The sequence below is a fragment of the Astyanax mexicanus genome, chromosome 1 (assembly GCF_023375975.1).
Source record: "Astyanax mexicanus isolate ESR-SI-001 chromosome 1, AstMex3_surface, whole genome shotgun sequence".
Lineage (NCBI taxonomy): Eukaryota > Metazoa > Chordata > Actinopteri > Characiformes > Acestrorhamphidae > Astyanax > Astyanax mexicanus.
The window spans coordinates 98,242,362-98,386,540 of record NC_064408.1 but is presented as its reverse complement, the minus strand read 5'-3'; positions in this window follow the sequence as shown (position 1 = coordinate 98,386,540).

Below are 144,179 nucleotides of genomic sequence, written 5' to 3'. Positions count from 1 at the left end.
TGAAAGGGAAATATACTCTTAAGGCGTTTTGACACCAGAAAGTTTGGTTCAGAGTCCGCACCAATGTCTGTTTGTTTGTTACATTGTATTTATTTAGTCTGATAATTTTTTCTTTTACACTGCAGTTTAGTAAGCAGACTAAATAACTTTATGACAGTTTATAACAGTTTAAAGCAGTTGTCATCAGCTACGTGGGTGGAGTCTCTCTATACTTCATATTAATAGGTAGAATGTTACTTATGAGTTAGGTGAGTTGCTTTGCCAGGTGTTGTAATAGATTCTAGCTAATTTACACAGAGACCACCTCTTTGGATTGGACCAAACTTCTTTGGTCTAGACTGTGGTTCACAGCCCCTTTCACACCTGCTGCTTTGGTTTGGACCAAACTAAAAAGTCAGAAAGTCCAGAACCAAACAAGGTAGGTGTATTTCTGTTTGTGAACTCACTTTAACACTGAGACATTTCTTAATTTGGTGAATAAGGCAAACACAGTACTTAATTAAACCAAATTTTTAATTTTATCACAGTAGTTTGAGTTCATACAGTGCAGGGTGCACTTTGTGCACCGGCTGCAAAGCAGAATCTCTTAACAACATGCTGTTTGTTCTGTGACCTCGCCCTTCAAACAATATTGTTTATTCTGGGACAGAGGCCTTATCTGTGATTGGTTGTATTCATCCTGTGATTTGTTCCAAGACAGTGACTGGTCCTAATTACAATTTAACTTCTTCAGAGATCTCCCCCAGACTCTGACTGGTCCTAAAAAAATCTTCTGAAAGAGTAATACTGTTTATGATTGGTGGTAATAATCATTTGATTTGTTTTGAGACACCCTCCTAACTGTGATTGGTCCTTATCATTTTGAATTTTTGTGAATTTCATCTGACTGGTATTGGCTCTCATTACTGAAACATTTGTTCTGAGACCAACCCCCCGTCCACCCAACTGTGATTTGTGTTTATTACCATATACGTTTTCCAGGGACCTCCCCCTTACTGTTATTGGTCCTAATTACCTTGTATTTAGAAACCTCACCTTGACTGTGATTGGCAATAATCCCTGTGGTATTTGTTTTGAGACCTCACCTGTGATTGGTCCAAATTACTTTGTCATTTATTTTGAGACTTACATGCAAACTAGTTTCTGGGAGTTAACCTAAAAAAGACAAACATTATGGTCTTTGAGGAAAAAGCTTCGGCCTCCTGCATTGGGCATTTTGAGCACAACAGAAAAAGAAAATAAAAAGCCACACAACTGTGTAGTTCTCTAAAGCTTTTTGTGGTACAGAAAACAAAAACAAAAAACAACAAGACCTTAAAAGACCCTCAGCACACAAAGAAGTGAAATGCAGGCATGGGGAACTGAATGAACTACTGTGGCAAAAGCACACAATGCATCACACCCTGCTGTAGAGACAGACCAGAGTGCCCATGCTGATCTCCAACTATGTCAAAAATCATGGCTTATTAACTTAATATGTATTTACATTAGAACTTTTTTTGTCATTTTAAAATGCCAGATTTTTATCTAGAGGTCATTTTAATCATCAGTAGAGCATAATCTACAAACTCTATTAATCAAATATAGACAAGGACAAATTTCTCATCACTAAACAAAAGGTATATTGCAGTTTTCGGTCTAGTAGCTTCAAACAAGGAGGACACTTTTCTCACCATGGAACAGAGTGTGTACTGTATGGCTTCATACGTCACTGTCCGGGTGCCACCTTGGATAATTACACGTCTCCACAACAGCAACATACAGTTTCAAATGTCAGCGTTTGACATTATTAATGAGTAGGGGTTATACAAAACCTGCAGGGTGTGGTGCCCACTTTAATACAAAAAAACAGGCCACAGAAAACAGGCCCAAACAAACCTGCCAATCATCACGGCTGTCCAAAAGCCTGAGGAACACCATAATTTCAGGCGTGCTAAATCCATTCATTGCAACATTGGTTAGAAGCAGCACTGTAAGCTATAATTAATCACAACAGCTCTCTGGCGTCATCATGGAAATCTCAACCCATATTAAAACAGTGTTAAAGCATTAAAGCAAATATTTTCTCTGAAACGTGAGAGGTTGTGGCAAGCTGTAATAAAATACGCTCGCAAAAAAATAAAACACACAGAGTTCTCAGGCTTGTAGCTCCACCAGCATAACAGCGATTAAATCTACAGGTAATAAAAAGCCCCTTCCTTAATGTTCTTATGTCAACGTGAGCGTAATCCACGACTCTGAACAAAAATAAGAAACTAATCTATTTATCGCACGCAAGCAAACAATAGTGGGCCGCTCGGAAAATACAGTTAAAGCTCCAAACGCAGACATACAAGTTTATCTTTCCACCAAAAAGCTTTAAATGAACATTTACAGATTCGCAGCCCATTTTGCCGATTGACTTATTAATTCAAATCTGACTCTGAATGCCTGCATGTAGCCGGGATAATTATTAGCGGGGGGAGATCAAAGGCTCCACATTATGGTCCCATTCCATTTTCTGCTGATGTGTGTGATCTGCCTCCTCTTTGATGTTGTAAGCTTTTTCAGTTAATGTACAGAGGATAAAAATACTACACCATGTAATCTGGCATTTATCCCACGGGAGCAGAATTCCAAAAATGTGACACATGTCAAGAAGTAAAAAAAAAAAAGGGAGAGAGAGAAATAGAGAGAGAGATGGAGAGGAAGGAAAAAAAAAACTTGAAAGAAAGGCAGTGTTTCTTCCCCAAGCTCACGCTCCCCCATCTCATTGCACATCATCAAAAAAGCCAGAGGTTTTAAATGTGGGGGAAAATTCAGGCTTTTCATTAAAAATGATAAATACGTGATGCTCCTCGAGTGGAGACGGTAATTAGAGCAGCGTGATGAGCTGACACACACAGTAGCGCTACCTGAGGCCTCTGTCGCTCTCCCACTTTTACTCCCCTAAATGATCTCCTGCCTTTCAGAGCACTGACAAATCCCTCTCCAATATTGAACTCTTAACTTTATCTTCTCTTTTTCTCGCTCCTTCTCTCTTTCTCTCACACTCACTCACATACACTCTCTCTCTCTAAATATATACATATACATTTCTATGTCACATTGCATTTTTACTTTTTTTAAGAAAAATAGATTTTGACATGAATAATTTGACGATAGGTGGGACAATAGAAGTGCTCCAACATGACTTTTTACATCGACTTTTTACATTTACATTGACTTCTGTGTATATGTGTAAATATATATATATATATACACACACACACACACACACACACACACACAAACACACAACTGATAAAAACGTTTGGGCACACCTTCTCACTTAGTGTTTTTCTTTTTTTCCTGCATTGTGAATAATTATTGACATCATCCAGACTATGAAGGAACACATAAGGAATCATGTAGTAACTTAAAAGTGTTAAAGAACCCAAAATACTCTGTGGAGCATTTAGAAGGCTCTTATCTGGGGACCTGTTAACTTATCCTGTACAACAGAGGTAACTCTTGGTCTTCCTTTCCTGGGGCAGTCCTGATGAGAGCCAGTTTCATCACAACATTTGTAATGTCTTTGCGACTGCATTATTTAAGTTTTTTTTTTTTTACTTAGTTGAGTAGTTCTTGCCATAATATGGATTTGAATATTCACTGTATACGAACTCTACCTCTTCACAACTTTACAACTGATGCTCTCAAACATATTAAGAGGGAAAGAATAATAAACTCTTAACATGTTCAGCACAGCTGTTAACTGAAAGGCATTCTAGGTGATCCTACCTCATAAAACTGACTGAGAAAACCAAGCCAGCCAAGATGTGCAAAGCAGTCATCTAAGCAAGAGATGCTACTATTAATCTACAATGCAGAAACACAATGAATTTAAGGTGTGTCCAAACTTTCAACTAGTACTGTATATAAATACAGCCTCAAAAACTGCTTATTTGCTGTTTCACTGTTCGCTTTCTAGGAATTAAACAATCCTTTATCCTGCTTTGCTTGGAATCTCTGTCTCAACAGTCCCAACAATATTTTTACTATCTGTTGGAGCATTGCTTTGAAGATTTGATTGCATTCAGCAACAAGAGTGATGATGAGCTTTAACAGCTTTAGTGAGATCAGGATATTGATCTTATCCCAGAAGAACTGGATGGAGCACCATCATTCCAGAGAACACAGTTCCACTGCTCCACAGCTCAAAGTGGGGGGTCATTTATACCCCTCTTGTTTACACCTGGCATTAGGCATGGAACATTATTCATGTTTATCTGCACCAGAGACTCCTATTCTACAAAATCTGGCAATCTGGGTGCATTGTGACGAATGATGAATGGACCAACAAGAAATGGACTAGAATAATTATAGGAATTTAAAGCCCAAGTTTGAATTTTGGGGGTTTCCTAGTTCAGCCAGAAGGACACACTGAAATATATTCAGCTCTCTCTCACCATTGCTGCATCAGGCACACTGATGGAAGGAAAAAGCTTGCAGAGCTCTGTATGCAATTCAGTAGGAGATTTCACACCTCAGTCTGGAGTAAATTATTTGACAGTGTGATCCAGACCATTGCACTGGACAAGAGTGAGCTATGGGGTCCTCTCAGTGAACACAACTACACTAAACAGGACAAGCCTTCATCAGAAGCCATGCAGAATGAATCTTAAAACCACAGCATGGCCATATAAAAAGGCAGGCAGAAATATTAAGATCTGTCTGTATGTATCAGTGTGTCACCATAGATATATGTGTAACAACTACACACCTCTCACCACAACAGTGTTTACTGCAACATGTATTTAATATTTTGTCTTTTTAGAGAAGAAAAATAAAGTGAGACAGAGTGAAACAAGAAGAAGAGATGGAGTGATAGATGGAGTAAGAATGGGAGAGTGAAAAAATGAGGACCAGTTATCTATGTTTGCAGAGAAAGAGTACGAGAGAGAAAGAGAAACAGAGAGAGACAGAGTAGAGGGGAGAGAGGGAGTGAGAGAAATATAATAAACTGAAAGAAGAAAGAAGCAAGAAATATAGATGGAGTTAGAGAAAGTGTGGGAGTAAGAGAGATAATGATAGAGGCACAAGAGTAGGAAACGAAAAAAGAAATTCGAGAAAAAGAGAGAAAGTGGAGAAAATGAGGGCTAGAAATAAATATATGAAGAGAAAGAGTAAGAGAGAGGTTGTAAGGCAAGAAAGAAAATTAATTGAGACAGAATGAAACAAGAAAAAGAATTGGAGTGGGAGGGACAGTGTGAGACAAAAAGAGAGAGAGAGAGAAAGGAGGGCAAGGGAGAGAATGGTAGAAAAAGAAAGCAGGCAAAGAAAAAGAAGAGGAAAGAGAGAAATAGTAAAGTGAGAGTGAAAAAAAGGGAGCAAGAGATAAATATTTGGAAAAAAGAGTAAGAGAGAGGATGAAAAATAGAGAGAAAAAAAGTAAAGGAGAAAAAGAAAATAAATTGAAACAGAATAAAACAAGAAAAAAGAGATGGAGAGACAGATAAGAGAAAAACTGAGAGAGCCAGAGAGAGATAAATAATCGAGAGAAAGGAAGACAAAGGATGAAGAAAAAGAAGAGGAGAGAGAGAAACAGAGGGAGTAAGAGAGAGAGAGGGAGAAGGAGAATAAAGTGAGAAAGAGTGATAGATTGGAAGAAAGAGAGAGTACGAGATGGAGAGAGAAAGGGAGTGAAAAAAATTAAATAAATTGAGACAGAATGAAGCAAGAAATATAGATGAGTGATAGATGGAGAGAGCACAAGAGAGAGAAAATGAGAGAGAGCGGACAAGGGAGAGAACTTAAGAAAAAGAAAGAGGACAAAAAAGAAAGAAGAAAAAGAGACAGGAAAGGGAGAAGGAGAATAAAGATATACATACTTGGAGAGAAAGAGTAAGAGGGTGAGAGATAAAAGGAAAGAGAGTAAGGGAGCAAAAGTAAACAAATTGAGACAGAATGAAAAAAGAGTTGGAGAGATAGATGGAGAGACAGTGTGAGAAATAAAGAGAGAGAGGGAGGGAGGGAGAAAAATAAACAGGCAGAAGGAAGATGAGAAAGGGAGAGGGTAGAAGGAGAATAAAGTGAGACAGAGTAAAACAAGAAGGAGGGATAGTAGGATAGATGGAGAGAGAGAGAGAAATGGAGAGTGTGTAAATGTGTGTGTGAGAGACATATATAATACAGTAGAGCAGAGTGAAAGAGGGAGAGAGAGAGAGAGAGAGTAATGTATGAGGATGAGACTAAAAGACTGATCCTCAGTTTGACTGTGTGTAAATGACACATTTATTCAAATGTAGAAGAAGCGTGTGTGTGCAGGCCTGCTTGCAATATGGGAATAGGACATGGAGAGACAGTGTGCGCTGTATATGTGTGTGTGTGTGTGTGTGTTTGTGTGTGTGAGAGAGGGAGAGAGAGAGAGAGAGAGAGAGAGAGAAAGAGAGAGAGAGAGTGTGTTAATGATATATCTTCCTACATTGGGCCTGTGATTCCAATTTGGAAGCTGTCAGTGGAGGGTGATGGAGTGTCGGAGCTGGAGGCTTGATGTGTGTGTGTGTTTGTGTGTGTGTGTGTGTGTGTGTGTGTATGAGGGCAGCTTCTATAGGAGCCTAGCATTGCCTCTGTCATCACACACACACACACACACATACAAAATGTCACAAACATGCACTGAAGCCCCCCCTCACACACACTCATGGCATCCACAGGCCCACACACACACACGCAGACCCCAGCATCACCCCCTTTCACTCATTTCATACATGTCCGACTGGAGAAATGAAGGAAAGCAAAAAAGGGAAGTGAAAAATGCGCCGTGCCGAACATTTCACTCTCCAAAAAAAAAAAAGGAAAAAAAAAAGAAAAAAGGTGACGGTGTTACAGCTGTGGGGGGAAACGCTGAATTCAGCAGCTAAAAAAAAATCCATTCAGCCATCTTGAGTATTCATAGCGAACGCTGTGCATTCTGAATTAATTCTCAGTGAAGAGATGAGCCCAGCTGTCAGCGTGGATGGGGGCTTTAATTGCACTCGTCTGGGGGGTTTTCGGTGGGGTGGGGGTGGTGGTGGTGGGGGGGGGGGGGGAGTTATGGGGAGGTTACTGAAATGCAGGGATGTGGCATTCACTAATTGAAAGATTTCTCCTCACATCGCAGGTTAGAGCGCAGCACATGCCCGAGGAGCCATTGAGGAGGTGTCGCCTCATTGTGAAGGCAGATGAAAGCCAAAGACCTTGGCCTTCTGCAATACCTCATTCTGCCACAGCTCTGCGTGAAGGTAATGTAGCAGCTTACATCTGGACATGCATGCGTGTGCGCACGCAACAACCCGTCATGCAACAGTCTATCAGTTGTCTGGGTCAAACCACAAACACATCAACTAGCACAGAATAGGGTTCTGTGCACACACGACTGGATACGATCCAAAAGCTTTAAAGTGTGCTGTAGACCTGTATCATATTACATCTGCACCATAATGGGCCAGAGATAGGGACTTGAAATTTCCCTCCATCCTTTTTGAAAATATTTCCAACCACACAGTGACTTCAGATTCTAAATTCAAACAGAGCAACACAACAGCATTTATATGCATTCATATTTATTATTTCAAGACTCAACTTGTACTCATAAGACACAATGACTTCACTTGAATCAGACTTCACCCCAAAGGCTCCAGGATCATATAGGAATTGCACCCCTTAAAGACTTTACTCAGGTTCTGGAATTGACTCTCACTTAAGATATTCAAGATTTAACTAAGACTAAAGAGTCACAAGACTTGTCTCAAACTTCACCCAAAGACTTAAGACTCATATAGGGCACACATGCCATAGACTCATACTCCAGAGACCCTGGACTTCACTTAGACTCTCACCTTAGGCACTCAAGACTCAACTTGCTCTCAGACACAATACTCAAAATAATTGGATCAAACATTATTCCAAAGATTTAAGACTTGAATAAAACTCACACTCCAGAGACTCAAAATTCAAATAGGAAACACACTTTACAGACTCAACTAACAAATAAGACTCACACTTAAGAGACTCAAGACTCCAATCAGTCATATACCAAATACTCAAGACTTAAATACGACTCACACTTGCTTAACAAACTCAAGACTCAAATATGACTTGCATTTCAGAGGCACAAGAATCAAGAAGGACTCAAACAGCACAGACATAAAACCTAAATAAGCTTTGCACTGCAGAGACTCCAGGCTTAAATGATACTTGCACAGCAAAGACTCAAGATTCAAATAGGACTCAAATACCAGATACTTGAGACTCATTTTGGATTTAAACACCAGAGACTCAGGATACAAATATGACTTGTACCAGACTCAAGACCTAAACAGGACTTGCACTTTAGAAACTCAAGACCTAAATAGGACTTGCACTCCAGAGACTCAAGACTTGAAAAAGACTTGCAATCCAGAGACTCAAGACTTAAATAGGACTTGCACTCCAGAGACTCAAGACTTGAATAGGATTTGCACTTTAGAAACTCAAGACCTAAATAGGACTTGCACTCCAGAGACTCAAGACTTGAAAAAGACTTGCAATCCAGAGACTCAAGACTTAAATAGGACTTGCACTCCAGAGACTCAAGACTTGAATAGGATTTGCACACAAGAGATTTAAGACTTGAATAGGATTTGCACTCCAGAGAATCAAGACTTAAATAGGGCTTACACTTTAAAAGCTCAAGACTTAAATGGGACTCACTTCTCAGAGACTTGAGACTGAGTTTGGACTCAAACACCAAAGATTTAAGACTTAAATATAACTTGCACGGCAGAGACTCCAAGCCTATATAAGACTTGCACACCAGAGACTCAAGACTCAATTTGGACTCACATCTCAGAGACTTGAAACTCAATTTGGACTCAAACATGAAGATTTAAGACTTAAATATGACCTGCACTGCAGTGATTCCTGGCCTATTGAAGATTTGCACACCAGAGACTCAAGACTTAAATAGGACTTGCACCCTAGAGATACGATTTACACTCTAGACTCAAACTTAAGACTCAAGTCAGACCTGCACACCAGAGACTCAAGACTCAGCTCAATACAAATTTAGTTATATAGCCCTTCTCACAGTTAATACTGTCACACAGCAGCTTAGAATCATATTTAAGAGATTTCAGACTTGATTAGGACTCAGAGTACCCAGAGACTCAAGACTTAAATTATACCTGCATCACAGAGACTCAGCTCAAGACTTTACTTTTCTAATTTTTTTAGGCTTTTTTTAGCAGGCCTTGAGGGATCTCCACTGTAATTATTCATTCATTTTGATTGGTTTATTTGTCTGTTTTTAGTAGATACCACCAGCCTCTTCAATGTTCTTCAACCAGCATTTAGTCAAACACATGTCTCTATATCTGTATAGGTATTACTTGCTTAATTGTTACTGACATTAGAATAAAACATTGGGGTGGAGCGTGAAGTGTGGACTGGTGGCTGGAAGCAAGATGTCAGGGGAGGCCCAGGAGGCAGTGCAGGCACTGGCTTCCTGATACTCCCCTCGGCTGTCTTCAGGGCTTGGGACTCATGGGTCTCATCAAAGTGTCGTAACAGAGCAAATGTAAGCATGTTTATGACACTAATTATATGCATAGGAGACAATATATGCATAGCACAATATAGAAACATGTATATAATTAATTCATAGTCACATGTCTGTCACATCTGTACACATGGTTTTTACATGAATGAGTGTACTCATATTCCAAACGTGAACCATTTTTACAATGGTAACACTTTCTTTGAATGTCATCTTTATAAGACTCTATAAACATACTCATAACACATTATAATGCATTCAAAAGGCATTATAAACATGGCTATACATATTTATAAAAATGTATAATTAATTATAGCAATGTTTATGATGCATCATGAACTGTGATTATAATGCATTAATAGCTGCATATAACATAACATGTTATATGCATGTTAATAACATGTTATACATCAATACCAAGAAACTCAGTCCCTGCTTGCAGACTTTATCATGACTAAAAAAGCTTCCAAACTTATAAACACACCCTCAATAATCCTATAAATATATTTTTAACCACTCATAAATTATTCTTGTCTTGAATATAATATTAATTATAGTCAATTATAATGTATTATAACAGGTCTTTGTGCACTCTAAGTAAAGTGCCAGACTTTCATTGTAGGAGTAGATTATTAATGACAGAGATATACTATTTTAACATATATATTATAAGCACAGCTTATAATGTATTATTATCACAAGTCATAATGCATAAAACAAACATGGCTATAATGGGTTATACATTTTATAAACATGTATAGCCATGTTTATAATGCCTTATGAATGCATTATTATATGTTATGAATGTGGCTATAGCGTCTAATAAAGATGACATTCATAGAAAGTGTTACCTTAAAAATTATAACCTAAAGCTGTTGTAATATAGTGTAAGAATGTGTAAATACTTTACACAAATACACTATATTGGCAAAAGTATTTGCTCACTCATCCAAATCTGTGAACTCTGGTTCCAATCACTTCCATGACCAAAGAAATATAAAACCATGTATAGACATGCAGACTGCTTCTACAAACATTAGTGAAAGAATAGGCCACTCCCAGTAAGAAACTCTCAGTGAATTCCAGCATGGTGCTGTGAAGTCCAGTTGTGAAATTTCCTCACTACTAAATATTCCACAGTCAACTGTCAGTGCTATTATAACAAAGTGGAAGCGACTGGGAACAAAAGTGACTTTCTGTGTCAGTGGATGCTGAGGAGCATAGTGCACAGAGGAACCAACTTTCTGCATATATAAATCACTAAAGACCTCCATGGAATGGACTTATGGAATGGGTATGTTGCCAAGCAGTGGCCATATATATATAGTGTATAATAACAGACAGTGTAACTTGACCCATACATTATGCAATTATTTTATAAGAAGATGGATGATCACAAGCCCTCAAACCAAGCTGAGAAGCTGAACTGCTTGAATTTTTGCACCAGGAGTAAAGGCATAAAGTAATCCAAAAACAGTGTGTAAAGCCAGGCGGACACTGTGCGATTTTTTTAATCGGATGCGTTCTGGAGAGCTCAAACAGCACGTTTGAATCGTTTGTCGTGTATGAACAACGCCTGCGATTCATCTGCACACACTGTACGGTCCGACTGACCTGCTGCGACGGGGGAGCTTACACTGCACGTCTAAACGCAGCCCGTAGGCGGAGCTTTCTTTGCGTACAAACTCTCGCTTCAACACAACGCCTTGCAAAAGAAAGCGCTTAGCTTTACTTATTTGTGCCCTGTTGTGCGCTGAAAGTCCACGGAAGAGACGTACATGGACTCGCAGGTGGCTGAGGCGACGTGGACTCTACGGGTTGTCCGTTTTACAGAAGGAGAGCGCATAGAAAAATGACTGCGCGTCAGGCTGCGAAAGAAACACCAGCAGCTTAAATAAAATAAAATAATTTGATTTTTTATTCTGTTTATTGTTTATGTAAAAACTGGTTTTGAAACACTGAATATTAAACAAGCAATCGGTTATTCACACTGGATAGGGACCCTCATTTACAGTCCCGCTGAGCATTAACAGTTTAAAAGGGATTTAAAAAATATATAAAAAATAGAAATAAAAACTGACATTTATTATAGACGAATAAAATATATACGTAAAAAAGGAAAAATAGGACCTTAAAAAAAGATAATAAAAATTGATATAAAAGGTAAAAAATGTATATCTTATGAAGATATATATTTAATGATTTGATTAATAAAAGAATAAAAATAATTAAAATGAATAAATAAAAAATATAAAATATAAACTCATTAAAAATTCGTTTAAAATAACCCAGGCTTTCTGCAGATTAATCAAAGTTTCAGTTAGTTTCAGTTTCAAATCATGAAAACAGCTCACCAAAACCTCAAACTATTCTTTATATTTGACAATATTTACTTACAGGTCCTTACTTATTTTTATTCAACTGAACTGAGTTTCTGTAGCCTCGCGCTGAATTCAGCTCCGCGCTGCGAAAGAGAGCGAGAGAGAGGCGCAGCGCATTTTGTCTGATTTATCTTGATTAATTATCAGTACATTTATTAGCTTTAGTAAGTTTAATAGCACTAATTTTACTACACTTCTCCGACCTTATTTATTAAAACGTTTATTTTAGAAGACAGAGGTTATTATGCGGGCAATTCCGCGCGCAATGCCACACGCTGCGCTAAGCTGGCTTTGCGTGGCTAATATTCTGGAGCACTGGACGAGATTTTAATTAATAAATTAACATATTTATAATTTTAATAAATTTGCCCTGGCGAAAAGAAACGAATAATAAAATATAGCTTTATATTTCTGTGCATGTTTTAAGTTTTATATAATTGACGGGCAGCATCAGAGGCTGACAATGTGCTTTATTTTTCAGATATAATAGCAAAGTGAAATAAAATAAATTTTCTTAAACAGCAGAATGCCTGTGTCTGCTATATTAAGCTATAAGTCTGTGTACCGAACATAAATATAAATCCTTATAACTGACAGAAATAAATATGACTAATAATTATATATAGTTACTGTGCAGATTTTTGGGAAAACAGGTCGTGACGTTAAGAAATCGGCCCGCAAAACAGCTCACACTGAGACAAGCGACCAAAATTTCTGGCATGCAAAGAAACAAGGAACGAGTAACACTAAACAAAGAAACACAAATAACCAATAACCAAAACAAACGAGCGATAATAATAAACAAACCAAACAGGGCAGAGAAATATAAACAAGGGAATAAACTAATAAACACAAAGCAGGGGTATATACAAGGAACTAGGGAACACGGAAATAAACAAGAAACTAGAAACATTAAACAAGAGATAAACAAAGGACAAGGGCTAAAGCTAAGAAAACGAGGGCTAGGCTAGAAAACACGAGAATGACAAAACAACAGAGGAAGGTGCAAAGACCGACGGAGGACAAGGTGGCAGAGGAGGGCTATTTATAGTAACATAAAACACACTAGAATTGGAAACACCTGGGGAAGGGGCGGAGCTACAAATGAGAAACACATGGTGGAAATCTACTGACAGGAGACACAGAGAGGCACAGGTCACGTGGGGAAGACACACAGAGACATGAGACAGGGACGTGACAGAAGCCTCCCCCTAAACGCACAGCTCCCGAGGCGCGTACAAACGAACCCCGGGGGCTGGCGGCAGGGAGAGGCCGGGGAAAACAGCCTCGCCCACTGCTGAATCTGCGGTTCCAGGCCGGATCTTGGCGGCAGCCGCACTCTCAGCTCCCGCTGAATCGCCGTCTTCGCCAGCTGTATCAGTGCTGCCCGCGGCTCCGGCCGCCTTGTATCAGCGCTGCCCGCGGCTCCGGCCGCCTTCGACCCTGTTCCCGCGGCTCCGGCCGCCTCTGACTCTGTGCCCGCGGCTCCGGCCGCCTCTGACTCTGTGCCCGCGGCTCCGGCCGCCTCTGACTCTGTGCCCGCGGCTCCGGCCGCCTCTGACTCTGTGCCCGCTGCCACCCCAGTTCACGTGCCTGGGCTGCCCGCCTCTGCTCCTGTGCCTACTCCCAGGTCACGAGCTCCTAGGATCGCCGCGCCTGCTCAAGCTGCACCCGCCGCGCCTGCTCAAGCTGCACCCGCCGCGCCTGCTCAAGCACCAGCAGCACCCGCCGCGCCTGCTCAAGCACCAGCAGCACCCGCTGCCCCAGCTCCAGCACCCGCTGCCCCAGCTCCAGCACCAGCAGCTCCTGCTGCTACAGCCTCAGCTCCAGCACCAGCAGCTCCCGCTGCTACAGCCTCAGCTCCAGCACCAGCAGCACCCGCCGCACCTGCTCAAGCACCAGCAGCACCCGCTGCCCCAGCTCCAGCACCAGCAGCTCCCGCTGCTACAGCCTCAGCTCCAGCACCAGCAGCTCCCGCTGCTACAGCCTCAGCTCCAGCACCAGCAGTGCCTGCCACCCACGTGATACCCGCTGCCTTTGACCCTGTGCCCACGGCTCCAGCCGTCTCTGATCCTGTGCCCACTCCTAGAACTTTGTGCACCCCCAAGCCAACTCCCAGAACAATGGTTGGTCCCAAGCCCCGTGTTTCCAGGCCTGTCCCGGGGCCTCCTGACTTTGCCCCCAGTACTGTGCCCAGGCTGTCCCCACAGACTTTTGCTGGTCCTGGGCACCCTCCTGTGTTTTTTGTGCCCCTTTCTCTCCCTGTCATGGTCCCCGTGTCTGTGTTTGTTCCTGTTCCTGTCCCCTGTGTTTTTTCTATTCCTGTCCCAGTCACTGTGTTTGTTTCTGTCCCTGTTAATGTCCTCGTCCCTGTTCCCATGTCTAGTCCCGTCCAGTCTCCGTCTCCTGTCCAGTTCCCCGTCCAGTCTCCGTCTCCTGTCCAGTTCCCCGTCCAGTCTCCGTCCCCGGTCCAGTTCCCCGTCCAGTCTCCGTCTCCTGTCCAGTTCCCCATCCAGTCTCCATCTCCTGTCCAGTTCCCCATCCAGTTTCCGTCTCCTGTCCAGTTCCCCGTCCAGTCTCCGTCTCCTGTCCAGTTCCCCGTCCAGTCTCCCGTTCTGTCTCCTGTCCAGTCTCCGTTCCCTGTCCAGTCTCTGTCCCCTGTCCAGTTCCCTGTTCAGTCTCCGTCCCCTGTTCAGTTTTCAAGCCCTGTCCAATCTCTGTTCTCTGTCCTGTCTCAGTTTCAGTCCCCGGTCTCGGCTCCTGTTTTCCCCGGCCTGTCCCCGCCGCCGGTCCCCGGGGTTTGTTTTTACGCGCCTCGGGAGCTGCGCGTTTAGGGGGAGGTTTCTGTCATGTCCTGTCTGTTCTCTTGTCTGTATGTTCTCATGTGACCCGGCTCCTCTGTGTTTCATTCCCAGTGTTTTTCCACTCACCTGTGTTCATTTGTAGCTCCGCCCCTTCGTCCCAGGTGTTTCCTGTTTCCTGTGTGTGTGCACCTCTATTTAAGGTCCGTGTTCCATTTCCCCGGTGTCGATCCATGTATGTTTATCATCTGTCAGTGCTCTATGTGTTCCCCAGTTTCCTCAGTCCTGTTTTAAGTTTATTCCCGGTGTATTTTGTATTTGTTTTCGTTAATAAATCCCGTTTTGTTTGCATTTGCGTCCGCCTCCGCGTCCTCCCTGCACCCTCACCTGACATATATAAAGTATGTGATAAAGTTTTTTTTTTTGGATAGTAGTGTTATGCAGTCAGGCACCATATAACCAAGTGTATCTGAGTTTACTTTACAACTCTAATTGGTTGAAAGCAAATGTTTAAGGATCATACGCTGCATGTAATAGTGGACAGTATGTTATTTTTCACTTACATTGCGAAGTTTTAAATCCAAAAAATAGCTAAAAAAATTCAAAGCTAGTATCTTGTAGCCATTTGACAGCTTTATACCCCCTACCTGTCTATATACTGGGAGCAGCATATAGACGGGTGACGTTGAATTTGACTTTCAGAAAAAAGAATGTGTGATTACAAAACAATGAGTAATAATGAGACATAACTGATTGCACTCTTATGAGTATATGTTCTCCAATATGCAGTTTTTGTCTTCTAAATGCATGTGTTCATGGTATCAAATGATCAGTATTAGCTGTCTACCATCTGGCAATCATTTTATCCCCACATAAGTTCAATAAAATGTGTTAATATTGAAGAAAAAATTGACGAGAGGGGGTTAAATTAAAGTTTTATATGAAAGTTTCCCTTCTACTCCATTTACTTACATGGGAAGAGGTGGGGATAAATATTGTACTGCTGACCTGAGAGAAACAAGAAGGGTGTAAGAGATGTTTTGGCTTTGGCATAGAGTTATCCAAAAGCAGTGTGTAAGACTGTGATTAAAAACCAGGGTTATTCCACCAAATATTGATTTCTGAACTCTGAAAACTTTATGAATATAAACTTATTTTCTTTGCATTATTTGAGATCTGAAAGCTCTGCATCTTTTTTATTTATTTTAGATATTTCTTATTTTCTGCAAATAAATGCTCTAAATGACAATACATTTATTTGGAATTTTGGAGAAAGGTCTGTAGTTTCTCTCTTAATTTTATTTCCACAGCTCTAAGTAAATGATTTAAGCATTAGGTTTACAAAAGGCTATAAGCTTCCTTTATATTACATAGCTACACTAGTTAACTTAAATATATAGAAGCTTTCTTTTTAGATACCAAACACGTCTCAGCCAACAGACATATTTCTTTCAGTTGATAATAGGTATGTTTTACAACCGTTTTGGTGCACAAAAGTATAAGGAGAAACCAGAAATCAGACATGACAACATTCTTACTATACTTCTGCTAGCCGGCCTCTTCAGAGGAAAAGGGCTGGAAAAAGAGTCAGCTTAGGATAAGATCCATATTTTTGTTGCTGATGTCACACAAAATGAGAATAAAGCAGTTAGTTTTCTCTGTAGCCCAAGGCCAAAACCTGAGGAAAGAAAATCTGCTCCACCCATCCCTTTGAACATGGCTAATGCTAGCGTGCAAGGGACAGGCACAATGCTAACTTGTGTTTTGTAAATGTCAAGGATTTCAAAGCTGGCCATAATGAAAGCAAATGAGCGTCACAATCTCAGATGAATATTAAAATCAATTATCCTTTTCTTCATAACACACACGCCTCTTGTTCGGCAATTAGCCCTAGCTGGCTAATTAGCAGGAAAACTTTTGTGGGAGATGTAAAGGGAGGAAAATGATCTGGGCGGGGGAGGACGAGCGAGGGTGAGGAAAGGGAAGGAAAGAGAAGGAGGAGAGATGAAGAAGAGGAAGGGAGACTAGAGCTGGTCTTGCTGGCTGTTGGGCTTCAGCGGTGCCCCGAGGCGGTGGAGACAATAACTGACACATTTTCTAACCTGGCGTAGTGATGCCCCGTCCTGCTCTGCAGCCCAGGCCAGGCTTCCTCCCCCAGCGCCCAACACACTCCTTTTATCCCCTATCCATCAGAGAAAGCTGACAGCCTGGCCCAGAGGGGCCCACGCCACACACACCCACCCACCCCCCCCCCCACACACACACACACAGACACACACATCCCTGGGAACACAAGCCAAACACCTCTGTGACTCACACTGGGTGCCCCTGACATCTTTATGATAAACACAATATGCAGAAAAAAAACTGCATATTAAAGCATACAAATGATTATTATGTCCACGGGGCACTGGTACAACACTAACCAATATGATAGATGATTTGCGCTGCAAGGTTTTATGGGTGCCTGCCTGGGAAAAGGGAAGAAACAAAGGGAGATGAAATTGCGAAGCCGAGGAAAGAAGGGGGGAAATCACTTTTGGGTTATGAAAATCATTTGGCGCTCGGTGCGGAGAAGGGAGAGGAGAAGGAAATAAGAATGGTAATAGCATTGCCTGCAATTATTTAATTGAAAAACGTGGGACGCGCACGCATCATTCATATATCAAATAACAGTAATGTGCTGAAAAGCTGCAGACGTTTCTGACAAAAAATCCAACCCATTGTGACTTTTAGGGGTGTAGAGAGGCACATACATGCCTGGTTTTATCATGTTGCATGGCATGCTAGCAAGACTAGGCTGTCGGAATGCATACAAGTCAGGTCTAGTGAGATCTGTGTGCACGACATAGTGTTCGAGCCGGTATACCTGTAGTGGTGTCGCACAGCAGTACTGATTTTAGGTGTAGCAATACTGATGGATATTTTCTCTTTCTCTTTCAGGTTTTTGCATTTCTGTTGGTAAATGTTAAGTTTTAGTTTAAATCATCATCAAGTTTTTGATGATGTTTTGTGCATTATACACATAAACCTCATTTACACCTGGTTATTAATGTGACTAGTAACTGGATTGTATACTCTATTTATACTATTTTAACCAGCTTCATTTACACTTGTTGTCAAATGCATTTCCATTCACATATAATGTGTCTCAAATGCATCTAAGATCACCTTCTGTCGTAATTTGATTGATTGGATTTTTATCTTTTTGAAAATACATTCTGGAAGCATTTACACTTTCATTTTTATGTGACTTGGTATTATCCAGATTATCAAGACACATAAAGTGATTAAGTGTTAACCGGGTCCATGTGGCTCAAATGCGTCTCAGACCATCTGCTTAAGAGGTTTGAATGATCAGATTTGTATATTTCTGTCTCTGAGTGCTTCATATAGTTATAAAAAAAAAGAGTTCAAATTTACCCAAAACAACATTATAACTGAAATTTAAACTGAAAAAAGATGTTTGTTAAACATGCCTGCAGACATAACATATTTAAGAAACTGGTTTTGAGTGTCTGGTGGATTTTAAATTAAATAAAAATGGAAAAGTGGAAGTGCCAAAAAAAATCACCATTATTTTACCATCATCAGAAGTACCTGTATAGTAGAACATTTAGAAGACAAGTCCAGAGGTAAAAATGGTTATATTTTGCATGGTAGTCATTTTAATGAGTACGTTTATCTGCAATATACTATCTCTTATTAAATCCACTCTTAATGTGACTTTTGTGACTCTTAATGTGGAATTCACTTTTAGCAGCAGAAAAAGAGCAGAAAAAAAACATTCCAATCAAAACATGCAATTACCACACAATTTAATAATACTGTGTTAAGTGTGGGAAATATCATAATATTGACTATTGATGACTCTCACATCATCCCTAGGTGTTGAATGTGGACAGAAACCCAGTATACCAGTATATCTCAATATTTTCCACTAATAACTGTTCTGGATTTGATATATTTGTAAAACTTATGGGGTCGAGTAGTTGAGGATGATGATGTTGTTGCTTATTAGACAGTGTTCTTTCTTTTTGTTATTCTTGCATATGCCAGCAGACTCTACCCCTTCTACACATGGCAGGATCTGAAAGGGTCCAGCTGTGATGAGATCTGGGCTGATGACAGGGCCTACACCAAAGAGTTTTACTTCAAATCAATTACTTTATGACTTTAATAAACTCTTAATAAATTAATAATCCATATAATAACAATGTAACTACTGGTGAATTATGCATTGTTTATTACAGTTGTGCAGGTTCTCTGACTGCATGTGGTATATAATTAGGCTCATGATTTTTTTTGAATACTAATAATTTATTATGGGAAGATGAACTAAATATTCCGCTATGTCCAACTGACTTTTATACAAATGTGTAATTACATAACCTATACAACTGTAATTATTCTGTTAACTGTGAATTAATCTACACGGTTATTAGATACACTTATTATAAAGTGTGACCAAAATATCTTCTTTTTTTTATATGCTTGCCTGTGGAGTCTTCTGGCAGAACTGATTCTTTTTGTTGGAGTAGGAGTCCAATGGAGTTCTAAGATAATCTCTTGAAATTCCACATCAACGTCTGAATGCATGAACTACACTAACAGTTAACTACAAATCAAACTGTAACAAACTTCCATTCATGGTTAGCAGTGTTAGCCTGTTTCTGTGGGGCCTGCTCCTTTACTATGGAACAGAAGATGAGCTATACGTTAGGAGCTGCAGAGGATAGAGGATAGTAACAAGAGGCAATAGTGAAAAACCACAAAGCTATGTATAGCCTATAGCCTATACAAACAAAGTATAAAACAATAGGCTATAGATTAACCATAGATGGAACGATAGACCACAAAACTGAGGCCGAGGCTGTCGTTGGATCAGATGTCAGTCTCTGCAGGCCAGTGGTGTCACCTTTAACTGCATTAATATCTCTCCCCTGACAGGTGCCTTTTCTTTAAAACCTCTTTATGGCCATCAGCGCTGTAGCCGGCAGGACAGCGAGAAAAAGAGCCGGGGAGCATTAAGGGGGACAATTTACTAACAAAGCCATAAATTCTGTACATTCAGCTCTTGCTTATTGCCAGGCTTAACAATGTCAGCGGGGTCAGAGCCGGTGCACACGAAGCATCCGAAGCCCTTATTTACCGCCCAGTGTTCCACTGTAGCATCGTTAGCTTGAATATTTAGACAGCCGCGTGGCCCCGCTCTCTCCGACAGACCTCCCCCCCATTAATGATCTTAATGATCAGGAAGGTGAACATCCTCACAAAGTCGGGCCTTCGAGGCCCGGGCCGCCACACTTTATGATGATGTTCCGTGCAATTAATCAAAGTGGCATTTATTGCTTATGCCAGACATATTAAATTGTTCCCTTGTCCTTTGGACTCGGGGGCTGCCGGGTGTCATTACAGCCCCACAATCGCTAAAACTCATTTCCTGTTTGCACTACAGGTCACAAATAATCTAAAAAGGTGCTTGGGCCCCTCTCTCTGATTATAACATAAACATATATTGGGAAGCAGGAGGGAGTTATTGAAATCCGAGGCCCAGCATGTGCTGTTTTTTTCCTTTCTTCACTCATAGCGTATAAGATCCCCCTTCAAAACACATATACACACACTCAGATCGTAGATAGACACAGCTAGGATAATATAGACATGTGGGGAATATGAAAACGACCGTTGCAGTGTATTATATTTGTTTCACGCCTGCTGGAGAAGTTGGCTTTCCTGCTTCCACACAAAAACAAGTTGTTGTTTTTTTCAGGCGCTCGTAAGCTGGCGACATCCCTGCCATGCCCGCAACGCGCAGCTCATTACAGAGAGGAAGTCTGCTCCAATGTGGCGTGTGGTAAAACAAGCTGTTAGCGTATAAACACTAATGTGATATAGTGCACTTGCAAACATGTGAACAAATGCTGGGAGCAGTGTTAAAGCAGTGGTTTTCGTGGAAAATGTAAATGAACACGTCCAGTCCAAGTGTAATAAATCAGACAAGACATGTTTGGTGTCCAATATATGGTTCTGGATTTTGTACTGAAACTATGAGGCTAGACAACAAAAGCCTTATTAGCATTAGCACGTTGCCTAAATCTTCAAATAGTTGCCTCAAACTCTGCTAAGTTAGAAATGATTCTCAAATGGACTTGCTTAAGCCCTCTCCAGATGAGACTAGTTTCTCATGGGGGCGTCTGTGAAAAATATTTCACACTCAGTGATAAAACTCAGAGATGTGAGTCCAGACGGGACTAAAATTACCAGAGGACCACAGAGTTCAGTGAAAAACAGTAGGTAGTTTAGCCTGTAAATCAGAGGATGTCTGAGAAAAACACATACATGGTCGTTTCGGATGGGAATAAAATCACAGAGGACCCCCATAAAAGAGAAAAATACCCAAAATAACCCCCTGAAAAACTAATCCTGTCAGATAGTGCTTTAGTATTCCTTTTTTTTGTGTTGTGTTCACTCTGTGTCTGACCTGATACATTGATTAATGCTACATAAGCATGTTTGTGCAATTTTACTCATATTCATCTACATTCTTCTTGACATATCTTCTTGATCATATGAATTATGTGAGTTTCTTTCTTCCATTGCTTTTTCATCCTGATTAGTGTTGCCTGATTATTTGCTGGGATAGACTTCATATAACAAATTGAAAAGTGGCTAAATCAGTCTGTGGTTTTTCTGTTGGAGATGCTAGCCTTGCATTCAAAACTATTTTTTATGAGCTACCAACAATCCAATCAGTAGAAGACCTGACATTGGTGGCAAAGTCATAAGCAAGTAGGCATGAGCTTTGAGTGGATTTGAATAGTAGGTATAGAGACCCAGTTGCATGTGTCAAGTTGGGCCCCATCATAATAGTTCACTGTAGGCCCATCCCATGTAGGTCCCATGTGCAGAGTACAACCCATTTGTTCCCCATGTTTAACCAGTTTAATCCTATAACTGACCCTGTTGGGGCCCATCACTGATATCCATATGTGAGACCCACATGAAACCCATGGAGCAACCCATATAAGACATACGGGCATTTTATCTGGGCAATATCAGGCAATTTTGTTATGATTTTGTTTTTGTCTTACTGTGCACAACCTGCATACATGGAAGCTGGTCTCTCCTTGCCTACTGTTTATGATACTGTACTCATGTATATCAGCTTCAATTGCAGCTGACCTGCTAACCAGCAATCAATATCAATACAATATGACATCCTTGTATGAACAAAACCTTGTATTGTGTTAAATGTTTTTAACTATGAAACATTTTATTATGTTACATTCTCCAGCTTTCCTCATACTGTGTCAAAAAATCATAATAAATGGATCAGTTCAAAATGGCTTGATACAAGGTTTTGTATCGACAGCTGTGGTGGCCAATGCTATTATTTTCTGTGCAACTACTTGCTTACTTCTCTTTGTTTGTATGAGTTTCTAAATACTGGATCCAGCTAAGACTTATACTGTAGCTATAAGTCTGTAGCAATATATGCACAGCCTCCGTCGTGTAGCTTTTAAAATTTTATCTTCAATTTTGTCTATTTTAGATAACAGTGTGTCATCATCCAGTGAGAGAAACCATTTTCACAAGTCTATTGAAGACTACTCAACCATTTAAGGCAAATGTGGTGATAAATTTAGGCCTGCTGTTAAGGCTAACTGGTACTGATTGGTGCTAATTGGTGCTAATTGGTGCTAACGGGTTCTTCCATCCCTTGTGAACTACATTAGCTACGCAGCTGCAATGCAAAACTGAAGAAGCAGATGTTACACATCAAGCATGTCTTGTCTGATTGGCTACATTTGGGATATGAATAAAATTGTATTTTTGTTTTTGTTTTGTTGTTTTGTTTTTTTTTCTGTTACTCTCCGTGAGTGTGAGGTGCACTGGCTGTAGAAACACATGACATCCATCCCTCCACCCCCTCCCCCCCTTTATTTCAGGCATCCCTTGTGCACAGACTTAAACACACACTGCGTTCGGGTGTGTAAGTGTTACAGCGGGAGCACACAGTCTAGAATCTTTCTCTCTCCTGTGTGGCAGAGATTGGGGTGACTCTGGGGGTGCAGCGGCGTAACACCCAGCTCCACACTGAGCGGTCACTATGAGATAACTTGCAGCTGCAGGCTTTTAGGGGGTGGTGGTGTGGGTGTGGGGCAAGACAATTATTTCAGTGGGACAGGCAGTTAGTTAGCCCAGCCATCAGGGTGGCATCTGCCGTCCTGCCGTGCTGCCGATTGTGTCTTATGATGGATGTCACAATCTGGACCATCAAAATGGGGACCCCCGCTGCTTTTAATTGCCAAAGCCGAGCACTGGCCCATTTGTTATTACGCCGGGGTTATTACCTCACACCAAGTGTATTAACAGGTGAAGATAATTGATGAGACGCAGGGCCCCCGGCCCCGCAGAGCCTTCAAAGGGGCCGGCATAATTATGACATAATAAATGTTCTGTAAGGCAGCAGTGGGGGGCAGCATTAGACAAGCAAAAAAGCCCCAGCGTCAGTCCTCCATGATGAATGCACCACTGCCAGGAATAATACGCACTCATCAAGCGTCTGATAGGGGCCTGCATAATTAGAACTACAATGCGTGTAATTAACAAAGTGCATTTCTTCTTTTTTTTTCTTTTTTTTTCTTTTCAAATAATAATATTTATTAATTGATTGGGTGTTTTTTCTTTCTCTCTCTTTCCCTCACTCTCTCTTTCTTTCTCTTTCTTTTTCTCTGTTGCTTTAATTAAGATAGCTGTAACCTGTGTAGGCTGAGGGAGCAGAAAGCTGCAGGAGGTATTGAACATCGGTTATGGACCTTGTATCATGTATCACATAGTATGAGGAGATTTATCAAGATCTGATATGCTTAGGCTTCTTCTACTTCTTAAGTAATGAACAAAACCGGGTGGTCTGCTAGTGTGTTAGCATGTTAGAGCAAAGCTCAAGCAAATGAGGCTTAAAGCGATGCCAAGCAATGCTACCTCAACATTTCTGTGCAGCCCAACAACAACGCCCAGGCCTCAAAAGAGACAGAAATACATTAACCCGCAGAATTCCTCGAGTCAAGGCCTTCCAGCGCTAACGACAAACGGCGGGCAGATATAAAACAGCTAAATATGTCTAAAGCAAACAGAGCCCATTCCAAATTATTTAGCAAGCCTAGATAATAATTACTAGTGGTGAGACGTGAGGGCCACGCGTGGGGGGCTGGAAGGGGCCCAAGCCCTACACAACTCCAGGAGGATGTGGCTGCGAGCCTGCCACCGCCTCCACACAAAAGCCTGTAATTACTAGCGCACATCTCTCCCTCTCCTTTGCTTTTCACCTTTTATTCTGCAGTCATTTGGGAGAGCCAAGGTAAACCAGAGAGCTAATTGGCTGTAGTAGCGCGCCGCCGTTCTCCGCCGTACCGAAGCGTAATAATGCATTAAAGATGTGTGGCCGCAGCTTGGAGCCGAGCGTGGCTTGAGCAGTCACTCAGCGCAGTCAAATAAATACAGTCATTAGCCCTTAGCCGTGCGGCTAACCCAGAGTAGCCTCTCTGCGCGTCCTCCTTTCTTGCTCTCTTATCTGACAAGGCAGAAGTGAGTGACTTGCTGTGTGCAGCAGCATCTCCAGGATGAAGTCTGAAGCCTTGTGTACCACAACCAGACGTCTAGCTGTCAAAACACCGAGGGGTATGTGTGTGTATCTGTGTGCTACACGCTAATGAAAGGACACCTTTTGCGAGAAAGCAGCAGAAGGCGGGAAGGCCATGCTAGCCTGCACAGTCGTGCGCAATGGACTGGAAATCATGGTGGTGATTTCTATCCCACAGTCTCTTATGCCATATTTATTCCATGCTTGACAAAATCGGGTTCTTTTGTGTAAATGTGCTTCCTTTAGTAAAGGTATTACACATACAGTATATAATGTACAGAACTACAAATAAACCAACAAATAAACAACCATATGAATTCTTTATGGTTCTTTGCAGTTCAGAAACTTATTTTTACTTTTTTATGTATCATTCTAATTATAACACAGTTGCTGCCACAAGGTTATGATCTGATCTCGGTAGAACCATTTTATTATTAGTGGTAAAGTTAGAAGAGTGTGATTATTACTATAATTTGAATAAATGATAACTTATTGGGTAGAGACTTTGAATAAATGAATTGAGTTTTGTAGTTTATTATTATGTAGTTTAAATAGTTTATTTTTTTAAATGCTACAAAGGCTTTTTTGTGGGATACTATAAAAATCATATTTGGATCCCTAAATAACCCTATCTGAACCCTTATTTATATCTGAAATGTTGAAAAAAAAAAGAATGTACACTTTGTGTAAAGGTTTTTTGTGGGATGCCATGTAAAATCCTTAGTTAGCTCTCATAAATAGTTTGAAAAAGATCTGAAGAACCTTTATAATTAAAATGTTCTTATAATTAAAATCTTTAATAGCTTTTAAGTGATCAGTTAGATATTTTTGTGCAAAAAAATTTTTTTGCAAAATGTACCAAATAAAAAGGAATAAAGCACCAATAGTTTCTATTATTGTTCTTCAGGTAACAGTGAATTGTACACGCTCTAAAAAGATGCTAGGAAGTTGTTTTACAAGCCTGGACCACTGTAACGGCCTCCTGGCTGCATGCTTATGTAAATCATTAAAAAAGCTCCAACTGTTTCTGAATACAGAAGCTAAAAGTTCACCATAACTAGACCATCTGACCACAGTGCGCCTATTCTCTGATCCCTTTACTGGTTCCCTGTTAAATTCCACACTGGTTATAAAATACTTCTCCTGGCTTATAAATCTCTCAGTGGTTAGGCCATGCAGTATCTTGGCCATCTCACTACAGAGTCCTACAACCCATCGTGTGCACTTTGCTCACGAGACGCTGGCCTACTGTCAGCTCCTCGAATCTGAAAACACAACATGGGGGGAAGAACATTCTCTCATAAAGCCCCCTAACTTAGTAACATAGCCTCTTGTCAAAAGTATTTGGTTAACCTTACAGTAGAGGTTTTTGTTCTGCATTGTTGTAAATTGTTTATATTATTTTCCACCTCACTTTCCACCAAATTCCATATGTACTCTTAAATGCCATCACTTCTGATTATTTTATTTTCTTGTCTATTGACTGCTCACTGTTGGTGTTGTGATTGAGTGCTGCAGCCTGCCTGTCCTGTACACTGCTGTATTCTCCTGCTCCATGAATTAGCCTGTATTTATCATAATCCTATAACTACTCTATTTTTTTCTTATTTCATGTTTGTCTTTCGGTTTCTATCCTTGTCTCTATCCTACCCAGTTACCCAGGATTGCAGCAGGGAGGATGTGAGGTGGACATAAATGCAGGGTAATTTAATTACAAGAAAACAAACACTAAACAACACAAGACTACTTTTAATCTAATTTCCTTATTTCCCTCTTTCACTCCTCTATCCCATTATTTCCCTTTGACCTTCTTTAGGCACTATCTAAAGATGTTTTTACCTTTAACTTCTATTACTTTTATACTTCAATATTGTAAGTCACTTTGGACAAAAGTAATGTAATTACAAATGTAATGTAATATACTCGAATTAACACTGAATAAACTAACAAAATATAAAACAAAGAAACAGCATCCTGACTGACGTCAAACATGCACAAGACCAGACAAACTAACACTGAAAACACAGGGGCTTAAATACACAGGGAGGGAACAGGAAAAACAAAAACACCTGGGGACAGATAATGAGGAGGTGGAGCTACAAATGAACACAGGTGGGAGCACTGAAGACATGGGCGGAGACAAGGAGAGACATGAAGAGCCATGTGCTATGAGCACAAGTCTAGGGCAACAAACAAAGGAGAGGAAAAACATGGAGGCTGATAAGGGACAGGACGAGGACGTGACACGACCAGCTTCAATACTTCCTTGGATATTTGTTGTCAATTTGATCACTGCAGGAGGAGGCTGTATACTTGTGCATGGGACTCTCTCTCATAGCTTGCTTCCATTATATCAATTTATTTTATCATTATATTACTCATTATCCAATTTTTGTATTTATTGTGCTTCTAGTTGTGTTGTTATCTGGAGTCAACCAAAGAGGCTCGGACCCAACTTGCTGCGAAGCTGCTTTGATCCCCATTGATCCCAACACCCAGTGTGAAAAGCAAATTGACTGTCTCTAACTGATGTAACTGATGTAGGTTGTAAGTTATAGAATACATAGATTCTACTATTATTATTATTGTTATTCTTGTCGTTGTTGTGTATAATCTCCATAACGGAGGTCTGGTTGTATAAAGATATTTGAAGAGACAAAAAAAATGTACCATATAGCATCAATAAGGGATTATGCTACACTGCATTTTCAAAAAAAGTCTCCACCTGGATTTAAGTAAGTAAATGATGTGGGGTTAAAGCTGCAGTCGGTCAGGTCTAGGTTCAGCAACAGTATGTGCTGACTATCTGAATATACTGAATATAGACCAGGTTATTCCATCAATGGATCTTTTCTTCCCTGATGACACATTGTCATATTCCAAGATGATAATGTCAGGATTCAGGAAGCATGAGATCACCATTTTCACACGTGGATTGTTCACCACAGAGTCCAGACCTTAACCCCATTGAGAATCTTTGGGATGTGCTGGATGGAGAAGACTTTGAGCAGTGGTCAGACTCTACCATCTATCATCAATGCTGCTGCAAGATCTTGGTGAAACATTAATGCAACACTGGATTGAAATATATCTTGTGACATTGCAGAGGCTTATCGAAACACTGCCACTGTGAATGCGTGACGCAATCGAAGCTAAAGGTGCTCCAACAAAATATTAGAGTTTGGGATCTAGAACTGTTATAGGACCTTATTCAGAAACCTGATGCTTTAAGGAACATTCTGTTAAGATGATAATTTGGTCTAATTCTAAGAGTATAGTTTTCCAGTCTTCTGCAGGGATCATTTCTGTCCCAATACATTCCAGTAAGGCAGCCGTACGATTGTACATTCACAGGTAGAGTTATCCAGCCATTTATGAAAAATGGGTTAGTGTGATGAGCCTATTCCAATGCTATTCTCCATCGCTTCACGATAGAGGGACTTTGCATTTAAATTCCACTTCCTGGGCACCTACAATGAACTTCATTGCCCTCAAGTGAGATTGTGACACAGACAATGTCACAAGCCCCGTGGCACAGATAATCGTGATCTATCTGCCATGTGGATATTTAAATATTTTGAATATTCCTCCACAGGACGAAGCCTCCAGGAAGAGCGTCTTTAATAAGAATCCCCGCATCCACAACTCAAGAAGAGTTCCACCGTTTACAAATTCATGATCCGGCTTTGTTTTTTGACAAGGCACATGTAATTATGAGCCATATGCGCATTTGCATATTCGCACAAATGACAGGTTACATCTTATTTCGAGTGAGCAGATGTGCCTCAGAGTGCTATCCCGAGTAGAATCCATGAATATGTCCTGCTAATTATACCAATCTTGCAAATGATCTGCTTAAATATTAATCCACATCACTTTACATAGATTGCTGCGAGTCATTCTGTCATGGAGAACAATACATCTGCATTTGGACACGTTACATAAGTGAAGGGTGAATTCTCTAAGGCCAGAAGCTCCGCAGGAACATGGACAGTACAGACAACATGTGTGACATGTGAGGTTTACACTAACAAGTGGACATAGAAGAGAGCTCTTCAGCACAGGCAGTAGATCTATGTAAACCTGGATCATTTTGAAAACATAAATAGATCTTAACATAAATTAATGGGTCTTTATAAACTTTATGTTTTTTTTTATTCATAGAACAGTGGATTTAGCACTGAAATATCTTGTTAGAAGTGTATTTTTCAGTACTTTATATAACTCCTTTTATTTAGAATGTAAGGCCGGACATTGATTTTTTAAAGCTTTTTATGGACAGTTGAGACAGATACTTAATTCAAATTCAGAATAAACTCTTTTTAAATAACATTGATTTCGGCAAAAAAACAGCCAATAAAAGAGTGTCCCAGTTTCATATTTGTTCATGACTTAGATTGTTATGATACTGTGATTGATTGAAGTGCATCATGATTTATACACATATTCAAGCAACAACGTTTTTAATAGTTCTCTAAATCAATTAAAATGGTACAGCTATTGTACAAGTGCAGAACTGTGTTACTACATTTAATTACAAGTATTACAAGTCTGGTGTAGCTCAAAGTCATATAATGGTATAATTGAGGTTAATAAAAAAAGTTAACGTTTTTTATCATGGTTTCATGAAACCTCTTTGGAATCAAATCATTTTATTGAGGTTTGTTTAACTTTAAAACAGTTTGTGACACCTACAGACACCACCAAAAAAAAATCCAATCTTTGCAGACCAATACATTGGCCGTCCAGTGTATACTGTTATGTGGTTTCTAAAATAAATCTTTAAAATTATTTAAGGGAAAGGGACTATATAGAACCACCACAACAAAAAAAAATTAAAAAGGGGGGGGGGGGGGTGGGTTGTCAGGGGTTAATTAAGGGTTCTTTAATGAAAAGGCTCTGTATAAAACCACCACATTTTATAAAAAGTGAAAATGTGCGCTGTTCAGGGGTTCTGTAAAGGAAAGAGTCTATACAGAACCACCACAACTCAAACACGTACAAAGGGGTGATCTTCAATAGTTAATAATGGAATGTTATTAAACCACCCCAACTCAATGAAAGGAAAATGTAAAATGGAGAGTTCATTAGGGGCTCTTTAAGGAAATAGGCCTACATAGAACCACCACAACTTCAGAAAGGAAAATGTAAAATGGGGGTCCCTTTAGGGGTTATTTTAGGGAATGGGTCAATATAACATCACCACAACCGAAAACAACATAAAAATGGTGGATGTTCACTGTTTTTCTATGGGAAAGTGTCTACAACCAAAAATAATTAAAAAGGGGAATCTTCAGGAGTTCTTTAAGGAAATGAGTCTTTATTAAACCACCCCAACCTAAAAAAATGTAAAGTGGGGGCTGTTTAAAGGTTATTTAAGGGAAAGGGTTTCTGTACAAATCCATGACAACTCAAAGAACCATCTAATTGCAGAAGTGAAAAATAAAAAAAATATTTTTGGATGGCTCCTCATACAACCTTTAAAATATGGTTGCATATTCCAGCAGAAAGGGTTACACTGTTGTTTTGAGTCAAAGAAACCTTTTTGCTTATAATTCACCTTCATTTCAGAGTCCAGTGTATTTCAGCACAAACACTGCTTATTTTGGTTCCAGTACGTTTCACTAAGGCAACCTGGTGGACAGCCTGGTCTCAGTGGATGGCTGCTTAAAGAACCATGCTGTAAATAAGGTGCATCAGTATATGTCGTATTTTTTATTGTTTAAATAACTCCTATGTGACCCAAAGGTATTCAGTAATTAAATGGGTTTTCAAAAACTATACATGCAAGTCAGTAACCATTTAGAAACCTGTATTTTAGGAGTGCAAGGGTCCTGTTCTAAGATCAGATTCAGGCTGATTGCAGTGAATGAGCTGGCGTTATGGATACTGGGTTTTAAAAAGGGTATTTTTTATGTATTCAAACATAGCAAGAGGCTGAATGGAAATGGTTCTGCTTGTCATCCTGCTCCAGACAGCAAACTCTGCAGTGCAATGAAAAGAGACAAAACCAAAGCTTTGTTTATGCTTCTGTGGATACAGAGTGGACATATAATCGGTGTGGCCTTTAGTACACTCTACAAAACAAGCCTGTATACGAAGGGTTCAAGGGTGAAGCGCATTACAAGCCATTTTCACTAGTTCCAATTTCAGCAGTGTTTTTCAGGCTAATCAGGTGATAGAGCGGATAGTTTACTTAACACATACTTCAGTGCTATACAATGTGTCATAGTTTCATTGTTCAAAAAAGAGCATGTTATGATAATATCTATAATAACTAATTACTTTTAAATATTCAGATACAAGATTCTGGACTGACAATCTCTATAAATTGTATGTCCACACATATGTGAAGTTCATATGTTCCTCATACTATCACATGTACTATCAAGGTAAACATATAAGGGGGGACCCATCCTCCTCTGGTCAGACAACTTATAAATGTTAAAAAGTCATAATACACCAACATATGTCTAATATATTTAGGTGAATAGCCACACCAGCAGTAGAAACAGTTTCTAATTAGAGTTCATATAAACTTCTATGTAATCGATAGTCTTTAAATACTGTATGTCCAAACATATGTGAAGTTCATTTGTTCTCAAGTCAAGGGTATTAAAAGAGGGTGGCTTCACACTGACATTGTTTGGTCTAAAATTTTGTTTGTCTATTTGATTTTTCAGTTTAGTCTAATTTAAAATAACAAGTGGGAAAGGTGCCACAAACCACGGTCCCTACTGAAAGATCATAATTTGGTCCAACCAAAAGTGGCGATTTTAGTCTGGATCAAGTAAACTGTGGTCTGGATCCTTTGCAGTGTGAAAACAGTTTTTCGGATGGTTCAGACTTGCAGACCAAGTACAGCAAGTTGAGGCAGGTTACAAAACAAATACACACATTGTTAATTTATCACTAACGCACTTAAAAAAGTTTGAAAAATAACTTGAAACTGTGAGTTATAAATCAGAACTTTTCTATTTTCTCCTGCGAGCATTTTTTAGGATAGTGGATTTGTCTCCCTCTTCCTTTCATTCTCCATTGGTGTGTGTAGTTGTGCATTCTATTAGGTATTACATAAGAGTTGAATGGCCAGTCTCTGTGTTATTGGCTATATGAACAAGCTGCCATGCTTATGTGTAAAAATGCATTGTCTTATTCAACATTACATTACATTAAATTTGGCAGACGCTATTGTCCAAAGCGACTTACAATAGTGAAGTACAAAAGTAATAGAAGTTAAAGGTAAAAACATCTTTAGATAGGGCCTAAAGGAAGTCAAATGGAAATAATGGGATAGAGGAGTGAAGGAGGGGAAGAAGGAAATGAGGTTAGAAGTAGTTAGTGTGTTAGAGGTGTTAAGAGAGTAAGTGCTCTTTGAAGAGCTCTGTCTTCAGGAGTTTATTAAAGATAGTGAGAGATTCTCCTGATCTTGTAGTGGAAGGTAGTTTGTTCCACCATTGGGGAACTCTGTTACTGACTCTGTATCTGTATTTCACTCATAACACTGTGCAGAAAGCTATTCCCCCAGGCAACTTAGTTAAACTAAGTTAAATGAAATTACTGTAATTAATAAGACATTTTAAAAGTTGAAACAAGAGTCCAATTAAATTTAATATAACTTAATTGTTTAAGGCAAATTCTTAAGTTTTTGAGTTGAAGCTGTTTATATTCTTTACAGTGCTGTGTTGATTTACCAGTAGCAAAATTCTGAGGTATCATCAACCATTTGACAAGAGAAGAAGAAAAAGAACCATTGTTTTTTTTCAGTGTATGAACATTATAAAAGTTGTTAGTCTAGTGTAACATATTTACTGTATCCATCAGGATGTCTGGATACTTTTGGACAATGTCCTCCATCATAGAGAAGAACCACTGAACCATGCAAAGAGCCACACTCTTGAAGCTGTTATGGTTCTGTGTCTTTACTATTCTGCTTTTACTCAAGAAACTTTGAAGAACCACTTTTTAGTGATGTAAAACTGCATGTACTAAACAAAGCTTATTAAATTCTGGCATAATGCTCAACAACATTTTCTCTTGCATCTCACTACCAAAACATAGGCTGTATAATAGCTTCATTATAATTAGCCCAAGTTCTGCATGTAAACAAGTCATTTCCACCACAGTGATGTGCGCAAGTTGTAAGGAATCAGACCGTGAGTGTGTGTGGTATGTGTGTGTGAGTGTGTGTGCAGTGTGTGGGTGGACAGTATTGAGTGTTCCTGCCAGATCGTATTTACGGTTAGTCCCTTTCACGCTTACAGGACAATGCAGCAGAAAAATTAAAATATTCCACATAAAAAAAAAAAATGCAACAAGTTCACGGCAGATGACTTTTCTCCATCTTAAGTGTCCAATATTTTTGATGTCAGGCAATTATAGCACCTTCAAAGTGATCTGGATTGATTTGTTTCATCAGCGGTGAAGTGTGCGCGCGTGACGAGCGAGTGAAGAAGGCGCACTGGTGTGCTTATTGAAACGAGGCCGTCTTAGTTGCCTTAGCTGCTTTTCAAAACTGAAGAGAAATGCAAATGCGGTCATACATGAGTGGCTGAGACATCAGCGGGTTAATGGAGGTCTGAATATGGCTGTCCAGAGCGATGTTATCCCTGAAAGACGAAATCAATCATAAACAACGAGCGACGGCAAAGCGCTGCCTTTAGAGCCAATTAAAAAGCAGGGTGACATAACACACAAAAAGTACTTCTTTCCATAAATTAAGTGGCCCGCCATTATTGTTTTCTTGTTTACTACGTCGGCGAAGGCGGTGTTTGATGTATGCGCGGGGCACTGTGGGCGATGCTTTACGATCATTATTATTCAAATGAGCTATGGTGTTTTTGAAGGTCTCAAATCACTGCACATGAACGGCCAAGTCCAGAATTACAAATGGCTTTCCATGCAAATGAAGCGCGCGGCTCACTTGACTGACTTCATTTGGCAATAGCAGCGTGAACGCGGATTCAGCGTTCGAACTGTTTGGAATAACATTAACGAGACAAAGTTTGATGTTTACGCCTAAACTGCTCGGGAAAAGTAGAGTTTGCTCTGGTCCTGCGCTCTGCAGTGGGAGAAAAAGCCATGATGACTTGCTGCTAAACGCGCCGGCATAATGAGGCCTAGATCAGAACCCCTGTGATGCAACAGCAGAACACACCACAAACAAACAGGCGGTGGCTTGAGCAGCCTAAACATGTATAAGTAAAATTTACCTTAATATAATAGCCAAAAGGTTCATGTTTATGTGTTTGCACATCTGTTTTTTTAGCAATGGATGCAACCTAAAGAAGCTAAATGCATTCATTAGAAAGTGTTATACATAGTATTAAAAAATAGTACTGAAAAGTGTTCTTTGACTAGCAACAATTGAAGAATATTTTTTGATGGTATATAAAACTGTATAGTTAAATTGTTTTTGTCATACTTTATTATCCTCCTTTTAATCTATTTTGATATATGAGCAGATTAAATCAAATTTACTTTATATAACTGATGTTGCAAAGCACCTTTAAAGAATTGTGGTAGCAGGACTAAGAATCAGACAAAACATAATCTAATATAATCAGGTAAATAGCTACACCAGCAGTGGAAGCAGTTTCTAGTTAGAGTTCATATAAACCTCGATATGATCTGTAGTGGACAGTTAGTTATAGTTACTGGTTACAAAAAAGTAACTGAGTTACTAACTGAGTTACTCCATTATAAAAGTAACTAGTTACCAGTAAAAGTAACTATTGCATTACTTTTGTTACTCGCCCCAACCTTCTCAGAGCGTGTTTCATAAGCCAGATGAATAGAGTGTGCGCAGTTATCTCATCCTCCCCTCCCTTGTGACTCACCCACACAATGTACACACAAACATGCTTGCGCCGTTGTCTGTATGCACAAATTCAAAAAAAAATTTATTGAGCGGCGAAAGTAAAGGGCAGTAACGGGGGGCCAGAAATGGTATTTTAACACCGTTATTCCCATCACTGGTAGTGAAGAGTGAGCAACTAGTCTGAGGCGATGACGATGGACGATGAGCAACTGATCTGTGGTGGGTGACAATAGACCAGACTTCTAGAGACTTCCATCAGTCTGGCCGGACAGGTGGGCAGTCAATAACTCAGAGGTGGGCAGAAAAAAGGAATTAGTTTTGACTGTATTTATGGAGAACAGAGAAAATGCAACATTATCTAATGGTCATCTAATGACTCTGGCAGATCTGAATATATAACAGCCTAACTAAAGGCAGAAAGCCAGAAGGTAACATAGACACGGAGACACCCTGAAACACCGTCATCCACCCACTACATCATCCACAAACCTGAGTGATAACGTGCAGTGAGCAGGATAACAGTGCCAGCATTTCAGTTTGCCACAATTATCTAACAATGACCTTTATCTAAGGGAAACAAGAATTAACAAAAGCTAATTCAGCCCACAGGACCACCACAGGGCACCAGTCAGCTAGTATGTGCTGCTATGAGTATAAGATACTAACAGACTAACAGAAATGTGCTTATTTCTTGTTACACTGACAAACAATACTGTCAGTATATTTTGCGTTCTCTCTAATTTGCTCTATAACAGAAATGATATCTAATAATTTTATCATTCTAAAGTTAAAACCCACTAAACTTAAGCATATTACATAACAAAATGAAGTACATGTAACATGTAGCTCCCATCTGTATAAGAGTTAACGGCGCTACAAGGTACCATGACACTACCTGTGCTACTTAGAGCCACTCTGCACATCACACTGGTTCAAAGGCACCGCACACACTTCAGTATAAATAGCCCACTGCAGTGGTGTTTCCCTGAGTGAGAGCTGGTCCCATCAACTCCTAAAGGGCTAAGCCCTCTGGAATCACTGCTGAGTGACAAAGACACTTCAGAGTACAGTACATGGTGTGATAAAAGAGCTCCACTTTAATTGAACAATAATCACTTAAAAATCAAGTAGTGAAAAATAGTGGGGGGAAAAACCTCTTGACATTAGCAGCAGTGAGAATGAGTGGATTAAACAGCTCAATTCATCTGGTGCTTCAGCCCAGGGAGAAGCTCCACGCACTCCTCCAGCAGTTAGACTCATATACGGTTCACTCTGAGTATGATCCTGGTAGAGCAGCGACAACTGACTGTATCTACAGTTCATATTACGATTACTAATCAAACATTTACTCATTTTGCTGTTTTATCTCACTTTTCAGGATTCATCTTGTGTATTGTACACTGACACCAAAAATCATGAGATCCAGGATCCAATTTGTCCTGTGATTCTTCAATCATGAAAAGTGAAATGGGAATTTTGCTGTGTTTCATGGTTAAAGTTAAAGAACAATTCACTAACCTGCGAGAGTCACTTGTCTGTAAATGGGAATGGTTAATGGTAATGCCTTCCACCACATATCCCCAGTAAATGCTAAATTCCCAAACAACTTCAGTAATGGAGTGTCCCATCCAAGTGGTAACCACTATCAGGCCTCGCTTAAACTCTAATAGTACATGTCCCTCTGTCAAGGGCAAACAAGGGCCAGTGTTCAACCTCATTCACAAGATAACACCTCACAGCTTAAACAGGTGTGAGCATTCCCAAGCCGTCCCCTCAGTTAAAACTTCATCCTGTGACTTTTATCATGTCAGTGTATGTATATTATGCAAGTGTATAAAAATTTAAATAATGCATGCTCAAACAACTCAAAATCTGACTTTAAATGGATTTTTTTCATAGAAGAGAATTCTAAAAAGAAATGTATAAATGCACAGCTGGAGCCGTATACTGAATACAAACAAAACAAAAATGTTTGTTCATGGAAGAAGAGATATTTTGCTATGAATCTTTTTTTTTTCTCACTAAAAAGCCAGTATAGCTTACTTTTTCATACGAGTGCCATCAGGTATCAGCACAGGGAAGGTGAAGGATAACATGCTCTCTCTGTATGACAAAAAAAAACTTTTATCTCAGTTTTTGCCATTTGTTTTTTCACTTTTGTGGACAATCTGTATTATCTCATTTACTTTCATTAGTGGCTTTCAACCTTTCTTTTAAATGTGCTGTATGTTTCATTTTCTTGCTTTTTTATGATTAGGTCAGTATATTTAATTGTAATCTATTTTGTGTTTATGTATTTCTATTGTTTATGTAAAGCACTTTGAATTTGCCACTGTGTGTGAATGAAAGCTGCTATACAAATAAAATTGCTTCGCCTTGTCTTTACATTGTGTCAAAATTCTATGATAATTAGAGCAACAGAAATAATTTCCATCACAGCCACAAATTGTATCTTAGATTTACAGTATCTAACACAAAATACATTGAAAAGCTAAACATGCTTGGAGGAGGATGCTAACTAACTGTCAATTCTATTATGTCACCTTCTGATGGCTAGGATCACACTGAGGGATGGAGATATGCTGTTTTGGACTTCCAGCTACAGGTGACTTAAGCATCACTGGAGTTCAGACTTCTGATCTCCTAATGATTAGGCTGTTTATGTTGAATCTACTGATTATAAAGAATGGTAATGAAACTAAAAAGACTCTAAAAGACTCTAAAAACAATGGTTTTACAAGTCATAAGCTCTTTACTAAAGGCGATTATATTATATATGATCATGCCAACTAAAAAAATCTTTCAATTCTTATTTGGTTGGTTAAATAACCAAACATTTAACATGGGTTCAGCATCAAAAATGGGCCCACTGTTGCTAGTCATAGAATGTTATTTCAGTGCCTCATTTACTCTCTCAGTCTCACTTATTTGTACTTTTGGCCTTGGTGTGGTCTTGGCACCCTTTAGGTTCTTGAACTGGACAAAAGTGGTCTAAACTACAGCCCTAATAAAAACCTTCTGCATCCCTCAGTAATTATCCTCAGCCTCACAGCTCTACTGACTCCGCCAGGCTACTTTGCAGAAGCTGATTAAGCTGTGTAAAGCTCTGCGGTTTTCGCACACCTTTCCAAATTTTACTCCTCGCTTAAGCATCCTTTCTATTCATAGCTCATTTTCTCCATAAAGCTACTGCGAACAGAAGAGGCGGGTGGGGTTTATTGGAGGGGGGGATGAGCAATAGGCTGGGACAGGCATGTGTTTGCATATGTAAAAACGAGGGAGAGTAGTAATTACTGGACCACAAGGATTTCCACCATCCAGGTAAACGAGGGATCGCTCACACACTGGGAGATTTACCCAGTGGACATCTCATTCCATCAGGCGGGCGCTCTCGTGCGCAAAGGCGTACGCAGCCCAAACTAATTCAGGACATATCTTGATTGCTTTCTGGTTGTGCGTCCTGGAAATCCTTTTTGTACAGCAGCGCTTTAATTGAGTCGGACGGCCCAGGCTTCTGAATCCTATGGCTATGTTAAACGGCCAATTTACATCTTAATTTAAAATTCTACATGGATAAAAAGAAATTAATTACATTATGCAGGGAAATGAAACCCAAGTTGTTGTTTTTTTTTTTTCTGGCCTCCCTCATCCTTATTTTAATTTTATCTGGAGGGCATACAACAAAGGACGGTGTTTATCAGCGTACCGAAGAAGCGTCCAGCACATTAACCGCGCATTCTCTGCAGACCACACACACACACACACACACATATACAAGCCTGTCTGCTCCTCTATTCATTAAAACTCTGAACTCGCGGATCATGCTGCATTTGCACTGCTTAATGCTGAAAATCTGAAGGGAATGAGCAGAGTCGTCCTCGTACGTCGAAAAATCGGGTGAAATTATCCAGCTAGGAGCAGGCCGAGAAGAAGAAAGGAATCAAAGAAGGAGTTAAAAATACATGCTAAAAAAAAAAAAAGCACACACATTTCCATGCACGCCTTGTTTTTGTTTGCTCTACTACCTCTTGGACTAAGCACTCTGTGAGAGGTGCATCATCGCAGCTTCAAAGCGCGCTTTAGCTAGCTAGGAGCCCGCTCTCTGATGGCGCACACAACAAAAGCGTATCAGTCAACATGCATCCCGGTTTTGACACGTGAACAAACAAGGTGCTGTTTGTCATTGAGATTAAGGCGATCAAAGACAACAGTGACCATAAAAATGCATCATCGTATGAACTTTACAAAGTAAAAGCAGAAGGAAAAAAAAAAGCCCTCTTCAAAATACAAAAAAAAAAGCAAATGCTATCTTCGGAGATGGTGGAAAAAAAATACAATATGATGTGATAAAAAGTAAGAGGGAACTACTGCGTCGTAGACTGCTCTTTCAATGAGAAATCTAAAAGGTAATTTCACGGATAAAAGGGACTCTAATGCATGGTAGTAATGTAGCGGGGGGATGGAACAAAGGCAAACTTTCATCTCTTTAAGCTTGGATGGAGAAAACCTTTGATGCTTTGAAAATGATAATAAAAATCTCAGCCTCCGCCGCCGAATACAATGCGGCCCCCCAGCACTTAATACAGCCGCACGGGCCATCTGAAGGGGAGAAAAAAGCAGACAAATTGTGACACTTAGGGTGCCCAAATTATACCCCGAACAAACACCAAAGTACGGGGCATAAAGAATCTCATTATATCTGAGATTAGCTGAAATCTGAGGACGCTAAGAGACGGAATTTTATGTCCAAATGACATTTGGTGTTTCATATAGCGATATTAAAATATAACCGTAATGCACTGTATAGAAAAATGAGGAGAAAGTAAAGATTTAAAGATTGCTCTAAGTGCAATAAGAGAAAATGGATTGAGGTATGACTGATTTGATTGCAGAAAGAAGTGTGCCATTTCCTGCTCCACGCAGTTCTTGCAGATCCTGGTGAATGACACTACGCCGTCGGGCAGCCTTTTTTATAGGGGTAAATTAGCCTTTTTGTAGCAGCAATATGTGGTTTATATTAAAGAGCCCGTGGCCCACAATTTCTTGCATTTTATTTCTTTGCCTGAGGTCATCTTGTTGTATGTGCGTGGGTTTATGTTCCCAAAACATCATAATGCATTTTACTTGACCAGTTCCCAACCTTACTTCATCCCTTAGAATTAGTCAACATGTTGTTCTTACTGTGCCTTGATATGACTGATATATGAAAATTACCTGTGCTTTGATTGTGTTGTGCCTCATTAAAAAAGTGTAACTAATGGGGGAAGCTAAACTGTTATAAACAGGTATGTGAAATCACAAATTTGCATCACAAATGTGTGACATTCCCTAAAAAAAAAACACTATTCACAATTAAAGCGGTGTTTAAAGCTAAATTTTAGATATGGACTTATGATCTCGAGTTTGTCAGTTTACATACTATATACTATATTATCTACTGTCTACTAGATCATAAAATTGAAGAAAATACAATTTGTTCTGATAAGGGCCCTGGTAATAGCATATTAGGGGTGGGAAGCTTTTACTATCTCACGATTCGATTCCGATTTCGGGGGCCACGATTCGGTTCAAAATCTATTTTCGATTCTAAACTAATTTTGATTCAAAACGATTTGATTTATAAAAAATTCTGGTTCAGTCTATAGGACTCTGCATGATCTACTACAATCTGCTTTGCAAGACAGAATGACAAATACAGACAATAAAGTGTTTTCACATTTAATAGGTTTTGAAAATTAATCAATGCAATTTTTCCAACCATTGCATAAAGGCAATATTACATTATTGCTTAAGTAACAAAAAATAAAAATGAATCTTTCTAAAAATAAATAATGCATTTAAACATACAAAGTGCCTTTGTATGTTACAAAAGACTGGGTTGCTCTTGATGTCCACGCATCACATGTTAGTGCCACTCTGGTCGTTTTGGTTAAGGTACTTGCGACCTTCCTTTTAGTTTCTTGGTAAAGCTGTGGCACAGCTGTCTCAGTGAAACACTTACGGGATGGTATGGCATACCGCGGCTCCGCTGTCTGCAACATGTGTGTGAACCCTTCGTTCTCCACCACACTGTAAGGTCGTAAGTCTTTGGCAATGAAGCAGGCGAGAGACCTGGTTATTTTTTTGCCCGCTCTGAATTAGCGGACAGTTTGGTGAAGGACTGCAGTGTGCTTTGGTCTGCTGCTGGTGGCTGACTCTGCTCCGCATATTTTAACTCCGGGTGATGCCTGGTTATGTGATCCCGTGCGTTTGTCATGTTCCCGAAGTTTTTGATCTTAATTTTGCAAACCTTGCACACTATGAAGCTCATGTCAAGCACGGTCTTCCCTGGCACTCGGTAAAAACCAAAATGATTTCATATCTTTGCCTTTAACGAAGACGGGACCGGATGAATCTCTCTTTCCTCCATTTGTTTTGAAACTTTTCCGCGCATGTGTGTGTCCCAGAGCCTGCTGCGTGGCGATTTGGGACATTTTAAATCGATTCTGAATCGTAGAATTATGTACCTTATGTACATACAGAAAGGTTATGATAACTGTATATTTCTTTAGAATTGTGGTAATCAGAAAAAGAAAACACTTTAGAATGCACAACCAAAAAGCTACAAAAGGAAACAAGACCATTTTAGGTTCTAATTCTGTCAGTCAAGAACAGAAAGCTGAGGCTGCAGTGGACACAGAATAACAGGACAGTTAAACAATGGAGAAATGTTTATATTCTTGTAATAAATCTCGTTTTTGCTAAGGCTTAGAGATGGTGAGCCAGAATCTGGATCCTGTAGTTTGACTCTATAGGCCCAACCTGCCTCGTTGTCAATAGTCATGCCCTGCTGAAGGTGGTGTAATGGTGTACAACGGTGTTGTGTGAATTCAGGATTAGTTAGTACATACTGTACTACACACACCTAACTTAATGCAATAAAAAAGCAAGAAAATACAATATTTCATACATTTTTAAATGATTTGAGATCTAGTTATAGGATATAGTCTATATACCACATACTTCTGATGCAGTAATACTGTTTATCTGGAAAGTACTCCGATATTAATGATTTTTTTCAGTATGTCCAGTACTACTACTCAATTGTATACTACTCAATTGGATACCCCCCACCATAAAGGACAGTTGACGGTTTAGGGCCCCCTTGCATGGATGTGTCCGATTCTGACAGGACAGATGGTCTGGAAATTCTAAGTGCATTCCCCATGAACCCTTGACCCTGGCATGCATCGAAATAACCCATTAGCTGTGTAATGTGTTTAGCCAGTGTGGTGGCCCAGTCCTTTTTTTTTCCCTCTTCATACTCCACTTCCTCCTCCTTCTCAGAAACACAATCTAACTTCCCATTTCCAATTATTCAAACCATTTCCTACAACCGGCCACGTCTCTCTGGTGCTGGATCTTCATCACCGCTAAGCAAAGAGCTGGAGGGCTGGAGTTGTTAGCACTTTTAGCTAACAAGAAAGACGCTAAGAAGACGACAACGTCCTAGCTAGGCCAGGACCAATCAGCGCAAGTCTGATTTATTGTTTCTGGAGTATTGTTAAGGGTTCGAGGAAAAGGAATGAACTCGCACAGTGGTATCAAACGGAACAAAATTGCTGCAAGCGCTAATAAAACGTAGCAGACACTGGTGGCGTTACACTAGCTAGCGCCGGTATTCAGGCTGAGACTAATTTTTAATGGTTGACTTTGGAATTTGAGTGAGACAGCATGTCCTTATCAAGAAGATAAATGAATTAATATTCCACATTTCAGCTGAAACTGCTGGAGGAGATTTCCAGTTAAAAATGTCAAGTTAAAAAGCTCTGAGCTTTTTAATGTTATTCAAATGTAGTGACCCGTGTTGGAAAAAAAAAGAAAAAAAAAAAGAAAGCAAGAATGAATCTCCTCTTATTCCATTCAAGGACATTATCATGTCCTGCATTTATATATTCAATGCAATTTTGAGGTTGAGTGATACTTTGCATGGGTATTGTGGGCACACTTAGGAAAGACATTACAGTAAGTGCTGCTGGAGTCAGGCACAGAGAGAACGGTCCAAGTGAGACACAGTGCAAAGGGCTTTCGCTGGCATGGATACTTCACAATGCCCTTTGCTCTGATCCTGATGCCCTGCAGCAGAGATATGATTTGGTTTGTAATCGAGACCTAAAGAATATGAATATGAGGATGGTATAGCGTGTGAGAAACAACAGCATCATGTAGTCTCATGGTGCAATTTATTAGACACACCTGTACACCTTCTCATTTACGCAATTATTTAATCAGCCAATCATGTGGCAGCAATATTCAGGTAATAATCACATCAACCATCATTGATTTTAGTAATTTGGGGTTGGAGTGGTTGTTATTTAGTCCCCTCCTGAAGTCAGTTCCCTACAAATGTGCAGTATATATTGATCCAGATTAGGGAACAAATGGTGATTAAGGTACAGTTTCAGACAAATCTCTGAAGTGACATAAAGTGACATCATAAATTAGGCAGCACACAGACGCTGACGCTCCCTTAAGAACACTTCTCTCATTTGCGCTCAAACGGTGAGCACCACATGTAACTGCATTGGTGTTGACAGCAGCAATGCAGCCGTGAGCTGCGAGCACACCGCATACCGAGTGTACTGTACTGGTCCAGGCACACTGGAAGGACTACCTTCTTTAAAGGATGGCCTACAGACCACTAAACAGTGTTTAACAGCCCACTGGTGGTCCACGGCCCACTGGTTGGGAAGACACTGCACTATTTGACATTACACATATAATTCACATAATGCACACTATAACAGCAGTTCAAATATGGATTGAAACATATAGAAAACATATGGGCTCAGACATTTGATTGAAAAACACAAATCTACTGGATAGAAGACAGATCTTTAAATAAAAAATATTATCACAGGTCCATGTCAGTCAGTTGTAGATGATTATCCTGTGCTAAGAAAAGTCCTAATGGGCTAAAGAATCATCAATACTGCAACATGACTGAGAATCAAAATACGACATTTCTTCTCGATGAATACTGCAGTCTTTTAAAAAGAGGAAAAAGTAAGTTACTCAGCAGACTTCACTTCACTGCTCAGAAAGGAAGTGTTATTACTTGTCTTTTGGTTTGAGTTGAGAATATGAAACTCTCCAGACATGTGAGAGCCCCCCTTGATAACCAGGTATGAGGCCTGCACTTCACAGAGTAATTGCGGCTTTGAGGAGGGAAGTGTGTGAAAATGTGCCGCTAACACCACGCCAACTTCTTGTTTCTTTCCTCAGCCTTTTCCCCGGCGCTACAAGCTCTGTTGCTCTCTCTTATGGGGGAAGAGCGCTAAGCTTTAATTATTGAGAAGCTAAGCTTCAGGTTCTGACTCGTCTTTAGTCAACAGTGTTTTTACTGATACATGACTATGCGAGGACCAGACACATTTTATTCAGTTACAAAGAAGCTGATTTTCCTTTTTTCTGTTTGAAACCAGGATCTGAGGAGCAGAGTGGTTTGAAGCAGACAAAATACAAAGTTAAAGTACATCATTAACTAAAATCGAATGGTGTTAAAATATGAGACACTGATCTCTCTTCATTAGAATCTGTCATATTATTCAAAAGAAAACTTGTCCAACTATGGGGCTCACCAAGAGAGGAGCAAACACTCCTCATCAAAACATTCAGTAAAGGTAGTGTGTAATTGGGTGTATGCAGTGGTGAAGATCTGGTTTGGGAAAGTGAGCACACTTATCTTCCATTACATTTCTTCCCAGCCCAATCGCCATAAGAAAATGTCAACATTGTCCACATTGGTCATTTGTTATCACAACTCATTACTACATTTAAAGAGAATGCAATCTCTAGTGACACAGGCATGAGCATGAGTCCACTCGTCATAGCCAATAATATGTTACCTAAAAAAAAACACAAAAACATGAATTAAATTAAAATTAGACCTAGAATTATATTATCTTCATAAACACAAAACATGATTGTAATCTAATCTTAACCTAAACCAAAACCTAACCATCAACTACACCACAACTCACACCAAAACCAAAAGTAACCCTAGCCTACACATTAATCTACCTAAACATGATTTTAGCATATACTTTAATCTTCATTTATATATAATCTGAGCCTACACCCTAACATACACCTAAATCTAACCTTAGCCTACACCCTAACATACACCTAAATCTAATCTTAGCCTACACCCTAGCATACACCTAAATCTAATCTTAGCCTACACCCTAACATACACCTAAATCTAATCTTAGCCTACACCCTAACATACACCTAAATCTAATCTGAGCCTACACCCTAACATACACCTAAATCTAATCTTAGCCTACACCCTAACATACACCTAAATCTAATCTGAGCCTACACCCTAACATACACCTAAATCTAATCTTAGCCTACACCCTAACATACACCTAAATCTAATCTTAGCCTACACCCTAACATACACCTAAATCTAATCTGAGCCTACACCCTAACGTACACCTAAATCTAATCTTAGCCTACACCCTAACATACACCTAAATCTAATCTTAGCCTACACCCTAACGTACACCTAAATCTAACCTTAGCCTACACCCTAACGTACACCTAAATCTAATCTGAGCCTACACCCTAACGTACACCTAAATCTATTCTTAGCCTACACCCTAACGCACACCTAAATCTAACCTTAGCCTACACCCTAACGTACACCTAAATCTAACCTTAGCCTACACCCTAACGTACACCTAAATCTAATCTTAGCCTACACCCTAACGTACACCTAAATCTATTCTTAGCCTACACCCTAACGCACACCTAAATCTAACCTTAGCCTACACCCTAACGTACACCTAAATCTAACCTTAGCCTACACCCTAACGTACACCTAAATCTAATCTTAGCCTACACCCTAATGTACACCTAAATCTAATCTTAGCCTACACCCTAACGTACACCTAAATCTAACCTTAGCCTACACCCTAACATACACCTAAATCTAACCTTAGCCTACACCCTAACGTACACCTAAATCTAACCTTAGCCTACACCCTAACATACACCTAAATCTAACCTTAGCCTACACCCTAACATACACCTAAATCTAATCTTAGCCTACACCCTAACATACACCTAAATCTAATCTTAGCCTACACCCTAACGTACACCTAAATCTAATCTTAGCCTACACCCTAACGTACACCTAAATCTAACATTAGCCTACACCCTAACGTACACCTAAATCTAATCTTAGCCTACACCCTAACATACACCTAAATCTAATCTTAGCCTACACCCTAACGTACACCTAAATCTAATCTTAGCCTACACCCTAACGTACACCTAAATCTAATCTTAGCCTACACCCTAACATACACCTAAATCTAATCTTAGCCTACACCCTAATGTACACCTAAATCTAACCTTAGCCTACACCCTAACATACACCTAAACCTTATCAATGCTAACCTTATGCCATAATCTATACCTAATCTAGTCTTGAGCTAATCTTAATCTACTACATTTAAAGCTTTCAATTTACCTTTAATGCAATGTACATCGAATTTTGTGGGCAAATGTTTGTAGACATCCATTCTGATGAACCCATTGCCGACACATATATGCAAATGCACACATACAGCTTGCTTGGATAATAGAAAATTATTGCCAATCGAATAGGACTCCGATTGGCACCATGTCTAATGGCAGACATGTGCTGGAGGGGTATACATGTCTAGAGCTGTGAAGCAGTGGAACAGTGTAGCTGTGTTTTCTGAATGATGCTGCTACATCCACTACTTTTGGGGTAATTTAGGGATGAGGTGGGGTTGTGTGTTTGTCACTATTCTGACCTAACTAACGCTCTTGTTGCTGCATGTAATCAAATCCTCACAGCAGTGCTCCAAAATTTAATTACAAGTCTAAAAAATGAATGAACTCTTTTTCAAGACCCTTCATTTTTGAAAGAAAAAACAATAATTGAGCAGGTGTCAAAATTTCACATACATTGTCTAAATATATATTATTAAGTCCTGTGATCATTTGGTTGTTACTGTGTACATACACTTAACATTTGGATGTATGCCAGCTACAAACATATCTAACAATAAGGAGCCAAGAGCTATTAAACAAATGACAAAATAAAATGTACCTTAATCTATGGAGATTAGCTGGCAATTCCCTCAAGTGTGGTTTTTAAATTCTCCCATTCACTGTTTCTCTTACAGTAAGAAACAGAGCCTGATGGACAAACCTATTTATATGCATATTCGATTTACCACATGGTGTTTTTATATGCATTTTTAATGAGGTCTCCTCTGAACATCTACGCTTGGTTTGTTACTGTTCAGGCAATTTTCGGGATCTGGCCTTATGGAAAAATGTTACTTACTTAATAAATGGTCAAAATAACAAGTAGATTTCTCAATTACTAATATAATCAATAGTGACAGCCTTGAAGCGTCCACAAGTGCTCTTTCCACCTCTCTCTCCTGCTTGTGCTTCACGCGGGGCACAAAGGCAGACGCTCCGCATTACCATGCAGCTCCTCTCCGTGGCACCGGGGGCCTTCCGAGTGAGCTCCCACCAGGATAAACAAGTCTTTAGGCCAAGTCCGAGGCAGCCGGCGTACGCCTCTGCTCCTGTTATTAATAAGGTCTTAGTGGAGTTAAGCATACCCACTATCACTCGCACGCATCCTCCTCGTGCAGCAGCCGCCCACCTGACACGTCCTAACCCCTTTTAATTGCCCCAGAGGTGCTCCAGCTACAGAGGGCCCAGCCTGGTGAAAATAATGCATTATTTATTCCAATCTGCCGGACCCACTCCAAGTCTGCTGCCCGGCCTAATAGATTAATGAGGTCATATTAACATTCTCCTCACAGCCCGGAACAGGCCGACTGTTGATCAAAATTAGATTAGGCCTTCCTAGATTAAGCACATTTACTCCGATCCTTGCTCAGGTACTTTTCTCCTAGCGCCGGCGTAAATGGCATGGCCCGATGCATAATGCATCTCCCATTACAAGCTGCATTTAAAAAATCAAATAAAACCATGTAATTTTTGTACCAAAAAGTAAGAAACACTCACCAAATGCATCATTATGGCCCCAAACGTCCGCCGTTTAAGGCATTAAGGTAATTTAACAATGTCAAGTGGAAAGTGTAATGGCTTTGATGGATTTTTGTTGCGCTCGCGCGCCAGGGCCGATAATATTTTTATAGTCTTTTCTTGTGTACTTAAGCCATTAAAGAGTTGAAATGTAAGAAAATTGTCTGTCAATTTGTCAGTTATTTGCTCACTAAATGTTGTAGCACTTACTGTCATTTGCCCTGATCAATACTTAATAAATTAGGATTTTCACCTCAGTTTAAAGCATGGATGTTCAGCACCTTCCCCCGTTCCCCGAGGAGCGAGGCCTGATGGAGGCACAGCTCTAATTCGGCTAAAGTGAGGCGCGAAAGCCGCTCTGCAAGCCCACCAGAGCCGGCTTTCCACAAATTGCTTTTTGTAAATTCACTTGGACTGAAAGAGAACTCAGCGCCAACTTTCATTAAAAACCCAAAGCTTCGAGTCTAAGAGGTCAGGGGAGGCAGAAGGAACGGGGCGGGCCCGGGCCGGGCCGGGCCAGGCTGGACTCGGGGCATTGTTTACGCACCCCCACAGAGCATCGTAATGCAGCGATGACTGCGCTGTGTCTAAAACGATCCCATTTGCAATATTGAATTATCAGGCATAACGTCAATGCACTCGCCATCTCCTCCTCACCGAGAAACACTGACTCTCTGTGTCCAATCCAATTAAATACATTAGTTAAACAATTTAATGATTGCTTAAGCATACTTTCGCTCAGAATCCATTCATTACGAACACTAAAAATGCCATTGTACAGTACTTGGGGAAAAGGTTATGTAGATTGATGGAATTAATTGTCCTGCTGGAGAAAAATGTCACGAGAACAATTAGATTTTCATGATGACTTTTCCCTCCCCGCTCTGTTAGTGCTATAGCATTTTAATTTGTATCCAGACATGATAATACGCTGGAAGTGGCCAAAGAGCAGCAAATACATTCCACATTGATTAAATGATCTGCACGAACTTTTTCTCTATGACACAGAGGCTCTTTATGCCACTGTACTGTACACTGATCCTTCAGTCTAATTACAGCCAGCTCCCTGCCCGGGCTCCTAACATACACTGCACCTTCAGATAAAGCACTGAACCAGCAGCTCCACTCTAGAAGGCCAATGGAGATCAGAGTGGTGACATTCAACACAAAAGGACTGGACAGTTTATGACACAGGCCGATTAGAAGTATGAAAGGCTTTGCAGCGACTGTGGTGTGACCATTAAAATCACAGCTATTTCTTGTATATGCATAGGTTTCCAAAGCCACCAGGGGCTTCTGGATCTTTTGGTAGCTGTTTTTGTCTGTCATGATATTGGAAAAAAATATATAAAAAAGAAAAAGTTTCATACAGACATATAAACTACTGATTATTACTACTGTTCATTTATACAGAAATTATTATTAGAGATGTAACAGTACAATCAATGCATTATATTGTATCAAATTTAGTGGCTGTGTAATGACAAGCATGCTAGCCTAAAGTTAACATATTAGCTTGCTGCTTGTTTTATTGGGACATCATAAAGCACAATTTTGTTTAAAAAAGAATCTGTTTTCTGAATGTTAAATACTGTACTAAACTTTCAATGGAAACAATACCATATTGGCACAGACACATATTTAGGCACAAAGTTAAGGTACTAAATATGTATTCATTTAAAATATCACTTTTCACATATCTGAAGATGACAACTGTACATTCCACAACCAGAGAGGTTTAAAATGAGCATTAAACAAGATTGCTGACCTTGTTTTTAAATGCCTTGTTAGCATTGTTAGCATTAATATTGCAACTGATCTTTTTTATCTTGTGCTAGCATAGCCTAGCATAGCATAGCGTAGCATTGCTGTTTGCTGTGTCGAGTCTCTGAGTTTCAGGATTCTATGTCATGTTTATAAGTGTTTCTGTGTGATTAGAATACATAATCTGACTATAGTAATTTTGTTAATTTACTTAATTTAGCTTTTGTAACACTTTGAGACACTTTCTTGTGTTATTATTGTGATAGTGATTTTATGAACCGGTCTTCACTGTATACCTTGTAATTACACTGGTCACTGGTATGCCCCTGGAGTTCCTGGAGTTCATTTAACACCAGTGACTTTACCCAATCTGTGCAGGCAGATTGTCTTCTCTGGCTCTAGTCTCAACAAGTCCTGGTGATGATGAGTTCTGCAATTACATCTGGACTCTGTACAGTTTGAGTGTGGAGGCGAGGAGAGCCTGTTTGATTGGCTGCCGGCACCATGACACTGTCGCCTGGAAACTGAAGCTACCAGTTTACCTGCCTCAGAGGCATCAGCCAGTTCAAGGGGGCAGGGGGTTTATATCAGTTTATATTCAGTGTACGTTGTCAATACACACACACAGAAGACTGAATAACAGTCAGTTCAGGAGCGTCCATCAGCTGCGTGGTGACAGATGTGCAAAACGACTTCATGACATTGACAATGCTTCAGCGGCTGACCAGGACTGAGCAAGCTTGGGTCCCAAAAATTAAGAATAAAGCAAAAGAGAAGGAAAACTGGGAACAGAGGGTTCTGTGTCACCAAACACGTGTTATTCTAACTTTTAGAATAACATTTGTAGCGTATATTGTAGCAGGTAACCAGATCACAGCGCTTCACTTTCTAGCAGCTTCCGCTGAACACAATACTGAAGAGACACTGTTAAAAAAGTAATCAACAGTGTAGCACCACAGCTTTTCCAATCATGTTCATTGTTAACACCTCCAGACAGCAGAAAAACATAATGACACGTGTATTCACACAGAAGAAATTGGCTGCCACATCAGAGTAATTAGCCTAAAGTGTATGTGTTGTGTGGCCATATGTCAAAAAGCGTGAGTCCCAAGAGGTGTGAACTGTCAGTTGACAATTAAATCCCCATTAGTAAAATGTGTTTTAACACACAGTCAATCACCCACTTGTTTCTTTCATGGCCAGGACTTTCCAGAGTGTGACTTCATTTGCATTCGACTACCGTGCCCTAGCTTTCGGACACTTTGTGGACGCTTTTGTCAAGGAACAGAGAATCATAAAGGTGTTAAAATGGAAATTAAATCAACTCTCTAATGAAAGCAGAGTGACGAGACGGGCCGAGTGATGAAAAAAACTTCAACCCCTCAGTCAATCATAACTTCTAGCACGAGTCAGGGTTCAAGATTTTCAGCGTAACACCATTTGGAAGTAATCAGAAAGCCGTGGCGCGGCAAGGCTGTGCAAATAACGCGTCTGTGAGCTCCTATCAAAAAGCCGTTGTTCGGCGAGGCTAAAAAAGCGTTCGGATTACAAAAGGAGGGAGGGAGAAATAACTGCAATTTACACTCATTTTCACCTTTTTGTTGCGAGTGTTGCTCTGTCCTGGGATTGGCGCGGTCGGGGAGAAGGGGAGGGGGGGCTATTCTCCGAGGATGGGGCACGTGCTGCAGGACAATGGGTCGAAGGCTTGCGCCGGGCCCGGCGCATCACACCTGCTGAGAGAACAAATGACACACTTCATTCTGCTCTGCTGTCTGCCTGGCATTTCACACACGCCTCAAATTCATCACCTTTGTCTCCAAAACAAAGGCGCGAGGGGGAGAAATAGAAATTGCTCGCTCTGAGGTGAGCGAGAGGAAATATTTCCAGCGCTGGAGAGGGACAATAACCTTTTGTGCACCCTGTGCCCACACACAGACACACAGCCTGCAACACAAACTCGCCCCTTCATCCTGTACAGTGGAGAAAAGGAAGGAGACAGAGAGAATAGAAGAGAAAAGGTGAGAATGAGAAAAAGATCATGAGAGAGAATGAGAAACAAAAAAGAGCAAGAAGCAAAAGGAGAAATGCAGAGACAGTAAAGAGGAAGAAGAATCGAGAAAAAGAAAACTAAGAGAGAAGGAGAGAAAGAGAGAGAGTAAGTAGGCATGAAGACAGAACCAGATAGAGTGGATATGGTAGAGAGAATAAGAGCCTAAAAAAATTAAGAGAACAAACAGAAATGACAATAGAAAAAAAAAGGAACTGACAGTGTGAGAGAGAGAAAAAATGAGAAAGAAATAGATGAAAAGTGTGAGAAGTATGAAGGAAGAAATTTAGGGAAATAGAGAGGAAAATGAGTGAGTAGTAAAGAGATGGAAGAGAAAGAGAGTGGGAGAGAGTGCGGACCAGAAGCAGCAAGAAAGTGAGGAAAAAAATATGTGTGTATGTGTGTATTTGTGTGTGTGTGTGTCTGTGTGTGTGTGTGTGTGAGAGAGAGAGAGAGAGAGAGAGAGAGAGAGAGAGAGAGAGAGAGAGAAAGAAAGATAAAAAGAGAGAGAGTGATAGAGAGATAGTCAATGAGAGAAAGAGAGTGAGCAGATAGAAAGACAGTGTAAGAGAGAAAAAAGCAAAACAGAGAGAGAAAGAAAGAGCTAGAGAAAGAGAGACAGTGAAGGATGAAAGAGCTAACCCACTGAGCCCTAACACACAGCAGCCTCCGCCCAGCACTGATAACCGACGCCAAATCTGAAGGAAGCAAATGATCTAGAACACTGAGACAGCAACACTAGAACCAAGTCTAAACTACAGAACTACCAGTCCTAAACTGAGAGGATAGATAAGCAAAGTGTTCTTCACCAGCAGAGATTCACAGTGGATACAGATGCTGAACAAGTAAAGTAAATGATCAGCAAAAAAAAAAAAAAAATCTAAATATGGCATGTTTTTTGTACAAGTTGTTAAAGGTGGAATATGGAGCTAGCGTTTACTTTCACCATTTAATTTTTATTATTATAATTTTTGTCCCCCTCTAAAAAATACAAAATCATGATTAACCATAGAACAATTTTCTTTGCTTAAATTTTATCTTTGATGTAATATTTGGGATTCTCAAATAGGTGTAATTAAGAGATTTCACAGATATTTTGCTTAGATTGCTTAGGAAAAATAGCATTAGATAAAAATAAGAAAAATAAAGATATATATATATATATATATATATATATATATATATATGGTCCCTGTACCTCTGTAGTTAATTTGTAACAATGTGTACTTCATCAGTAGTTACACTGTAGTTACATGGATTGTTACCGTGTAACTACATAGTACTTAGGGACACATTATAAAGTGGGACCATTTTTTTCCAAGCTAACACTGCTTTGTACACTCACATTTAAATACTTGTTATATTAGTTTTTTAATCAAAGAAGAAAAGATGCAATTATTCTGAATGATAAAGATAGATAAGATAGAATGGAAAAGAAAGAAAGAGGCACAGAAAGAGTAACAATAAGAGCTCGCTCTGTAGTAAATGTGTTATGTAGTTGCATTAGGAGCATTTTTCTCCTGAAAGAGTGGCAGTGGCGGCAGCACGCTTCCTGCTGATATGTCCATAAATGTGCTTTAAAGTTGTGATTGAAAATTAAGTCGGAGCTGCGCTTCCCAGAGGTCTTGTAGGCTGATTGAAAGCGAAGATAGGATCTCATGAATTCATGTACGAATCCATCAGCTGCAATAATCAGAGAGTGGAGGAGTGGGGATTTTATGTGTGGGAGACAGTCAATTAAAACGTGAAGCCGGGCTAAAGAGGAGCGATTATGGCCTGACCTTTTGCAGTGCATAAAAAAAGTCCTGCACCTCAGAGATGCTGGTGATACGCCCTGGCAGTCCAATGAATTCCGAACGAGCGCGAGGCGACCGTGCATTAATATCCAAATACCTACAGCCACCTGGATTTCTGTACAAACAAGCTAAATGAGTAACCCCAGGCAAGAGAGCAGAGCAAATGTCAGCATTAAACAGGACACAGCATTTACAGCATGTTGGGAATCCGAACAGTAGAAGAGTAACAAAAAATAATTCATTTCATTCCATTTAAAATGATTAGCTTCTCTGCACTTCCAGAGATTGTAGCATTAACAATACAGTCCGTCTCCGTTTTGAATGCCAGTCCTGCAGATTAGCTTGAATATCTTATACTAGGCAAAAACAAGAGCTCCCACAATGCCCCCCTCGTTCCTCCTGTCATCCTTGGACAAGCTAAACTATAGCAACAGGATCACATGTAAAACCATGATAGCTTATTAGCCTCCTAACCGCTTAAGATTACCAAATGGCTTATTTGAGCTTTAATGCTAAGAAACAAAGATAATGCTGGAGATGAAGGATCTTCAGTCCATTACAGCACTTAAACATTCAGAGGCAGTGAAGCTGACCCTGGGTATCAAGTCCTACTTTGCATTAATCCCCTACAAAAGCTTGAACATGAAGGAAGCCTGTACCACTCTCTGGCTAATAATGCTACGCCAGTTTAGTAATCAACCCTCTAAATAATGGCTGCACTTCTATTGCTAGTTCTACTCTTTTTTGTTCCTTTGAGTGTTTTTGTTTGTAAGCTGTATGTTAGATTAGCTTTAATATTTAAGTGTTCATAATTCCAGAACATTCATATCTATTATCTTTCACGGTACAAGGTCATGAGAATATGCTACAAGTATATATGGTTGACCAGCTTAGCTTTGGCTAAGCTAGCATAGGCTATGTTTTTGTATGAGTTTGATGGTTTGACCTGACCAAGCTAAACAACCTTATGACCAAACCTGTGCATGCTAGTTAACTAGGTTTGTTATGATGGTTATCCAGTCAACCAGCTTTGAATGACTAACATATTCAACAAGATCATACTGGTCGACCTGCGTGACTAGGAAGACCAAGCATGTACTGTAAGTACACAGCTAAAAGATAATGTTAATAGAACATTTAGCAATGTTTTAAAGGTTCCAGAAAGGTTAGCCTGTAATGTTACTAAAATAATTTAGTTTCAGGAATGTTCTGAAAACATGTGATACAATAATAGTTTGCATCATAATGTTAATACAACGTTTCTTACATGACATTGCAGCGACATTTTCAGAACATTTAATAAAAACATTCTAAGAACATCAAGAACACCTGACAGATTGAACCTTCAAAGGAACCTTCATTTAGAAAACGTTCTACTAACCAAAACGTTTTAGCTGGGTAACAACCAACATTACCAAAATCAAATGCAACACACAATACGATGGTCAGCTAGCTTACCAGCATAGCCTATATATTTGCCATTATGACCAGTGTTTCAACCTTCTGGACCACCAAATACCAGTTTAGACCATCTGAAACCAGCTACTTTCAAAAACTGGTCTTTAGCTGTTTCCTGTTTCTTTTAGCAGAACAATAAGATGATTTTAATGTGATGTTTCATTGTGTTTTGAAGTAAAAACAGCTTTGGTGACTGCCAGAGTAACTGGCCTCCACTGTTGGTCACAAAGGTATATGTTTCCTATTGGTTTTCTACAGTAAATGTTCTTAGATTGACCATTCAGTTGTAATTTAACTTAAGGTAATGCCGCTGCAATGTCACTTGTGTCAGTGTCACCTTTTCAAAATGTGGCTAAACATTCATATAACATTCTCTGTTATCTGTGGCAGCGCTGAGTAAAGTAGTTTTTAGTTAGGATTGGTGGAGTTCAGGGCAAGGGTGCTAGGATTAACACTGTTTACATTTTTATAATGAGAACTGTTTTTTTTCAGCACTGCAAAAAAAAAAAAAAACATTCACTACCCAATCAATCTATTCTACTATCTGAGGAACAGTTTTTATAAAACATCTTATTATATATAGCTAAGTTTAAAAGTAACAGAGCTATCTGGTGTGCTATTATTTTTTTATTATTATTATTATTATTTAATGACTCGTTTATCTAATAATGCATTTGTTTTATACAAAGAATAGCTATTGCATTTGAAACTTAATTTATTAACTTAACTTATTTAACATTTAAGTATTTGAGGGAAAGAAAAACAAAAAAGTAGAATCCATATAATAAAACAACATGAAAATAAATCAATGAAATGAATTACTTTTCTTCTTCTCATGATCTTCAAAAAATATGATGTTCCAGTAACGCGGTTGTGTGAATGTTAAGGGACCGAAATATAATGTTTATTTTTCATGAACTCTAATGGATGCCTTCTGAAAATTGATGTTTCAAGCAAGAGAGATCAAATAGATTCACATATAATGTAAATATAATGAGATTTTAAGATTTATTATATGTACATTACAAGATGAAGTGTAGTTAGAGTAGGCTGGGACACACTGTTTTCTGTGATGCAGTGATTCAGCTGTAGGTTTTATTACTGTGGTTATTGATCAGAAGTTATTAATCTGAAATGCACATGGGTGGCGGTAAACACTTCTTCATGATCATGTTTAAAATGTTGTGTACCCTTACTATGCATACATACTTGTAACTGTAATATCAATAACACCTAAGTTGTGGAATCGTCAAGCTATTTAGCCTTAATGCTCAAGTAACCAAAAGGGGGGTGTAAAGAGTTACATTTTGTACATTTCTCCAATGTGTACACACATAGTATATTAAAAAACGTTTGGTTTTTATCTGAGAAGAAAACATGCACTAATTCAAAATCTGAAAAAAAAAACTGTTCTACTACCTTAGGAAAAGTTATTATTATTTTTTTTTACAAAAATAATAAATTGATATTAACCAAGCCATTTAGCATTTATATTCCAGTAACCAAAAGAAGCAGATGTAAGATCTTCTTACCAACTACATTTTTAGCATTTGAGGGAATTGTGTAAAAAATGCTATTGTTCTCCATCACACTTCTGACTACTTCACTATGTCGGAGGCATCCTCAATTACTATCTCATTCTTTGGACAATTAAAGAAGAGCATTATTTCACATGTATTTATAAAAATATATATAATCTAAATTTATAATCTTGTTAAATGGAAAGACAATTTAGGATGCTCTCACACCTCGAATAAAATCTGAACCAAGAATCATGTGTTTGTTATATTGTATTCATTTGGTCTGGTTAGTTTCAGTTTTACACTGCAGTTTACTGAGCGGACTTAAGAAATTTACTTTGTTCTGTTGTCATCACCAATGTGAGCTGTGTCTCACTATACTTGACGTTTATTATTACATACAATAATTTCATTTTGGAGAGTTGCCATTCCAGGTGTTGTGCCAGAATTCGACTTCACTCCTTCATGCAGCAAAATGAGTGGAAATGATTATCCTCAGAAGAAGTAAGGGTAAATCTACAGTTACAGTAGTCAGGAGTCACAAGCATAAACGTGCCAAAGTATATGGACCCAAAAATAGGAGTCAGGTTTCAACAAACACTGGTTCATGCCCAACGTCCTGTAATTGATCCAAACAAGTTTCAAACTGCAAATGCCCTGGACCATGATTCAGCTGTTCTGGACTTTTTTTGTTGCACCAAATTGTGTTCCTTTGGTCCAGACCATAGTTCGCACCATTTACACCTGCTACTTCAGAGAGAACCAAATTGAAAAGTCAGAAGGTACGGGCCAAACAAGGCAGGTGTAAAATTTTCCTTACTTTCATCTTCTCTACATTTATTACATACAGAAGAAATATATGTATATATAAAAATAAAAATGTTAAATTAAATCTCCATTTTTTCCTTTTTTTTTAACAGGGGGTGAAGATGTGGCAAAAAAAGACTATCAACCTCATGGGACATCTCCTCTTCTCTCTAAAAGAGCTGATTAGCACAATATTGTTATGCAGATAATGTCTGACTCCCATCTTCAGTCCGGTATTAAGCTGGAGTGTGAGAACGCTTGTCAGTGAGGGTCCCTGGTGTACGCAGATGCTCAGGATTTCATCTGATCAGGGAGTGCACCGCTTAACAGGCATAGAGGTGGTTATTCCAGTCTGTGGGAAGGCTGGTGACAGGGAACGCTTGGGGATGGGCATCATTATTGGAATGCATGGCTATGTGAACATAATTCTATATCCTATATTTAAATAAGATTAATATGGGCCCATATTCATTCCAGTGCTGCACAGTATCACTACTGAATGGGGAATTAGTATCTTAGTATCTCCTCATAACTATAACCAAATAGAAGTGAAACTGATCAATTCCAGATCCCCAAAATTATTTTGTAATTGTATTACATATATTATATATATATATATATATATATATATATATATATATATATATATATATATATATATATATATATATATATATATATATATATATACAATTCTATATAATTTTGGTCCCCTTAAAGTACAGGTATGTAATGCAGCAGGATGACTGAAACAGATCAGACACTTTTATTTATGTTTATAAATAAGGGTTAATCTACAGTTACAGTAGATTGGTATCCAGGTCAAAATTTGGCCCAGACTAAACTGAAAACTCTGAAGGTTCGGAGGAAACAAGGTGAGTGTGAAAGCCCCCTTAGACACACTAAACCCATTAGCAAAAGCCTTTTGAGAGGTAAAGGCTTAACACAGTAAAACGCAATGGCCACTTTGGAAAATGATGGTGTTTCTGGTACTCACAGACGGTTTTCTGAGACAATCTTTCCCACAGGACGGACTTCACTGCCAGACTCTGCTAGCTGTCATGACTGTGGCTTTACTTGTGTCAGTGTCTGCAGAGGAGCAGCTCAATTAAGCAAGCTAGGAAGGGTTAGTGAGCTAAAAGCTAACCTTAGCTGTTGTAGAATTAGTGATTATTGCTATCTTACACCCCGCGAACAGTCTATTTTTTTTACGACTTCACCCTGCTCCATTAAAATAGCAACAGACCTCTTATGAATATATCTATGCTAATGGGTTTGGTGGTCTGCAGGTAAAGAGTGTTTAGGTAGATTTCTTGGCAAGGGAAAGCACAGGTGTGCCAATGACTGAAAAGGACCTAGATACCAGTCAACAGTTCATTGCTATCTTGGCAACACAATAACCAACCAATAACCAACAATAAATAAACAGAATTCAAAATAAAATATCTTTGCTGTTTCCATGTGGTTGACGGCTCACCCATAAATCACTAAAATATATCCCATGTTGATTAATCAAAGCATTTACTGCTTTAATAAAACCTTTACCTTCATTATTAACTACCAGATTATCAGTAAAATGTATCATTCCACTGTAAAGTGAGGAAAATGGATTTGTTGTTTTAACTCAACCTTGTACAAAATATGTTTTTGTAAATTAGAGCATCTAAAAGAACCTATGAAGCTGATCAATCTATTTTTGTTAGGTATTTGAATGCTTCTTTATATATAAATGTGGATATTTAAAGAGAAAAATGGTTAAAATGCTAATCCCTGCAGTAGTCCCTGAAGCTAGCAATAGCAGCACTGAAAATCAGAGCAGTGGGTCAATCTCTGGACGCTCACTTTCACTGCGACTGGGCAATCAAGAACATGAAGACAAGATGGCACTGATGAGGAGCCAAGATGGAGGCGCCAGTTGTTAGTATGAGGCCTTTGCTCGTTGTGTGCTTGCCGGGGGGAGGAAAAAAATAGAAGCCCTGACCATTTTGACAAATTCCTCCCCACTTCACTGTCATTTTCAATGACAGGTAATTCATTACACGGCTCTTCACGGCCGGCACGAGCGGGCCCCCGTCCTCTAGGCCTCCTTGTCTTGGGTGGAGCCGGCTGGCTAACATGTTTTGGAGCCGTCCGTCTCTGCGTAGAGGTATAGAGGATGTAATCAGCGGCGTAGTCGGTGGGCTTATTACCGGCTGAGCACATAATGGGCCTAAACGTCTATATTAACACATCATATCGCTCCCCCCATCACGCCAGTAAATGATATATAAAAACCATGCATAATTATCCTCCCCGCAATGAACTGTCATCAGTACGTTTCAGACGGAGGAGAAATCTCATTTTCCCCCTCAAATCACATTCATAGGCTGGGACCGGCGGGTACCTGAAGAGCGGCCTTTGCAGCCAGGGGAGAGGGCTGAGGTCCAGGAGACCCGGCTATGGGAAGATAGCGAAAAAATATTATGCTAATGCTACCGTCCTTCCACTGTGGGCTAATCAGCGCGACCCTGAATTAAAGCGAGCAGATAATTAATTCCAGAGTACTAGGTTATCGACTTTGGCTATTGTCTCCACCAGAGAAAAGAGAGAAAAGGATTCGTCCCTTTGTCGGTGTTTAACAAGACAGATAAGGCAGGCCTCAGCTTGCCTGCCAAGGGCGGCTGGAAATTAGAGCACTGATGTGCAAAAAAGAACTCGCAAAGGTGAAAAAAGGCTAGCGCGCCGGAAAGTGTGTCCTTACAACGTCCTTCCATTTCCTGAGACGGAGCTGTGGCTGACTTGTTTGGGCAAGCGAAGCTGGAGAAGATGCTTTTGGTGGACTTGAGAAATTGCATCATGTTTCTTTATGCTGTGGAGGAAATGAAACTGGACAGAAACATCACAGACTATAATGGCGGGAGATTTTTCTGTGAAATTGCCACTGTACTGAATTTCACTGGACACTGGTCCAATCAGAAATTGACAAAGTTCACTATCAAGCTGTCTTTTACTGGGTTTCATGATTGAACCCTTTATTGACCGATCCATGTTCACCTACACGGACGTTCCTTCTTAGCAACAGTTGGTCAAGCTGTATAGAACACTGATGAAAGTCCTGTGAAACAAGTTGTGTTTCACTTCATTTAAAGAACTTTTAGAACTGTTTTAGAAAGACTTAGATCAATAAGTCAATTGGGTTGTCCTTGGTTTAATCACTCTAATGGAGGTTAAACACTAGCTAACACTGTTTTCTTTCCTTTTGTATTGTGTATTACATTATTATGGTCACCATTCATGCAGTAAAGCTTCGTTCAGTCTTTCTCACTCTCAGGGTGCCACAAATTACCATTACAACTGTTATTCTATGTATAATGACCTCTCCTGCAGGTTAAACGCTAAGAACATTATTCCATGGGTTGATTAGATGAGAGTTCTGTGTATCATTCAGAGTTGGCTGGTATAAATTGCACAGTTCTAGGAAGCCTACACTCTGGCACAAGGGTTGTGTTGTCTAAAACACAAATATAGCACCTTTATTTGTTATACAAACCCACTACATCGACATGTATAAGTATTTATATGAATTGTTGATGCTGGTAAAACAGTGGGAAGTCTGCAGGAAGAATAGATTAGATTTTTTTGGGATCACTTTGCCTGTACAATGCCCTGCTTGTACCTCTTCACAATAATGGATGTTATAAAACACAATTCTCAAAATTATTGCAAAACAACGTTTTTTTTTTTAAGCACCAGGCATTCATAACCATTTCATGTAATAGCTTTCTGTGAGAGAGCTTTCTTTTAGAGGCATTAAACTCTTAAGACCAATCATTATCCCTGTGTACAGGACCAAACCGGTTTGTCTCCAAATGAATGTAACAACTTTAATAAAATGTAAATGTCTATTTATTTAAATGCACATTAACATGTATAGCATTTAGCTGATGCTCTTATCCAGAGTGATTTATAAGGTTATGCATCCTATAAAGGTGGACCAATGTAGTATTAGGAGTCTTATGCAAGGACTCTTATTGGTCACTTACACTGGAAATTGAACCCCATTTCCTCAAGTATACCACCTACTTCAGAGGTCCAAATTTTTTACAAAAATATACAAATACAAACAACACAAAAATTATACAACATATGAAAGTGATCTAACCTTAGACAGGAGGTAGTGCAGTAACACTGAATAAATAAGGTAAAAGGGAAAGCAGCAGATACAACAATAGTGATTATAAACCTGTGCAAGTATTGTATTTAAGTAAAATGTGAATACATTCCAGGAGTGTGAACGTACCATAATGTGAATGTTCCATAAAGTGTCAATAGTGTACTGTAAGCTTGCGGAAACTGTAGGCATGGTGGTTAGATAACGTCTTTTTTGTGTGCAAAACTAGGAATTTATGCTTGTTTAACAAATTGGTTTGTCAGGAAATACAGGAATCACAAGCTTACTGTGAATTCTGTAAACTTAATATTGGTTTTGTGTGCTTTTTAGCATTTTGTTGTCGCGAAAGTGGTCTTATTTTCTTCTCGGACTGATATCAAAAATGTCTTAAATTTAATTTTCCCACACCCGCACATTGAATGACAAAAGTTGACCATAACTGTGTTATAATATCTCATTAGCTCCGGTAAAGCTTGTCCAACCTTCCTACAATAGCTACAGAAGCATGATTCTGTAGGCGAGGCCTGGATAAGTCAATTGCAGAGCAACACTATGGACTTGCATCAACATAACTCTGCATTTCAGGATCATTCCAGTCGTTTCTTTGTACTTCCGTCTGGCTGAAATGACCTTAGCCGGGTGTGTATTTCTGTATGAAAGGAGTCTGATGTTGTAAAATGTGGGCAGGCGTGCTACGTTTGGTGCACTTTCTTTGATTGCACGCCTGTTTGCCAGGCGGATGTGAAGAGCCAGCGCAGGCAGCAGCCACAGGACCTGGAGCATTGTGTGTGTCTGCCATGAAGCTTCAAAAGGCCCGTCACAGTTTTGATGCACTCTCTCTCTCTCTCTCTCTCTCTTACTGGCTCTCTCGCATTCCCTCTCTTGCACTCTCTCTCTCAATGCGATGAGGTGGGAGGAGAGCACCTCCACGCAATCCCATAATCCACTGTCCACGCTCTGTCAAATGCAAAAAACCTGCCGCTCGCCCTTCCCCAGCTGTGCGGCCGGCGCGCCACGCCTGAATTATTCATCTGTGCCACGGGGTGAGAAGTCAAATAAGCCCGTTTTGTCAGCAGTGGGCAGCAGGGGCTGCTGGGAAATGGGGCGGCTGCCAATGCCCGAGCTGTCGCTAGGTGGACAGAGAGAGAGAGAGGAGAGAAAAATGAGTGTGAGAGAGAAAAACGAGAGGCAGATAGAGAAAGACAGAGGACAGAAAGAGGAGAAAGTGGAGGAGAGTAACAGAATGAACAAATATAGAAAGAGGAGTAGTTCAAGAAAAAGCAGAGAAAAGTGGAAAAAGGGCAAAAATAAGAGAAGAAGTGAGGGTGGTGTAAGAGTGCATGTTAATATAAAGAGAGAGGAGAAAGAGGGATAAGGAAAATGGTAGAGGAAAGAAAGAAGAGTGAGACTCTTAAGAGAAAACTAATATAAGGCTTTAGTACAGAAAGTGAAACACTGAGTGAGGAAAATAGAAAAGAAATAGACAGAGAAAAAGAGACATAAAGAGATTGAGATCAAGTAAAAGAGTTTAAGATGGAAAATGAAGATAAAAACGAGAAAGAACGAAAAAGAAAGAAAGACAATTATAGATAAAGAAAGAGAAAGACACAAAAGAGTGTAAAGAAATATTAGAGTAAGCAAAGAAGTGAGAGAAAAAGCTGGAAAAAGAGGAGGAGAGATAAAAAGAGGAATAAAGGACAAAAAGAAAGAAAAAAGAAATAGACAGAGAAAGACATACAAGAAGAAAGAAAGAAGAGAGTAGGAACATGCAATCAGAGTACGGTAACAGTGTAAGATGCAAAAAGAAGATAGAAATGAGAAAGAAAGAAAAAAGAAAGAAAATAAAAAGAGAAATAAAGATCAATGTAGATAGAGAAAGAGAGAGAAACAAATGTAAAGAAAAGAGAGAGAGAGAGTGAGAGAGCAATGCAGACAGAGAGATCAAAAAGAAAGGATAAAGGAAGATATGTAAGAGATGTAGGAAGAGAGGGAATGAGAGTTAGAGAGCAAAAGAAAAATGAGAAATGGACATAAAAAGAGAGAAAGAGAAAGAGAGTGTGAAGAGAAAAAAAAGAGTGAGAAAGGAAGTGAGAAAGAAAGAGTTGAAGAGGAGAGAATGAAAAAAAGAAAGAGAAAGATAAACAGACAGGGAGGGAGAGAAGAGAGAAAGTGATAAATAGATGGACAGACAGAGACAGAGAGAGGGATAGAGTAGAGAAAGAAGAGAGAGTGAGAGAAAGAACAAAAGTTACAGAAAGAGAAGCAGAGAGAGTAAGATAGAGAAAGAGAGGGAGAGAATAAGAAAGAAAGAGAGAGCGAAAGAGAGAGAGAGAGAGAGAGAGAGAGAGAGAAATGTAATGAGAGCGGTTCTCATGCATTATTCAGGCGGGGGAGGACATCTCACAAAGAAATATAGAAACATTGGGCAGATTTTTGACAAGCCAGGCCCACAATCATGCACACCGTTCTCCCTGAGGAGAGCTGAAGAATTCCGGTGCAGGAAAAAAATATATATATATAAAAAAAACGAAGACAGGGATACGGATGCCGGGCCCAAACTAAAGCTGATGGCTTCTCAAACGAAACAGCATTTACCTAAGCGAGCACGCCCAGCTTAGCCACAGCAAACTCTCTGTTTACACCTGTTAATGTTGCTTAGCGAGGTATTTACTTTGAAGTATCAGGGCAGCTTTCTGGCAGCTGGGAGAATATCTGCAGCTCAGAGTGTTTTTAACAGCTATAGAGACGCATTACGCTGAGCAAGATATGTATTACCTGAGAAATTTACATATGTTAAGTGCGGCGAACGCAGGCCGTTTACATCTGACCAAACTAAAGAGGATTAGAGGCTGATGCGTTTGGCACCATAAACGCTCGCCTAAACGCACAGCCGCACAGAAACATAATGAGCTCATTGTAAAGGTTGATTGACTAAGAGAGGCAAACCAAGAAACCATAAGGGGGATAAAAATGACACATGAAAAAAAAAAAAAACGAAGGCCGAAAATAACAAATCGACTAAAAGCAGAGTAGGGATGAAAGGAACAAGTTTCCGGCTCTTGATATCATATAAATAGAACACAGTTTTTACAACATAAAACAGACCAGGCTCAGGCACATCAAGCGACCACGTTCACAATCCTATCACCTGTTATTCTCTTACACACGTCTGTACAGTGTAGCATTACATTTAAACAATGAGCAATCGTGTAAGGGAAACAGGTGACATTTTGCTCAGTTTGTTCTCTGCAATACAGAAACAATACAAACACTGAGTCTCATTCACTCATCATTCATTAGAAGAAAAGTCTTCTTTAAAAAAAACTATTCAGATAGGGCATCTGAAATCTTTTTACATTTTTCAATCATTTAATTTTTTCCCATTTGAATTTTTTTTTTTTTTTTGCTTTGTTTTTACAGCTTTTTCTTTGTGCATCATCAGTGATGATTACACACTAAATAAAAAAATACTTTGAAGCATAGTGAAAAAAGCACAGTATTTATTTAATCAATTTTGATCATTAAAATATAAAAAAGGAACCACCTTCAAAAACTAGGGGTCTGGTGGTTTTGATCAGATTTTTTTTTAATTCTCAGATTCATATATGGAATATTTTTCAGAATAGAAAAAGGAAAAAAAGGAGTAAAATGTAAGTAATCTGTAATTTGAGTTTTAAGTGTGACAATGATACTGCTTCACTTTTTAGTAACTTTTATTTTACTGTTATTTGACTGTTTGATCATTTGTATTAATGACTTTTATTTTACACAAACTGTTTGATCATTTATATTAGTGACTTTTATGTTACACAAACTATTTTTATCATTTGTATCAGTGACTTTTATTTTACACACTGTTTGATAATTTGTATTAGTGACACTTATTTTACACAGACTAAACATTTGCATAAGTATTTTCCAAAGACTGTTTGATGATTTGTATCAGTGAATTTTATTTTACAGAAACTGTTTGATAATTTGTATTAGTGATTTTTATTTTAAACAGACTGTTTGATAATTTGTATTAGTGACTTTTGTTTTACACAAACTGTTTGATCATTTGCATTAGTGACTTTTATTTTACACAGACTAAACATTTGTATAAGTGACTTTTATTTTCCAAAGACTGTTTGATGATTTGTATCAGTGAATTTTATTTTGACATAGACTGCATGGTTGAGGACTTGCCTCTGGTTCTGATTTTACCCACATGCTTTGTTCACATGGTGGACAGCAGCTCAGTCTATATGTTTTCACTGCAGCTCTGTGTTGAGACTGGGATAATTAATACTGTGAAATGTAACAGAAGCAGTAAAATGGTATTACTAATGGGATGGGTGAACTTTAGTGATTTATCTGCTCTTAACTGGAGATGGTTTGGGTGGTGTTGCTGTGTACAGATCATGAACTATGTCTGATTTGTTACAACACTGATCATGAAGAGCAAAGTCAGCATGTGTAGGGATCACTGTACTAAAATAACAAATTCAGTTTGTTCAGTAGATATTTATAACATTTTACACTTTTTCTTCTATATATCTGAAATCTATTTTTATGCCTTAAATTCCACAATGTTATTTACATTGTGAAAATGACAGGGCCCTATCTACACAGTTCTTAATAATGTTTAGACATTCACCAGGGAGCTGATATCTGCAGATAAAAAACACATTATACATGTAACACAGAGTTTTAGTTTGGTCTATTATAAAGAGCAAATTTAAAAATATATATTTTAAGGATTGGGGACCATTCCTCTCTTAAAAAAAAAAGAAACCAATTGGAATGTGTCAAAACGCCATTTGGAGGCTCAGTTCAGTTTGTGTTGGTTATTTAACGCAGACTGCAGTGTGTACAGCTCACCTTTACTGCAGGAGAAAATATACCTACTGTGTGACAGATCGTCAGCTTGTATAATGGGCTTTACACTCCTGCTCTGCTGAAATCTCTCTCTGGAGCTTCCTCTAGAATGACACACACACAGGATTGTTTTAATATCTTGTCATGACGGAACATCGTACGTGTATATTGTGTACGTTTGTATATAATGCATATCGTTGCTGTCATGCAAAAAACATCTGTATGTTCATTTTGGTAGTTTTTCACTTTTTAACATCATGTGAATATGGCAGTTGTTCTTTATGTTGTGTTATGAATTTCATTATGAATGGACCAATAGAAATGCTGCGAAATGAATTTGACATAAAACATTTTTGCATTGATCTCCATAGAAAGTATTTTCTTCTGTAAAGATGCTTATTTGGAGATAAAAAATGTTTGTGTACATAGCGTACATTTTTTTAACCCAAGAGTCATTATTTTGCATGGGGAACACTGAATAGTTTTTTCCATTTTTAAATAACTGTGCATTGGTTTCCATAGTAATACACAGTTATACAATATTTCATCGTAAAAAACGAATAAACAAATACAAAGGACAAGAGGGGGCTTATACAATCGGAATGCACACAATTAGTTAGAAACCATTGCTGTCATCACATTGTGATATCTGGATTTGGTCTGCTCTATAAAAGTACAGAATATCTCAAAAACAGTAATCCCTCAATAAAGATAACTGAGCGCCTGGCTTTAACCCACATTACATACAGACAGGCATACAAAAAAGTCACACACTAATATTTTGTTAAACTGCCTTTAGCTTTAATTGTGGCACACATTCACTGACGCATTGTTTCGATAAGCTTCTGCAATGTCACAAGATTTATTTCAATCCAGTGTTGCATTAATTTTTCACCAAGATCTTGCAGCAGCATTGATGATGGTAGAGTCTGACCACTGCTCAAAGTCTTCTCCATCCAGCACATCCCAAAGATTCTCAATGAGGTTAAGGTCTGGATCTGTGGTGAACAATCCATGTGTGAAAATTATGATCTCATGCTCCCTGAATCACTCTTTCACAATTCCAGACCCCATGAATCCTGACATTATCATCTTGGAATTTTCCTGTACCATCAGGGAAGAAAAAAAATCCATTGATGGAATAACCTGGTCTATATTCAGTGTATTCAGGTAGTCAGCTGATCTCATTCTTTCAGCACATACTGTTGCTGAACCTAGACCTGCAGACCAACTGCAGCATCAACCCCACATCATTTACTTAGTTAAATCCAGGTAGAGACTTTTTTTTGGCCAGGCAGTGTATTTTGCAAGCTGGCAATCTTGTCATTAAAACACTTTTTTTTGGCTTTTTTACTTTCCGAGTGCCCATGCTCCAACAGCTACAGTGGGCAGGTGATCGTCTGAACTGGACCTTGAAGCAATACCTGGTCGATGGCACATTTCCTCCTCTCAACTTCCAGCAGTTAAAGGATTAAAGGATCTACTGTATCATCCTGATGTCACTACAGGATAGTACAGGAACCCTTTCAGAGGACTTCAATTACTTGGTTTTGGGGACATATAGAGGACCAAAAGCATATATGTCAGGTGAACTTGTTTCAGAAACTGTGTGTATATAGGTTTATATCCAATAAAATCAAATGATGCTGAATGTTGACCTTAATTTTATTTTTATAAACCAAAAAAAAAAAAAAAGAAATGACTGTTCCTATTGTAAAAAACACTTTACAAAGTCAGAACCACTTTAGTCCTGAAACGCTGGGTCCCTTCTACCTCACATACAAAGAAGATTTGAGAGCGCACACTGAGAGACACACACACACACACACACACACATACCTGTAGGCGAGGACTGAGATGAGAGGGGAAAAGTAAACACCAATGCAATTATTGCTGGAAAGTGTCCTATAGATATATAGGCTGCTCTAATCGTCTCTGTATTAAATTCCCTTTTAATGTGGGGAAATTAGAATGGTAATGTAATGAAATGTATGAAACTGCACAGGCTTTTCTCGCTCTTTACTCACGTCCTCTTGTCCTTCACCTACAGGTTCTTAAGACATCTCTAAGTCATTAGCAGCAGAGTGCTCCATCTACATGTAAATGTGCAGAGAAAAACTGCATTTCAGTGTACAGAATAAAATCTTTAAATATAATTTTAAATATTTTTTTATTAATTGCATAAAAAATGTAGTACTATGTGTCCATACAATAATAATAACAACAACTTAAGAGTACTCTATAAGGACTACACAGTATTAATATTATAAGATGGCAAAAGTCATGTAAAAAAGCAATGTTCAGGGTTTTTATGCATAACAAACTCAGGGATTGGCTTGAGAAGACCCACACCTGTATGAGTTGTGAGGTGTTATCTTGTGTGAGAGTTGGAGAGCGTGCTTATGGCAAGATGTTATGAATAATCAGAGTTTGAACATTCCTCGATACACACTGTCACATGTGACTAGAAAAGTCACGTGATAGAGAGGCATGACATCCCATGACTTTTGGCATGTCAGTGTTGTTTGCAAGCTTCAAAACACCAAAAGAAAATGCAAATAGCATAGAAGAGGATGATAATTTTACAATTTATTTAAACAGTAATCAAAATTCTAAAATGCTAAACCATATTTTTTGAAATAAAAACAGTATTTAGGGTAAAACCTGAAAAATCAGTCAAAATTAGACGATGCTGTTGCAATGTGAGGAGCCTACATGAAGATAACCAAAAGCACGTTCTACTTCAAAGTGTTTAACCACATAAATATCCATATTAAATTTTATGCAATGTGTTAGATTTTGCCCTATCTTCTCATGTATCGTTTCTAATTCGCTTCTTTGCTGAAACAGCTACAAAAAGCTATGAAACGGTCATGCTTTCCTGTCATCATAAAGACATTTGGTCTTCACAGAGTGCTAAAAACATCCTCCCAGCAAGAGGAAGAGGAGAAGGGATATATATGAATAGAGAGAGAAGGATAGAGAGAGAGAGAGCGCTTTTGTCATAGATAGCAGAGACGATATGGCTAACATGAAACAGATTTCTGCTGGATCTCATTTAGCGGATACAGAAATCAGACGGAGGAATGTCTACATTTCACAAATATTATCGATGCGCAGGAAAACTGGGGCAGGACAAAAGCCAAAAGCAGAAGGGCCCCACTCGAAGAACCCTTTCAGTTCATAATTAGCAATCATAACATTGTGCTTTCAGCCCGCAGGGTCAGTGGAACTCCGTATTTCGGTTCCAAGACGCTACTTAGCAGCGAGAGTAAGAAGCTAAGAAGCTAATTAGCTCAGATTGAATAAATGATGAGTTAAAAGTGGGTCAAGTAAACCCCTGACAAACAAAACTTTGTTGAGGATTGAAGCTAAGCACTAAAGTGCTTGGCCCCCTATATACCCATCCATCCATCTCCACGCGTTCGTATGAGAACGAGGCCCCCGAGGAGATGAAATCAGAGGCAGGTCAGACTTGCATGTTATGTGTACATGTTTATCCACGAGATGACAAAAGACGCATGCACAACACAGGGCTGCTTTCAAAGAGGCCTAGCTCTGCCTGGTGAGAACGACAACTCCGCCAGTAAGAGAAACAATTAAATATTAAAAAAAAAGTTCACCACTTAAAACTTTCTTCTTCCTCTTCTTCGACTTCTCTCTCTCTCTCTTCTTCTCGCGCTTTTGAGTGAAGGCAGTGTAGTCTTAATGAAATGACCCTTTAAAGTGAAAGCGTGCCCTCACCTGATAAGTTATTCTTGACTCACTTTAAGGCTGCTGTCAAACAATTTCCCTTGAAACCGCGCTTTGTTTTCTGGGGGGGTTTGAGTGGAGGGGGGTTGAGGGGGGGATTTTTTTGAGTGAACTCCCACCGGGGGAGGAGAAGAGCATGCCTGCGAAAGAACAGGAGGTGCAGGAGACGTCAGAAAAGCTGACAGTGCTCTAATTGAAATGACAGATTATTTTAATGTGCGGGAAAGTCATTAAAACTCAACGCGCCGCCACAGCATCTATTATCCATGCTGAAAATAGCTCGGCATCTCAAAACGAATATGCTAAAAGACACCGTTCCCTCATTGGCGCGCTTCTTTCCTCAGTCTCAGGTATCTTCGGGAATAGTGAGAGTGAGGGGATGGTCTGAGACGTCCAAAACCCACCAAAGCCAGTGGAACAGGAAAGAGCAGGCCAGACCCTGAAGTGATTTATAACTCATGAGTGGATCTTTTCCAGGAGCTAATTAAAGTTCAACTAAATCCAACTTTTCTGAAGCAAATGTAACTTTTTACTATTTAACCTTAGAATGTCACATTATTGTCATTCTCATAGCTAAACATAGTCATTTTGTGTGTTTTATTTGAAGCATCCGTACAGTTAGTGGCTCTTTACATTGTTTAAAAATTATATGATGAACAAGATCACTATATTACATTAAATAAAATAATTTTTTTTCCTAGCATTGGCGCTGTCAATAGGAAATCATGATAAAGAGATGCATCAATTCTTAACATCACCTGAAGAAAGCATTTACACGCATGTATTTTTATTTATACTCACACTGTACAATGACATGCTACTCCTTGCATACCCCAGCTTGGTCACTTCACAGCTGGAGCAGAGGTTAAGGGCTGAGCTCTAGAGCCCTACAGTGTCAGAATAGCGGTCAAGGGTACTGAACCCACAAGCTTGTGATCAATAACCCAGCACTGTAAACACTGAGCCATTACTGACATTACATTTTACCCTCCCAGTTTACTAGCATTGTGTGATCCTTTAAAGCAGCACTAGGTAGGATTTTCTTGATTTTTGGTCTTTTTAAAGAAGTAAAATTACAGCTTGAAACTCACTGCAGCGCTGCATTGAAGTGTAACAGGAGGACTACTGGTTCATTCTTTACAAACTAACATACAGACACTCTGGCAGAAGCTGAAATGAGACTGAATATGTCTGTGAAAGCCAGAAAACGAGAAAGACGAACTAATCCGCCTGAAACATTTATTACACTCTACAACTGTAGGGGGTGCCCACAATCACAAAATCTCAATCCTACCTAGTGGAGCTTTAAAGGGAGATGTAGTAAGTAGGTGGTAAATGGATGAAACTAAAACTTAGAAGAAAATTGTCTGGAGAGAACATTGTTGGTCATACAAAGTTTTACAATTTGGAGATGGAAAACTTTGTTTCGACAGTTTTTTTTATTTTTGCAAATAAAACTAGATGTGTTGTCTTGTTAAAATGTGAAAACCTATCTTCCCACAACAGTGACTCTGAGAATGCTATTATCCATAGCAGCATAAGATTAAGAAAAGCCAATTAGCTTCGATTAAATACAGTAAATGATGAGTAAATATGTTGAGCTGGACGATATAAACTTAACCCAGGCTGATTCTACCTTCTCTACCAATCAACAGAGGTATATTGGGATAATAAAATCCATTACATGATTCCTGCTTCTTTCAATAAAGTGTTTTTTTTTTTTCATTTCTCAGCCCTAAATTACTCCATTTGGTGGATTTAAATAAAAAATAGGTTTTGATGTATGCAATTAAAATGTTACGTTACACAACATCCACTATAGTACTATTATTATTTTTTTGTATTTGTAATTAGTGCATTGTAATATGTGATATGTTAGGAAAGAGGTGCAGGTACAGTTTTATTAGTGCCCTAAACAAAAACATAAATAAAATAAAATAAATAAAAATAAAGAAATAAAATATTGCTTTGTTTTCCCTTAATGGGGAAGGTGAAAGGTTTACAGGACTTAAATAAATGACAAAATGCTATTTAACCCAATGGGACGTTGTTCTAGTGTTCTAGTATAAATGCTGCATTATTAAACTCCGCTACGTTGTTGTAGCTAAATGAATCTACACAGACTGCAAACATCAACAACACATTTGCAAGCAATCCCTAAAGTGTCCAATGTTACACTAGTTGCTATGGAAGAACACGTTTGTGGGCGGAGCCCTGAGCTGTCTATTCTGATTAACACACTGGATCTGAATAGTCAGAGTCGTAAACTCTAACAGGGCAGATTCAGGGGGCTGTTAAACACCATATGGTCTTGTGCAACTGGGAGGAAAACAATGGAAAGCAGACCTCTGCTGGCCGCAGAATCATATTTGTCTGGATGCCATGTGAAAAGCGCTCCTGAAAGATGTCCAAATAATGCATTTAGAGATCTTTCAAATCCGAACTGACTGCTACTGATTGCTTTAATATGGCGCTAATCGCGGCGACCGTGCTCAAATCAAACTTTAGAAGTGCAATTGGGGGCCATTAGACAAGCGGCGGATAACACGGCGCGTGTTTACCACCCAACTCGATGATGAATGAAAGGTACATTAGAATTCACCGGCGGCATCCAAAGCCTTGGTGCATTTAAAATGACCTACTGGGACACATTAAGCGTGATGATTGGGACAACAATAGATCTAACGAGCAAGGAAATGTGTTCGATTCATTTCGGTCATTAGTCTATTATTGGCGCTGGGAGTCTAATTTTTGTTTATTTGTTCCACATGCGCCTCGCGGAGAGCTGTGCTGTTTTTCAAGAGTTGTTGATTTGTCTTTCATTATCTGACCTCTGCCACGCGGAATCTCACGCCATGACAATTGACCCACCGTGACCAGCTGCGTTTTTCATGACGGACATTCGGGCTTGATTTTTGACGGCGGAATTGCTTTTCTGACCGTCTCTCGGCCTCTTAATTTGAAATCCCTTAAACAAGCCCACCAAGAGGCCTGGAGAATTATAGACATCGCCGCATCGCATTTTGTTCAGCTGATAGGAAATTCCATTTGCGGGCCGCACTGATGCTATGCTGTCCACGCGCAGCCGTTCATAACTGTAAGCACTGGTGAGGGACTCGCCATTTGGACTTATTTTCCACAGCTCCTATTGTCATTCAGCAGAGGTAAATATTTAAAGACGGTATTGAGCGGCACACTGCCGCTCTCTGGGACATGGCGGCAATGTATATTGAGGAGGGCATTTTATTAAGAGCAGCGGCAGCCGTATTACAGCAAAGTAGCCCCCACGTCTGACACGGCCAGGAAATTGCAAGTATATGACACAATCCCTCAATATATATGGCCGTCAAGCGTACTGTAATTTTCCAGGACGGATGACAGTGGGAGAAAGATCTATCTAAAACACGACTGATTATAGCCTGCTAGCACATTCGGCTTCATAATTACGCCCGGCTCAGGGGGCTCCATCATTGGAATGGAATGTATATTTGGATTCCCAAATTGGTGAAGATTTGCAGAAAACTTTCGCGTAAACTGCCGGGAAAAAGCTTATAATTTGGAGCTGCCACTGAAAAAGACACAGTCACAAAGGTGCTGCTCTTCTTAAAGGAGGTCTAGAATGTCAAACATCATTTACCTTGGCATGGTTGACAAATAAGAGATTGGTACATGGAACTGACATACCATAAACCTCAGAGACTGATGTCTCTTCCTTCAAAAGAAGATTTGGCGTAACCAAAACAGATTTGAAAAACTATATTTAGCCAATATTTACAATATTTACCCCTTACATTACATTATACTTACAAAAGCTTCAGTCAAATCTTGTGAAATGAAAGTTTCGGTGACTCTGGAAGAATGAGGTGTTGTTGATATTGGACAGAACTCATCAGCTCCAGATTCTGATAGCTATGGAAATACAGGTTTCTATGGTAGCCAGATCTCTTGATCACAGCTTTTACACTGATAGTGACCTTAAAGTTGGAAGGTGACAAACTGAAAGCTGATGGAGAAAATTGGAATCTGCACCAAGGATTTTTTTTCTTTCATTTTTTTTCTACTGTCCTCTTCTTCTGAAATAAACTGCTGTAGATCAGCTGACCGGGCTAAAGGATCTGAATATTTGTTTCCTGGTAAGACTTAAGACAGTCAAACCTAATGAAGGGAGGAGAACAAGGCTAAATGCTAACTGGCTACAAGCTGTTGAGTTTGTTAACAACACAACAATGTACTGAAAGGACACAATAAAGAGACAGCTAACAACTACATATACAGTAAGAATAGGGAATAACTATGTTGTTTTACTCCAGGATTACAACTATGCTAAAATATGGGCTTGATATAGGCCTGTTACAATAACAATGTAACAAACACTATTATTGTTTTATTCATAAAAGACAAATTTTGTCATGGATGTAATGATAATATAATAGGAACATACTGCAATTACATATGTCTAAAGAAAAATGAACTTTTCATTATTAGGCCAGTGGATGTAATTAATGTGACAGCCCTACTTACATTTTTATTATTTATACATAAATTATCAGCTTAATATACATATAAAATGCACTCTGTGGCACATATACATATAAAAGACCACTTCAGTTTCTGAATCAGTTTCTCTGATTTTGCTATTTCTAGGTATATATTTGAGTAAAATAAACATTGTTGCTTTATTCTATAAACTAGAAACAACATTTCTTCCATATTCTAAATAAAAATATTGTAATTTAAAACATTTATATGCAGAAAATGAGAAATGGCTGAAATAACAACAAAAAAGATGCAGAGCTTTCAGACCTCAAATAATGCAAAGAAAACATGTTCATATTCATAAAGTTTTATGAGTTCAGAAATCAATATTTGGTGGAGTAACCCTGATTTATAATCACTGTTTTCATGTATCGTGGCATGTTCTCCTCCACCAGTCTTACACACTGCTTTTGGATAACTCAGCTTGGTTTGATGGCTTGTGATCATCCATCTTCCTCTTGATTTTATTCCAGAGGTTTTTAATGTGGTAAAATCAAAGACACTCATCGTTTTTTAAGAGGGCTCTTGTTTTTTTCCAGAGCTGTAGGTATTACTGCTCATAAGAATATAAGAACAAATAAAAATAGCAAAGATAAAAATCTAAGCTTATTAAAAAACAAGTGAAGAAATATGAAGAAAGTGCATTACTGCATATAGTCTTGATTTTAATGACGTAAAGCACTGCTTTTTGTCAAGTTTTAAATTGAAACAAACAGAAAATTGCAGATTTAAGCTTCTGAATATGAAACAAATACAAATGCACATCATTACATACTGTATCTAATTACTCACTTACATATAAATACTCTGGACGGACTACAGGCAGAGGTCTAAGGTTTGATGGTTGATCTACAGTATATAAGATGTAAGTATGCAGAGTATGTTTGTGAACTGTATTCAAAGCAGCCGTCCAATCAACACGTCACTTTTTTTTTTTTGCCTTCTGCAGCGGAGGCAGAGCTATCAGTGGTATGAGTCACATCTTGGCGAGATAGATCATTACTGCTAAGCTCTTATTCTCTTCCTCCACTCCTTCCCTCGTTCTCTTCCTCTCACTCATCCCCTGCTGCTCTTTGACTTCTCTGACAGTGCCCCTGACAGTGCTACCATTAATACCTTGTCCCAAACTACACTGTTATTGCTAATGAACACACTGTAACTTTTCACCCACTGCTTATTATCAACTCTGCACACTCTCAGCACTTACGCTGTGGGGCTGGTAGTGGAGAGTAAGATTCTGGCAACAATAAATGTGTGTAAACGTGTAAACTGATCAATTTTACTGTGTTTTTAATATAGTGGAAAACATCACATATAAAATATTACGCATAAAGATTCCAGATGTCCTTGTTGGTCAACCAAGACCAAAGAAATTTTAACCAGATTTTGCTTTAATTTAAATAAAACTGAGAGTCACTAAGATTAATTTCTAATGTCACAGACAAACAATAGCTGTTCAAGGCCATCAACATCTTTTCTAGGAAAACATGCTCTCATACTTCTTTTAACTGCTCAACACTCCTCTAGATCTTCATTTAGCTGGTGCAGAATTATTGACGTGGTTTAATCCACAGAATGACTGGCAACAATAAATAAAAACAACATACTTTAAGACTTTACTGGTGTAACTAAACACTGACGTGAGCCATCTTAGAACATAGGTATTTTGACTACTATTCATATACTGTATTTTTTGCATTATAAGGCGCACTATTAATAAACATCTATTTTCCTGTCTATTTTTTTATACACAAGGCACACTGGATTATAAGGATCATTAGGAGACACTAGAAAGGAACAGGGGTGTTGCCATGTTTTTCTGCAAATTCAGACCTGTAAAGCTAAGCTAAAGTCAAACGAGCACTGGCAGTTAATCTACACAGATTTCTCCCCTAAAAACTGTTTGTTTGGGTGAGTAAAGCTTTTATTTACAGTAAGCTTGTTTCTAGATTTCTAGATTTCCACTAAGGCTGGGTGCAGCAGCATTAGCATTAGCAGTTAGCGGCTACAGGAACCAGAGTTTTCCGGTAAGCCAGGGTGATAATAGCCAGTGGTTTGTCAAACATGGCTTGTTTTAAACCAGGAAACACACAGGCTACAGGCAGACAAATTCTCACCTCGAAAGGGTGAAAGAATATGTGAAAGTATATAATAGTGTATAAAAAACATTATGTATATATACACTACAATATGTCATATTCACCAAGGCAAACACCTGTTGTTTATAATGCATGTCTCTAGACTTTTTTTTAAAGCTCAAATTAAAGTATGTGTTAATTTTAATGAAGACATTTAAAATATATGCTTCGAGAGAGTGAATAGTACTGTTTGGGTGACTTTTACTGACTTTTGTGGTGGTGCTTGTTTGCTGCATTAGCCTCGTAGCCCTGGTTTATAACTGAAATAGTAGAACTGAATTGGTCGATCGACTACATCTGTGTTAAATGATTGTATGGGATGTGAAGTTATATATTTGATCTTTCAGAAAACCATCCCTTTAGGATAGCACTGAACGTTACCTTTATAAAAAAAGAGCTCAACTCTGTTCATCCAACAGTTTCAATTTGAACAGCAGTAGTTTTATTGAGTACATCTGAGTACATTTACCACATTTTCACACTTGGAACCCAATCCTGCGAAATTAAACCCTGATAAAAATGTGTAATTGGAGAATAAGAGTTATTTTCCCGTCTAAATTAATTAAGTGATGAGGCCCAGCGTGCGCACCAGCGGACTCGCAGTGTGTCGTTCTACGCCATTAATGATAAAAAGTAGCAGAATGCAGAGTCTTTAATTAACGTAAGTGCCTAGATAAACACGCGGCTGTGAAGTCTAAATGTCCATAACCATAATGTTCTCAGAAACAGAGATACAATTACAAGCACTTATGACGCAGTTGGCTTTAGTTAGGACTCGGAGGCTTCCGAACGAGGCCCGGGAAGTCGACAGCGTTCATATTTCAGCTTCGCATGGATGTGGTTATTGCCTATGATTTATGATGGAACGCTAAATACCGCCACATATTAGGTTTCATGAATAAACCATGTCAATCTGAAAGAGAACGCCAAACTGAGTGAACACTGGTTTAAAAGGTGTGTACTTCTGAGAGAGAGGAAGAAAGGAAAGGGGGGGAGGTGTAAGCTCAACAGTGACTCTTATTATCCTCCATTATCCGCCTCTAATATGATGGCTGTCAAACCTTTCATCAAGATCTGCTGTATAAACGACGTCTCTCAGCACGTAATCCATTTACAGTAATGCGCTTTTTATCTGCATGTTTAATGTTTACTATTTCTTCAGCGCCATTCGATCTGGAAGGTAATAAAGAAAACAAAGCATTCAATCCGGGAGACGAGATGTGTTTAATTCAGATGCTAAGATGGCTGCACGGAGGATCGCGGGTTCACCGGAGCGAAGGCCACCGGGTTTAAATGAACAGATGCCCTCTTTAGTGACCAATAGAGGGCAGCAGATGAGTGAGAGTGAGGGAAGGAGGGATGGGGGTGAGGGAGAGGGGAAAGAAGAGATGGGAAAGGGAAGAGAGAGAGAGAGAGAGAGAGAGATGATGCACTGTGACAGCTGACAGAGAAATGTGTTCTTCACATTTGGGACTAGACACGAAACGAGCCATTGTTAGAATGAGATTATACATCCCAACATGCAAATCCTATATATTAAACAGCAATAAAAACCGTCCGATTGGGATATTCTTGCAGCAAATCTGCAGAGCGGCGCCTGCTCTTCAGGTCTTTACCTCGGCAAACCTGTCACCATGTTTATCTTCAGCGGAGCCAGTAGCCCAATACACATCATCGCTCCATTCAGTAGAGTGAGTCAGAAGAAGGGTGGGCTAAATAAGCTACACTCAGAAATAACTGTGCTAAAACGGGTTCCTTGGTAAATTATACAATAAAAGTTACAGAAAAAAAAGCTTTATAAAAGAATTGCTTTGGATAATGAGATGAGAGTATGAAAAACTTTTTGAAAACGATTATTTTTCTTGCATCTTACACTCATGTGCCTCATGTGCCTTTTTTATAAAGACCTATGCCTATTATCTATGCTGTAAACTGTATTGTAAAGGCTATATTGAATAAGCTAAAACACTCAAAACTGACTGCTTTAAAGCTTAGCTTTAATACACTGGCATGCTAAAAGTCAAGAGACAGCTTTATAAGTTTTTAATGTATTAAATGTATTAATTTATTTTGAGGCAGAACACTTTCATACCACCTTCGATCCTCAGTGTCATGCGTTCTGGGAATGCCTCATAGGAGGCATTACCGCACACAGTGGACAGAGCAGTGGTTGGTGTCTGGCTAAAAGTGTCTGTGCGAATAGATAAGCGACTCTGACAGAAAACACAACCACATTCAGGGTAGGAGGTCAGTGTAATATTCTGCCCAATGACATTTGGCATGTTAGTGTATAATGCAAGGGAAGCAAATAATATTTGTACAGTTGTATTTGTTTAAAATGTGGGCTCTTTTAAGAACCTCCACATGTGTAGAAGTAGCATGTAACGTCATTCTGATACAACACTCTTTATAACATTGACAAGAAAAGGCAGGGCTAAATTACCGTAGGCTGCAAAGGAGGACATATGTGAATATTTACAAAAACTTTATTTATTTATTTATTATTATTATTATTTTTTTTTACAATTTGACCAAATGTAGGTATAAAGAACAGCCACATGTGTAGGGCCCAACAAACAAATTCAGAAATAAAACACAGAAATACACAGAATTAGACAATTAAAAGCTGCTAGCTGCATTCCAGTGTTCTGAGTCAATAAATAAAGTTTAGAGTGAACTTAACCATAATTATAATCCACATATCAATTCAGTTCGAAAAACAGTTAGCATAGCCAGTTAACTGATAGTCTAATCCACCATTTTTGGCTTCATAATAAGAGACCCAGGCCAAATAATACAAATGGAAGATGTATAGTAAAATCAATGACCAAAACGATGAAGAACTTCCATTTTTAAACTAAGTAAAGACCAAATAATCAAGATATGGTAAAACATCTGCATCTCATTTTAAGCATTTTAAAATACTGGTGTGTTTTATTATTACAGAGCAACATTTTTCAGCTATTAATGTAAACATGTCTTAGAGTGTAATTACTTTAAGACATGTTTCTTTAAGACATATTTAAGTAGGTTAGAATCTCCTGAAAATAACCTCATGTGTGACTTCTATAATTATTTAGTAATTTTTAGTTAGTTTTAGGGAACGTTTTAATCAAATTTCACCGACCATTGTTTCAGTGTTCAGCTGGCTTTCCACATACCAACAACTAGCAATGTTTCTGCTGCCATTTGTCAGGAGGAAGTGTCATGTCTATGCTAGATTGATGGGAGCTACATGGGAGCTTCTTCATGGTCGCCTCCAAGCATTAGAGATTCAGACCCAATCTCTGATCTGCTGGAGAGAAATGATAAAAAAACAAACAAACAGGAAATGACATGCTGTGACTGTTTTGGCTGAAGAACAGAATCAGAGGTTGATAGTCATCAACACTCGACCACAGCACTGCTTTCTCTCTCACTAAAAGCACCGCCATTTGCACTTAAACACCTCACAAACGAGTGCATGTCTTGGACAGACACTTTATGAAAGAAAGATGGGATGCAACAGAAGTACCATTCATGATTCCGAAAGAACCTTTCAATGGAGAACCATTTATGCCAATGAGATGTATGCCAATGAAGTATGAAAACCCTTTTAAAAAAAGTTAAAAGAACCAAGAAACGATTAAATGATGCTTGGAAGAAGCCTTAAATTACTATCAAACCTTTACATAGGTTTACATTCATTTAACACAAGATTCAGTACCATAGGTGTTTCATGCTCACAAATCTCCATTTTAAACATGCTCGTTGCTTTAGTGTAAAACCACACAATGTAAACATTCTTAGATGAAAGTGAAGTGAAGGTTCTCTGAAAACCTTTTAAATGTTTATGATACTCATAAAGCTCTGGGTTTAATGTAAAGGAAGCTTTTACTCAAACATTTTTTCTTTTTTTACTAGAAACTGAATAATCAAGCCAAGAGCCATTTCAGACAGCTTAATATTTAGTGTAACATTACATCCAATGACAATAAAGAATGCTTTTGAATCCATAAACAGTCATGCTTGTAATGAAGACAGTCAAGAACTTGTAAATTGGTGAAGAACCTTTACTTAAGTGACTTATAGGATGTGACATAGCTCAAATTAAGAAACTGTGGTAGCTTTTTGTGTTAAAATAAAATAAAAGTTCTCCATTTATCACCTTTAAACTGATCATTTGCAAAAAGAACAGTTCGTTTAAAGGTTTCACCACAAGTGGTTCTTCTGTGGCTCTTCTAAAGCACCCTAAGCACCTATAATAGAACTATATAGAAGAGCGCAGTTACAAACTACTAACTCAACACAGCTTGTATTTGAAAACTGGCAATCCTTCAGAAAGCCAGCAGACAAGTATGGCTGGAAGTCTTTTTCCAGCACATTTGCATAATTTCATGCATATTTTATACTCATGCATTACATCTTTTAGTAGTGGTCACATTTAATTTGAGCACTTTGTAAAAATGTAGCATTTGTTTTAATAAATTATTCTGTTGCTACACAACTGCGCAGAGGATTCGAGTGCATATTAAGCCGATGCTACATCCAAGAATTATTAAAAAAAAAAGTGTGCACATCATGTTCTTGATTAAAAATTCAATATTACATGCATGTGTGTTGCCATTATCATAATTACTATTTCATAAAGCGCAGTAATTAAAGAGAGTCTATCAGGCAGAGGCCTTGTGGAGATATGGGTTCTGCTGCTGCTGCTGCTACACGGTGAGCTCTACCTGCAGCTCCTCAGGCGTAAAGCTCTGTACCTGCGCTCAGGATCTATAAAACACACACCGCGCTGAAGCAGGCACCACACGAGCACACACTCGCCTCACACCAGAAAACAGCCTGCGCTAATCCCCAACGGAAAATGAAAACGACTCCTGCCGAGCCAATCAAAATTAGCAAAACACTGGGTGCGTCTCGGAAATTAGCCGCATCTGCAGGCGCACTTTCTGCAAGTTCTAGGGGAAGAAACAAAAAAGAGAGAGAAAGAAAAATACTCAAAAATGATATTAAAGAAAGTGGAAGCGGTGGCCCGGGGCCAACAAACTTTTTTCTTACCCCCTACTTTCAGCGCTCATGTGTTCTACTTTGGTTGAAAGAACACAACCACGATTCCCAGGCAATTTTTAAAGGAGCATTCCAGCATTCACAATCCTTTTCTCTACAGCACACGCTTAAGAGCAGCACAGATGATAATTTCAGTGAATTTTCCTGTAAAACCGAAGAAAACCCATTAACTCGAAACATGCCTATAACAGAGGGCAATGGGTAGATAATGAAAAGCAATCTTGAAGGGATATTCCACAATTTTTTAAGTGTTCAATATATCTGTCGCTTTTATTGCACATAGTTACTTATAACAGATAATTGTCACACGACTCAAATTAATAAAAACACAATTAAAAACAGTGGCATGCTAAAAGTCAGGGGATACCATTACGTGTTCAAGTTATTATGAGTGTTACTTTAGGGGACATGTTGGGAATGCCCACACATGTATAAGCTCTGAGGTGTTATCTTGTGAGTGAGGCTGAACACTGAACAACATGCTCATAGTAAGGCGATGCTAATTATAACAGTTGGGCACATCTGTGACCCTGAAATAGCAATGAGCCAAAAGTCAGAGCATATCTGGCTCTTTAAGGGAATGACAAGTGACACACTGATTGATTTATTGCATGCTATGCCCAAAACATCCATTGTACAAAATATGCCTTTTGCGCATTTTAAACTGTGCAGGGCATACTTTTCCCGCTGTTATGATAGCAAAGCCACACTGACATGCCCTAAATCAAACTGAAATATCATTGCTCAAATACTGGGAATATGTCATGGAAGATGGTGGTGTCTGTCTAGAACTGTCCTTGTGAACAGACAATCAAATCAGTGCTTATTAAAATAAATTTTACAAGCTATTTACTTTAGCTGAAGAGCTAAAATGTGCAGCGCCTTGCTTAATTTTTCTTAACACAGTAAAAAGAGCAGAATCCTGCTATTTTCAGGACGTTGAGGCATAGGCGTAGGAACCGGGGGGGATGGGTGGGACATGTCCCACCCAATATTAGAAACAGGTGGATTTGTCCCCCCCAAAAATGATATCAGTTCGCTCAGGTCAGCTGTACTATTAATGAGGAGACAGACCGGACCAATCACGGAGCCGGTTCAGGTATTAAGTCACGCCTCTCAGTAGAAACAGCCAATCAGCTTGCTGGTTTTGCGGCGCGCGGAGCAGAGGCAGTTTGCTGTTGGGGAAGCCCCGCCCCCTCGCTGTGAGATTTAGCAGCGGGATCGGGACGCAGCAGCTTCAGCTGATTTTAAAAAAGATATGGATATACGGAGATTTTTCTAAAAGAAAGGTAACGATAGGTTAACCACTTCAACTGTGATGATCTGTTTCTGATAGCTGGTTAAAAATACACGTCTCTGAATCAGCACACAGTTTAAACCCACTGTGATTAATAAACTGCAGCTGTGTAAGTGTGTAAGCTTATCTTTGGAATTAGCTAGATTGGGAGTCAGGGTTAAAGGAAAAAAATTAAATATATATGTAATGTTTCCCTGTACCTGATCAGCTAATCACTTTAATTTTCAAACTGTTTATTCATTTAGGATTACAGGACTTACTGTGAGCTATAATGAACGAAAATTGATTTAACTAACTAGTTATCTAGAAGCTGGATGTAGATGATCGCCAGAATTTCGTACAGTACTTTAAGTTGGTAGTTTAAAGCAGTTACTTAACCCCGATCACTGCCCTAAACTAGTGTTTTCCACCTGATCAGCTAATAAACAGTCATTTACTGTGTTTACCTGTTAAAATCCTTTAGCCCCCTATGGAGCCTAAATTAATCATGTATATCCACCAGAGGAAGCTCTAGAATATGCAGAACAGTGTTAATATGCAGTAGAATATGTAAGAACTGGGTTGAGAAACACTGCTGTAACGTGACTTCTGTTCATTTGTATTTCACAGTAAGACCACATATCCTGACGTTTATAAAAGTCTCTATGAAACGTAGTTACATTCTTTTACATAAAAGGACACCATCTTAAGAAGAGCTCTCAGTAGAAAAAAATAAAAGTGCAGGAGAAAATGTAAATATACAACATAATTGACATGCCAATACAAAATAATAATAATAATAATAATAATAATAATAATAATAATAATAATAATAATAATAATAATAATAATAATAATCTGTTATATTATTTTAAATATTAGGTGATAACTCAGACATTGCTTGCATAATTTTTCTAACAACAGTAGCTGTAATGTGGAGTAACATGTTTAGGTTGTAAAATCACCTTATAATAATAATTTACTTTTAATTAAAAGTAATTTCCACAAATGTTGTTCTAGGAAACTATTGGGTGGGCTTGGGTTCATATTGGCAAATGTGTCCCCCCCAATATCAAGCCCGCTCCTACGCCCTTGCGTTGAGGTATTTTTCAGTACTCAGTAAAGCAACAGAATGTATTGTCTTGCAAGACCCTTGCACTTGAATTCAGAGGAAAGATCCTGAACCATTAAACTGAGCTTTCTTCTAACACACCTCATTTACAAAAAAGAGTCAACAGTTATTCTGATGCACTGTTCTGAACTTCATAAAAGAACAGGAACCTGTTGAGTTGAAACACTCTTATAATGGGAGTTCAGTGAGCAAATGCTGTGAATGCTATTCCTTTAATGTGAAAGGAATAGTCATGCTGGAAGGGGGAGCAGGACACGGGGTAGAGAGATATGTGACTGTGTGTGTGTGTCTATGTCAGTGGGGTAGGGCTGTGGGGCAGGCGGTTTGCTGGTGGAGCAGGGGCAGACAATCGCAGCGTCTGTGGTCAGGGCGTCCTGCCAGCGCTGACCGCGATTCCCCCCCGCTCTCCTGGCGGCGCAAGTGCACCTTATTCATAACCTACATATCCCTAGCTATTAAGGCCTGGGCCCCTGCCAAGCCAAACTCCTCAAGCGTGCCAGAATCTAATGCCCTTTTTGATATGTGGTGGAGAAACCACCGAGGGCTTTGCAGGGTCCACTAAACTCCTATCATTCACCCCGGCTATCTGCAGCCCAGTGCCCCTCCTGCCCTCATTCATATGGAGATGTCTACAGTAATGTGCTCGGCACTGTACCTCCACCAGCTTTAAACATGCAGAGAGATAAAAGGCGGGTCAGAAGAGCGCGAGGGGGAGAAGCCGGGCCGGAGTGGCCCGGGTGAAAATTGGGAATGGATGAGGGCCCTGATTGGGACGCTGATAACTTTCTCTGGGCGGCTGATGGAGTTCTCAGTTAGGGTCTGTCATTTCTGCAGGCCCGAGAGCAAATGGGCAAATGCTCGGCCGCTGTTTTGATGGAGCTGTCCAAATGAACTTGCAATCATTTATTTTTTCTGCTCGACGCCGCTGCCGAGGAGCCGTCGCGGAGGTCATAGTCAATTTGGCCCGCGGACCGCTCTAATAGTCCGTACCGTTGAAGTTAACCATCTTTAAAGGTGGGCCCTTCTGAGCATGTAGTAAGCGCACTGGGGGAAAAGTCCATTTGCTATTCGCTTAGGCTCCGACCGAAAGGGCTCAAAGCGCCGGCTATCATCGCCTGAGAGCGCCAGATACAGAGATGGTCGAGATGAGATAGTTATCGCTGCCCCATCACACCCACCCCCTTCCTTCCTTTCGGAGCCAAACAGTGCTGGTTCACGGCCAATTCTGGATGAGATTAGCTGAGACGGAATATTTGCAGTAAAACTGCTTTAACAGCAGCATCCCCAGCAAACTAGCCAATTCATTTGTTTAACGCTAAGGTTGAATAAATTTTTGCTTATTGCGTAAAATATTAATGAGATTATATAAAAAAATATGCACTGATATTTCTGCACAGTATTTACAAAAAAGACTCAGAACCCCCCAAAAAATAAAACAGTAGAAAGCCCTGACCTTTAGCTGACCACGGTGTGAGGGTTCACCTCAGATTCCTTTAAGCCCAGTGAAGACGACACCGTTTCTGAACATGGTTAACATATGGATTTTAAATACAACGTAAAAAAATGAACAAAGCACAGTGTTTTATACATTTACATTGCATTTTTATTCCATTTCTTTTTGTCTATGGCTCCGAGCCCAGATAAGTCAACACAGCATCTGGACACGGTCAACATAAGCCTTCTAAATACTCTTCTAAATACTTTTGCTAAATGCATGAAAATCTATAGAGATTGTTTTTTTAATGCACTTGGATCACAAATGTTGCACTTTTTTATTTTAGGTACCCAATAAATCAAGAGAACACACTTATTTCTAACACCCTTGTAGTAGAACCTAAATCAGAACAACAAAAGTGCAATGTTTCTTACATTTAAAGTACTAGGCAAAAGTTCGGACACATTAAATTCAGAGTTTTTTTCATTATTTAAACATTTTCTGCATTGTAGATTAATACAAAAGTCATCTTAACTATGTAGAAAAACATAATCTTGCTTAAATGACAGCTTTGCACATCTTGGCTGCATTTTCAGCCTTGTCAACTTTATGAGTAAGAGTCACCTGGATTTGAGGCTTTCAGTTAACAGCTGTGCTGAACTTGTCAGGAAATGTTACTTGAATATCTTGTCCTTTTACTGTGTTTGAGAGCATCAGTTGTAAAGTTGTGAAGAGGTAGAGTTGGTATACAGTGAATAGCTCTATTTAATTCATGTTCTAATCCATATTATGGGAAGCGTAACTCAACTAAGCAAAGAAATCAAAAATACTTTACAAAATAAAAGTCAGTCAATCTGAAAAAAAATTAAGAACTTACTTTTGAGAAAGTATCCTCAAATGTAGTCACCCAGACCATCACGTGTTTATCATGTTATGATGAAACTGGCTCTCATCAGGACTAGGAGTGTGAATGAGAAGGTGGAATCTGATCTAGAAGATCTGGAATACTGATTTAACTGACCAAAATAAACATTATAATCCAACGTGTGATGGAAAATCCATTCCAGATGCCTCAGAGATGCCTTTTCTTAATAGCTACTGTAAATGATTGCGTTTGCGTAATGCAATCATAATTAATTCATTAATATTAATATTTATGAATTTATTGATAGTTGTTAACAGCGCTCCTGGATCACAAATGCAGCACTTTTTCTTTCTTTTCTTTTTTTTTAAATATGATAAAAGGTCCCACCACCAAGCATGAATTAATATACATATTTTTTTTATGGACAATATAAAAGTGGCAGTGAAATGAAAGGAGGTAGAGAGAGCCTCAGTGAAAGGATTTGTGGACATGGTTAGTTTCTTTTCATAATCTGCCTATTAGCACTAAACTATTTGCAATTCACAAACCCATGACAGGGACACTATTAGTGGCAAACTCACAGAGCTGTGGCTTACTTCCCTGGAGACTTCTCTTCTTTCCTCTCCTCCCTCTCCCTCTCCCTCTCTCTCTCTCTGCAACTATAAATCCATTTGAACACCCCCAGGCACATCACAAAGACAGAGAGACTGTAAGCACAGATACTGCGTTAATAGGTGTGAAATTCTCATCGCCAGTGGAGGGAAGGCTTTATTGGTGCAAACTTTTAAAGATACACATTTCATTTTAATTCTGCACACTGTCACCCCGGATTGCTTTGATTGTCACTTAATGAAGTGGAGAAGTGAGAGCCTGTAATTGCAGTTGTAAATACAAGACACCTTTTTTTCTGGCGGTGGCGCCGGCTTTAGCAACTCTACCGCTCTAATTTGGACGAGGCTTTATTTTTAGACCTTCATCTCGTCTAATCATCTGGAGGAGGTGGGCTAGGTTAAACACAATCAAACAAACACAGTGCAGACAGCTGAGATGTGGAATTACAGAAGAAGCCTGATGCTCTATATTTAATCCCAGTTGTGGATGGGCGGCGTGCAGCACGGTGTGATTCTCTTGCTCTAGCACACCTCCTCTGATAATTGCTGGGTTAACTGCATGTGTTTAATTGAGAGAAATCGCCAAACTGTGCTGAACACTGGCCCTTCATGACTGCAGCTGAATAGCCCTGCCCTACAGATTACACTGAAACTCTACATGCAGCTATCAGTGTGATCTGTACGTTCTAAAAAAGAGAGGTTTACAAAACGGCTCTTGGCTTGAACGTACAGTTCTAGAAAAAGCAAACTGTGGCCAGTTATTTTTTTTTTATAAGATGTGTGGGATGTTTAAACTTGTTAAAGAGGTTCTTAATGCTTGCACATTTCTTCCAGGTTCATTGAAAGGTTTTTATTTTACTCCCTATACAATTAATTTTAACCCTTTGAGGCTGACAAATATGCAAAAGTGCCAAAATACAGTGCAGTTGAGAAACTTGTCTGCTTGTTTGCTTCTCACCATGTCTAAATGGTGGATCTCTGTGTTCTTCATTTGCAGTTGGTGGATTTATGCAAAACTGACCAATGAATACTCAAGAAATCTAAGGAATTAATTGATTGTACAATTTTGGAATGCCATTATGAACATTCTTGTTTTGTTCTATAAACTACGGACAACATTTCTTCCAAATTCCAAATAAAAATATTGTCATTTAGAGCATTTATTAGAAGAAAATAGGAAATAAATGGCTGAAATAACAAAAAAGATGCAGAGCTTTCAGACCTTAAATAATGCAAAGAAAAAAAAGTTCATATTCATAACGTATTAAGAGTACAGACATCAATATTTGCTGGAATAATCCCTGTTTTTTACTCAGAGTTTTCATGCATCTTGGCATGTTCTCCTCCACCAGTCTTACACACTGCTTTTGGATAACTTTATTCCACGCCTGGTGCAAAAATTCAAGCAGTTCAGCTTGGTTTGATAGCTTGTTATCAGACATCTTCGTCTTGATAGTATTCCAGAGGTTTTTAATTTGGTAAAATCACAGACAATTTTCACACACACACACACACACACACACACACATATATATATATATATATATATATATATATATATATATATATATATATATATATATATATATATATATATACGAAGTGACTAAAGTGAAGTGAAGTGACTAAAGTGTATATTTTCAGCTTTAATTCAAAGGCTTTAACCCAAATACTGCATTTAGTGTGTAATAGTTACAGCCATTTTTAACATAGTCTCTCCATTTTCATGAACAATTAACTGATAAGCAGTTCCACAGCCAGGTGTGGCCTGTTCTTTCATTATTTCAGGACAGATTCTTGAGACAGAGGTTGTCTGGAGGATGAAGTTAATTCCTTAAAAAAAGTAATGCAACACTGAAAGGCTAAGACAACAGCAGACAGCTAGAAACATAGATGATTACTTAATGTGTTTCTTAGTGAAAAAAGCAGATACATAAATAAATAAACAAAAACTCTAATATATTCAAGAACACTCTCTATGGGGGAGGCATAGCAAAGTTCATAAGCATCCGATGCTGTCGTGAATTGAAGTACAGAGGGTTTACTTTAAGATGTGAACCACTGGTAACACTCAAGAACAGAATGGCCTGAAGATATGATATGAATATGAATATGAATGCTGATAGAAGTAGAAGAATAAATTCTGCAGTGCATAAAGTCACTAAGATTCAAAATTGAACGTGGCAAAACTGATAGGACAGTAGTTCACAGCACAGATGGATAATGACCAAAGAGTGTCTCATGGTAAAGTAATTGTATGTTCTTAGGTGGCTCATAGAGTCATGGGTCATGTGACATCAATACAAATGGGCATAGGTTCCAAAAAAATTAATTGTTAAACCTTTTGCATTAATGCTGAAAGTCTACAGTTCAGTTACATCTTGACTGCTTCATGTCAAATTCACTGAAAAGGCAACATTACATACAGTACGTTTCTAAATGATGGTACATTCCAAAATAAAAAAATAAATAATGTTCAGAAAAAAATCGGGGAACAAAGATGTCAATGTTGGTTCAACATAAACTTTTTTGAACATTTCTTTTTGATCCAACTCTAATTTTAACAGAACTTCTCAACTATAAATAAGCAAAAATAAAATAATAATGTGCAATAGGTCACTAGAACTAGATCTTCAGTTGGCATTTTTTTTTTGTTTGTTTACCTTTTTATCCAGTCAGTTTGGATCTTATCAGCGGAGTGATCATAATTTATTTTGCTGCTATCCCAAAAAATGGCCAATTTTTACTGTAATCAAAATATAATATCATTGCAGACAAACAGCCTATACGTTTAGGATCAGTGCAGTCTTAAACGAGTTGCGACACCTGCCAAGCTCTTTCTACTTTTGAGCGTGTGGTTGTTATTGTGAAACTGTCAGATGGCGTTTTGGTGTTTTCCTTGGATGTGTCATCTCCGATTACAAATCTGCTGCACTCACTATACGCCAAATACGCCTATATGCCAAAGCTGCTCTAAGCGTCATCAAATCCTGACATCAGAGGCATCAGCCAGCCATCAGCAGCTTCTGACCTCGCGTGACACCTTTATTTTGTCATTCGCCGCTAGGAGATTACACTGCCGGCGATTTTGCACACTATGTATGCTAATGAAGGCGGCGGTCTCACAGGGAGAATGGCTGAAACAATGGCTCTCGATAGCTACATGTGCGGCGGAGGCTGCAGTATCAGAAGTGAGGAATGGAAAAGAGAGAGGTGATGGGGAGCCCATTTCAGAGGGGCCTGCAGTGTTTTACATTTCAAATCAGGGCCCAAACAGAATACACACAAACACACACACACACACACACACACACAGTCTCACACACACATACACACACACAAAAACAGGGCCAAATGTACAGAGCCTTTCGCACAGGTTTCAGGTGCAAATAGGATGCATTCTCCATGAAAAAGCCTGCACATTATGTACAGGCGCTTTATGCAGCATGCACACGGAAAAACACCAAGCGACTTGCACATGGAGGTCGTACAGGACCCGAGATTCATCAGCATCTGTATCTGTGTTTTATTTCTGTGGGATTTACTCAGTGTACACACTTTCTTCAGGCACGGAAAATGGAGACAACACATGACTCAAACTTCAGAAGAGTAAAATGACGTGTTGGCAATCTGGGCACAATGACTGTGCATGAGCAATGATGCAGAAGCTAAGAAGCAATGCAGCAATAAACAGGCTTTTTGATGATTTAAGTGCACTTAAAACAATCACAGTGAAATACACTGTAAACTTACGAAGAAAAAAATATAGAGAAACTATATTCAAAATAAATATAATTTGAATGGGCGTCAACAGAAAATGTTTTGCAGACTTCCCAGGTCTCCCGCAAGTTGCAGGAGTCTACCGCATATCAATAACGGCTCCCTGATGCCCGTAAATCAGATAAAATCTCACGTAATCTAGAACGAGTGACCCAAGAGTGAACACAAACGCACACGCAGGCGACACAGACTTTTTTCCCCAATCGTGTGAGAAAGAGAAGGAGAATTATAGAAAGACGAGTCTGTGAGTCAGCCAATCAGTTTTTAGTGTGGGTGGGCAAAACATAAAATTCTATTACCTTTGCCATTCTTGGTGTTCGTGCAAGGTTTTTTTTTTGTTTGTTTTTTTTTGTGCAGGGGAATTTGGGGGGTCTGGGTTTCAGACATTCAAACTTACTAATAACAAGATCATATGGTAATCATGTGTCACATCTTGGCCTCGTCTCGTGTCTCTATGTCTTCCCCACGTGACCTGTGCTCCCCTGTGTCTCCTATCTCAGTACTTTTCCATGTGTGTCTCATTTGTAGCTCCGCCCCTTCCCCAGGTGTTTCTAATTTTAGTGTTTCCTGTTACTATAAATAGCCCTCCTCTGCCACCTTGTCCTCTGTCGGTCTTTGCACCTTCCCATGTCGTTTTGTCTCTCAGCGTTTCTCTGTGTTTCATTGCCTCTGTTCCTCACGCCTTAGTCTCTGTGTTTATCTCTAGTTTTATGTTTCTAGTTTCCTGTTTATTTCCGTCTCCCTAAGCTCCTTATATATATCCCTGCTTTGTGTTTATTTTCTAGATTTGTTACTTGTTATTTATTTATTAAATCATTCATTTTTCCCTTACCTGCATTTGTGTCCGCCTCCTCGTCTCCCTGCCTGGGTCACTTCGTGACATCATGTTTAATTCCAAATGTAAGAATCAGAATCAAAAGAAATCTAAACAAGCCTAATGCATTTTGACAAAACAAATGCTGTGGACTTAACTTACAATTCAGTGTTTAAAAACTCCAGCAGCACTGCTGTGTCTGATCTACTTAAACCAGAAAAACACACACTGCTAACACACCACAACTATTCCGGTTTTACTGCAGTTCTGAAAATAACCCATCACCCAAATAATAGCTGCTCTGTAGTGGGAATATGTCCTTAAATCTCAGTGGAGATTTAAAAAAAATGGACAATAGATGTAGAAACAAGGAGGTGGACATAATTGGATGCTATATAGTGTATATTGTAGCAGGGGTGAGCAATATGGTAAAAATATGGTCACAATGCTTATTGTGATATTTTAACACAGACAAAATGCACCACTAGCAGCATTTAAAAAAACAAAAAACTATGATTGAAATACTCTCCCATTTCTATTAGAGTACTTTTATTCAACATGTGCTTAACTCCATCCAATTAAACATGTTGAATTACACTTTCTGTAATGAAAAGGGCCATGGGCCAGTGTTCCTATATCCACAATATGCTCACAATAGTGTATTTTGTTTATTTTCACAATGACAAAATATATAACAATAAGACAAATATATTCATATTGCCCCATTCTAATGTGTAGTAATTTTATGTACAATACAGTAAATTCATTCAAACTATGAAGAAAAACATACTCTTGCTTAGATGACAGCAAGAGTCGCCTAGAATGGCTTTCAGTTAACAGCTGTGCTGAACTCATCAAGAGTTAATTACTTGAATTTCTTGTCTCTTAATGTGTTTCAGTATAGAGTATCAGTATAGAGTATAGAGTTTTTATAGAGTGAGTAGCTTTATTCAAGTAATGTTATTAATCCATATTATGACAACTATTACTCAACTGAGCAAAACATTTTTTGAAGTAAAAGTAAAGTTGAGTCAATAATAAAAAAAAAATAAATTGAAAGTATTCTCAAGTGCAGTAGCAAAGGCCATCAAAAAGGCTATGATTAAACTGGCTCTAATCAGGACTGCCCTAGGAAAGCAAGAGCAAGAGTTACCTCTGTTGAGCAGGATAAGTTCCTCAGCGTTACCAGCCTTGTTTAACACTTTTACTACAAGTTACTTCATGATTCCTTATGTGTTCCTTCAAAGCCTGAATGATTTCAGTATTAACTTACACTCTAAGAAAAAAATTAACATTTGACTGGTATTGTATATGAGGGCAAACCGTATGGGGGCATCATTTGCAACTGACATGTTAATGACTAACTCATGGGTGGGTGCTTGGGTGGTGCTCAAGTCTCTGCCTATTCTTTCATATAGAGTAGTTTCAAAGTTTCCAGAATAAACTGTTTCTCTTCTCCTGCGTGTGTATTAGTATTTTTTTTTCACAACTTTGATGAACAAGTGAGCCAATGTGTCCACATCTCATCACATCAAACTCTACACTGCACTAATCTAGCCCCCGGTGTCCTCTCCGTGGCTAACCACAATTAGGCAAGTGGGCCACAGCGAGCATGCAGACGGGGCCTAGATATATTTCTCCACATCGATAACCAGCCAATCCCGTTCTAAGACGTCATTAGCGAAAAAAATTGAATTTTATGGTTTTTCTCTAATGCTAAGAACGGCGCGCTCGGGCCGGTCCAGTCCGCTCTGAATGGGCTCGCGGGAGATTTCCTTATTCAGAGCGAATCTTTCAAGGTTGAATAAAAGAAATGGCGGTGTGGTCCCCAAGCGGAGGGAAGTGATCATCGCGTTCACCTTCAACTCCTCTTTGATGTGGCAGAGTCAATTTTTAATCAGCCGCCATCAGGCTGGGGCTTCATTTCTCCTTACAAAGTCCTATTACTCGGCCACTTTCTGCAAGGAGGTGATAAGGACAATGTGCTCCTTTCCCCGTTCATAGAGCCCCACGTATGATGAGTCCCTTTGGAGAGCCTTGATAAAAAAAAAAAAAAAAGAAAAAAAAAAAGGTGGGAGTGAGCAGGGAAGAAGAAAGGTCACCTCTCCTTCAGGATTAACCCTTTCAGTCCAGTCCAGATTGCCAGTCGTCTGGGAGTCCGCGTGGAAAGCCGGGCCTGGAAAGAGTTAACCTGACTTAATGGACAGCACCTGCTTGTGTTTCGCCGTGTCTTGATCAAACATGCTGATTTCCAGCCGCGCTCTCGGAATGAACTTGATCTTGGCATGTGATCCTGTTAAAGGCTCAAGTTCAACAGCAAGCGGGGGGTGGGGAGCCCATCCTCCACTTCAGAAAGGGCAGCTTTGACCCGGGCTGGCCTTTGCTGGGGCTACTCATCCTATTCCCCCCTGAGTCTTCTTCCACTAATCAACCCCAGCCAGTCTCTCCACGCAGGAGCCTTAGACTTAACCCTTTAATGCTTTCACCACCACAACCATTTCTTCTGCATGCTCTTCTGGCCAAGAATAACTAGAACAAAACAAAAAAACACTCATTATGAGTCTCTACTAAAGGCTGAAGTCTGTTAACAGTGCATTAATAAGAATACGATGTATTCCATTTACACAGTTTACATAGATTTGAATGATTTAAAAGAAAGATTTTCAAATGCAGTCACTGAAACCAGTTTTCAGTTCAGTAGTCTGCACTCAAAACATGTTATCTTACTTATCCCCGTTTAATTTACATAGACACACCTGATAAAACACATAAAACAACAGAACAAATACACAAATATTTTACTAAAACCATACTACCTTACACTTAACACAAACGGTAACAATGTCCTTATGTCCTTATACTTATCAGTGGAAAGGGGGTCTAAACTAACCATTCCACAATCTGAATGAGTGAAATCCCAACAGTAGCCATGTTAATATTAGTTCTCCCTCTGTTTCAGATAAATTTACTTACACAGGGTTTTCAGATCTAATATGGAAGTGATTTTTGATTGTCTTCTCTCTCATAATGAAGATGAGAGGTTTTGGGTTATGTGATGGGCTGTGTTGGTGTAAAGAGTCTCCTTTTCTCTGTGTTTTATTATTATTATTTTTTTGTTTCAGTTTTGAAAACACATCACATCTTTTCATTTCTTTAAAATATTTAATCTCATACTTGATATGATATACAGTATAACATACCTAGATATACGTTTGAACACCCTTCTATTTCAATATTTTTATTTTTTCTATTTGATTTTTTTCTATTTTTAAGTTATTCAGACTTTAAAGGAACACATAATGAATCATGTAGTAACTTAAAAGTCTCAAACAAACCAAAATACCAAAATGCTTTTAACTTGTGGTTTCTGAGGCTGGTCATGAACTTATCCTGTGCAGCGAAGGTAACTCTTGGTCTTCTTATCCTGGGATGGCCCTGATTAGAGTCAGTTTCATCATAAGGTTTTTGATGGTCCTTGCAATTGAGGATACTTTTAAAATTCTTGAAATTTTTGGATTGACTGATCCTCATTTCTTAAAGTATTCTTTAATTAGTTGAGCTGCTTTTGCTATATTATAGATTAAAACATTACTAAAATAGCGGTATTTACTGTATATCAACTCTGAAACACATTAAGAGGCAAGAAATTGAAGTAATTAACTGATATAAAACATTTTAAATAATAAAAAAAACACTGTATTTAAACACTGTATGTCCAAACTTTTGACTGGTTGTTGTATGTCTTAGAAGACTACTATGGTATTTTATTGTTAGGTGTAGATTTTAGAACAGCACTAAAAATAAAAAAGGAAAGTGTGTATTAGAATGTAAATCTGTATCATTACTCTGCTTCTCTTAGTCGGAAATCATCTAAATGTGTATTTTATCAGAATGAAGGGTGTAGGAAGGTGCAAGGGCTTATACTATCTACACAGCTGTACTATGTTTTTCTGAAGTCTCTGAAAGTTCTTGTTATAGGGTGTGGCAGGTACTGAAACAACAGTTCCATTTACATGTTTAAATTTATCTGCGCCAAACCAACTGATATAATTACTGCTCTGCAGAGTCACATAAATCCTAACACACCAAAATCAGCCCTGAACCGTGCGTCTGTTCCTGTTAAATGATTCATCTTGTCTTTGTGCATCTGGAGGTCAGTAGTTTACTATGAGCTCATGCTTTAGACTCAAACTTCTTGGTTTGGGAACAGTGGAATAGAACCTTGTCATGGTTTTTGGCCCCTTGTGAGTCATGGTTAGTACCTACAACACAAAGTATTTACATAGGAATTACATAGGAACCAGTAGGGCGTTCCATGAATTTTGCCACGTTCCACTAAAGCTAAAAAATGTGAAAGTGATCTGCTATCCGTTTGCAAAGATGTCATAAAAGAAAAAATATGGACTGCTACAAATTGGAATTGTATCAATCAACACAATGCCACAACTGCTGTGATGATATAGGGTATATATATTGCATGTGACAATAAGTCACCTCTAGTAGTGACACGATAGCTGATGATTTATCAGCAGGATAATGTTCATCCACACACAGCAAGAGTTTCCCAGAAATGACTCTGCCAGAATGCAACACTTCTAGTCTGCCCATCATCAGATTTTTATCGCCAATGGAGCATTTATGGGACCAGCTGGGATGCAACCTGTGAGTATGCAGGATCTACAGCCCCAGCTGCAACATCTGTGGGCAAATATGCTGCAGAATTAAAAATACAGAACCTGTATACCTCCATACCCACCTCCATCTCATCTTGTACTGAGGCTAGAATCAACCTAACAGGGTATTAGAGACTCCTTCAATTTTTCAGTTTTTACAATAAACATATTATTTCACTTTAATATCGTAATCACTGCACTCTATCTCTATCACGTTCGGCATGATTTTAGTTTCCACCCGTTCTCGCTTTCCCGCCTGTTCTTGGGGTTCCTATCTCCTTATAAGGGCGTTTTTTTCCCAGCCGTGTCCCAATTTATTAGCCCGGGCAGCAGTAGTGTATTGGACCGCGACTCTGATGACACAGGTTCAATCCCGAGTGAGGAGCGGTGTGTTTATTTATATATTTTTTCTTTCTTCTAGGGTTCACCTGCTTTGAGATCAACTGTTCTGCAATTAGGTTCAACAACTCTCTGGGCTGGAGAGCTACTAGTCTGTGGCACTCCATCCCATTACACTTGATTTTTTGTGGCCACCTAATGGTAAAAAAGTTCCACATTTAGCTTTGAGGACAGATCTGCACAATCTTGGTATTTTATTCTCAGTGTCTTCATGAGTTAGAATCTCCTGGAATAGTTTTTTCAGCGTATTGAAGGAGTTCCTGGAGGTGCTGAACAATAGTTGCTGCCATTCCTTCACACTGTGAAGCTTAGCTCAATCTTAAATCACCTCAAATCATCATCTCAGTTCATCAGGTTTAGATCAGGGGATTGTGGAGGACAAACACTTTTTTCTTTACTACATAATTCCATATGTGCTCCTTAATTGTTTTAATGTATTTAATGTTCATCTAAATTGTGGAAAATAAATTAAATAAAGAAATAAAAAAAACATTGAATAAGAAGGTGTGTCCAAACTTTTGACTTGTACTGTATATGATCATTACATTTGCACAAACAAAGTTTTATTCCATAGCAACAACTCTTTTTTACTGTGTTGATGTTTGTGTCCGTGAGTGAAGAACCATTGCCACTGCAAAAAAAAAAAATAATAATAGTGATCTTTCAGCATCTTTTTAAAGAGTGCATCCAGCATGAGTACAACACAATTACCAACAAGATGTCAAAAATGTCCAAGCTAAAAATGCTCTAAGTGGTTGAGCAGACCATGAAAGAGTTAACCATGATTGGTGTTCATGACCGTGCCCACAGAGGTCACCTTAAAAAGCGGGCAGTAATCATAGTGGGGGGCAGGCCGGCACGTATACCCCTTCCTCATTTACAGTCCAATCAGGTGCATATGCTTCCCATCTCTCTGCGCCCCTCTGCCCAACCGCCGCCCCCCCCCCTCCCTCCCCATCTTAAAAAGCCAATTTAAGAAGTGTACTGATGGATTACCAGAAATGCATTGCAGCGCCGGCTCGCCAGTGGCTAATGCTCATAATGTTCCTTTAAAAAAGGACAGGACTTTTATTAACATTCATTTTCGTTTCCCTGACAATTTAACACGAGATATTATGTATTCAAATAACGAGGAATATCTGCAATGAGGCTTATTGCCTCCAGTTCTTCCACTATAATATTTAAATGCATGCCATGAAGCGAAATTTACATTTCCTTTCTCCAGAAGAGCCTCAGAATTTTTTAAAGCGCTGCGAGGTTTCCCCGCCGTGGAAATAATCCCAAAGTACCGTTTTTTTATAACAATATCCATTAACAAGGGCCAATTACAGTTTTGATTAAAGTTTACAACATTATAGAACTGCATGTCATTACGAGAGGGAGAGGGAGAGAGAGAGAGAGAGAGAGAGAGAGAGGGAGGGAGTGCAAGAGAGAGGTAAAAATGAAATGAGAGGTCAAACTGCATGACAAAAAAAAAGACTATTCCCTTTAAATGCAGTAAAAGAACATGGTTTGCTGAACGGTCTTATGGCTACAAAAAATATAAAAGTGAAAAATAAACACAATTTAATAACTAGCCACATTTACCTCACACACTTAAATATGAGGACACTGAAGGGACCTTTGGATCAGAGTCATGTAAAAAATTCATTTTAGGTTATTTTTCAAAGAATTACTTAAAAGCTTCTGTGGTTCTATGTAGACAAAACAGCTTCTTCTATAATAGGGTTCTCCAATCCCAGTCCTGAAATGTCAGTGTGCAGCTTCATTCAAGGGGAGTATAGCTATAGACTGTATATATATATATATATGTATATATATATATATATATATATATATATATATACACACACTAACATGCCAAAAGTCATAGGACAGCAGAATGTTATTTAATGAAGAAGTCTCACCTTATAGAGAGAAGATGGATTGGGTTCAGGTCAAGACAAGTCGAGTTAAAGTGAGGCCTGATAGTGGGTAACAGATGGATGGGACATTCATCCCATATATTCCGGAAATATATCATATCAATATATCATATCAAGTTACATTTCTGGAGAGATGCGTATTGGGCAACAGCTTAGTCTATGACGTAGAGTCCGCATCTACTGTACAGGCAGGAGACATATAGACTACGTCTTATATTTGACGCAGAAATATATTTTGGCCTTTAACTGGTGAGTACATGGCTGTAGGCCTAACAGTTAAGTGCACCAAACAGATTGGGCAGTGGCCTATTTAATGGGGGCTGGTTGTGTCCCAATAGCAGAATTAAGCTTCCGTATCTCTTTTAATATCTTTGAATTTGCCTGTTCTGTAAATTACAGCTTCACTAAATATACTGTCAGATTTGACTAGCATGAGGATCCACTAGACTACCAGATCAGTGCCCAAATCAAGTTCGAGACCCACTACATCATCCCACACCAATCCACAGCCCTGAAAGCATGGGGTATCATTACCTAACACATGATTTTACTTCCAATGCATCACATTTTTTGTGTTATTCAGTTATTTGTCATTTTTTTATTTTTTTAATGTGCATTCTTCAAATTCACGAAGAAGAAGATGTTTTGAAGGAAAGAACCAATGCCAATGCCACCCCTGTCCCTGTCCTAATCTCGTTGGAAGCAGGCCCACTCAAGGTGAGAAAAACAAGCCTCATAATGCATTCTGTTCCAGAGTAAGTGCCCTGGAGTTATTTTCATTTCTCAACATGGAAATAAACTAATGCAGTATAATCACTGTAATTGTCAAGCCTGGCTGGTGAAGGGCCTCCATGCTTGGTGTACAGCAGCGAGCTCATTTGGGAAGCAGCGTGTTGGGGGAGGGGGGTGGGGAGTTGCAATATTTTCAGGGTACCATCATTTTCTGGGAGAAGACCACACACACGCCCCAAAACCACATGTTCATTAACTCAAATTATGGCAGGAAGTCGGGCAGGAGAAGAGTCGCAGTCTGGGTTTCTTTTGTATGAAAAGTGCTCGCCGCGTCGAAAATTAGAATTTGTGCTCGCGAAAGGGGTTGGGTCGGGGGGAGGGGGTGGTGTGTGGAGTCTCAAATTAATCCCTGTACCGAGCTAAAACGAGTTAAAAACACATCAAAAGCCAGCTTAACCTCTGAAAACCTCCACCGGGTTTTCAACAACAACAAATGATGATGATTCCCCCATCATTGTTTCCAGGGGAGCCTTTCTTCGCATTGCTTCTGGCTTTGGGCTCGGAGTCTTAAAAGCCTGTGGTTTTATTTTTAATGACTGCGCCATGGATGTGAGGGCTAAGATGTGTGCGCATGTATGCATGTGTGTGTGTGTGTGTGTGTGTGTGTGCATTAAAAAGGGAGTATTTTTAACTGTGACAGTGCAAATGACTAATACCACTAACAAGCCCTGCCTTCCCTCATTAAAATGTATAATCCTGAGATAAAGAAAAAAACGTCAGTTGCTTCATGTTGCTGGGCGTATTGTGGATGAGAGAGAACGCTGCGCTTTTTTGACTCGCCGCATCTACTAACAGTCTCTCATTAACACACCGAAACAGAGCCTCTTTCTCCAGAGAAGAGCCATTTCAAAGAGCAGGCTTAGAGGTCCCCTTGTTTAGCCAACACAGTCTGGTCTTTCTGTTTTTAACTTAAAGAAACTTACGGCCCCCCTCACCGTCGCCATCCCTCTCTCTCACACACCCGTCTAAGCAGTGTACGAGATCTGTCTGTGTATGTGTGTGTGTGTGTGTCTGTGGTGGGGGGAGACGAAGTTCATTGCGAGATCAAATGGCAAGCAAGAGCAATCACTTGTTTTCATGAAGCAGAAAAAGCTCATTATGTCAGAGGCACGCCACGTCTGATTATTCCTGCCTGCTGTAAATCCAGCACTTTCCTAAATAACAACCGGAGAACTCAAAGGGAGAAAGGTGAGGAGAGGAGACACCTACAAACACGGACGCCCAAGGACACACCAAACGCACCAAACACTCAAACACCAGTGGGCGGGGCAGACATCAAAACTGAGTAACAGAAAAATAAAAAGAAAAACTGCTGTTATGCTTTCTTAAAAAACTGTTATAATGCTTTTATAAAAAATTGTTACAATATCTTGTTATTACAAAACTAATAAAAATGCTGTTGTCATTAAACTGTTACATATATGTAATAATATTTGTATATTATTTCATTGTAATAGATATTAAGCCACTGTTAATGTTTTGCTTTTATTCTGTTTTTATAACAATGTAAAAAAAAATGCTATAAAACTGTTAATGCTTAGTAAAAGACTAAAAAATAACATATTCTGTTATTTTGTTATTATACCCTTATTATTACTAGTTATAATATAGTTATGACATCAAAATATTATTAAAATGCTTAGTTATTATACATATAACATTTTTATTACACTTCAATTCTTCTATCTTATAGCTATATTACTGCTGTAATGCGTTGTTAAACTTTTTAAAAATGCTTTTTTGTAGTCCTCCTATTTTTTACATTATTTGTAATAATACAAACATAGTATAACACTGTTATAACACTGTCATTATAATGCTATGTGTGCTTCGGCAATATTTTTCTAATGATATGGAAACAAAAGACCAACTGATAGGCAGAAATAGTTTTAAAGATGTTTTAATATAATGTGCATCCTTATTCTTTTAAAATGACTCATTATACAACTGTTATAACACCACTATAATGATTTGATTCAACAGTTATTATAAGATTCAAATGATTTGTTGTTGATAACTTACAGTGCTGAATATTGTATTGAATACTGCCAAGCCTAGGAGGGAGAGGATGGGAGAGAGAACAAGAACAACAGAAAGAAAAAAAGAAAGAAATAGAAAAGGAAACAGAATTGAGAGAGAACAAAAAGAGAAAGAGATAAAAATGTGGAGAGGAGATGTAAGAGATATTAGGAGAGAGAAGAGAATAGCTACTAGACATAAAAGAAAAAAAAGCACTACAAACTGTTTAAAGAGTTTGAAGAAGAGACACAGAGAGAGAAAGAGAGAGAGACAGAGAGAGTGAGAGAGAGAGAGGTAGAGAGACAGAGAGAAACAGAGAGAGAGAGACAGAGAGAGAAACAAAGATAGAGAGAGAGAAAGGTAGAGAGACAGAGAGAAACAGAGAGAGAGAGACAGAGAGAGATACAAAGAGAGAGAGAGAGAAAGGTAGAGAGACAGAGAGAAACATAGAGAGAGAGAGAGAGAGGTAGAGAGACAGAGAGAAACATAGAGAGAGAGAGAGAGAGAGAGAGAAACATAGAGAGAGAGAGAGAGAGGTAGAGAGACAGAGAGAAACATAGAGAGAGAGAGAGAGAGAGAGAGAAACAAAGAGAGAGAGAGAGAAAGGTAGAGAGACAGAGAGAAACAGAGAGAGAGAGGTAGAGAGAGAATCTGAGCAACGTGAATTGTATTACAGTCTGGGGTTCTCTTTATAAACAGGACACAGGTGAGTAAATACACAGCGTGTGGATTTTAAAGACAGAAGGAGGAATGGTCACATCCGCAAAACATCAACTGCTCCCATCAGAGGATTCATTAGAGAGAGAGAGCGAGAGAGAGAGTGTTAAGTGAAGCTGAGGGATGGAGAGTGTGGCAGCTTTTGTACAAATGGACCCAAAATAACAATGTATTATCAACATGTTCAGCACAGACAGCAGCTGATTCATCCCCTCACTTATTTATGAGCACAATCACAGGCCACAGATGAGAGCTCATTTTCTGTGTAAAATATATGGCCTCAGGCCACTCACTGCACTCTGTGTCTCTATCACACACACACACACACACATGAATAAACACACACTAACACAGCTAGAAAACACACTTACTGGACACTAACAGCTAATAAATTCAAATGGTATTTTTGTCTCTGTTCAGGATTTTAGAGTACAGAATAGCATGTTACACTTCTGCATGAACACAAACATCAAAAAAACACAAACATGAACACAGATGATCACAGGAAGTAATCATGTGGTACATATTTACCATTATCCTATCATTACATTTCTTCGACTTTTAAAACATTTTAAAACATTTAGTTTCTACAGTATGCTTAATGAATGAAGCAACATTTCAAAGGTAGTTTTTTAGGTACTTTTACATCTTCCTACTAAACATCTGCATTTGTGGAAACTGTGTACACCTCCCTTAAAGGGAAAGTGCATCCCTGCACTTTGTACCTTATACACAGTTGCAAGAAAAAGTATGTAAACTCTTTGGGATTACTTGGATTTCTGCATAAATTGGTCATTAAGTGTGTTCTGATCTTCATCTAAGTCCCAACAATAGACAAACACAGCCTGCTTAAACTAAAACCACACAAACATGTATATGTTCGCATAGTTTTATTGAACACAACATGTTAACTGTAATAGGTTGGGAGCAGTAGCTCTCCAGCCCAGAAGGATTTTAGAACCCAGGTGCAGAACAGTAGATCTCAAAGCAGGTAAACCCAAGAGAAAGAATAATAATAATTAAAAAAAAAAAAAAAAAAAAAAAAAAAAAATAATAATAATAATAATAATAATAATATAATTATTAATATATATTAATAGGGTGTATAATAATATATATAATAATATTATAAATATATCATTATTATTAAACCCCGCTCCACGCGGGGATCGAACCCAGGCTGTCACGGCCGCAGCCCAATGCTCTAACCGCTGAACCAGCGAGCAGATTGGGAAACAGCCGCCTTATTCGCCCCTAGAGCCTCCGCCGAAAGGGGCGGAGCAACGAAAACGGGCGGATAATCAAAACGGGTGGAAAACAAAAGTCCCGCCTAGCGTGAGCGAGAGAGAAGGGGAGTGAATCAAAACAAAGACCGCCGGTAAGTGCCGGCTACCTCTTATGGCGCGAGGTAAGGATAAACTAAACAAAGGGCTTCCAAAATAAACAAAGAAGTGAACTAAGGTGCTTATGGATTAAACGCTGCTACACTAGAGAGGAGAGGAACAGCGAGGGGAGAGAAAAGGTGAGCACACCGCGTGCCTCGCGGGCTGCCACACACAGACACACACACACACACACAAACAAAGACTCAGAGAACAGAGGAGAGCAGTGGAGCTCACATCTCTACACAGCCCCACCAAACTCGAGAGGGAAAAACGGCACTTGCCGTGGATAGGAAAGCAGGTAAATGAGAGCCGGAGCTCAGAGAAAAATCGGGCATAGATTCGCTCTCACGAGCTTCAAAGATCCAGCGCCGAGTGGCTGGTTGGTGTTGCTTATAAGGTGTTCAAAGCAGGTGTTGGCAATTAGCCAATTAACCCTCGGCGCGCCCTCTGTTGCCCCGGAGGGTGCCTTGGTCGGCCACCAGCCCTTACAGGCCCACCTCCACCCCCCCCCCCCCGAGGGGCAGCACCCGACGGCCCCAAACCCGCTGCACGGTCCCGCCGAAAAGTCCTGACCAGTTCTGGGTCCAGGATGTTTCTAGCGGGCACCCAGGTCCGCTCCTCTGGACCGTACCCCTCCCAGTCCACCAGGTACTGGAGACCCCCGCGTACCCTTCGGGAGTCCAGGAGCCGGCGGACGGTGTAGGCGGGGTGTCCACCAATGGTACGAGGACCTGGGGGAGCGGCCGGACCCAAAGAACAGAGGTAGGGCTTAAGGCGGGACACGTGAAAGGTCGGGTGGACTCTTCTAAGGGCGGGTGGCAGGGCGAGCCGGTATGCTACCGGATTGATACGGCGAAGGATTTTAAAGGGCCCCACATATCGTGGGGCAAGTTTGCGTGGAGCACCACGCAACGGGAGGTCCTTGGCAGAAAGCCAGACCCGTTGGCCAACTCGGAAAGAGGGGGTGGGCCGTCGCCTCCTGTCTGCATACCGTTTTTGGGTTGCCCTAGCAGACAAGAGAGCGGCCCGGGCTCTCTTCCAGGCCCGATGGCAACGCCGGATCATCTGGTCTGCCGAGGACACACCCGAGAGAGTTTCCTGTCCGGGGAAGGCCGGCGGAGCATACCCAAACTGGCACTCGAAGGGCGACATCCCAAGAGACGAGTGCCAGAGTGTATTGTGGGCATACTCCGCCCACTTTAATTGGTCTGCCCAAGTTGATGGAGAGGAGGAAGCCAGACAGCGGAGGGTCCGTTCCAGGTCTTGGTTAACCCTCTCTGTCTGGCCATTTGACTGTGGGTGGAACCCTGAGGAAAGGCTAACCTCCGTCCCCAACAGGCGACAGAAGGCCCCCCAGAACCGGCTAGTGAAGTGCGCCCCATGGTCAGATACTATGTCCGCAGAAATCCCGTGGATGCGGACAACCTGGTCGAGGACCACCTCGGCCGTTCCCTGTGCAGATGGTAGTTTTGGCATCGCCACAAACCGTCTGGCCTTGGAAAACCTGTCCACTATGACCAATATCACGGTGTTACCCCGAGATGGGGGCAAGCCCGTGATAAAGTCCAGGGACAGGTGAGACCAGGGCCGCGAGGGAACGGCCAGAGGGTGCAGCAGACCTGAGGGCCTGGTTCTGGGGTCCTTTCCTCGAGCACATACTACACGTGGAGCACATACTACACCGAAGGGGGTGCCAGGATCCTGGCTGGTGGCACGATGGTGGAGGGCTCACTTGGAAGAGGGAGGGGCTCCCACTGGCGAGAGAGGGCATCCGGTTTGACATTCTTTGACCCAGGGCGGTACGACAAAGTGAAGTCAAACCGGGTGAAGAACAGCCCCTATCTGGCCTGGCGTGGGTTCAGGCGCTTGGCCTGCTGGATGTACGCCAAGTTCTTATGGTCTGTCCAGACCAGAAAGGGGTGTTCCGCCCCCTCAAGCCAGTGCCTCCACTCTTCTAGAGCGAGCTTCACGGCCAGGAGCTCTCTATCTCCCACGTCATACCTCTGCTCCGCAGGGGTTAGACGGTGGGAGTAGTAGGCACATGGGTGCAGTCGGCCGCCCAGCCCCGCCCGCTGGGACAAGACCGCACCCACGCCTACTTCGGAGGCGTCCACCTCTACAACAAATGGGAGTCCGGGGTCTGGCAGTCGGAGAACTGGGGCCCTGGTCAACAGACGTTTGATGGCGTTGAATGCTTCCTGGGCCTCTGTGGACCAGCTGAACCGCCCCGCCGTCTTCCTCGTCAGGGCGGTTAATGGAGCTGCCACCGAGCTAAAATTCTTCACGAAGCGCCGGAAGAAGTTAGTGAAGCCCAGGAAGCGCTGGACCAGGCGCACCGAAGTGGGTTGAGGCCAGTTCTCGACTGCCTTGACCTTGGTGGGGTCCATGCGCAGAGTGTTATGTGACACAACAAAGCCCAGAAATGAGACAGTCTGCGCATGGAACTCAGACTTCTCCAGTTTGATGTAGAGGTGGTTCTCCAGGAGTAGCTGGAGAACCCGCCGGACATAGGTAACGTGTTCGTCTACAGAGCGACTGTATATGAGAATGTCGTCTAAGTAAACGAACACGTACCGGTCCAACGCCTCCCGGAGGACCTCATTAATGTACCCCTGGAAGACGGCGGGGGCGTTCATCAACCCGAACGGCATAACCAGGTACTCATAGTGCCCAGAAGGGGTGATGAAAGCCGTCTTCCATTCGTCACCCGCCTTAATCCTGACCAGGTTATAGGCACTGCGCAGGTCCAGTTTGGTGAAAATGGTGGCCTGCTGCAGTGCCTCAAAGGCGGATGACATGAGGGGTAGGGGGTAACGGTTCTTAACCGTTATTTTATTGAGGCCTCTGTAGTCAATACAGGGCCTCAACCCGCCGTCCTTCTTCCCCACAAAGAAGAAACTTGCGCCGGCCGGGGAGGAAGATGGTCGGATAAATCCTAGAGCGAGGGCCACCTGGATGTATTCCTCCATCGACCGGCGCTCAGGACCTGACAGAGAAATCAACCTTCCCCTGGGAGGACTAGTCCCAGGGAGAAGATCGATGGCCATGTCGCAGGGATGGTGGGGGGGCAGTATCTGAGCCTGCCGTTTACTGAAGACCTCCCAAAGGTCATGGTAGTCAGTGGGTACCTGGGAGAGGTCAGGACAACTCAGTTTGTGCTCCGTGCCTGTGGGAGTTTTGGGAGGCCGGAGGCAGGAAGACCGACAAGCTGGCCCCCATGCCAACACCGAGCGGGACAGCCAGTCAACGTGGGGGTTATGCCTCTGGAGCCAAGGGAACCCTAGTATCAGCTGCAAGTCGGGAGCGCTGATGATATATAGCGTGATCTTCTCTGAGTGGGACCCGACTCGCAGCGTGAGGGGGCGTGTTTGATGGGACACTACCCCTGGCTCCAGAGATCGCCCGTCGATAGCTGCAATAGGCATGGGCTCTTTTAGGGGAACTAGCGGCAAAGCAAGCCTCCTGGCCATGGCCGCGTCCAGGAAGTTGCCTGCCGCTCCCGAGTCCAGGAATGCTGGGAGGCGTACCTCTGAAGTCCCACAAACTAGTGTGGTATTGAGGAACACCCCCAGCATTCGAGGGGGCCCTGGCCGGTACTGCGAACAGGTCAGCAGTAGCACAGACATCTGGTTGGCGTTCCCACACAGGGGTGGCCCACGCCAATGCCCTTCCAGAGAGAAGGGAGACAATGTACGCCACTTTGGCACGCTCTGACTGAAAGCGGGACGGCTGCAGCTCGAATGCCAGGGAGCACTGCAAAAGAAACCCCCTGCAGCCTCCTGGCTCACCCTCATACCGCATAGGGGCCAGTAGTGGGGGCTCAACTCGAGGCCCCACAGAAGGTTTGGCAGCAGCCGGGTTTATTTGGGAGGGCTCGGGCTCAAGGGGGGCTGGCAGTATAGACAGGGGCGGATTCTGGGTCAGGGCGGCCGTCAGGCCCTGCAGCTGAGCCAAGATCTGCTGCAAGACCTGCTCATGTTGCCCTATGACAACCCCCTGATTGCCCAGAGCCAGCCTTACCTGCTCGAGATCCAGCTGCTCTGCTGGGTCCATGTTGGGCTGGATCTTTCTGTAATGGGTTGGGAGCAGTAGCTCTCCAGCCCAGAAGGATTTTAGAACCCAGGTGCAGAGCAGTAGATCTCAAAGCAGGTAAACCCAAGAGAAAGAATAATAATAATAATAATAATAATAATAATAATACTTGCCGTGGATAGGAAAGCAGGTAAATGAGAGCCGGAGCTCAGAGAAAAATCGGGCATAGATTCGCTCTCACGAGCTTCAAAGATCCAGCGCCGAATGGCTGGTTGGTGTTGCTTATAAGGTGTTCAAAGCAGGTGTTGGCAATCAGCCAATTAACCCTCGGCGCTGGCCTGGCGCGCCCTCTGTTGCCCCGGAGGGTGCCTTGGTCGGCCACCAGCCCTTACATTAACATTGACAATGAGGGGTGAAAAGCATTTGTGAAGCCCTAGGCTAATGACTTTTCTAAGAGCTAGTTGGAGCCAGGATGTGATGAGTTTTGAGTTTTGAGTTTGAGTTTTGAGTTTGCTGTTCCTAAGAAGTATTGCTTGATGTGAATCATGCCTCGCACAAAAGCGAGCTCTCAGAAGACCTACGTTTAAGAATTGTTGACTTCCATGAAGCTGGACAGGGTTACAAAAGTATCTCTAAAAGCTGTGATGTTCATGTGTCCACGGTAAGAAAGACGATCTACAGATGGAGAAAGTTCAGCACTGAAGCTACTCTCCCTATACGTAATTGTCCTGTAAAGATGACTGCAAGAGCACAGCACAGAATAATCAATGAGGTGAGGAAGAGTCCTAGAGTGTCAGCTAAAGACTTAAAGGAATCTCTGACACATGCTAACATTTTTGTTGACACATCTACAATAAGGACAACATTAAACAAAAATGGAGTTCATGGGAGGACACCACAGAGGAAGCCACTGCTTTCCAAAAAAAAAAATTGCTGCACATCTAAAGTTTGGTGCTCCATCCTATTCATGTGGGATGTGTCAGGAAGTTGGGGATGAGGTGGGCAGGTGATAATGTAACTTCCTGACCTCACTAATAAGAGGCTCTTTTGTTGCTAAATTAAATCAAATCCTCATACATCCTTGGTTTTGATAGAAACAATGAATAAACAAGTGTCCCAATACTTTCATCCATATACAGTAATGTATAAGGATATATAAAGTATGGTGATGCTGTATTTCACACTCGTAGTGCAAAGGGATTCAGCAGGTGAGGTTTTTGGTGGTTTTCAGGTCCAAGTTTCAACATTTTCAGCATGTTCTGCTTGTTCTTCAGCAACACACACACACACACACACACACAAACACACAAACACACCGGCCCCTCATTAATAACACCCCGTGCACAATTAAGCCACATTTGGCCTAATTAAGCGGCCCGTGTTTGCGCGTGTTGAGCCAGCCCGCGTCCTCTGAGGGGAAACAAAGCAATATTTACACACGCCCGGGTCCGCTCGGAGTACAGTAACTCCGCCTGCGGACGTTTGGGGCACGTTTGGATCATGTTACACCGAATTGCGTGGGGTGCTTAATGAAGATTGCAACAGTGTTGCTGCGCCTCATCGGTTTGTTGATCAACTTCTGACAACATGCGCTAGCCACAAAGGCAGGCGGCGGCACTCTGCGGGGGGCTGCGGGGGATGCAGGGGACCTGCTCTACACATGTCTAAGTAAACACACATGGCATTTTAGAAGCATGCCTGTGCTGGAGAAGCTGGCGCACCACACGGGTTTATACAGTACCAGTCAAAAGTTTGGACACACCTCATTTTATTAAATTGTTTCCATTCTTTTTATGATGTTTACATTGTTAATCTAATATTGAAGACATTAAAGCTATACAGGAACACATGCAGAATTATTTTGTAAACAGAAAATGTTTAAAACAAAACAGAATATGTTTTATACTTTAGAGTTAGAATCACCTGGCATAGTTTTATCAGCATCTTGAAGGAGTTTCTGGAGGTGCTGAAATATATTTAATGCTCTTCCTTCACGCTGTGAAGCTCCAGCTCATCCCAAATCATCTCAAATCACCCTCTCAGTTCATCAGGTTTAGATCAGGGGATTGTGGAGGACAAAACTTTTTTTATTGCTATGTTATTCCATATGTGCCCCTTAATTGTTTTCATGTCTTTAATATTAATCTACAACGTAGAAAATAAAGAAATAAAGAAATAAGAAAAAACATTTAATGAGAAGGGGTGTACAAAATTTTGACTGAATGCATATATGGACATTGTATGATTTTATGGCAATAAACTAGACCCTGTTATAGAATCATTAAACTTTATGTGGTGGTTAACTTTAAGTAAGTAAGTAAGTAATATTTATTAATATAGCACTTTTCTAGAACAGAGCCACAAAGTGCTTTACAATAAAATAATTAGAACATAAAACATAAATAATGATAAAATAAATAAAACACAGCACATTCAAACTACAAAAGTAATGGCACATTTCCCATGATCACTATTGAAAGCCAAAAAAAAGTAAAAGTGTGTTTTTAAATGTTTTTAAAGGATGCTGTAGATTCAGTGAGTTTGATATCTAAAGGGAGAATGTTCCATACATTAGGAGCACACACAGCGAAGACACAATCTCTCTTTTTTTTTAGTTTAATTCTAGGAACAACGAAAAGTCCTATGTTAGAGGATCTCAGAGACCTGTTAGTCATAAGGGGAATTAGCAGTTCATTAATGTATTCTGCTGCATCGCCATGTAGAGCCTTATAAGCAAGAACTAACACCCTAAATTCAATCCTGGCAGCCAGTGAAGAGAGGCTAGCACTAGGCTAATGTGCTCTCTTTGTCTAGTTTTTGTTAACAATCTGGCAGTTGCATTTTGGACCACTTGGAGTCTTGCTAGAGTTTTTTGACTAAGGCCAGTATACAAGGCATTTTAAAAAAGGCTTTCATACTGATAAGGTCTATATAGATGTTCTACTAAGATGTTCTACTATGGCATCTCTAAAAAACTATGTTTGGAATCATGTTTTAGGGTATTTTCTGTGCAGGAAAAAAGTCCATATGTCCATATTAAAACTATCGGAATACTGGAAGGCTCTCTCATGCCGTAATTGGAGCATTTCGTCTTACATGACAATATGGGTGAAACAGAACAATGGAGATAATGATAATAGTGGCTCTCATGATTTGCAATATAACAGATGTACTTGAGCTTTTTGCTCTAAGCTGGAAAGTTAATACGCATTTGATTCAGAGTGATATAGAGCTAGAGTGGTATTGATAATAGTAGTGTTTAGATACAGCCTATGTAGATGTGAACATTAGCAGATTTTTAACATTAGCTTACTAGCTAAGCCTAGCTGGTGTCTTGGAGAGCTAATAATACAGTGTGGGCTCATTATTCCACTATTATTTTGGAATAGAAAATGCACACTGAGGAAGGCCAATCATATTTATTTTATATAACACTATCAGTCACTTTCTTCAGGTGGAAAGGTATCAAAGTAGGATTGGGTTAAATCTACACAAGAGGAACAAAGATACAAGTGCAAAAAGCCAATTTGAGGGAGTAGAGCAGTTCATTTAGCATCAATTTCCACAGTAAACCATGAAAGAAAACAAAATAACAGCTTCACAATGTGATTAGAAACTGATACCAATCACTTCAGAGCCACTCAGACACACTTCTTTATATATTAATGTGTGTTATTACCAATCCAATAGTACAAGTTAACAATTTCCAAAAACTAGGCTGTTTGTCAGGGTCTGTAGCTGCTACACTGAATGCTAATCTGCTACCTTGGTGTGTCTATGAGACTTATATCTGGGGTCAGGAATGCAAGATTACAATGAATACACTCCTAAAATAAAGGTGCTAGGTCAGCCACTGGTGGCGATTTATATCAAAGATCCATAAAGTATTAATATCAAACTCATTTGTACACACAATATTTGGAGATTTAAAGGAGAGAAAATATACAATAGAAGTAAAATCGGGAGTGATTTGTGATACTATTACATTTACTCTAAAATCTAGATGTAATTTTTATCCAAGCCTTTTTTTATTGAATCTAAAATTAACCCCAGAATAAGCCCTTGAATTTTAGATTAATTTCTGCATTGCACATTCCCCATAAGTGCATAACCTTTGGCAAAATGTCTAAAATATAATTAAAGAGCCAGATATTTGAACTTTGGGAAATTTTACCAGTATAGTTTAAAAATGTTGTTTTATTTGTACTAAATAAGATCACATCCCAATAGAAATGAGAATATCTCAGTATTGAATAGCGTTCTTGACTACAATAAAGACACCTCACTGCACAAGAACAACTGTTTTAATAAGTATATATAATAATACTAATAAATGTATGTATGTTCTTTACCTTTGTTAATTTTGTTAACGTTGAGTATTTTAGAACACAGTGGCATTTTCTTTAGCAGCAGTGGAATCCTGTCAATAGTAAAGCCAAAATATGTCAAATTTCTTTAATGTTAAGAAAGACTACTAGTTTATTTCCAAAATAACAAAAAACTCTTAAAAACACCAGTTCTGAGATTTTTAAGTCATGTTGCACTGCTCACTGCTCTGTGTCTATCAACACAGATTTTTAAATAATGTTTGAAGTAGTTCACTGTGGATGTTGAGGTGTGTTTAGGAAAATGATTCTGCTTTAAATTGCGGGTTTAAGGACACTAAGATTTAAAGGAGAGGGACTGGTCGCCCTCTACCAACCCATCACTTTAAGTTTTCCGTTTTTCTCCATCAAAGTTACGAAAAAGCAGAATCATTATTTCATTTTTCGCAGTTTATTTTTGCACGAATGATGCAGTGTTTATTTTCATAGTTTTCTAATATTTAATTTAATTAATTTATCCTTCTACCAGTAAAACATTCTCTGTGCCTTGTTTGACCCGTGCGTGACCTTTACTGTTCTTGTTAGCAACCACTTTTAGATTTTTAATTGCATTCCAAACTGAGAAATCAGTTACATGATTATACTCTATTACTTTCTTTTGTAGACTTTAATTACTATATGTAATGAAATAATTGAATGTTTAAATTACATATACATCACTTGCATGGCCTTGCGAGTTAAAAGGGTCACTATCAATTAGGCAACGACCTTATTTTGAATGAATTTATGATGATCATACTGGTTTGGTGTGAATGAAGCAGTGCTTGAGTCATGTTAAAGGGGCATATAAAACTGTAAAGGCTGAGACGGGGGGTTTGGGGGATGGTGGTGGCGGTGGTGAATGTTACAGACACTTGGGGGAATCCCCGACCGCCGTAACCGTCTGCTAACAGTGTGTATCGTGAGAACCACTCAGACTGGGGCCAGCCAAAAGCCTCTAAAAAAAACCCTCACCAAACACAGCCTGTGTGTAGCATTGAGGAAAACTCCTGAAACATGTGCTTAGCATCTTTCCGGAAGCCGCAGTTCATAAAAATCCCCGCCAGGGCGAGGGAGATGAGGTTAGAGTAGTGTACATCACGGGGACATGTGAAACACAGTGCAGGAGGAGTCAGGGGGAGAGGAGTGTTCACCCAAACCAAGGTCATAGCGAGTTTATGCAGAGAAAACAATGTAGCCTGAGGATACTGTTCATTTACTTCAATAATACAATAATTTAATTATTTTCCAAATTTAACTTGTTGCCAATAGGTCTAATAAGCACACCAGATAGTGTTACAGTGAGTGTGTCTGTATGCATACAAAAATCTGTTTATAATCTGATTACTGCAGATCTCTGATCATTATATAAGTATTATAATATTATATAAGTAGTCATATAACCAGCATATTCCCAATTTCTTAGATTAAACTATGGTCTAAAGGTCAGATAAAGAAATCTGGATTAAAGAGTTAAAGAAAGCTAAAAAATAGCTCAGTAACTGGATTTCTCAATCCAGGTATACTCTTAAATTACTCTTAGAGTAGTTTTGTATCTCTCAGTTTGTGCATGTGTGAAAACAGACTTGGTACCAGGAATACATGAGCATTGTTTAACACAGCACCCATCAAATAGAGACAAAACACTTTCAGGTTGACGCTGAAACTGAAGGTGAAACTTAAATAATCCTAATTTTCTAGCTGATGCATGTTTTGCTATAGTGGCTGGATAAAAAAAAAGCCACAGCAGGAAGTTTGGGTCTTATTCTATACGTTTACTTGCAAAAAAATTATTACTGTCTAACATGTTCACTTAAACATGTTGATTAGATTACTTGCACACTTCTGTAGTAATTCGATTGTGAAGTGCATAATAACTGCCCAATTAAAAATAAGATAATTTTTGTCAGTATTTAGTTCACTATATATTGTAATTTGAACACACTCTACACTCTACACCACATTTCTTGATAAATGGACCAATAAAAATTCTTCAAATAAACTTGAAATAAACTCTTTTTAAATTCACTTCCATTGAAGGTTAAGGTTTTCTCATTTCAGTCCACTGTTCTTGCCATAAAATATGTATGATGTCTTTACTAACAGTCAAATCATTTTATATATGTGATTAACTCAAAAATAATCCAATAATCATTAAATAGACAATTTAAAAACTGTCTAATTCAGGGCATACATGCATGCATAGTGCTCACTATTTAATAACTGGTGCCCACAGGTGTATAAAAGTGATAGAATGCAGCACCTGTACAACAAGTACAGTCGTTAAATTTCCTCACTACCAAATATTCCACAGTCAACTGTCAGTGATATTATAACAAAGTGGAAATGACTGGAAACAACAGCAACTCAAAGTAAAAAGACAGAACTTAATGTTTCTATGGCCGAGCAGCTCCATCCACACCTAACCTCACCAAACGCAATGCAGAGAGAATACTTCATTTACATAATTGTATATAGAATAAATAAGTGTCCTAATATATGGGAAGTGTTTCAAATACCTGGCTTGGACAGTAGTGTATGTCCACTCGAACACGTACCCTGAACAATTAACTGTGAGCTTATTTTAATGGGTTTCTCGTGCTTAATGGTTCATTTTGAAGGAAAAAAAAAACTAATCTTCTTAGCATTTTCCCTCAATCTTACTGACCCAGGCATTACTGCAAATATTTGCAGTTTGCTTTAGCCTAGCTCATCTGAGATCTGTGCTGTTTTTACAAGAACTCCTGTCTCATGAAATTTCTAATTAACTTTGCATTCTGGAGGACACTTTAATGTTCCTCAGCTTAAGAGGGATCATGGCCATCATTTAATTATGAAGAGGCTAATGACATTCTCAAATATTAACCCGGCTCTTTAAAAAGCCTCCGACTAACTAACCTCTCCATGAGTCTGCGTGAGGAGAGATGGATGTGTGCAGGGTGGTGTGGATTAGTCTCGAATAATAATTTTTTTTTCAGAAATGAAAAGCATCAGATTGGTATGAGGGTAGAATTCCATAGTGCAAACAATCACTTCGCTTCACAAGAAACACTAGCGGTGTTCAAGTATTCCATTCCTGAGCACCTGAAACGCTCAGCCTTCAATTAGAATGTCTAGATTTAATAAGGTTTAAATATTTAAATGCCTCTTTTTTTAAATGCCTCTTTTTTTTTTTACATTTATAAAGAAAGTTAGCACTGTATCTGTCATATGTTCCTGCCGCGACTCAAGCACGCTTTCAAATTGAATTCCAGCCTTAATCGAGGCAGAATCAACATATAATAACAAAAAATCCTGATCAATGGGTTGAGGCACAGCAACAGTGGGACATTGTTAGTGCTAAGTGCATTCAATCTAGCTCTCTTCATTCATAAAAGGACGTGAATTATAGCCTTTTATGAATAGTGAGTGTAGAAATTAGAAATCAAATCCTGTCTGACTTTATTCTAGCCCAGCAATCTATGCAGATTAGACAGGGGCAATTTAGCCTCGGCTGCCATGCTCATTTTCTCACCATTACGCTGAAATGAAGTAAGACGTTCCATTATTATTTAGACCGGGAATGATGGTGGGGGGAAGTTGTTGGAAATTACCTTCAGCTCCCACCACCGCCGCCACCACTCCCCCTCCAAACCCCCCCTCCCCCCCGTCCCCGTCCTCCGCCAGACTCGGCGCAGTCATTATTTCAAACATCTTAGTTCGAATCAATACCAGTAATGATTCATTCGTTTGATTAAGAGGGGACTCCATCTGTAGGTGTCAGGTAATTATCGTCATGACCCGTAATGAGAATATTTCACAAGTCTCTCGCCGCGACAATCTCTCCCCGCGCGTAATCATCTCTGGCCGCCTCCATCAGTCACGTATGAGGGGCAGCGCACTCGTTTGCCACTGCGGGTCGAGTCCACTCCGTCCCACATGACCCTGCGCCACCTGATTCACCCCATCAGCTCGCCCGAGGCCAGACCTCATTTGATACATCAAACCGATGGTCAGAGGCTGATTAAAGACGTCTCACACAGGTTTTCAACCTTTTCCAACAGTTTCGCAGAGGCCTGATGACATACATATTCAGCAGTGTGAAATGGGGCTGCATAATGCAGATAAAATAAAGCATATTGCATATATATTGCTTCATAGTGCAAATGTGATATATATATATATATATATATATATATATATATATATATATATATATTTACACGCTACACGTTATGTTAAAAAAAACACACTGGTGAACAAAATGAATGTGACAAAGTTAATCCAATCAAGCCTAACAGCCCAACAGAGACTACATACAGTAGTTACAGAACACGGCTTTGTAATTGCGCAGACTTTTCAGATTTTATACACAATTCCCAATCATATTTATTCACAATTTGAATATAAACAATATAATTCAGAGTGGTTTAATGTGAAATGCTTTATTATGGAGAAATAATAATTTAACTTGATAAGTAATGTGTGGTGTGGTGATAGGAACCAGGGGACACAATGTGCCCTATTTTAGTGATCTACAGGCAAGCCATCAACCGTGCACTGCACAGCTTGATTTAGGGCGTGTCTGTGTGTCTTTAGTATTGTGGGGCTGCAAAAAATATGCGTTACGAAGCTTGAAACGCACAAATGGCATATATTAAATGTGTGTGATTTAGGCTTAGCATGAAAGAAACCAATTAACATGTCACTAGCCTAACATTCCCTTTAAGAGCCAGGTGCGCTCTGACTTTGGCGGATTGCTATTTTAACAGCGCAGGGCTTCTGAGCTTCTCAGCAGAGGATACTGACCTGTGTGTTCACGCTGTGAAGGAGCATGAGCAGGTAATTCATAGAAACAGTAATGTTATTTTATTTAGTATTCTGTTTACTGTTGATGTAAAAGTTGCATTTGCACTGCTGCTAATTCTTGTGTGTGTTTAACTGTTATTACAAAGATAGCTGATTGTTGTCAGAGTTCAAATCAGTCAGTTTTTTCCATTACCAAGATAGCAATACACCAGAAATTTACTGGAACACACCTCACTTCCAGACCACCACACCCTTTGGTGTATACGCCTTGTGCAAGGTGTTAGAGAGGGCTCACTGTCTACAATACAAATACAGATAAAAACTCACAACTTATATAGGTTCAGTGGAGTTCACAAGTTGTCCCCTGAGGTAACACTTTTTAATCAGTTTACATACCACTATGTCATGATTTTTGGCATGTGTAGTGTAGACTACTATTGCAGCGTGTGCAACAATGATGCCATAACATACAACTCTGTGTTGACAAAATAGTTAAAATAATACTAATATTAAACACCTGCCAATATAATGCACTAGTGTAACAAAGGTTTACTGCCCTTGTTCTCACAAATGTTTTGGATGTTCTTTTATTGTAGCTTTGATTTTTCATTTTGTCATTATTAACAGTGTGTCATTTCTCTGTACTGTCACACTCAAACGCTCCACCTCGCACTGATATGCTTATCAATTTGGCAAAAGAAAAAAACATATTAAATGAAAAACGTCACTTTTTGATAAGATTTGTTTTTATTTTGGGCTTTTATCAGGGGACGTGATCCACCTTTTTCAGTGACCTGTTTGAAGTTTGAAGACTTGAAGTCTTCCGAAAGGTTTTAAAATCAGACAGCAGCCGGATCATCAGAGAGGCTGGAGAGGAAGATGGCCTCATGGAGAGCGAGGTGGGTTTACCTGCTGCTGGAGACAGATGCCTCGTGTGAGCACTGTCAGAAGCTTCTTTAGAAGACGGACGGAGTCTTTATGCTTTTACGTTTGAAGCGGCCCAGGCTCTGTCCTGACTGCCACTGCTAGATTAAAGAGGCCATATCAAGCAAATACAAATTTCTAACACTTTTTTTTAATAAAGGAATTTGACGTCCACTGTTTACTTTTTTTATTTATACAGTCCATATATGGAAAGTGAGACAGAATAAGTATTAAATAGCGTTTTTTGAATTCCATTTAGTAGCAAATTCATGGGTGTTATGCTAATATGTCTGTCCAGTGTCCAACTTTCACTGGTTTGTGAAAAAGTAAATAATAATACGTTTTATATCCAACAATCTTTGGACAAATGTTTTGGCACCACAATTTTTAGCCAAAAGCTTGTGGACACATGTATTGGCATTCCACCATTAATCAAAAGTTTTTGGATCACAATATTTAGACGAAAGTATAAGCATAAAACCTACCAACACCTTAGCAACCACTATCAGCAGCACCATATCAACCCCCTTGGATTACCAAGCTACCATTTAGGAATACCCCAAGTATACCATAATAGTAACTTAGCCACCAATCAACAACACCAAACCACTCGCGCAGAAACCACATAGAAACACCACAGTAACAACAACGACTTGGAATACCACAGCAACCACCACCACCAGCAACCATTTAGCTATACAATAACATACACATAGCAACCGCTAAAAATGCTAAGCAACCTCTTAGCTATACCATGGCAAACACATGGGATATCATAGCAACCACTTAGTCTAAAGCATGTGGTCACACATATTTTCTATTAGCCAAATATATTTACATATTGTTACCAAGTGAGGAACAGTCCAAAATCTTTTGGTAATTAATGAGTGGACAGATATAAAAGGGTATTCCATACTGCATCTGCAGGAGCTGCACTTTCTAGCTGTTATCTGTTGTAGTATCTGGTGTCAATCAGAGGAAGATCTTGAACACAGATGTCTGTAAAGCTGGTCTGTAGCAACATCTGTCATTACCAACTTAGTACTGAATATACAATATAAACATATCTGATAAAATAGATCAGACTAATTAATCTCCACCCATTCACACTGAAGTGAGCGTTTCAGCCAGAGCTACTTTTTAAAGGAGGAACAAAAAGCATAAAAGATCAATGAGATCAAACTAAAGTCATTTACATATATCAGCCTTAAACCCAGTAAAGCAAACTAGATAAAACCTGCCTGCTATATTGTACAAGACTTTACACCAAATGTAGTTTTAGTATATTTTATTGGGATAATAAATTAATACATGTATTACTGCTATTATTCCTAAACACAAATTTGATTATTTTTCAGAGAAAATTGGGTCACCATTCTATTTGCCTTTTCTTTCTATTTTTTGTTTTGTGAGGTGACATTAACACAAAATAATATCATGGCAACAACCAATATGGTAAATCTATTGTGACCCAACAGCAAGAGCTTTTGAACCAACATCACATGTGGTGCTGCATCTTCACAAAATGAAAAGAAATTATCTGTGTAATGCTATTTTCAGTGTTAAATCAAACAGATACATAAAAATGAAGGACTTTTGGTACATAATGTCACACACAAATACTACAAGTGGACCTCAATGAGAAATATCAAACAGAAAGAATGTGATTTTATATATAAAAAAAAAAACTTGTTGCTACAAGGACTGTAAACTCAAGCAGAACTTTAATTAAATCTTAAACTGAGTTGGTGCTTCAGATTCATGAAGTCTGCCTTGTGTTCTACCTGCTGATTTAGCAGGTACCTTGACTGCATCACTGAATCTCCTCCATTCTGGTTATTGGAAAGCAGATTGGAAAGATTCTGGTATGCATTCTTGCACATGAAAGACAGAGGAAGTCACATTGAGACTGCTTTCACATAGTAAAGCGGTGAATCAGTGTCTCCTGAAAGGGAACGGTGCGCTGCATTATGGCATGACCTTGTTTATATAAAAAAGTATTTGGATGGCATCTTCTTCCTTTAATTCAAAGGGCATCAAGGATGTTAACAAACGAACATGGATGAGGCAAAAAATGCCAGCAGCCCAAACAGCATTAGCGCAGGAGCAGACGAGAATAAGAGCAAATATATTACGAAGAGAAGAGCAAGAACGCGCTGTCTATTAAAACCGCTTTCACCAACGATGTCTCGCTCCCCAAAAGATCTCTTAAAAGAGACGGCCATCTAATTAACGATCTATAGTGCACGCCGCATAGCGCGGCCTTTTCTTCCGGTTCTCCAAACAGCCTATTTTATGCCCAGATGAACTCGGCCAGTTTAAAAGCTGCATTCCCGTGCAACTTTCTAAGTACTTTGCTGTTTTATGAGCGACATCATCAGCTCCAGACTTTATCGCTTATTAAACTATTTCTAATGCTAATTTGCCTGTAAAGAAAAACTCAAGTCTTTTATGAAATTTATATAAAAAGCAATGGATGGGAAAAGGTCCATCATGCTTGAGTTGCATATTCATCTTTAATGAATTCTAGCCCCCCCCCCCAACCCACCCTCCGTATTCAAACTTTGTACCCTATTAGTGATGACGACTCACAAAAAGAAAAGAAGAGGAGAAAACCAAATGGATCCAAGAAGCTACTAGGCCATTATGAAGATTTACATATAAAAGATCCTGTTTGACAAGTCATAACGGTCCCCTTTCTGGAATAATAATGCTTGTTCGCTAATTTCGGTCCCGACCGCTTCTTATCAATCAATGTTAGAGAGTGCAGTCCAGCGAAGCACGTGGCCGTAAACCAGATGCCGAGAAAAAAATAAATAAAAATAATAAAATATCAAGGCAAGATCAACAAAAGCTTTTCTTAATAAAGAAAGCTAGAGGAACCCAGGCCTATATAACCCAGTAATCCACAGCACACAGTAATGAGGCCTCATTTCCCAGCATACAAATTGTATGTTCAGAGTACAAGAGCTCAGAATTAAAAGAAAAGAAAGGGGGAAGAAGTGGGTGGGTGGTGAGTGGGGGGGGGGGGTTCATCTTTCAGTACTTGAGTTTCAGACGAGATTTAAAAGATCAGAAACAGCACGCTCTGTTCCAAGTCCTCATCAGCCAAATATTTAATATCTGCAGCATTTGTGCCAGACATAATTTTAAAATATGAACCTTCGCCATATACTGTATACTAATTGCACCTTCTCTGCTTCCCGTCTGTCTGGATCTGGAGCTGAGTGAAGTCTGCGCTGATTCGAACATGTATTACAGCTGGATCCTTCATCCGTCTATTAGGACAGTAAAACATTCTGCCAGCCAAGTTAGGCGGGTTTTTCCTTCTTTCTTTGCGTGCCAGACATTAATAAACAAGGCCGAAAACAATAGATCCCCTGTCATTGAAAGCTGCCTTATAATTGAAAACATTTTCCTTCTTTGATGAGAGAAAAGTGTAACACTCTCTGAAGAGAACGAGAAACAGAAGAAAACATGAGAATGTGAGCGTTAATGTTAGTACTGTATTTCTCTTAATTCATCACTCTGCTGTAGCTGCTAGGGTGCGTGTCTTAAATCATTTGACTTACTGACACTGAAAACATGGTCATCAATAATAGATTTAGAGATATGATTTTTACTCACTCGAGTTTCGTTTCTAACTTTTTTACCATGACTTCCTTAACCCTGACTGTTTTTTCTAAAATCTCAAGCCTCAAAAAGATGGTACAAATGGATTCCAATAAAGAGGCTATAAAGAATAAACAGAATGCATAAGTAAAATAAAACTGAAAGATCTATGGCTTAAAAATTGTATAAAATGCTAACTAGCTCCCACACAGGTGAGATAATTAATCATCCATGGATGGCCATAACACGACACAATGAACGGACAATTAAATAAAAGAAAATCAAAAAAGAAAAGCATATAAACTGATTAAAATAAAAGCTAACTGGCTAGACTTGGATGTAACAAGAGGCAATGTTAGCAGATGAAAACCCACCCTTATAAGTCACAGTCTCATATTTATAGGTGCAGAGCAGGTTGAACTTCAGGTGAGCATACTGTGGTGAAGAGGTTTTGGAGGTAATGTTTAGTTTAGTTTAGTAATAGCTAACGTTGGCTAGTTAATCAGTTTATTGTTCTTTAAACTGTGAGTGACAGACAAAATTATGCTGTTTAGAGAGCGCCATGTTGTCTTTAAACAGAAAAAACTACGCATTATAAGACGCACTTAAAATCCTTTAGTTTTCCAAAAAATCGACAGTGCACCTTATAATCTGGTGTGCCTTATGTATGAATTTTACCAGTCAGGTTGTAAGCAGCAGTAAAGCCACTCCGCTGAAGTACAGCATTATAAACGAGTTTCAGTGAAGTTTCTCCAGCAGCGATGTGGGAGCAGTATTAGCATTAGCCGCTAACCATAGAGCTAGCTAGTTCAACATTCAGAGGTGAGTATACCCTGTTAAAACAAGCTATGTGGAACAAAGCTCCAGCTGATAGAACCCTGGCTAACCAGAACACTCAGAGTTCCTCAGTGTAGAGCTGTCGGGCAGCATTTTCTAGAGGAAAGGCTACAGCTGCTTGTAACCCTTTAAAAATATTGGAAAACTAAGCTTACTGGACAGAAACAGACGCGTTTTACTCACACAAATAAATAGTTTTCTGCTGAATTAGACGGTAAAGATGGTGACACCCTTGTTCCTTACTATTGTTACATAAAATGCGCCTTATGTTTGAAAATGGATAAGAAATAGACATTGGTAGTGCGCCTTATAATGCGCTGCGCCTTATAGTCCAGGGTACTCCCTTGCTTTATACTTTTCTATAGTTTACAAATTTGCTAAGTGAAGTTTACCAACATGAATGTATCACAAAGTTAAGTTAAAAAAACACTTAAATAAATTAACAGCTACTGAAAGCTAAGGCTACATTTACATTACAAGGCTGAAGTGATTCATATATTCTTGTTTTAGGAACAGGTTAATTCAAACTGAATACAAAACACATCACTTTATTCACATTTATAGATGTGATCCATCAATATCTGATCAAATCTGATCACAACCACCAATCAGAATTGATTGATGAGCTTTGTAATGTAAACATAGTCAAAATACCTTTCTTGTTTTCTTGCTGTTTAACAAGCTTTTTTTCTTTTTCTTTTTTTTTTTGCAAATTTGAAACACAAACAGTTTCTAAGTAAAATAATTTAGCTGCCTCTTTAAATGCATACAAAAACCCTCACAGCACCGAATGGAGAAGCCTCCAATGCTACAAAACGCTCGAAACCTTAAACTACTCTCTGGAGTTATGGAAGCAATGAGCTGAGGCAGCTAATGTTTATTCAGGATGTGATTGAGTGAAAATATACAGCGCAGCAGAGATCACTTACAAGGCCGCTGGAATGCGGCTGCATGCCTCTCGGTCTCGAAATTCCAATCAGCAGCCCTGTAATTTCGCTAATTAGCCAGGGATTTGATGACAACTTGACTGGATTATGGGGCGGCTGATGCCTTCTGGTGTCTGAGCGCCTCTTGCCTCATGTTTACAGTAATCCACAGTTGTAATCGCTCAGCGTTTGCTAATTAAGAGCAGATAATTGTGGCTTGATTTAACGACCTTATGGTGACTGCTGACAAATTGTTGCAGGCGGAGCAGCTGTTGAGACAAGAGTGAGTGAGTGAGAGAGTGAGAGAGATAGAGAGAGAGAGGGAGAGAGAGTGGCAGGGGAGTACTGCTCTGAAGTGTGGAGATGAGCTGAAGACAGTTACGCAGCACATGGAGGTTTCTTGAGTAGCTCCAAACCATTGGCAGTGATGCTTGTTATTACAATACAAAGACATATAGAGATGCATTTGTATCACATATACATATTGTTGCTGTCATGCTTAAATCTTCCAACAGGCAACTGTACAAGAGAAGAAGAAAAAAACCCTGTAAAACAAATGTTTAGATTTTATTTTACAGTCATGTTGTTATTATTTAGAGCTGGTTTTCATTAGTCACTGTGAATATTATCTGAATTAAGTCCTGATAAGATTTTAACCATATGTATTTACATTTGATAGTCAAAGATGTTTTTGGTTGGTTAGACTGAAATCCGATTGATCTGGAAGAAGGACCTCAAGAACTGGACTCACTTCATTGCAACCAGTTGTTTATCTGCCTAGTTTCGCAATTTCACACAATTTTTCGTAACTTTACACAATTTTACACAATTTCACACTAATTTAGTTTATTTATTGTTTATTGTAGAGACGGGTGTGTTTACACTGTAATATGGAGACAGAATATGTCTCAGACTGCCCCCTGAAGTGGTTTGAGTGATCAGATATTGTATTCTGTATCTGTTTTCAAATGTGTTTTGGGTTTTGGTGTTAAAACTTTATGCATTTTAATGTGGGCATATATATCTGTATATCATCCATATACAGCTCTGTAAAAAATTGAAAGTCGACTTCAGTTTCTTGAAGAGTTTCTCTGAATTTGCTATTTATAGGTATATGTTTGAGTAAAATTAACATTGTTTTTTTTTATTCTATAAACTACAGACAACATTTCTCTTTATTCCAAATAAAAATAGTGTAATTTAGAGCAGAAAATGAGAAATGTCTGAAATAACAAAAAAGATGCAGAAGAAGTTTTCAGACCTCAAATAATGCAAAGAAAACAAGCTCATACTCATAAAAATGTATGCCATTTTTTTTTGCATTTTTCTGTCATGTAAACAGAGAGAGAAGTGCACTCATACCTGTCCATATGAAATATAAATTAATTTATTACATAAATACATAATTAGTTATGACAATATCATACCTGTCAAGTTTTAGATTTAAAAATAAGGGATATTTTCCTCTGTCTGCTTAAAGTCGTCCCACCAGCCCAACGAAGGTTCAGTATCCCTTACATTTTAAGACAGGCTTACAAAAAATCTAAAATAACCACAAGTGAACCACTTACACACTACAATTAGATTATCAGAATCTGGAATATGGACATTCCTACATATGTCATTCTTTTAATACAGCCAAATTAAAAACCCTTTCCTAGATATTTAAAAAAAAGTTAAGATTTCATGTATTTTTTGGCATAAATGCACTTTTTTTATATTATATATTTTTTATTTATTTAATAGATTTAAAATTGAACAAAGAGTGCACAAATTCTGCAAAATGACTGTAGGTGACCTAAAAATAGTATCATGAGCTTTTACTAAAAGGACATGGACCAGATATATTCCATCAGTAAAAATTAGTCCTAAGAAGCCTACACAATTAATAATTTTTAATTAATACTTCTTTCTTTTGATCAGTCCAGTCCTGATCAGTTCAGTTAATTTCGGTCCTCTACACATTTCTAGGTAAGCTGAGTCACAAGCTGTAATTTTTTTATTTTAAAAGGTTTAATCTGTGTGTTTTATTTCGAAGACGAGTATTTTTAAGCAGCTATCAGAAAAATCTCATCACAGTTTACATGATTAGCCTACCGTTACCTTTCTTTTAGAAAAATCGCTGAATATCCAGATATGTTTTAACACCGGCTGCTCCGACTAGCTGCCTGAACTCACAGCGACGGGGGGCTTCCCCACACTGACCCTCCTTTGCAAGCTGATTGGCTGTTTCTCCTGAAAGGCAGGACTTTCTCCTTGAACCGGCTCCACGGTTGGTTAAGAGACACAGAGCGGTCAGTGCCCTGTCTCCTCAATAATATATATTTTTTCATTGTAATATAATACGGGAAATTTACGGGAAAATACTAATACGGGAAGACGGCAGGAAAGAGGAGTAAAATACGGTAGTTTCCCGGCCAAAACGGGAGACTTGACAGGTATGCAATATTAGAATATCTTTATTGTAAATGTAAAAGCATTAATTATGTCCCCAAAGAGAATATTTAGTTTACACAATGCCTCCACTAAACCATTAGAAAATGCAGTAAAATCAGGACTGGAAGCAGTTAAAGACCGTGATCTTGACTATTCTCAGTGAAAAACTACAGCTCTGGAAAAAATATAAATGATGAGTTTCTTTGATTTTACTAAATTAAAAACCTCTGGAATATAATCAAGAGGAAGATGGATGATCACAAGCCATCAAACCAAGCTGAACTGCTTGAATTTTTGCACCAGGAGTGGCATAAAGTTATCCAAAAGCAGTGTGTAAGACTGGTGGAGGAGAACATGCCAGGATGCATGAAAACTGTGATTTAAAACCAGGTTTATTCAACAAAAAAATTATTTCTTAGCTACTAAAACTTTATGAATATGAACTTATTTTCTTTGCATTATTTGAGGTCTGAAATCTCTGCATCTTTTTTGTTATTTCAGTCATTTCTCATTTTCTGCAAATATATGCTCTTAATGACAATATTTTTATTTGGAATTTGGGAGAAATGTTGTCTGTAGTTTATAGAATAAAACTAAAATGTTCATTTTACTCAAACATATACCTTTAAATAGCAAAATCAGAGAAACTGATTCAGAAACTGAAGTGGTCTCTTATTGTTTTCCAGAGCTTTATACTTGAAACAGAGAAAGTGTGAAGAACACACATTATTTAAAGGTTCTATACTGTAAATATACTATATTTAAAGGCTATTCCTTGAATGTTAAAGGTAAAATAGGACGCTAAAGAAGCATCCGCTGAAAGGGTTCTTCTAAAAGGAGACTGATATCCCTGATAGCAACAGTAATGTGGCCTGAACAAGCTACAGCTGGTGTTTAGTAGTGGTCCACATACCTCTTGGAATGATGGCCCAGAGGTGGGCCAGATGTGGACAGAAATCTTAACTAGATCTAGTTTTTAAACTAGTTTGATTGATGGGTCTGTTCTGACAGTGCTGATTCAAAGGTGGATGAAATACTGCCCAGACTGCGACAGACTGCGACAGACTGTGGCAGACTGCGATTAAATAGTATTAGATTCTGCACAGTAATAGCATTGATGACTATTGTTAAAAATGTAAATATTTTAACTATAAATATTTTCATTTCAGTTAATATTTTAATTCATTTACATATTTATGTATAGCATTTTCATTCAGCAGGTGTAAATCAAAGTGGTACAAGATATGAATGGGTTCTGCATCTGGCCCACAAAACCACATCTGGCCCACTTCTGAGCCATCATTCCATCCAAGTGGTTTGTGGATCACTAGTAAATGCCAGATGAGGCCCAGGTTTGTCCACATTTATGTTTGCTTCAGAGAAAATATCGCTGAAAGGAGCTTTTTTGACACCTCCATTATTGAGAGTGTGAACTTGGACTTACTGTACTGAAGATACGCGCTAAAGCTTCAAAAAGAGAAATGACATTAAAGTGAGACTGAACCCAAAAAAAAAACACATTTAGCTGCTCTTCGTGAATGGATAAAAAGGCAGCACAAATGACTTTCTCTTCACAACATATTACTTTCCTGTTATCACTATTAAAATCTATCTGCTAACCACCTCCGCTTTCATTCCGAGCGGACGAAAAAAAAAAAAAGAAAAAAGAAAAAAGAGTGGGCCGGAGATTTGGTTGACCACATAAAGAGCTGGATGCCCCGAAGTCTTTCATTTATTATTCATTCATTTCCAATAGCGTGCCGATTAGAGCCTAATTTTAGCTGCTAATTCAGGTTATGCTCAAATATAGCAGCTCTCATTTGCATGGATATATGAAATATGAATGAATACCTGGATGTATAGTGTGACAACATGCCCCTTATAGAAGTCGCTCACGAGGACACCTAATAACACTTTCTCATCAAGCCGAATGCCGTCACATCGCTCTGCTGGAAGGGGTTGGATTGAGATTTTAAAATTGCATAATGATATTACACTGATATATGAGCCACAAACTGTCAGCCATGCAAATAATATAACTTATCTGCCTATATACAAAACCACAGGGCAAAAAAAAAAGCTCCAGCTATGAAAATGAGACATAATTATAATAAGCAAAAGGATCATAAATTTCAGAATGGAAGGTGCAGAGCCGAAATAATCGCCTGCGCTTTCCTCTACCTTCCTTATCATCTCAATTTAGATGATTATATTCACTTCTATCAAAATCTAATCGACAGATCTATATGAATAGCATTTTCTCAATTATTAAAATAGACAAAGAGAGCAATTCATCTTGCTGTCAGCCCTCTAATGCTATCATTAAAATGACTGACAGACCGGGAGCAGCATTTGAAACCAATAGGAGTCAAAACAAATGAGAGGGGTATGAACACAAACCCTGGTACATCATTAAGAATGCACAGAGGCCAGCACGCAGCGCTTAATGAGGGCCAGGCAGGAGGAGGGTCAGCGATAAAGGCAGGTACTCTAGCCAGTCCCATCCGCTCTTTTAATCTTTTTATTCCTCTAATGAAACCAGTAGAGAGTTCGCTGGTGATGATCATCATTTAGTACTGGCTGGGAAGTATTAGTTTGGAGGTTTATCGTTTTCTCAGAAATGGGGCACTCATTATTTATGAGGCTTGACGTCACCTAAGACAGACAGGGGGATGAATGGGTGGTCTGGCCTTTTTTGATTGTTTTCATTAAAACACATGATATCATTCACTGCTCTGAAAGACGAGGAGGGGGAGAGAAATCATCATTAAACTATAGACACACACACACACACACACATAGATACACACACACACATAGATACACACACACAAGGCCTACAGATGTACAGTCACTTTATGTGCTAATATCCAGACTAATCAAATGAATACACTCTGCAGAAGAAAGAACAATTTCACAATTAATAGCTTGTGGTTTTCAATCATTTTTACTATTAGCTGCATGAACTGTTCTTTTGATTGTATTGCTGTTGTTACACACAGCTTTATGCCTTCCAATTAAGGATGTCCCAAAACAGATTTGGTTGATGCCAATCTGATCAGCAAACTTAATATATATTATATTGAGTATCAAGTATCAATAGTGACTTACTTGAGTTGCATCTGAATTATTATAATGTCACACAAAAAAAAATTGTATCTCAAAAAATGCTTCTTAACTCTCAGTGGAGGTCAGTGTAACGTCGTTTTAGAGCATTTCTATTGGTCTATTGGTCAATTGACCATGAATTTAGTACACAATAGAAAATAATGAAATAAAAAATGAAACTGTGGCAGTTAAAAAGTTAAAAAGCAAGATTATCATCCTAATCCTAATCCCTGTCAGAGTTAACCTAGAAGGTTTGTAACAGATTTGAACATCAGTAAATAATTTAAAGGGGTTTAAAGTGTACTATCCAAATACCTTTTTACTATCCAAAGTCCTACATATAACTGCCTATTCAGCCTATAGCAGTTTAATCTCACTCAATGTATAACAGTGATCATAAAACAAAATTTTGGTGTGACAGCACTGACATACACTCAGAATTAATACACAATGTATCTCTTGTTGTTATTAGCTTTTGTATAAAAACAATTGAAAATAGTCATCAATTTCAATTCTGGCTTTAAAGACAGAATTACTTGTATGCTTATTGGGTTTTTTTCTTCTCCTCGCTCGAACTACAAGGTGCAAACCACAACTTATTTGTAATGATACACATATTTTATAGTGTGATTATGATCCAGATTGACTGACCACTGGTTTTGTTACACAGAAATGCATTTATTTAAAAACAAATGTGCCTAGTAACACATACTCTGAACTCATGTCTCTTCCTAGTCTGGTTTGGTGAAATACCTACAAGAAATAGCCACACTAGCTACACTAGTGTAGGGCGTATACCATAGGGCTAAGCATTCGGTATATAATCATTCAACCTGCGGTTGACATTAATGCTTTTCTATTAGCCCTATAGTACAATGCACTCTTTGGATGTAGTGTAGAAGCTGTTATTTCATGACCTAGTGCACCACATAGGGAGTGAGGAGCAATTTGAGGTTCAGCCTCTGATTTCATATTGCTGGAAGTAGTGCTCCGGCTCCTTGCATTGGTTAAACGCAGGCTCTAACCTGGAAGCAGCACTTCCTTTTAGGGCTTTAAGCTTAAAATGAGAAATCAGATGTCACCTATCTCTATCCTTATCATCACACACACACACACACACACACACAAATATACACACGTTCATTTAGCTTAGTATACTCACTCCTCCACCTCTGAACGACTCGTAGCTGATTAACAAGAGCCTGCTGATTAGCAGAGTGACTGAGAGACAGTGAGAGAGAGAGAGAGAGAGAGAGAGAAAGAGAGAGAGTGGTTCATTAACTCTCAGTACATAAACAGTGATGAAGTGTAGTACAAGGCCCATGAATCCTCACAGCCAATCAGAGCAGGAGATGAGCAGTCATGGTGGCATGAACGATGGCTTCGTAGAGGTGAAGACGTGCTCTTTAACATTAACACACACACACACATACACACACACTTTACAGCACGGTAGAACATAATCACACTTTGATCCATGAGACAAGACATCACTGTTAGTTTTTTAACTCATGGTCAGGTTCTGTGATACACTGTAAACCCATACGCTGTTTGACCTCAAATGATTTAAGTCTGTTTTACATAAAATCAGATATTTCTAAACAATACTCAATTATTTTGAGTTATATACATTCAAAATGAGATCTTTGAGTTGAACCAACTTATAATAACTGAGTTTAGTCTGTTGCCATTGGCAGCTTCTTTTCCATTGGCTTCTGTCACAATCTATTTTGCATACTGGGTGTGTCCAACAGTTTCGGACACCCACCATCAGTGTGTAGTGATTCCCCCTGGGCTACCTTAGAAATAAATTGAGTTCCTCTTCAGTTGTAATAACTTGATGTTTTAATTTATGTTAACTCAAATTTTCGTTCCCCATTATTTAAAAGATTTAAGCAAACCGTTAAGTAAACTCAACTTATCTGGTCTTACAGTATAACAAAAATAAAAAAAGTTAAATCAACTTCCCCTTTAGTTGTAATAACTTGATGTTCTAAGTTATGTTAACTTCAGTTTTCATTACCCATTATCTAACTTTTTTAAGGCAAATGGTTTCCTCAATTTTTTTAAGTAAATTCAACTTACAGAGTATGCCTGTGAAAACCTTTACAGTTAATTTATTAGTTATCACTTCATGTTACAAATATAATAATATAAATATACACAACATAGGCATCACAAATTATATTAAACACCACATAGTTCTGAAAAACAGAAATTTTATCAGTTAATTTGTAGACCTTAAATTATTTATACATATTTACCTTTAACTTTTCCAATCCTTTAACCACAGGTTTAAGTTTTTACCAAACATTAACCACAGTCAAAAACTAAAACCTAACACTGATTTTAGGTTTAATAAATCCTACCTAACAATTTCAACCCAAAACCTAAACCTAGTGCTGGGAGGTATAACCAAAAATCTATATCACAGTATTTATTTTTTTTATCATTTACATATATAAAGGTTGTTTAATATTACCAAAAATATATTTTTTGTACTCATAAGTAAAATACAAAATAAAATAAATAAATAACACTTTAAGATCACTGCTATACATAAAGAATGAAAAAAAAAATACTGGATAAATAAATGAATTCATAGATATATGCATAAATACAATCAAATTGCATATCTTAAGATTTATGCGCATAAAATTAGAATTAAATTGGTCTCCAAAGCCTGAGATAGGGGTGTACAATATATTGCTTGTTGATCATTATCGCGCCATTGCTCTGTGCAGTACTGACATCACTGAAGGCTACAATATGCAAATGAGCCCTCATGTCAATTATAGTGTTTTTATCTGTCTGGAATAATATATCTGTGGGTTTATATATATATATATATATATATATATATATATATATATATATATATATATATATATATATATATATATATATATATAATTTTCAAAAATTCAACTGTTTTGGTTGAAATAATGCAGGCAGTAGTTAGCAGCAGAATTGCAGTACTGATATTGTGTCCATATTATAGAGTCGCAAAAGTCTAGAGGCATTTTCACACCTGTAGTTTGTTTCTCTGGTCTGAAAAAGTTGATGAGTTTTATTTTCCCCTTGGTTTGGTTTGTTTTCACACAGGCAAAAACCTAAATGCACCAATATGTGCCTTAACCAATCCCACAAGCATGTTGTCTTCTCTGATTGCTCAGAACTGTCTGGCACAGGAGCAAGAAAAATTATAATAGAATTTATAACTGTAGTAATTTTCTGGGTAATAAATCAGGTTACACTGCACCTGAACAGCAGTTTAGCTCAAATATGAGGAGAATATTTGATAGTTGGGTCAGATCAAGATAAGATCACTTTCTTTCTAAAAATGACCAGCTTCAGAGTTGGTTTGGAACCGAGCCAAGACCACCTCCTCTAGCTGGTCTCATTGTGGTCGTTTAGTGTGATTTCTGATTTCACACCCGTCCAAACGAACCACACCATACTAACCTAACTAAGTCTGTTTTTACAGGAGAAAATGCTGTGCTGGTGTGAAAACACAGTAAGATAACATTCAAACTACCAATTAAAGCATATAGAAACCTAGCAAAGTTCAAAACCCCCTATAAACACACTATTAATGATAATAAATGCAGTGCTGGACATGATCTCGTCTGACCGCCGACTTAATGCTTTACCTTCAGCTGCTGGATCTCTTGCTCTCTCTCCTCCACTTGGAGTCTCAATCTCCTCAGCTCCTCCTCTGAAGAATCTCCACACACACACACACGCACACACACACAGATTGCTTCACTGAACTGCAGAATCTTAACGATGTCATTTAAATGGTAAGACACTCTATAATGGCTAATGAGAATCCAAGGAATGACCGCACTGCACCTGAAGTCTGGTAAACATTACATGCTATAGAATATACGTACAAACATTTGTCTGTGTGAAACAGGTCATTCTGCTTCCTCTAATTTACAATCAGCAGCTACATGAATACTAATATTCTACACAGTGTAGAGAACAAGCTTAATGGCTTCATTAGGTTCACTGCTGTGTGAGAAAGACAGTGTAATGGTACACATCAGAAATATTTTAGCAACAACACTGTGTACGACTGCAATACACTTTTCTACTTTCCAATTTGTTGTGTAACTTTGTGTAACTATGATAAAAAAAAATACAACAGAATTTAACTAATCCATCTCTATTATTTTAAATATAATTTTTTTAAATGTTAGCTTATTACTAAGCCTTTTAGGATAATTACATAGTAATTATTGGACTTATCACACAATATATGGACTATATCACCTCAATAATTTAATTGAAGAGAGTCTATTAATGGGAATGAGCCTGCATGTCATTATATAACATATAATTATACAATATATGGACTTGTATGAAGTAATTTTGCTATTTTCTTCTTAGCAAAAAGAGCACATCAATTTGAATGGCCATATATGGGAAATATCTACTTAGTTTAAAAATTATTTCATTAATTTAATTTATTTATATATTTTTTATTTTAGAAATGCTGTATATCAATATCTGAGGATTCTAAAGAATTTTAATAAAAAAAACTGTGTAACTTTATAAATATGCTATTAAATTATCATTATTTCAGGGGCATGTTTTTAAAGTTATTTCGATTATTACAATGATTTCTGAGGCAATATATTGTCCACCCAAAACAGTTATTGTGGCAGGCCTGTTTATTACTCTCGATACTTTATATTCTATTAGCTTTCAAACTAAGTGGTTGCTATGGTGTTTCTAGGTTGCTGAGATATGGAATTTCTAAGTGGCTGCTAAGAAGTTGATATGGTGTCAAAGTGGCTGCTATGGTGTTGCTAGGTGGTTGATGTGGTTTTCTATATGGTTGTTATGATGTTATTACGAAGTGGCTGCTATGATATCCACAGTGGTTTTAATGGTGTTGTTATGTAGTTGCTATTTGTCTGCTAATTGGCCATCCAAAGTAGTTGCTATGGCATTAGGTGGTTGCTATGGCTCAGTGGTGGATATGATATCCCAGGTGGTTGCTCTTTAGTTGCTTAGTGGACACTACTGCTAGCTTTGGTATTGCTAAGTGGTTGCAGTGGGGTCCCTAGTTGTTGCTATTTAATTGGTAGGTGGTTGATATGATTTTGCTTTGTGGTTTTATGGTACCCAAAGTGGTTACTACCATGGTTTTACTATGTGGTGGATATGATATTTCTGGTGGTTGCTATAGTGTTGCAATGGCCTTGCTAAGTGGTTGCCAGGGTATTCCAGGTGGTTACAGGGATGTTACCAGAGCTATATAAATGAAACATTAATTTTTATAGTAATTAGTGCAAGACAACCTATTACGTCCAGATTGTAAGCTTATGTGCACTTGTTAAAAATTGCATTTATACCAATAAACATGATGTATTTGTGTAATACGTTTATAATAATCTTCATTTTGGTTCTTATGTACAGCAGTCTTTCAAACACAACAAACGGCCAGACTGCAGCGTTCAGAGAGCTCGGGTTTGTTCCAGTTGTTTTGGCTGATGATCTAAAGTGACAGCCTCATGTTTGCCGGAGTCGTTAATGGAAGGCGAGTCCTCACCGCGGTCGAGCCGATTCCACCGCCCCCCAATCCCGACTCCCACCAACATGGCTGCCTTGAAGCCCCCGACTGCCACACTCAATAAAACATCAATAGCAGGAAGCGTATTGCGTGACGGCCCGGTCGGAGGCCTCAGATGGAGTGTGCAGTAACGGGCTCCGAGGCCCTGCAGAGAGCACGGGACACCGCGGACTGACACCAGCACTTTGATCACGGGGCGAGACGAGCGAGACGTGGCACAGCTGTGCAGTGAGACGCCACCGCTGTGTGTTACTGAAGTACAGATGCACTAGAGAGATTTTACCAAACTATTACACAAACTGCAAATGTATCAGAAGAGCTGTTTGGGCACTATACATGCATTAAATATACTTTATATTACGAGCTATTACTGCACGCAGGAGTCTCAGTGGACTTCATTTGGAGACACGTTTGGGCGTTTCAAAAGCCTGACTCTACTGTCTACTTCCTGTATGAAGCTCAGAAGCACAGTGCTTCATGCAGCAGCTGAAAAAATGCAAAAAGCCTCATTCTTGGCCATCCTGGTGCCTCCAATACACTGCTAGCCTGAAGTGTCCAGAGTAGAAATGAAACACAGAAATTGGACTTGTGACAAAACAAAACAAAAAAAAACAAATAGTCTATATAAAGATAAAATATAGAACATTTTAAGTAAAGATCAAGGCTGAAAAGGATCTACATCATTGCATAAATACTGCAATTTCATTGGTTGATGACAGTGACGAAACTGAGAATTTAGCAAAACAGGCATGGATGAACATGTGCTTGTCTCAGGAATGCACTTCAATTCACATTATACACATTATTTCTATGAATAACATAAGGCATTTGTGTAATATGCTAATAATCATTAGTTCAATTATAATTTACAGCAGTCTTTCATGGAAAACAAACACCCAGATTGAAGAACCGGTAGGTTTTCTGTAACTGCATTACACAAAAAATGTTTAATTCAAACCAAAAACTTAAAAGTTTACTTAAAAGTTTGGTCCAATCAAAAGAGATCAAACTAATACATTATTTGTTCACAGTGTGTGTTTTAGATTTTTGAAACAAGTAGTTTAGGTAGGCTAGCCACCCATTAACAATAGAAATAGAAAAAGAACAAAAAGGAAAGAAGTAAAAAGAGCTTTATTAACTTACAGGAACAGTTATATCTATTGGTAGCTTCACAATAGGGCACATTCATTTAGCTTTTTCAAACTAGTCTCGGGTTCTCCACCTGAAGTCGGTGCTGCTGGCTGTATTCATTTGATATCTTCCATATAGTGGCATGTAGGGCTGTGCATTGGCAAGATCTAAATGATACAATATGTATCATGATACGGGGGAAGGGTAAGATTCAATATTTCACAATATACACTGTGATACTACAACCCCTGGCAAAAAGTATGGAATCACCAGTCTTGGATGAGCACTCCTTCAGACATTTCATTCTGTAAAACAAACTCTGATCAAAAATATGATACAATAATAAGGTCATTCCAAAGTGCAACTTGTTGGCTTTCAGGAACACTCAAAGAAATGAAGAAAAAACATTGTGGAAGTCAGTGAATGTTACTTTTATTGACCAACCACAGGGAAAAAAATATGGAATCACTCAATTCTAAGGAAAAAAGTATGGAATCACTCAAATTGAAGGTAGAAAATAAGGACACACCCAGTCAATTTCCTTTCCCTAAATGGACACCTGCCTCAGATTAGATCTGCTCGTTAGTCTGCAGTTAAAAACACCTGCAGTCATGACACCTTGGAGGGCTGCTGGACGAATTAGAGTGGCAAGAACCATGGCTCCAACAAGAGAAATGTCTCTTGAAACAAAAGAGAGGATTGTGAAACTTCTTGAAGAAGGTAACTCTTCACGCATGGTTGCTAAAGATGTGGGCTGTTCACAGTCAGCTGTATCCAAGATATGGACCAAATACAAACAGCATGGAATGGTTGTTAAAGCCAAGCGTACTGGTAGACCGAGAAAGACATCAAAGCGTCAAGACAAGCAACTTAAGGCCATTTGTCTTGAAAACCGAAAAAGTACAACTAAACAGATGAAGCATAAATGGGAAGAAGCTGGAGCCAATGTATGTGACCGAACCTTAAGAAATCGCCTAAAGGAAATGGGATTTCAATACAGGAAAGCTAAAAGAAAACCATCATTGACACCTAAACATAAAAGAACAAGACTGCAGTGGGCTAAGGAGAGGCAATCATGGACTGTGGATGACTGGATGAAAGTTATCTTCAGTGATGAGTCAAGAATCTGCATTGGACAAGGTGATGATGCTGGAACTTTTGTTTGGTGCCGTTCCAGTGAGATTTATGAAGAGGCCTGCCTGAAGAAAACAACCAAATTTCCACAGTCCTTGATGATATTGGGCTGCATGTCAGGCAAAGGCACTGGGGAGATGACTGTGGTTAATTCTTCTATCAATGCACAAGTTTACATTGACATTTTGGACAGTTTTCTCATCCCTTCAATTGACACAGATGTTTGGAGATAATGAAATAATTTTCCAAGATGACAATGCATCGTGCCATAGGGCAAAAACAGTGAAGGCATTCCTTGGAGAAAGACACATTCAGTCGATGTCATGGCCTGCAAATAGTCCAGATCTCAACCCAAAATGGTCCACAAGAAGGCTCCGACCTGCAAAGCTGATCTGGCAACTGCTATCAAAGAGAGTTGGCACCAAATTGATGCAGAATACTGTTTGTCACTCATCAAGTCCATGCCTCAGAGACTGAAAGCCGTTATAAAAGCCAAAGGTGGTGTAACTAAATACTAGTGATGTATTTTGAATCATCTTTTGTTTATCTGTTTTTCATGATTCCATACTTTTTTCCTCAGAATTGAGTGATTCCATATTTTTTTCCCTGTGGTTGGTCAATAAAAGTAACATTCACTGACTTCCACAATGTTTTTTCTTCATTTCTTTGAGTGTTCCTGAAAGCCAACAAGTTGCACTTTGGAATGACCTTATTATTGTATCATGTTTTTGATCAGAGTTTGTTTTACAGAATGAAATGTCTGAAGGAGTGCTCATCCAAGACTGGTGATTCCATACTTTTTGCCAGGGGTTGTATAAGAAAAGCAATATTTAGCTATTTTTATAGCAAGGTTTATGGTACAGTATATAGTCATAGTATAAAAAAATATTATATCTATATAAAAAAAACATTATATTGAGAAAAAAAAACAGTTTTATACTTAATACAATTATAACAGTGGGATCCAATGTACTAGTGAATAGCAGAGTACAACACTGCTACTTATTGGCCAATGTTTAAACACTACACAAAATGAACCATTAAGCTGCCACTACTGGTGGGCGATATGGACCTGAAATAAAAGCACGATACTTCAGGGTATTTTTTGCGATAACAATATTCTTGGCAAAATGACTAAACATTGAAAAATAATTATTTCACAAACACACTACAGCGACAAAATGAATATTAAAGTTAATTTGGTGATACTATTGCATATAATATGGCCCACCGCTAATTGAGACCAGATTGTAACAGAAGTCAATGATCCAACATGTCATAATACCAATGATGTACTCCATATATCTCCATATATCCAGGATAGAAGTAAAAAAATGATACTGGACAGATATAATCTAGTCTCTAGTTATTATTCAATGGGAAATGAGAACAATGTGAATTTTCATTTTGCTACAAACAGCAAAAAAAAGGTGTACCTTGATGGTCCATATGGCTCTAAAATAATATCACAAAAGTTTAGGGTATTTTCATGATAAAGATATTCAAATATGTTACAGACCATTTTGTATGATACGATATGGAACACCCCTATCTGCCAACAATCAGTACATGTAAACTATTAATTAAAATTTTAAACTGTGGTTTTAAAAATTAATATAAGTATTTTCTTACACCTCTAGTGGCATGTATGAAGGAATCTTTGGGGAGGAGTGGGACCAGCTATAATGGAATCTTCAGGGTGATGTTCTTTAGAAATGTTAGCTAGCACAGTTATGTGAATTCTACATGGCTAAAACAAACACTGATGCTGTCCAAGAACTTAGAACCCTAAAATATACCCTGCGCAAGGCGCGTATCCATGCTCTTTGCTATCTTACACCCAGTCAACAGTCTATTTTCATGCTATGTGCCCGTGCCATCAAAATAGTGTTGAATAGAGTTTAGAAATAAATCTACACTGATGGGTGTGGTGGTCTGGAAGTGAAGTGTGTTCAGGTAAATTTCTGCCGTTTTGCTATTTTGGTGGCGGAAAACACAGATACGCAACTAACTGAAATAGACCTAGACAACAGTCAACAGGTCACACACGGATGCACTGCAGAGCGCAAACCTGACTTTAACTCAACAATAAACAGAATAAAGAATAAAATAACATTGCTGTTCTCTTTAAATGAGCTGCTGACATACCTTCACAGCATGAACACAGAGGTCAGTATCCTCTGCTGAGACGAACAAAGTGCTGCACTGTTAAGATACGAACGCGCCAAAGTCAGAGCTCACCTGCCTCTTAAAGGGAATGATGGCTGGCACACTGATCCATGATTAATTATGATAATAAGTACTTGGCTTTGTGCGTTTCGAGCAGCAAAATCTGTATGTTTTTATCGCCCTCACTATACACTAAAGACACACTGACACACCCTCAATCCAGCTGTGTGATCTGAAATTGATCAGTGCGCTATAGATCACTAAAAAAGGGCCCTTAAAATGTGTCTTAATCAACATATGATAAGAACATGTAATTCTCCATAACAAGATGGTGGGCGTACCAGCATTTTTTTTTCTTTTCCACTTCTTGCACTGTTTATACCAACAAAGTTTTGTTTTTCATAACTGCTCTACCTCCACGCCAAGAACCGTTTAGGAACCTTAAATCAGAATATTAGATAGAAATACACTACATGAATCCAGGCCTCAGCGAGGAGCTTTGTTCACGTGGCAGGAGGCACACGATACAGCACAGCTGTTGCCACGAGGTGCCACTGCCATTGCATGGTGCCATCAGTATCCACCCACTACACAGCCACCAAGGCGAGGTGGGCTACTAATCTCCTTCAGCGGCGAGACCGAGATGAACGCACGCTTGCTGTGCTGAGAGAGGAAGGTGACCTAGATTGCAGGCGCTGGTATTAGCGTAGCTGCGTTTTAGCACAGAGCAGGAACAAAGTGCCACTTTTAATAAATAAGTAGGCCATTCAGGGCAGTGTCAGCACTCCCGTGTTTGCATTCGAAGGCTCACATTTGCACCCTGAATCTTTCACTCCGCATCAGCAGTCACCGGCCCAGCTTCTGAAGATCTACTTTTTCTAACAGGTCAGGTCAAGCCCTTATCCACCACACCTTTCCAAAGAGATGACTGTCCTCGGATGTCCTCAATTAGCTTGGAAACATGAGAGATTTGGGTTAAAAATGAAATAAAAATGAAATACATGTCTAATTATCTACATTTTTCAAAGTAAAGGTTCTTCACAGGTTCTTTAAAGCAAAAAAATTAACCCTTTGAACCATAGGCTGTTTTGGTGTGTTTTTTATCCGTTTTTGTCAGTTCCTTATTCAGGTCTTTTAACACAGTAAATATATCAGACAGCCACATGACCTGAGAAGCCATACGGCTGCTCAGAAATGTAATCATTTAAAATGTAAAAGGAAGCAGAATTGTTATATTTTCCTGAAACTGGTCATGTTTTGGTCAAAATCTTACCAAGCGCCTGTGTTTTTTTTGGCTTATTTTTGAATGTATAGACTTTAAATATATTCACACCTAAGATATCTTTCCAAAAATGGTTAGACTAGAGTGTATATGAGTTGAAAGCATAAGAATATTACATCATTAAATCATTACATGGCTTTTATTACTTTGACAAAATACATGGAGAGCATCAGGCGGACTTATTTTTCTTGATAATCACACCTCTAAGATACATGTAGATTACTAAAAACCTGACACTCAGAGCAGCCTGTGCCTTTTAGTATTTTCATCAGGACACACAAAGAAAACTATATTCAAAAATGTAAACTTTTTAGTCTAAATAATAAAAAAAAAATGTTTAGGGAAAAATAACTACTTAGTAAAAATGTGCAAGTTAAATAAAAACTATATAAAGTAGTGCGCAGAATACCTAGCTTTAGTTTGAGTAAAGCAGGTAGTTTCACACTTTTTTCTGTGGACACTTTTGAGTCATTTACTGATATTATTTGGTTTGAAACATCATATAAATAAGTTTGAAGCAATAGAAGTAAATAATATTGTTCTGGTCCAACTATCAGGTCTACACTGGAATAATGAGCTAAATGGCTCCAGTATGAGGGTTTAAGTTCATTTTTAAGTCACAGCTATAAATTAATACCATCTCTGCTGTTTGCTCCTGTTCAACTGTGAATAAATATGCTCTCATTAGAACACAAGACCTTCTTCCTGTATTTACTTTCTTTGTGCTCCCATTCCAGAAAGATCTAACCAATAAGCAGAGGGAACATTATCACATGGACTGTTGTGATATGAAAACAAACCAAACTAAAGGAAAACACTTTAAGTTTAAAACTCGTTTATTGATTTGGACCACAATGAATCGAACTAAGGAGTGAAATCAGTCTTAGATCTTTTATTAGAACAAACAGAAGAAAAGAACTCATACCAACTGAAAATTAAACAAATTAGAAACCCTGACCCCAAACCCTCGGAGCCAAACATGTTTTTTAACATTAACCAGATAAACACCACCCTGTCACGAAAGATAATTGTCTTCCAAGGTCTCCCAAGACAAAAATTGTCTCTAATCTTTCAGGATAACTAATAGCTCTTAGACGGAATAGCCTTGGTAGCTGACTCCAGACATTAGGGGGTTCCACCCAGAAACCAGAAACGGCTAAATTACTCTGAGTGCTACATCTGCCTGTAAGCAGTGTTTGAGACCCATCTGTGAGCAATTAATGGCATTTGATGATGAGGGGAGACAAAAAAAAGTGCATCAAACACATCAGAGAGAGGATTGTCATTACTGCAGGCCAGAGTGCGTACTCCCTGAACCCTTTGAACTTCAATATGAACATTGTCTGCCATGACAGCACACAAACTGCCATTTCTTCCAATGCTCTTAATGGAAAACAAGAGCTATTCATTTCCTTACAAACACATCCATTAGGGATGAGAGGGGTGGTTCGGCAGGCTGCGTGTGTTGGTGTGGTGCGCTTTTGAAAGCCGTAGGAGCCGCACACCGATTGACAGGCCGTACACACACACACCCACACACACACACACACACATACATACACACTCTCTACCTCCCTACCATCTCTGGGGTATAATTATCTTTTGGTGCTCTGCCAGAGATAGTTCTCTTTGCTGGAGTCGAGGAGAAAAGTGGACAAGTTCTTGTCTCAAATCAGCTCCAGATAAAGTGATTATGTTCTACATTGTGCCGCGCTGGGATTTCATCATCATGCAAAGTATGAGGGGATGACAGTGCGATAGAGGGAGGCAAGGAAAGACTGATAAAACAGCACCGAAAGAGAGTGACAGAGACACCCTGTACAGGTGACCATTCCATAAGCTTCTGACTGTCAACCCCTTAGTGTCAAAGCACTGTTAACCATTTACATAGGAGCACAGGAGCACTGGAGAAGGGATACTGGCTAAATAAAATAGCATTTAAATATGTGGTATATGTGTGTTATGCTGTTTGTCTCACAACAATCTCCAGCATGCATTAGGCAAACATGCTATACTTCTACTGGGAGTCCAACACAGATTTGTCTGTCTTTTTTTTTCTTTGTGAAAAAAAAAAAAAAGAAATCATGACTGCTACTATAGGCACTGATCTTACGTCAGCTGAACAACACTTGTAACAATGGGTTGTTGTCAACGAGAGCAAACCAAAGGCAACAGTGGCAAAGAAAACCTCCCTTAGAGCAAGAGGAAGAAACCCTGAGAGGAAACAAGACTTAAAATGTAGTGGCAACGTAGAAGCTAACAGATATTCAGATTTCTAGAGGTAACGTGGCTTTAACAATAGCCAGCTAAAAAACAACCACCCTCAAGTAGCAGACAAATCCAGACAGAGGTAAAACAGTTCAGTTTATTTGTATAAGTTTGTTTCACCTTCAATATATACTGACAAAAGATTCTGTATAATATAAGTAAAACAAAAAAGAAATCTGAAACTATTTGGGGAAGTTTTTTTATTTTATGTCATCCTGCAACTTTCCATAACTTTTTACAACATACTGACTGATATATATATATATATATATATATATATATATATATATATATATATATATATATATATATATATATATATATATATATATATATATATATATATTGCTACTAACAATCTTGTCATGGCTGTAATTCTTAGTATTTTTACTGTTGTTACTAGATTGCATTTCCCATACAGGCACTCTTATCCCCTTTGTTTTATTTTCGTTTATTGAATGTCTATTTGTTAATCATAATATCTATTTATTTTATATTATTTTATTTATTGTATGGCTTTTTGTTCTTAGTTTTCATTACTTGAATATTCTTTTAATTATAATGTTTTGTAATTTTCTTGTTCTGTACTATGTCTAAAAAAATTTTCTTATATTCCAATTTTATTCATTTTAACTCTGTTAGAAATGTCTTTTTTAGCAGTGACAGCATATTTATTTTAATTAATTTAATGTGTGACAGCATATTTATTCTAATTCAAAAAATAAAAATAAAAAATATTTTTATTTTTAATTTAATTTAAGTTAATTTAAAACATATTTTATTTGATTTATTCTTATTTTATTTTTATTTCCATTTTATTGTTATTTATATAATAAACTTGCCTTGTCCTATTTTTGTTGTGTTGTATTTTTTTTTTCTTAACGTTGTCAAGCATTATAGTTGGTAAGTAATTTAACTTACCAGTTAAAAAACATCCTGTCATGAAAAAAAAATGTCTTCCTAGGATATTTGTCCTAGGTGCACTTTGATTTTCCCTGTGTGAAAACGAACCAAACAAAAGGAAAACACCCAAAGTTTATACATTTGTTAATTGATTTAAACTAAGGAACAAACAGACGAACTCTTACCAACTGAAAATGAAACCCCAAACCCGAGAGAAAAACATAAACCAGTTAAACACCATCCTTTCATTAAAGATAACTGTCTTCCATGAACATTTGTCTCAATTTGTAGTCGGTCCTTAGTAGTTCTGAGTTTAATACAGTATGTTAAAGTATGGAAAACTAAATGTTTTAGGGCAGTGGGCTTCTAGTGACTACTAAGACACTACTGTAGATAGAGAGCAGGCATGTTTACTACAGGTGCACATTTTTAATGCCTTAAAACTCCAGCTGTGGGGTCTTTCTAAAACTGTCTTATGTCCATTAAAGATATCAGTGAATACAGAAGACAAACATTGGGTTCTATCTCTTCTAAACTTATCTGATGTAGAATATTGTAAAATATCAATAAGATTCCAATGGATGTTTAATGTAACACCTTGCTCTACTTTCATTATTACAGAAAAATATTGTGTGAAACACAATAAAAGACTATAAAAGAATTTTAGTAGCACATTTAGCCATGTTACATAAAAACTTTGTAAGACATAACCTCCCTTCTTCTTTCTTTATTTATTTTTTAGTTATAATGGAAGTACTAGGAAGAGGCCAGGCTCCTCATTAACTGGCTCTGCCGGAGAGCCCCTTTGAAAGTGATGTTCATGTCTGTCGATGTCTGAAACTCCATTTAAACTCCACTGATTACATCACCAGCCTCATTGACACACTGTTGCACTTTGTAATGGAGCTAATAAAACTCTTCTGAGTAACATAACGATGATATGAGCTGCTTGTGTATACGGCTCTGAGGAAAGTTTTCTAAAACCTTTATTACTTTTCCTCCAGCAGAAGCTGAGGTCACTGTACAGGTCAGGTAGTTGTGTATAAAGTAATATCCACGCACTCTATGATATTGGTACAATGTCAGACTATGGTCAGCAATGGTCAATTACAGAAACACTACATTCAAACACACTACCATATTTTTTACGGACCATATGGTGCACCATATTATAAGGCGCACTATCAATGAACATCTTTTTTCTGGTCTATTTTCATACATAAGATGCACCGGATTATAAGGCGCACTTTTAGCGACAATAGTAAGGAACAGAGGTGTTGCCATGTTTCCTTTTTAATTCAGCAGGCAAATTAAGTAGACAAAACTGTAATTCTTAAAAAAAAAAAAAAAAAAAAAAAAACATATTCTTTCAAAGTCAACCGAGCGCTGTATTTCTCTCCTGAAAATTGTTTTAACAAGGTAAACACTCAGGCTACATTCTGATATACTCACCTCTGTCTGTACGGTGAAAGAGCCTACTGCTCCAGCCTTGGTGCTGGAGAAACTTCACTAAAACTCCTTTATAATGCTGTACTTCAGCAGAGTGGCTTTACTGCTCCTTGCAACCTGACTGGTAAAATTCATATGTAAGGAAAACTGTAAATTTTGGTGAAAAATAAAGGATTTTGAGTGTGAAAAATACAGTATATGTAATTTCTGCTTCCCATTAAAGGGAACATAGAAGAAACAAGTATCTCTGAAT